Below are 105,632 nucleotides of genomic sequence, written 5' to 3'. Positions count from 1 at the left end.
ACAGAGTGTTGTGGGGGAGGAAGGGAAAGGAGATTGTTAGCTGCTTTGAGACTCCTTAGGGTAGTGATAAAGCGGAATATCAAATCCAAACTCCTCCTCCTCCTCCTCCTCCTCCTCCTCCTCCTCTTCTTTTTCTTCTTCTCCTCCTCCTCACCGTGGGCCAGCAGGGGAATACTGTAGATAGTTTTCACTCAGGTCCACATACAGTATGCAAATAAGGGATTGAAAGTGACGTTCGGTGATTGGCTAGTTACAGAAAGTGGTTACTGTTGCATTGTAGTGGAGCTCTATATAAGCAGGCTGGCTGAACCCTTCAGTTCAGTTCTGTTCTGGCCTGTGAATAAACAAGAGCTGTCTGAAGAATCGCTGTGTCCTCTGATATGTTCACCCACAACTTAACACTTCCAACTCCACAGTTCTGCGATTCTGTGAGTCTTGTGGCACCTTAAAGCCATGATGGTGGCACGGGTTTTCGTGGAGCAGGAAAGAATCTGCAGAGCCTGACACTCAGACAACGCTGGGCTTGATGGGCTGAGTACAGAGATTTCAAATATCTCTCCTCAGTGAACTCAAGTAAATTGCCCTGAGCCGGCAACTTATTTCTGTCTCAAGAGAGAGAGAGAGAGAGAGAGTTAAATATTCTGTTGCAAATCTTTGATAACATTGCAAGCGAGCCATCTGATTTGCATCACTTTCAATGAGGCCTGTAAAACTTTGACCTCTGTGAAGGACATCAAACCCCCATCTAGTGCAGGCAGGAGAAGATATTCTACACAGACACACACGGCAACGCTTGCGGTTTTAATATTAGCGTAGGGGCTTTCTAGGAACAAGAAAGGAAGTGTGCAGAACTCCGTGAGGGAAATAAAGGCAGAACCATCTTGGCACTGGCTGGAAGATGCTACCCCAAGAGACCCCAAGAGGTAAGACTGCAGCTTTGGCCCTGAGCTTGCTGGGGCTATGAGAGGAGCAATGAGAGTCGCCCTTGGGGTACGATGTTCTGCCCCCCTCCACTGAAGACTCCAGATGTAACTATGCATACAATAAACCATATTTCTAAGACACTAGCCTCCACTGTGCCTCCATTTCCTCAACGGAAACACAACTCCAGATGAACGCCTGGAAGAATAATATTTATTATTATTATTACTTGCACCCTACCCAGTGGACTGATGGGACGCGGGTGGCGCTGTGAGTTAAACCACAGAGCCTAGAGCTTGCCGATCAGAAGGTGGGCAGTTCGAATCCCCGCGACGGTGTGAGCTCCCGTTGCTCAGTCCCTGCTCCTGCCAACCTAGCAGTTCGAGAGCATGCCAGTGCAAGTAGATAAATAGGTACCGCTCCGGCGGGAAGGTAAACGGCGTTTTCGTGCGCTGCTCTGGTTCGCCGGAAGCGGCTTAGTTATGCTGGCCACATGACCCGGAAGCTGTATGCCGGCTCCCTCGGCCAATAAAGCGAGATGAGTGCCGCAACCCCAGAGTCGGCCATGACTGGACCAAATGGTCAGGGGTCCCTTTACCCTTACCCTACCCATCGGACTGAGTTGCTCCAGCCATTCTGGGTGGAACCCTCTGGAATCTTCCTAGCACACAGCAGAGATTTGGGGTGCTGCGCAACCTTCGTAACAATACTTTGCTTTCAGTCTTGTCTCCCAGCCGAGAGCAGTTCTGTTGGTGGTGTTGCAGGGTGAGCAATATTGGCAAGGTTTTTATGGGAGTGGGTGGTGCTGTGGTCTATTTTTTTTATATATATAAAAATTTTTATTAGTTTTCCAATTTTTAAAAGACACAACAAAAACAACATACAAACAAACACATAAATTCATAATTTCTTAACCTTATTTTCATAAGCCTCTTTTCTCGGACTTCCCCATACCTTCCCCTTTTTGCATCCTTTTTTATTTTTAACAATTATTCAACAACCCTTTTAACCAATTAAATTTAAATTCATTCTCCTTTTCAATTTCACCCTAAATCAAACAAAGTTTACCACTGTAATTCTACATCTTCCTCTCCCTTAGCATTTTAGCACTCCTCAATTTTATAGTAGCTCTTAAGATATATTTTAAACTTCTTCCAGTCTTCTTCCACAGTCTCTTTCTCTTGGTCACGGATTCTGCCGGTCATTTCTGCCAATCCCATAAAGTCAATCACTTTCGCCTGCCATTCCTCCAGCGTGGGTAGCTCTTGTGTCTTCCAATATTTTGCTAGAAGAATCCTTGCTGCCGTAGTAGCGTACAAAAAAAAGTTTTTGTCCTTCCTCGGCACCAATTGGCCGACCGGGTGGCGCTGTGGTCTAAACCACTGAGACTCTTGGGCTTGCCAATCAAAAGGTCGGCGGTTCGAATCCCCAAGACAGGGTAAGCTCCTGTTGCTCTGGCCCAGCTCCTGCCAACCTAGCAGTTCAAAAGCACACTGGTGCAAGTAGATAAATAGGTACCACTGCGACGGGAAGGTAAACGGCACTTCCGTGCACTGCTCTGGTTTCTGTCACGGTGTTCCGTTGCGCCAGAAGCTGTTTAGTCCTGCTGGCCACATGACCTGGAAAGCTTTCTGTGTACAAACGCCAGCTCCCTTGGCCTGAAGTGAGATGAGTGCCGCAACCCCACAGTCGCCATTGACTGGACTTAACCGTCCAGGGGTCCTTTACCTCTTTTTTCCCTTCTGTGTGTGCATTGATCCTCATTTGCTTGTGGGGAGATTAGATGACGCTGGCCATTTAATGAGAATTCGTTCTGATTTGTTTGTGGGGAAGTCAGACGATGCTACATCAAGGCTAGTGATACTTGACATATCACCCAGGGGTCCTTTACCTAATAGTAGTAGTAGTAGTAACAACAACAACAACAACAACAACAATGTTATTATTTATACCCCACCCATCTGGCTGGGTTTCCCCAGCCACTCTGGGCGGCTCCCAACAGAATATGAAAAACACAATAAAACCTCAAATATTAAAAACTCCCCTAACTTACCTATTGGCAAGGTTCAATAGCAAGCGAAAGGAACAGCATTTGAAACGCACACCATGTCTTGGGTCCCCCTCCAACTTGCATCACATCCTGGGGCTGCCAGTTCCCGCTCTGTCCCTTTCGTCCCTTTCTGCCTTTGAAAAAACCTTCATTCGAGAAACCTGTTCTAAAATACTTAGACCCTCCCAGCGCTAGGACATTGGTGATTGATTAGGCCCTGGAAGGTATCCAAGATAACACTTTGAGAGAAATTAAAAACACCTCCTTGCCTACAGATCCTGTGAAACGCCATGTACCTGAAAGGCAGGAGTCTTAACTTTTGGAAGTGGTTTCAATAACACGACACCTCTTCTCTTTCTCTCTTTCTCCCTCTCCCCCTCTCCTCCTGCCCCCCTTTTCTTGCCCTCTACCTGGAGATATATTTGAATACGAGCCAGCTTGTTTTGACCGCAGCGTGCAGAAGGCTCGCCTCTGTAACTCAGCCCTGCTCTAAAACAGCTGCTAGTAAATCTCAGGACTTTGCAGAAGTTAAAATGTTAATTTGTAAACTGGGTTAGAAACAACTTAATGCACCCATCATGATCCCATGGAAAGACTTTCAAGGAGGGATATGTAGAAAATGTAACTTGGGGAAAAAAAAGACATTGCACATATTTTTGTAAACCATGAAATCTTTAAGAAAAATGTGTTTTAAAAAAGGAGAGTTGGCAGGAGGGCTTCGGTTCAGAGTACTTTTTAATGTGAATCTACAGCGCGGGTCAAATTGCTCCGGGATTCTTTATGGGATCCGTAAGATAAATAAATAAATTTATGGCGCTTGGAAACCTTCTCAGGACTGCAGAGAGAAAGGACTTCTGCATCCCTGACCGTTCTGACAGGCCTTCGGTAAACTGACTTCTGATTGGCCAGCTGCACTATGCATTGGGCATAGCTGAGAGAGGGAGACAATCTTGCCTTTAAAAAACAGAACCACAAAGTGCAGGGCCCCCGAAACAAAGAGGGTCTTGCCGGGAGAAGCAGCAGCAGGGTGAAGAAAAAAAAAACAATGTCGGTGTCAACTCTAAGATGAAGTGATGGAAGTGGGAAGAGAAAGTATTTATTAGCACCTACCGGCACCTGCCAAATGCTGGCCAGAGTGGTGCATTCTCTGGTTATCTCCCGCTTGGAGTACCGCAATGTTCTCTGTGTGTGGCTACCTTTGAAGGTGACCTGGAAACTACAACTAAATGCGGCAGCTAGACTGGTGACTGGGAGCGGCTGCCAAGACCACATAACACCAGTCTTGAAAGACCTACATTGGCTCCCAGTACATTTCCAAGCACAATTCAAAGTGTTGGTGCTGACCTTGAAAGCCCTAAACGGCCTCGGCCCAGTATACCTGAAGGAGCATCTCCACCCCAATCGTTCTGCCCGGATGCTGAGGTCCAGCTCCGAGGGCCTTCTGGCAGTTCCCTCATTACGAGAAGCCAAGTTACAGGGAAGCAGGCAGAGGGCCTTCTTGGTAGTGGCGCCCGCCCTGTGGAACACCCTCCCACCAGATGTCAACTACCAGACTTTTAGAAGACATCTGAAGGCAGCCCTGTTTAGGGAAGCTTTTAATGTTTAACAGACTATTGTATTTTAATATTTTGTTGGAAGTTGCCCAGAGTGGTTGTCCAAAACGTCATAGAGGGCATCAGATAGGGGAAAGTTGGCTTTCTGGTATCTCAGCCAGGCTCATCCTTGTTTTTTTGGGCCTTGGGTCTTTAGCTGAGCTAGTATTTCACAGCTCCTGAGTTCATAACCCCAAAGCCACCGACCAGCCCTTTCCCTATCTGGTTTCATCTCTCCAAAAGCCTCCCTGGTCGTGCATAGTTTCTCGCTGAGCTGTGCTGGAACGACTCTCTCCAGCCATTAAATCCCACTCACGTCACTTTCTCCCACATCCACCCCCCCTTCTCTCTGGGGCTCGTGCAGAAGAATCCTCTGGCAAGGCTGCCTTCTGCACCTGCTACTCCTCCGAACCCTTTTCTTCTGCCTCGGAAACTTCTGGCTGCGATGAATGGGCTTTGCAGCGATTCACGGTGCAAGGAGACACTGCAGGCAGCGGGGAAAGAATATGAAATTGGGGCAGCTCATTTCCCCCCCTTCCCCTATTAAAGGTAAAGGGACCCCTGACCATTAGGTCCAGTCGTGGACGACTCTGGGGTTGCGGCGCTCATCTCGCTTTCCTGGCCGAGGGAGCCGGCGTACAGCTTCCGGGTCATGTGGCCAGCAGGACTGAGCCGCTTCTGGCGAACCAGAGCAGCGCACGGAAACACCGTTTACCTTCTCGCTGTAGCGGTATCTATTTGTCTACTAGCACTTTGACTTGCTTTCGAACTGCTAGGTGGGCAGGAGCTGAGACGGAAGAATGGGAGCTCATCCCGTCGCGGGGATTCAAACTACTGACCTTCTGATCAGCAAGCCCTAGGCTCTGTGGTTTAATCCACAGCGCCACCCGCGTCCCACAATGCCACCAGCTTTGTGCTTTATGCAAGTTGAAATCCACAGATGAAACGAAGAGCAAACTGCGCGATGCATCAATGATGAAAAGAAACCCGTGCTGTGGAAGGAGGGCTGATGCAGCGCAGTCAAGGGGGGGGGGGAAATGCGTCAGGAGAAGAAGCTCAGTGGTTGGAGACAGGCCAACAAGGATGTGGACACCAATATCTGCCCAAAATGAAGCTGAGGGACCCTAGGCCTGCACTTCGACACAAAGGAGGGGTTAGCTTGGTCTCTTGCTTTTACTTTAACCGATGAGCTCAATAGGAATCTGAGAATTGTAGAGGTGGAAGGGGTCCCTGAGGGTCATCTAGTTCAACCCCCTGGAATGCAGGAATCTCAGCTAAATGATCTATGGCAGGTGGCCACCCAATCTCTGCTTAAAAGTCTCCAGTGAAGGCGAGACTTCTACGTTCCGAAGGAGTCCATTCCACTGTCAAACAGCTCTTACCATCAGAAAGTTCTTCCTGATGTTTAGTCAGAATCTCCTTCCTTGAAACTTGAAGCCATGGGTTCGAGTCCCACCCTCCAGAGCAGGAGAAAACAAACTTGTTCCATCCTCCATGTGAAAGCCCTTAAGATATTTGAAGATGGCTCTCCTATCTCCCTTCAGTCTCCTTTTTTTCCGGGCTTAACATCCCCAACTCCTTCCATTTCTTGTTGTTTAGTCGTGTCCGCCTCTTTGTGACCCCCTGGACCAGAGCACGCCAGGCACTCCTGTCTTCCACTGCTTCCTGCAGTTGGGTCAAACTCATGCTGGTAGCTTCGAGAACACTGTCCCACCATCTCGTCCTCTGCCGTCCCCTTCTCCTTGTGCCCTCCATCTTTCCCAACATCAGGGTCTTTTCCAGGGAGTCTTCTCTTCTCATGAGGTGGCCAAAGTCTTGGAGCCTCAGCTTCAGGATCTGTCCTTCCAGTGAGCACTCAGGGCTGATTTCCTTCAGAATGGAGAGGTTGGATCTTCTTGCAGTCCATGGGACTCTCAAGAGTCTCCTCCAGCACCAGAATTCAAAAGCATCCCATGTTCGGCGATCAGCCTTCTTTATGGTCCAGCTCTCACTTCCATACATCACTACTCCTTCCATATTCCTTCCATTCTTTATTTTATTTGAAGCATGTATAAACCACCCAACACTTGCAAACATAATGTCAGTGTTCAAAAAAGAGAAACAAATTCAACATACCAAGTTAAAAACTTAAGAATACGTTAAATCAATCTGTTAAACCAACAGTGGGGTCACACAAACGGGTGTGCAATGCCTATTTCTGCCTCTAGCAACCCCCCCAAAAAACAACTACCCCCCTTTTCCATCTGGTGTGTTTTCACCATGACAAAGTTCCCTTCCTACTTTCACTGTTTGCTGCTGCTCACTTTTTCTGGGACCCCAATAAATGGGGGTCGGAGGCACATCCTTCAAAGGACATTCTCTGGGAGCCTTTTAGAGACATCCCCTATGCCTCCTCTAGAGGGAGCTGCAGCTGCAGCCCTTGGATTAAGTGGAAATAAGCAGCCGAAATCTGAACATGATTTGTGTAGCACTGAGATACTGCCTTGCAATATATCATAGAATCATAGAATCATAGAGTTGGAAGAGACCACAAGGGCCATTGAGTCCAACCCCCTGCCAAGCAGGAAACACCATCAGAGCACTCCTGACATATGGTTGTCAAGCCTCTGCTTAAAGACCTCCAAAGAAGGAGACTCCACCACACTCCTTGGCAGCAAATTCCACTGTCAAACAGCTCTTACTGTCAGGAAGTTCTTCCTAATGTTTAGGTGGAATCTTCTTTCTTGTAGTTTGGAGCCATTGCTCCGTGTCCGCTTCTCTGGAGCAGCAGAAAACAACCTTTCTCCCTCCTCTATGTGACATCCTTTTATATATTTGAACATGGCTATCATATCACCCCTTAACCTCCTCTTCTCCAGGCTAAACATGCACAGCTCCCTTAGCCGTTCCTCATAAGGCATCGTTTCCAGGCCTTTGACCATTTTGGTTGCCCTCCTCTGGACACGTTCCAGTTTGTCAGTGTCCTTCTTGAACTGTGGTGCCCAGAACTGGACACAGTACTCCAGGTGAGGTCTGACCAGAGCAGAATACAGTGGCACTATTACTTCCCTTGATCTAGATGTATATGTATATAAACTACGGTTGCCATATTTCAAACAGTGAATATCCAGATAGAGGTTGTTCGTCCAGACACTGCTTCCGACTGCGGTATTCCGGATATGTCCGGTTAATTTTGGACATATGGCAACCTTAAACTGTGCCAAAATTAGGGTTGGTGAATCTGTCAATTTCAATTTCTCTGTTTCTCATTTTCCCAGTCTTAAATTCAGTTCTCCACATTTCTTCATCAGATTAAGATTTTTTAATTTTTTTTAATGTCTGCATAAAAAATTCATTAACGACTGCCTTTTAGGTCTCTAGCTTTGCCATAGACTGAGTCACATTTTTCCAAGCAACTTCCCTTGATATAATGTGTTTTTGTTTATTATTTTCATGAATATGTGCATTTTTGTGTGTGTGTGCCAACACTCTGGCAGCTGCTAACAGATAAATTATCACATCAGCAGATTCCAGGCAGGCCCTCAAAACTCAAAGCCCCACCCTGTAAGGATAGCGGTTTTTGACTGTATTTCTGACACTCCCAGGAAGTGGGAGTAAATACCGGTTAAAACCCAGGAAAGTTGGGGGTAATTGTTTTTTCTTAGAGGCCGCCAATGCCTGTTTTTTCAAAAAATAAAAAATGTGAGCAGCTTGTTAATTGACCATTATAGGAACCTCGTAACATTAAGAACTGGGTGCCTGAGTTTGCTTGCTTTCCTCCTCCCTGCCCATCGCTTTTTTCTTTTTGTGCTGTGTCAGTTTAGATCTTAAGCTTAAAGGCAGGAATTACGTATGTTTTCTCGGTAAGCCACTCTGGAAGCCGTTCCAGCTGAGGAGCGGAGGTAGAAATGCTTTGACTGGCTAAACAAACAAAATTGCAGAACCCACGTGAGGTTGGGATTTATTTTTGGGGCCGGCCTATAAATAGGCGAGCTGCCTTCTGTGGTTAAGCGGTTAACTGAATACTCTCAGTCACGCCACTTGTGCAAACTCTGACCTCCTTTGCAGCCCAACAGTGACAGATAAGGTATACTGCTTTGTTCAAGACAAACAAGAACTCCCAACGCCACTGCTTCCAAGGGATCGTGCCTTGCCAGCTGAATAAACCTCGTATAAACCTGCAGTCGTGTTTCCCAACTTCATAGGGCTTGTTCCAGGCTTGTGGCATACACTCCTAATATATCCTGAAAGCTTTGGCCCAAAGGAAGGAGGCAGAACCCAGCTCATCTTGTTTGTTGATTCTTGAATTTCCTTCTGCCACAGAATGCAAAGCTGTGTCAACGTGGCTGGCAGGCGTCTGCTGTCCTCGCAGGCGATGGCCTGAGCATGCATCAATTTATTTGTATGCCGCTTTTCCATAGTTAAAACCATGCTCAAGGTGGCTTACAGCATAAAAAGATTACATAATTCTTCTTCTTTGGCGATCACTCGTAGCCGAGTAAGATTGTCTTCCATAAACACAGTTTTAACAATGAGTCCGTAAGTGACTGTGGAGGCCAATTCTGGACCCACACGTTCTTCTACAGTGGGGACATAGGTTTCTGGGCGGGAGTTGATCACGGCGAGGGTTTGCCAAGCGTGCCTTCCTCTTAGCACGTTTCTCCCTTGCGTCCTGAGTTTGAGCGTCTTCAAAGCCCATGACACCTTTGGTAAAGGCTGTTCTCCAGTTAGAGCATTTGCAGACCAGTGTTTCCCAGTTGAGATATACTCGGATTTCATGCTCTTTATTCAGCTCATAGTAGTGAGGAATGGAAGTTCCCCTGAGATGTCTGTTTCATATACATTATTTACACAATAGGCCCCACGTGATTGGCTAATTCCGGGATTCTCCTGTAGGCCAATCAGGTTGCGGATTCACTTCCACCTGGAGTTGGATTGGGTGGCTCCTGTGGACCAATCATACTGCTGCATTCTGGATCCTTTTGTTCTAGGACCAATCAGACTGCTGCATTCTGAATCCTATTGTTTTAGGACCAATCAGACAGCTGCAATTTGGATCCTATTCAACTCAGTACATAACACCAGTTATCAGTGTTTATGTTAGATTTTAAAAATTTGCCTTAAAAGCATCTTTAAACCTCTGTTGTATTTCGCTTTCCATTCTTAAGTTGGGAATAGAATAGTTGCTTTGGAAGACGATCATCAGGCATCCGCACAACATGACCAGTCCAATGAAGTTGATGTTGGAGAATCATTGCTTCAACACTGGTGATCTTTGCTTCTTCCAGTACACTGGCATTAGTTCGCCTGTCTTCCCAAGTGATAAGTAAAATTTTGGGGAGACACCATTGATGGGTGACTCTGCTGGGAGTACAAGACTCCCGGTGGCTTCGCTCACAAGGATCATAGGAATGTGCAAGCCCACTCACCACGACAAGGTGATGATCCCATGAGTGAGATTACATAATTACAAATATATCAAAAGTATATTGCCTTAACTTTTAGACTGTAAGCTGTGTGGACCAAGTGTTGGTGCTTGGTAAATATAGTGCAGCTGTGTTCAGGTAGAAATAGCCTGGCAAGATTGCTGGTTGGAAGGATAAAGAAAACTTAAGGTTTATTACACATGGCAAACAAAGCCATTCTAAGGGAAGGTTCTACATGTGCCCAAGATGGAGCCAATAAGTTGGCCCCAGCGCAGGCTAGCTCATAATGACTGAACTTGGAGAAGAAGCAGGAAGGAAGTAAAGTCTAGAAGGATTTTCCAACAACTCAGTGGTTTTCTGACTATCGCCCCCTCTGGTTCTGGTGGGTTATTGCAAGCTTTGCTTCACTCCCAACAGTGGGGACCTCACTTTAATTTATTTATAGGAAACATTTATATCCACCTTTCGCTAAAAACTGCCAGGTGGCTTGGCTAGTCAAACAGGAGATATACCAATAAAATGTAGGAGCAGGATAATCTCTTTTTCTTTTAGCTGTGTAAATTATCCTATAAAGTGTCATGTTCACTGGTAGGGTAAGCTGAATCAATTCGTTTTTTAAAAACAGTGCTGAGCCCTTGTGTTACAGTTCACAATAAAAACCCTTTCTAAGATCACTCATGGCACTGTTTGTAACTACTGTAAATCCTGATTATCTGAGAAGGAATAAATAACACCAGAAGGATGCCAAGAGTATTGTGGTTACAGTCAAAATATTTTCATGAGGAGCACTGGACGAGTTTTGCTTTTGGGATCTCATGAGAGTCTCTAGTTTGGCAATGCTTGGGTGTCATTAACTTTGTCTGCTGCCAGTGCTTGCAGAGTTTATCATTAATTATTATGCTCATTATTAACTGCACTTCTAGCTCCTCCTTGGAGAATTCTGAACGTGGAAAAACACACAGAAATGCATTCCTTCTGGAACTAAATTTCCAATTTGGGGAGGGGGGATGGACAGGGGAAAGACGTGGTCAGGAGAAGCCAAAGATGTCCAGATGTGTAATTTCCTTGCATGTTTGCTGTTAAAATGTCCACCAGCCAACTCTGTCAAATGTGCCAGCAATGTCACGTGACCTACGAGCTTCCCACAGGCATCTGGTCGGCAACTGCGAGAACAGATTGCTGGTGGAGATGGGCCTTTGGTTGGATCCAGCACTTTGCCTCTTCTTAAGTTCTCAGGTTATGACAGTTTTAAAAAATGGCGATTGGAGAGATGACCGTTTTTGTCCAAGGCCACACAGAGAGGGACCTGGCTGAGTACAGGTTCAGATTCAGGCCCAGCAGCTCAAATCTAACGTTGGTTTTCATGACAGCAGGACACATAGGTAAAGGTAAAAGGACTCCTGACCATTAGGTCCAGTTGTGGCCGACTCTGGGGTTGCGGCGCTCCTCTCACTTTATTGGCCGAGGGAGCCGGCGTACAGCTTCCGGGTCATGTGGCCAGCAGGACTAAGCTGCTTCTGGCGAACCAGAGCAGCGCACGGAAATGCCGTTTATCTTCCCGCCGGAGCAGTACCTATTTATCTACTTGCACTTTAACACGCTTTCAAACTGCTAGGTGGGCAGGAGCTGGGACTGAACAACGGTAGCTCATCCCGTCACGGGGATTCGAACCACCAACCTTCTGATTGGCAAGTCCTAGGCTCTGTGGTTTAGACCACAGCGCCACCCGCGTCACATACACACACTCAAATGATGCTTGCATATGCAAGGACAAGAGGCGTCCTCCTCCTGGCTCCTGCTGCCTGGTCCAAAACTGAAGATGCAGTGGGAGACCTTTTTGCTTCTTATAATTCTAGGAGTCGTAGCTTGTTAACAAGTGCTGAAAGTTTTTAGGAGACCCTCTTTCCTTCCACAGAGCTACAATTTCCCGAGGTCCTGGAGAAGGAGGAATTTCAATCTTTTGGGGATGTCTGGGAAATCCTATTCTGTGGTTTGCTTTTGCCTGATTTGTAGGATCACATCTGAACTTAATGAGCTGAGTTATGAACATGCCCTTTGCCCGTCCATACAGACCCTTCATTCACCACCCCCCTATTTGTTCTGAGTCACAATTAAACTAGGAATTGTTGATTCAAGTAGGTAGCCGTGTTGGTCTGACACAGTCAATAATAATAATAATAATAATAATAATAATAATAATAATAATAATTGTCCAGTAGCACCTTAGAGATCAACTAAGTTTGTTCTGGATATAAGCTTTCGTGTGCATGTACAGGATCAGGTTTAAGGTGCTGGTTTTAACCTTTAAAGCCCTATATAGCCTAGGACCTTCGTATCTACGGGACTGCCTCTCCCGGTATGTCCCACGGAGGACCTTACGGTCTTCAAACAAAAACATCTTGGAGGTCCCGGGCCACAGGGAGGTTAGGCTGGCCTCAACCAGAGCCAGGGCTTTTTCGGTCGTGGCTCCGATCTGGTGGGATGCTCTGTCCCAAGAGACTAGGGCCCTGCAGGACCTGACATCTTTCCGCAAGACAGAGCTGTTCCACCAGGCCTTTGGCCAAGGCACAGCCTGACCCCCTCTCTCCTTTGGTAATCCTCACAGAACTCTAGCCCAATGGTTGCCATTAATCTGATTTTGAACGATTTTAGAATGAACTGATTTTAGAATGCTGTGTTACTTTTACTGTTATTAGCCGCTCTGAGCCCAGCTTCGGCTGGGGAGGGTGGGATATAAATAATTTTTTTTTATTATTACTGTATTTATTATTACACCCAGAACAAACTTAGTTGGTCTCTAAGGTGCTACTGGACAATTTCTTTCTTTCTTTCTTTCTTTCTTTCTTTGTAAGCATTTACCTGCAAATGGCACAAAGAAGAAGGCAATTTTATCATTCATTTTTTTATTTTATTTTAAAAGAGGCTGCCTGCTTCAACGTAAAGTCTCACCCACCCATGCAGGATACTTTAAATTGCTGGTAAGACTTTTAATGTAATTTGGCGTCTTCCATCTAGCTAGAAGGCTGATCGTTTTAAATTTCCGCCTCCACTCTGGGCACTGATAGTCGGAAAACTGAGAAAACCTTTGAAAGGGTGGAGGTGGCGATGAGGCGAAGAGTCGAGACCCCGGCTGCTCCTTTGAGACAACCTAAGTCAGATACCATGTGCAGCGTTAAAGCACATCCTGTATGAATGAACCGTGGAGAAGGTTTTGCATGGCCTCTCTTGAGTAATTGCATGAAATATCTAATTGCGCAGAGTCTCTAATTGCACAGGGTGTCTAATTTAGTAGGTACTCTTCTGAAAGAGCCTCATTTTCCCTTCTGAAGGGAAAGTTGCAGGCAAGAGCATTTGGGAGGGGCGAATGGCCCCCGCCTCTTCCTTCGCTGTTTCTTGGCTCTGCGGCGCATTAGGACATCTGGAAATACTTCCTTGCCTCTTCAGCTGTGAGTGGAACTGAGCAAATCTGTTTCAGATGCTCTATGGAGACAGCAGTCACCATTTCACTCCCTCCCTCTCTCAGAGAGCAGGGTTGGCTGAAGTAAAAAACGAACTTTCATCACTGTGTGGAGAAAAAATGGGAGGCCTTTCCTAAGCTCTGAGACCAAGAAAAAGTCCAGCTTGTTCCTTCCCCTTCGTTGTGGGGCTCCAACACTAGAGTAGCCTTGCAGGGCACCATGGCTTCACAAGCACAGGCAAAGGGTGCTTCAATTGCCCCAGATTCTTTGTCTGAAGCTTTTTGCACAGGGCCAGAAGAAGGCAGCAGGGAGATGCTGGAAGAGAAGGGGCCAAATGGAGAAAGCAGAATGCGGAAAATAAAAGGGACCTGTCGATTCAAACCTATCTAACCTGATTTTGCTGCTTTATTGTTCTGTTTCCACACCCTGTATAAAACCACAACAACATCACAGCCAAGGTCCTTATGTCAGATGTGATTTTATGGTAGCACGACTGGTTCGACCACAATTGGCGCCGCACTGCAGGGGGCACCATAATAATAATAATAACAATACAGTGGTACCTCGGGTTACATACGCTTCAGGTTACACACGCCGCTAACCCAGAAATACTGCTTCAGGTTAAGAACTTTGCTTCAGGATAAGAACAGAAATTGGGCTCTGGCGGCGCGGCAGCAGCAGGAGGCCCCATTAGCTAAAGTGGTGCTTCAGGTTAAGAACAGTTTCAGGTTAAGAACGGACCTCTGGAACGAATTAAGTACTTAACCCAAGGTACCACTGTAGTAGTAGTAGTAGTAATAATAATAATAATAATAATAATAATAACAATAATTTATTTATTTATTTATTTATACATACATACATACCCCGCCCATCTGGCTGAGTTTCCCCAGCCACTCTGGGTGGCTTCCAATTGAGTGTTAAAAACAATACAGCATTAAATATTAAAAACTTCCCTGAACGGGGCTGCCTTCAGATGTCTTTTAAAAATAAGATAGCTGCTTATTTCCTTCACATCTGTAGGGAGGGCGTTCCACAGGGCAGGCGCCACTACCGAGAAGGCCCTCTGTCTGGTTCCCTGTAACCTCACTTATTGCAATGGGGGAACCGCCAGAAGGCCCTCAGAGCTGGACCTCAGTGTCCGGGCTGGATGATGGGGGTGGAGACACTCCTTCAGATATACTGCACTGAAGCCATTTAGGGCTTTCAAGGTCAGCACCAACACTTTGAATTGTACTTGGAAACGTACTGAGAGCCAAGGCAGATCTCTCAGGACTGGTGTTGTGTGGTCTCGGCAGCCGCTCCCAGTCACCAGTCTAGCTGCCGCATTCTGGATTAATTGCAGTTTCTGGGTCACCTTCAGAGGTAGCCCCACGTAGAGCGCATTGCAGTAGTCCAAGCAGTGCTGTAGAACGGAGAGCAAGATGCAAGGGGCTGCCAGATTTTAGTGTCGCACAGGGCACCACTAATATTTGAATGCCCAAGTCAGGCTACAGATGCAGAATGCCAAAGGTGTAGGTAGAGAGTTCAAGAACAGTATCAAAAATCCAGTTCTGGGCACCACAGTTTAAGAAGGACATTGACAAGCTGAAATGTGTGCAGAGGAGGGCAACCAAGATGATCAAGGGTCTGAAAACTAAGCCATATGAGGAACAGTTGAAGGAGCTGGGTATGTTTAGCCCATGAAAGAGGAGACTGAGAGGATATATGAGAGCCATCTTCAGATATCTTGAGGGCTGTCACTTGGAAGATGGAGCAAGCTTGTTTTCTCCTGATGGTAGGCCCTGAACCAGTGGCTTCAAGTTACAAGAAAGGAGATTCCATCTAAACACCAGGAAGAACTTTCTGACTAGAAGAGCTGTTCAACAGTTGAATGGTCTCCGTCAGGAAGTGGTGGACTTTCCTTCCTTGGAGGTTTTCAAGCAAAGCTTGGATGGCCATCTGTCATGGATGCTTCAGCTGAGATTCCTGCATTGCCGGGGGTTGGAATAGATGACCCCCAGTGTCCCTTCCAACTCTATGATCCTATGAAGTTGTGCTGCAGCTGCCTTAAGTTGAGCGGGAACACCTGGAGGCCCTGAAGAATGTCTGTCCTGTGACATTTTTTCTGAATGAAGAGAGGAAGAAGCAACAGCGAATTGTCGCTGCAACAACTGACGAGAGTGAGTGTGATGGCCTGGGAATCATAGAATCATAGAATCATAGAGTTGGAAGAGACCACAAGGGCCATCGAGTCCAACCCCCTGCCAAGCAGGAAACACCATCAGAGCACTCCTGACATATGGTTGTCAAGCCTCTGCTTAAAGACCTCCAAAGAAGGAGACTCCACCACACTCCTTGGCAGCAAATTCCACTGTCGAACAGCTCTTACTGTCAGGAAGTTCTTCCTAATGTTTAGGTGGAATCTTCTTTCTTGTAGTTTGGAACCATTGCTCCGTGTCCGCTTCTCTGGAGCAGCAGAAAACAACCTTTCTCCCTCCTCTATGTGACATCCTTTTATATATTTGAACATGGCTATCGTATCACCCCTTAACCTCCTCTTCTCCAGGCTAAACATGCCCAGCTCCCTTAGCCGTTCCTCATAAGGCATCGTTTCCAGGCCTTTGACCATTTTGGTTGCCCTCCTCTGGACACGTTCCAGTTTGTCAGTGTCCTTCTTGAACTGTGGTGCCCAGAACTGGACACAGTACTCCAGGTGAGGTCTGACCAGAGCAGAATACAGTGGCACTATTACTTCCCTTGATCTAGATGCTATACTCCTATTGATGCAGCCCAGAATTGCATTGGCTTTTTTTAGCTGCTGACTTTTTTAGCTGCCGACTTTTTTAGCTGGGACTTGGGCTCGGACTCGGAGCCAAAAGAGTCTCAGTCCGCACTGGATCCTTTGCCTCAGGCATCATCTGAACCAAGTCTGGGGCCTGATCCTGAAGAGTCCCAGTCTGCACAGGTTCCCCTGCAACAAGCACCAGTTGGGCTGAGTCAGGGGCCTGAGCCTACCCTGGCTCCAGATGTGAGGATTCCCTTGTTCCCTCCACCTGGGCCATCACTTACAGCTGCTCCACTACCGGTTGGGTCAGGGGAGGCTGGAAAAATCTGCTTTCTAAAAACCCGGTCCAGAAGGCACCAGGTTATGAAATGGTGCTGCTAAGGATAGACATATTGAGGGACAAGCTCACAAACGAAAACCTTGCATAAATTTAAACCTGTAATGCAGTGCTTTAACTGCAACACAACTGGCCCCAAAGAGCAGTTGTGGTAACCTTGCAATCTTGTAATTCCTGGCCCAGCTGACAAACACAAAAAACATCCCCGCTCCCAGGTCATTTCCTCCTTCCCATTTCCCATTTATCTTGTTCCTTTATCCTCCACCTTATCTGGATGTTGGGGGATTGATGACTGGATTTTTAACAATTCCACAAAGGCTCCCAACAAGAATGTGGTTTAATTATGAGATGCCTCCACAGTTTTGTAACTCCCAAAGGGATAGTGTATCAAGTTCTTCTTCTAGTTTCGGTCATAATTCTTCTCCTTCTTTCCTATTATGACTTACTGCTACAGATTTGAAAAGTCTCATTTGGAACATTCCTGACCAGTGAAAAAGAAAACAGTTACAGAAAATGTTCGTGGACACCCACATCTCTTAGGGTCTTCTTCTTTGGCGATCACTCATAGCCGAGTAAGATTGTATTCCATAAACACAGTATTAACAAGGAGTCCGTAAGTGACTGTGGAGGCCAATTCTGGATCCACACATCCTTCCACAGTGGGGACATGGTTTCCGGGCGGGAGTTGATCATGGTGTGGATTTGCCAAGCGTGCCTTCCTCCTAGCACATTTCTCCCTTGCGTCCTGAGTTCGAGTGTCTTCAAAGCCCATGACACCTTTGGTGAAGGCTGTTCTCCAACTGGAGCGCTCGCAGGCCAGTGTTTCCCAGTTGTTGGTGTCTATACTACATTTTTAAAGATTTGCCTTGAGAGAGTCTGAGAACCTCTTTTGTTGACCACCAGCATTACACTTTCAATTTTTAAGTTTGGTATAGAGTAGCTGCTTTGGAAGACGATCATCAGGCATCCGCACAACATGACCAGTCCAACGAAGATGTTGAAGAATCATTGCTTCAACACTGGTGATCTTTGCTTCATCCAGTACACTGGTATTAGTTCGTCTGTCTTCCCAAGTGATGTGTAAGATTTTTCGAAGACATTGTTGATGGAATCTTTCAAGAAGTTGGAGATGGCGTTTGTAAGCTGACAGTATTTTGCAGCAGGAATTTGAGTACACACTGGAACTTGAGATTTGTGCAATCGAAGTGGATTAAAGCACTCTTATTTGATAATTTTATTGAATAGAATTTAAATACCGCTTGAGTGTAGAAAACCTCAAGGCGGTTTACGGAAAGAACGAGATACTGTTGCCCTAGTGCAACAAATCTACAAGAAAAAAAGAATCAGACTTGTTGCAGTTTGGAAAGGTAATGGGGAAATTGCACTGAGAAGTGTGGAATGAACGATTAGCTGGGAGACTTAGTTGCAAATCAGGGTTAATGCTTATTTTCATATAACCTCCCCATAAACAAATAAGAACAAATGCTCAGAAAATACTGGATATAATCCAAGCTTTTGCAAGCAAATTAGGATGGATGCTGAAAAAACAGGTCACCTTTGGTTAGTGGGAAGCAGTAGGACGCACTCTGTACGCAATGTTCCCCCCAAAATAGGCTGTTTGAAGTTTGTCTGGCTCCTGTATAGTTCATAGACTGGGATGGGGGGGGGGAAATTGCCTTTAGTTCCCATTTAATGGTGAACCTACCCAATTTGTACTTTGCAAAACAATATGCAAAACAAAGCACAGCTTACCTTCAAAATTCACACTTGTCTGAATCTTGCAGTGTGGTTCTCCAGACAAGTAAAATATATAAAAATGCATATACTGGGGTAAAGCGTGTGAGGGGAAAAATGCACATATTGGTGGAAATAGCATACAAATAGCATACATAATACTGGGGGAAATTGCTTTGCAAAAATGTATGTGTTAGGCAAAACCGCATATGAAATTGTACATCGTAGGAGGAATTCACACTAGGATGCTGGTTGGTTTTCTGAGGACATTAAAAAAAAAAAGACTGATGTAGAAATACGAACAACTTAATTTAAGGCTGGAAAAGTGAAGAAATGAAATTGTCAGATTCACCCATCCTTACTCAGACTGAGAGGTAAACTTGGAGCCATGACTTCTGTGTAGATTTTGAACCTCTGGAGCAGATTTCTCTGAAGAAATTAACCTCTGGCTTCTGCTTTAATGTTTCAAAATGAAATAAAATGTGATGTAGTTAGAGAATTAAATAAATGGCTAAGACTTGCTGTTGTGAGGAATAGGGCAGAAAATCTGAAGGTCTCTCTCTCACTTGCTATTTAATTAACTATCGTACAGTAATTTACTGCCCTTGACTACAGACCTAAATGATTTAGCTTGGGGTATTGTGGGTACATATTTCATCCTGTGGCGATGTCTGACTTAAAAAAAAAAAGAGAGTTTAATGTGCCTTTGATTACAGAGCTCTAATGAGGTGACAATGAAATTATTAGTCTGTTTTTCACTTGCAGAGGGCTCTTAGGCTAAAGGTTTAGAAGAGCGTTAAGCACCATCTTTTTGGCGAAGGGATTTCAACGCTGAACATTTTCACGCTTCAGGCTGCCATCGTGATTCAAAATGGTGGCCGGCGTCCCAACGTTGACAGAAGCTGCTGCCCTCACCTTGGGATCCCTCGTGTCTAATTTGAAATCAGCGCAGTTCGGACCATTCGCTCCAAAAATCAGCTGAAATCACGCCATGGTCACGTTTTGGACCGCCATCTTGATTCAAAATGGCAGCCGATGTCCCAACATCAACAGTAAACCTCAGGAACCCTCAAGCCCAGCTTGGCAATGATATCACAAGAGAATGGACACCTGGAAAAACAACTTTCCAAAATATATAGTAGATGGCAACTCCAAGTTCCACTAATGTGGAGTTGGTTGCAACAGGCATATGCTTAGAATGAACAAAATATAATAAGGAAGTTGTTTTTAGTGCCAGAACTGAGCAGACCTCACACAAAACTGTGTAGCCCCCACCCCTGTAATCGTCAGCACCAACTTCGTTGGACTGGTCATGTTGTGCGGATGCCTGATGATCATCTTCCAAAGCAATTACTCTATTCCAAACTTAAAAATGGAAAGCATAATGTTGGTGGTCAACGAAAAAGATTTAAAGACAAGGCAAATCTTGAAAAATGTTGTATAAACACTGACAACTGGGAAACACTGGTCTGTGAGCACTCCAGTTGCCCCAGGGTGACAGAGTGTTGGGCTTTAATCATGCAAACCTAAATTTCCAGTGTGCAATTATTATTATTTATTGCATTTGCATTTCCAAGGAGCTCAAGGCTGCCTCCACGGTTCTTCCTCACTTCCATTTAATTCTCACAACAAGCCTGTGAGGCAGGTTAGGGCCGACAGGCAGTAATTGGCCATGGGACACCCAGGGAGCTTCACAGCCGAGTGGAGATTCGAACCCTGATCTCCTAGGTCCCAGTCTGACACTCTAACCACTTTGCCACACCTGCTCTCTTGTGTCCCATTTGAGTTGCACCTGCAATATGCTGGCCGTCTGCTGGTGACCTTCAGAATCATAAATGAGAAACTGAAATAAGCCGCAGCCCTAAGTATTCTTAAAAGTTTATTTTGGCAAAATCAAAGAAGTCGAATGCAAGGGACAAAGTTCCCCCTCCTCCAAAGTGAGCTTTGTCCCTTCCATGTCTGCCTGTGGTCAGCTGCTAAAGGCCTGCAAAACAGGCAAAACCCCAAGAGGGCCTGGGGACATCCAAGACGCAATAAATAGTAGGGTAAATAAACACGGCACATTTTCAAAACGCAGCTGGTGTTTACTGGGAAACTGCCTTGATTCCAGTTAGGGATGAATCTGAGATTCAGTTGGTGTTTTAAGGGCGATCCTACCCTAATCTGCACTTTCTGAAACTTTGCAAACCCAGGCACAGCCACCCATCAAAATTCACACATCTCTGAATTTTGCAATGCAGAACAACAATAGCAGAAGGAATAAATGTATCAAAAAAACAGAAGGGGAAGTTGGGGCAAGTCCTTGGGGTGGGAGGGTGGGAGAGATAAGGGGGTGATTTGTTGTTGTTTTTTGTTTTTGCTTTTTTCCATTATGTGATGTCATTATGTTGACTGAATATAAAATTGTAAAATTTAAAATTTTTTTTTTTAAAAAAATGAATTTTGCAATGCAGCTCTCCTGCCGAGTAACATGCAACTTTTTCAAAAGGGCACTTGCTGGAGCAAAGTGTGCATAAAAATGCATATGTTAGTGAAACCAGCATGCACCGTATTGTTTATTTTTATCTACTTCGTAATATTTATATGCCTCTTGATTGCAAAAAAGCCCCCCCCAAACACTCAAAGCAGTTTATGAAAGAGATAAAATGATAAGGAAAAAGAACAGCAATAATTTAAAACTTTCCAAAATAACAGCCGACTAAAAGCAGATCAAAATCCGCACCAACTTTCTAAACATCCCAGCAGGCTTGTCGAAACACAAATGCTTTGAGGCAAAATTGCTTTGCCAAATGTGTGCAGCTGGGAGAAATTTGCACTAGAATGCTGACAAAGTTTCACGAGGAACTTGGAAATAAATAAATCACGAACTGGTGTGAAACTGAACTCAGGAAACAGAAAGTAAGAAATGAAGAGAAGCCGAAATTTGTCAGATCTGTCCATCCACCTTCAGTCCCGGGAGAGGGATTCCCTGCAGCAGCTCTTACTCCTTTATGACTTTCACCGGTTTCCTTTTGCAGACGGTGATTTTCGTTTCCTGGTAAGTCAGGACAAATTCCACCTGTGGCTCTTTTCACCTTTCTGCAGACAAGGCAGGTGGATCTTGGAGCGGCTCTGAGTAGATGCAACCAGGAAGTCGCAGCCGCCTTGCCTGGACAAGCAGCCAGCCAGCCGCCCACACTCCTGCTCAGAGTTTGTGCCAAGGAGCTCCGGAGCCCTTCTTTGCCCTGCCGAGAATGGGCCCTTTCCTGCGCTAGGGGGACGAGCAAAACACGTTAGCCTGGAGGACTCGGCTGCTTTCTCAAGGTGAGTGCTGCTGGCTGTCGTTTTCCACCTGCACGGAGGGAACAGAAAATTGGTTTTGGCTGGAATGAATGAGACAGAGCTGGCAAGCCCAGAGATTTGGCCTCTCCCTACAGATCTGGCTGGGTGGCGATGAAGAGACACTCTGTGCATGCCCAGGGCTGGTTTGTTTTCTTCCTCTCCTCCTCCTCCTCCTCCTCAGGGTGCTCTTTGCTGTCCTGTTTTTACATGGCGTGTTGTTCTGATAAGACAGGAACATCCCTGCTCTTCCTCCTTAGCTGATAAAATCATGGCTGTGTCTTCTGGCACATTCTCAATATTGTCGCTGCCTTGAACTGAGTCAGAGCGCTGCTCCATTGAGCTCAGTATTCTGAGACTGGCAACAGCGGCTCTCCAGGGTTTCAGGGTAACTGCCAGCCTTACCTGGATAACCCAGGGATCAGACAGGGACGTTCTCCATGCAAGGATGCTCTTTGTTGTTTAGTCGTGTCCGACTCTTCGTGGCCCCCTGAACCAGAGCACACCAGGCACTCCTGTCTTCCACGGCCTCCCCCAGTTTGGTCAAACTCATGCTGGTAGCTTCGAGAACACTGTCCCACCATCTCGTCATGTGTCGTCCCCTTCTCCTTGTGCCCTCCATCTTTCCCAACATCAGGGTCTTTTCCAGGGAGTCTTCTCTTCTCATGAGGTGGCCAAAGTCTTGGAGCCTCAGGTTCAGGATCTGTCCTTCCAGTGAGCACTCAGGGCTGATTTCCTTCAGAATGGAGAGGTTTGATCTTCTTGCAGTCCATGGGACTCTCAAGAGTCTCCTCCAGCCCCAGAATTCAAAAGCATCCATTCTTCGGCGATCAGCCTTCTTTATGGTCCACCCCCCACAAAAATGCCAGGGCTACTCTTGCAATAAGAACTCTCCCGTGGGAACAGATCAAAAGCCCATTGAGTCCGGCATCCTATTTCCTACATCAGCCAACGAGATGCCTCCACAATCTTGAGGTGCAGCTGTGAATTTGATAGTTTCACTTTTGCTTCTGATTCACCCAGGACCCAGCCTTTGACAAACATGGTGTTTCAGACAGCAATGACCATCAACCCCAAGCAGCAGATGGGTCTAAGCTCGTAGTCAGTGGCTCATCTTGTGGCAGGCAGTTCCACATGGTGTTTCCCCGCTTCCGCCAATTTTTAAAATTGATTTTACAAATTACAACAAAATTATTGCCGAATTAATGCAGGTTTTTTTTAGTGGCTTTGCACTCACCACTGACAATGTGTCCTTCGCTTCCGATGTTACCGCGTCAAATATTTTAAATTACAGTGGTGCCTCGCAAGACGAAAAGAATCCGTTCCGCGAGTCTCTTCGTCTAGCGGTTTTTTCGTCTTGCGAAGCAAGCCCATTGACGGCTTAGCGGATTAGCGCTATTAGCGGCTTAGCGGCTTTTAGCGGCTTAGAAAAAGGGGGGGGAAGGGAAAAAAACCCACAGGAACTCGCAAGACATTTTCATCTTGCGAAGCAAGCCCATAGGAAATTCGTTTTGCGAAGCACCTCCAAAACGGAAAACCCTTTCGTCTAGCGAGTTTTCCGTCTTGCGAGGCGTTCGTCTTGCGGGGAACCACTGTACCTCCAATTCCACATGTTCCCCATGTGTGACGTTTCTCACACTTAAATAGCATTCTGTCTTAGAAAGTGTTCAGTTATCCCAGTCCGACAGGTTGTCACTTTGCCATCTCAACCAGGGACATACGCCGCATATATGAATCTCAAGTACCTCTTGTGGCTGGCACCCTCGTCATATTGTTTTACATCATAGATAGCAACTGGGACAGAACTTCTTGGTGCAACGTTAAGGCAGATCTGGTCCAGATTTGGTGCTCACCTGGAGCAGAGAGACAGGTGGATAACATAGGGAGATGGAAGGGAGGCAGTCCTTGCTGGCTGCACAGCAATTTCTCTCCTGGCGCTGCGATTAGAGAAGCAAATTGCGCCTCGTCTAATTTCCACCTCTCTTTATTAATCCCTCCAAACCTGGTGGGCCGTGGGGGGAAAGGAGCACACTGAGAGCATCCAATAACATGTTAGTAAGATAATTTAATGTAATTTCCTGCCTCTCAGGCAAGGCTTGGCATTCCAACTGAGGCCTTGGAGCTGGGAAGAAGTCTTCGCCGTCAACCATCCCCAAATAAGAGGGGCAAAAGACACAGGTGGGCCCAGGGCTGTCTTAAGCATATGCGGCACCCGGGTGCAAAGATCTGCCTCGCTCACCTGGACTCAACTCTTGGGCCCCGGACTCTTGGCCTGGAGCCCCTGAGAGCCCAGGTGCCCCGCACCCCTAGTGGCTATGGATAAGACGGCCCTGGGTGGGCCTCTTTTCGGCTAGCAGTCGCTAAGGCCACCTCATTCTTTCATCTGCCCCATGTGTTCTGTCCACACAATAGGAGTATAGCATCTAGATCAAGGGAAGTAATAGTGCCACTGTATTCTGCTCTGGTCAGACCTCACCTGGAGTACTGTGTCCAGTTCTGGGCACCACAGTTCAAGAAGGACACTGACAAACTGGAACGTGTCCAGAGGAGGGCAACCAAAATGGTCAAAGGCCTGGAAACGATGCCCTATGAGGAACGGCTAAGGGAGCTGGGCATGTTTAGCCTGGAGAAGAGGAGGTTAAGGGGTGATATGATAGCCATGTTCAAATATATAAAAGGATGTCACATAGAGGAGGGAGAAAGGTTGTTTTCTGCTGCTCCAGAGAAGCGGACACGGAGCAATGGCTCCAAACTACAAGAAAGAAGATTCCACCTAAACATTAGGAAGAACTTCCTGACAGTAAGAGCTGTTTGACAGTGGAATTTGCTGCCAAGGAGTGTGGTGGAGTCTCCTTCTTTGGAGGTCTTTAAGCAGAGGCTTGACAACCATATGTCAGGAGTGCTCTGATGGTGTTTCCTGCTTGGCAGGGGGTTGGACTCGATGGCCCTTGTGGTCTCTTCCAACTCTATGATTCTATGATTCTATGAGCCAGTGTGGCCTAGTGGTTAGAGTGTTGAACAAGGACCTGGGAGATCGGGGTTCAAATCCTCTCTCAGCCACAAAGCTGAGTGGGTGAACTTGGGCCAGTCGCTCACTCTCAGCCTAACCTACCTCACAGGGCTGTTGTGGAAGGTGAGGTATAAACTTGGTAAATAAGTAAATAGAAAGGAAGATATCATAATGTTGTTGTCCAATCCATGGCACAACTGCACTTGGAATACTGTGTACAGTTGTAGTTGCTGCACCTAAAATACAACAACAACAACAACAACAACAACAACAACAACAACAACAACAACAACAACAACACTATTGTAGAGCAGGGAAAGGTTCAGGAGAGGGCACCTAAATGGCCAAAAGGATGGAGCAAGACCTCTAGTGGGAAAGGCGGCAGCATTTGGGGGGCTTTTTATTTCAGGAAAAAATGGTGCATAAAAGGAGGGACAAGATTAGTTTATAAAATTATGCACGGCCCAGAGAATGTGCATAAAGCTGGAATGTTGGAAGGTACAAGACAAAATAAAGGACTTTTTCATGGAGTGCAGAGTTAAACTGTGGAACTCCCTGCCACAGTGATGCCCACCAACCTAGATTGCTTTAGAAGAGGATTAGACAAATTCACGGAGGCGGAGAGGGCTCTCTGTGGTTACTGGTCAAAATGGTTATGGTCTCCCTCCACTGTTGGAACCTGAAAGCTGCTTGCTAGCAATTACAGGTGGGGAGAGCTCTGCTGTTTCACCCAAGTCATGCCTGCAGACTTCCCATGGGGACCTGGCTAGCTGCCGTGAGAACAGGATGCTGGACTAGAGAATCGGTCTCTTGTTATAATAATATAATAATTTATTATTTATACCCCGCCCATCTTTCTGGGTTCCCCCAGCCACTCTGGGCAGCTTCCAACACAGTATTAAAATACAGTAGTCTATTAAACATTAAAAGCCTCCCTAAACAGGGCTGCCTTCAGATGTCTTCTAAAAGTCTGGTAGTTGTTTTTCTCTTTGACATCTGGTGGGAGGGCGTTCCACAGGGCGGGTGCCACCACCGAGAAGGCCCTCTGCCTGGTTCCCTGTAACTTGGCTTCTTGCAGCGCTGGAACCGCCAGAAGGCCCTTGGAGCTGGACCTCAGTGTCCCGGTAGAACGATGGGGATGGAGACACTCCTTCAGGTATACTGGACCAAGGCCGTTTAGGGCTTTAAAGGTCAGCACCAACACTTTGAGTTGTGCTCGGAAACGTACTGGGAGCCAATGTAGGTCTTTCAAGACCGGTGTTATGTGGTCTCGGAGGCCGCCCCCAGTCACAAGTCTGGCTGCCGCATTCTGGATTGTTATGTCTTTATAGGGCGAAGCACAGATCGGAGGGATTTAACAAGAGTTGGAAGGGATTCTAAGATCCATCCAGTTGTTTCTCCTTGCAGGGTGAAGTTTGACATTCTGTAGGGAAGTACAGGGCCGCTTAATTTGTGACCCTTTGACTAATGGGCTTTTCCAACTCCTGGCAGCAGGGAGCTGTGGCCAATCCCGGATGCTGTCCCTGTGTGAGATGCGCAGCCATAATGCATTGACTGCGTGCACACATAGAGCCTTTTGCACCACTAAAAACACATAACATGTGACGTGGACCCAGGGAACAGAGCGAATTGCAGGGCAATCCTATTCATCATATGTGAATGTGAATCCTGATTAATTCTTTGCAGCTTACTCACAAGGGCAGCCTTAGTCAGCTTAGGAAACACTAATAATAATAATAATAATAATAATAATAATAATAATAATAGATTTTGTAAGGTAAAAGGGGAAAAATATTTACTTTCATTATCAATTTTTGTGTGTGTGTGTCTGTACATATGTGTGTTTTTGTATGGAATGTTTGGGAGGAAATAAGACGGTAAATAACAAACGAACTAAATATTGATGTATGTAATTTTTATTTCTCGGTTGTGTGTGGTGGTAGTGTGGTTGTGTTTTTTGTAACATGGAATCGTTCAATAAAAATTATACATATAAAAAAAGGAGGATCCCTGACAGATGGCCATCCAAGCTCTGCTTAAAAACCTCGCAGGAAGGAGAGCCCTCTGCTAATCCATCAGATTCCTCTCTTTCGCCTCTTCACCCTTTTCTTCGACACCTGCATTTGTTCACCAGCCAGCCAGAACTGGGAGGGACAATCAACAAGCCAAGGCTGCTCAGCTGCTGATCACACGTTGCTCCCTTGGCCTCACCCAAACCGGATCATCCTGTTTGTTGTTTGCAGGAGACGCCTCTTGGATGACTTCAAATACAGCCTCTTCTTCCTGGTGGGTCCCTGAGATGGACTCCTCTCAGTCCCAGGAGGAATAAAGGCCATCTCTTTCTGTGGGTTAAACCACAGAGCCTAGGACTTGCTGATCAGAAGGTCGGCGGTTTGAATCCCCACAACGGGGTGAGCTCCTGTTGTTCGGTCCCTGCTCCTGCCAACCTAGCAGTTCGAAAGCACGTCAAAGTGCAAGTAGATAAATAGGTACCGCTCCGGTGGGAAGGTAAACGGTGTTTCCGTGCACTGCTCTGGTTCGCCAGAAGCGGCTTAGTCATGCTGGCCACATGACCCGGAAGCTGTACGCCGGCTCCCTTGGCCAATAAAGCAAGATGAGCGCCGCAACCCCAGAGTCGGCCACGACTGGACCTAATGGTCAGGGGTCCCTTTACCTTTACCTTACCTCTCTTTTTTTAAAAGCAATCACAATCTCCCAAGAACGCCTGCTGGCCTTAACGCTTTGCATCTGTGCCTCCTCCTCCTCGCCTATGTTATTCCTCCAGCGCTCCTTTTCCTAATCTCCAGTCGTCTTTGAAGAAGCATGAGCAGGCAGCCAGGGCATTCATTCATCTTTTTCTTCCAGGGACATGTGTCAGGATCATAGGACGGACGGGCGGAGAGGGAGAGAGAAAGCGAGAGTGCCAAGGTCCCACTTGGACGTTGGCTCTCCAGCACTCATAGAGTCCTAGAATTGCAATTCCAATAATAATAATAATAATAATAATAATAATAATAATAATATATTATTTGTACCCTGCCCATCTGGCTGGGTTTCCCCAGCCACTCTGGGCGGCTTCCAACAAAGATTAAAAATACATCAAAATGTCATACATTAAAAACTTCCCTGAACAGGGCTGCCTTCAGGTGTCTTCTAAATGTCAAGTAGTTGTTTATCTCTTTGACATCTGATGGGAGGGCGTTCCACAGGGCAGGCGCCACCACCGAGAAGGCCCTCTGCCTGGCCCCCTGTAACCTCACTGCTCACAATGACGGAACCGCCAGAAGGCCCTCGGATCTGGACCTCAACATCCGGGCAGAACGATTGGGGTGGAGATGCTCCTTCAGGTATACTGGGCCAAGGCCGTTTAGGGCTTTAAAGGTCAGCACCAACACTTTGAATTGTGCTCGGAAACGTACTGGGAGCCAATGTAGGTCTTTCAAGACCGGTGTTATGTGGTCTTGGCGGCCACTCCCAGTCACCAGCCTAGCTGCCACATTCTGGATTAGTTGTAGTTTCCGGGTCACCTTCAACACGCCCAGTTTATAGGTCCCACTTGGACACTGGCTCTCCACCCGTCATAGAATCCTAGAATTGCAATTCCAAGGCTGCTGTGGCTGACATCTTTGAACCATCCGGTTCCTGCGTCAACAAGGATGCTGTTAGATTCCTTTTGAAAGTCAATAAACTGGGACACAGAAGCACCACACTCACCCCTGCTGTATTCAAACCTTTTAGCTGCAGATGCCTTTGACGGAATGGGGTTCTCCACCACTGAGCCATTATGGGCCAGCAGACAGCCAGTAGGGTTTTGAGTGCTGGGCTGTGAAAAGGAAGAGACAGGGTCTCACTTGATCCTGAAGCCCCCTGGATCTTGGGGGCCAGTCCCAACGCCTCTCAGCCTAACCAACCAACCTCGTAGGGTTGTTGTGCGGATCAAATGAGGAGGGGAAGAACCATGTCTGCTGCCTTGCGCTCATTGGAGAAAAAGTTGGCACGTCGATTCAAATAAAATAAAGTTTGCACAGATTTAAAGCCTTCTGTTGGTTGGCCTGTGCTTTATAGAACACCCTCCCACCAGGTGTCAAAGAGAAAAACAACTACAGCGATACCTCGGGTTACAGATGCCTCAGGTTACAGGCTCCGCTAACCCAGAAATAGTACCTCGGGTTAAGAACTTTGCTTCAGGGTGAGAACAGAATTTGTGCGGCGGCAGCGGGAGGCCCCATAAGCTAAAGTGGTGCTTCAGGTTAAGAACAGTTTCAGGTTAAGCACGGACCTCCAGAACGAATTAAGTTCTTAACCTGAGGTACCAGACTTTTAGAAGACATCTGAAGGCATCCCTGTTTAGGGAAACTTTTAATGTTTAATAGACTATTGTATTTTAATATTCTGTTGGAAGCCGCCCAGAGTGGCTGGGGAAACCTAGCCAGATGGGCGAGGTATAAATAATAATAAATAATAACAATTATTATTATTATTATTATTATTATTATTATTATTATTATTACAGCCATTATATTCCTGCCTATTGATATGTAGCAACTGCCTTTAGCTGTTCTCTTTGCGGAGAACAGCATTCTTGTTCAGATCCTTAGAAAGCTGGTGTGGTTTTAATCTGTTTTAGCATTTTAACTTTTTATGTTTCAGAGTATGCTTCTAAACCTTTCTTGTGATACAATACAATAGTCTTTATTGTCATTGTGCCATACAGAACAACGAAATTGAAAACTTCTGCATCAGACATTCAAAAACCATATATATTTTTTGTAAACCTTGAGGGGTTTTTGTTTGCTTGTTTGCTTGTTGGCTTGCTTTTTGTTTTTTTTGCAGCCAAGCGGTATATAAATTTTATCAAACAGATGAAAGAAACCAATCGTCCCTCTCTTTCCCCTCTCAGTTTCGCTTTCCCCCTTTCCTGTGAGTGTATGGCTCCTCCGCTGGAAGAGAAGACAGAGACTGCAACCTCTCCCAGGCCCCCGCCTGCCCCCCATGTGTGGGGCTTGGGGGCTCTGGCTTCCGTTGCCCCTCTCATCTTGCTGCTGCTGCTCTGCTTTCCCTTCAAAAGGTAGGTGGCAGACTTGGGGAGTCACAGTGGGGCTGTGTTCAGGGTCCGGGGACACTCAGAGAGGCGAATCTGGACACGGGGGGGGGGGGGGTTGTCGCCAGTGGTGTAGCGTGGGGGGTGCAGGGGGGGCCGGTCGCACCGGTCGCAACATCTGGAGGTTAGGGTTAGGGGGTGCAAATCCACGGGTTAGGGGGCGCAAATTACTTGCCTTGCCCCGGGTGCTGACAACCCACGCTACGCCACTGGTTGTCGCTCCAGGCGGGTGTGTCCTGCAACAGAAAGCATGTCATTGATGCAGTAATAGTGGATTCGTTATGGATTTGTAATAATAATAATAATAATAATAATAATAATAATAATAATAATAATTTATATCCCGCCCTCCCCAGCCGAAGCCGGGCTCAGAGCGGCTAAGAACAGTAAAAATAACACAGTTTACATAAAATCACAATCAATTAATTGAAATACATTCTAAAATCAATTCATTCTAAAATCAGTTCAGAGTCAAATTCATGGCAACCATTGGGCTAGAGTTCTGTGAGGATTACCAAAGGAGGGGGTCAGGCTGTGCCCTGGCCAAAGGCCTGTTGGAACAGCTCTGTCTTGCAGGCCCTGTGGAAAGATGTCAAGTCCCGCAGGACCCTAGTCTCTTGTGACAGAGCGTTCCACCAGCTCGGGGCCACAGCCGAAAAAGCCCTGGCTCTAGTTGAGGCCAGCCTAACCTCCCTGTGGCCTGGGACCTCCAAGATGTTTTTGTTTGAAGACCGTAAGGTCCTCCTTGGGACATACCAGGAGAGGCGGTCCCGTAGGTAGACAGTATAGGGTTTTAAAGGTTAAAACCAGCACCTTAAACCTGATCCTGTACTCCACCGGGAGCCAGCGCAGCTGGTATAGCACCGGGTGAATGTGATCCCGCGGCGAGGACCCCGTAAGGCATTCTGCACCCGCTGGAGTTTCTGGGTCAGTCTCAAGGGCAGCCCCAAGTAGAGCGAGTTACAATAATCTAGTCTGGAGGTGACCGTCGCGTGGATCACAGTGGCTAGGTCAGGGCGAGAGAGGTAAGGAGCCAACTGCTTAGCTTGGCGGAGATGAAAAAATGCCGCCTTTGTTATAGCTGCAATCTGGACCATCTGCACGTCATTCTGGTTTAATAGTTGTTCAATGGTGCCTCCCCAGTGTTAACACATTCTTGCCACAACAAAGGCAAGATAAGAAGAGGTACAGCATTTCAGCAGGAATCCACAGGGCACGCTTTGACTGGAAACAAAGCAAAGTCCAAACTTCGAGGGGTTAACTACAGTCCCCAGTTACAGGTTTTAAATGTGCATTGGATGGGATGATGGGATTTAAATGTATAGTGTAGATCACAGAATCATAGAATTGTAGGAAAGTAGCCCATCTAGGTCAGGGTTTCCCAAACGTGGGTCTTCAGCTGTTATTCGGCTATGATTCCCTTCATCCCTTGCCACTGGTCCTGCCAGCTAGGGATGATGGGAGTTGTAGTCCAACAATAGCTGGAGACTCAGGTTTGGGAAGCTCTGATCTGGGCTAACCTCCTGCAATGTGGGAAAGTATCAACTAAAGCAGCGGTTCTCAACCTGTGGGTCCCCAGATGTTGTTGGATTACAACTCCCATCATCCCTGAGCACTGGCCTTGCTAGCTAGGGGTGATGGGAATTGTAGTTCAACAACATCTGGGGACCCACAGGTTGAGAAAGGCTTAACTAAAGGATCCAAGACAGATGGCCATCCAGTCTCTGCTTAAAAACCTCTGCAGCTCCTTCAACCGTTCCTCATCAGGCGTGGTTTTCAGACCCTTGATCTCCCTCCTCTGCACACATTCAATATCCTTCTTAAACTGGGGTTCCCAGAACTGGACGCAGAACTAACCTGGGGTCTGACAAAATTTGCGGCTTTTGCTGCCTTCTTGAGTGAAGTTTCCAGTGAATTTGTATGGGCAACTTGGCCACTTACCCAGATGCTGGATAGCCCAAGAGACTTCCTGAGTCGTGCTTTGATTTCAGGGCCTCAGGGTCTGAACCATGTTTTCGATGGCATCGCAAGGAGCATGCGGTAAATCTCTTGACTCAAAAGCCGAGCAAATGTCTCTCTCTCTCTCTCTGTTGCAGGAAAAAACGGCAATTATCAACCCGAACTTTTAAGAGGGACCCATCAGATCTCATCAGCGTGGTGAGTCCTTCCACTGTCTGTCTATAGGGGAGGTTTGGAAACGCCAGCCAGATGCTGTCCACATCCTAAGGCAGCCTTTGCCAACCTGGCACCCTTCAGAAGTTCTGAGCTAGAACTCCCACCAGCCCTAGGCAGTAGCGCTTTGACCGTTTCCTTCCTCGTGATGCTTGCGGCTGATTGGAGATTTGGCCCCAAAATATTTGGAGGGTGCCATGTTGGGAAAGCATGGGGAGTCAGCTGGCATTTGTGACCAGCATGGCGGCAAGACTCTGAGCCCCCCCCCCCCAGCAGTTATGCCTTTGATATCTTAAATCCAACACCGGGGGGGGGGGGGTCTCCAGAATTTCAAGGCACATGTGGTTTCCGAGCACAATTCAAAGTGTTGCTGCTGACCTTTAAAGCCCTAAATGGCCTCGGTCCAGTATACCTGAAGGAGCGTCTCCACCCCCATCGTTCTGCCCAGAAACTGAGGTCCAGCTCCGAGGGCCTTCTGGCGGTTCCCTCACTGCGAGAAGCCAAGTTACAGGGAAGCAGGCAGAGGGCCTTCTCAGTAGTGGCACCCGCCCTGTGGAACTCCCTCCCAGCAGATGTCAAAGAGAAGAATAACTACCAGACTTTTAGAAGACATCTGAAGGCAGCCCTGTTTAGGGAAGCTTTTAATGTTTGATGTATTACAGTATTTTGATATTTTGTTGGAAGCCGCCCAGAGTGGCTGGGGAAGCCCGGCCAGATGGGCGGGGTATGTATAAACAAACAAACAAACAAACAAACAAACAAACAAACAAACAAACAAATAAATAAATAAAATATTTGAGTGAATACCATGGATGTCAACCCTCCTGGTCACATTTCTCTCTCGCCTCTCCCCCTCCCCCCCCCAATCTCTCCTCCACCCACACAACTTGGAGATCTTATCATTTTATTCTACGGTCATACCTTGGTTCTCGATCGGAATCTGTTCCAGAAGTCAGTTCGACTTCTGAAAACGTTCAAAAACCAAGGCGCAGCTTTCGATTGGCTGCAGCCATTTTCTACATTCAGTTGGAAGCCGTGGAAGCCGAGTCAGACATTTGGCTTCCGAAAAACATTCGCAAACCGGGAGCCAAAACGTTCGAGTCACAAGCTGTTTGAGAACCAAGGTACGACTGTATTTGTTTGAGTCATCCATTTAGAAGTTTTATTCCTTTTTAAGAAAGCACATAAAAGTTGCAGTCCTCAAGGCACCCAGGTTCCAAGGTGCACAGGGCTTCAAAAGTCAGAACCAGCATCCTGACATTTTGCTTAGAGACAGGCTAGCAGACCTGTTTTCTTTTTCTCTTCGGGTCTCTTCTCCTCTAGGGTGCTGCTGTGCATTTGAGTTGTTTGGTACTCCTGCGCTGTCTCTTAATCAGTTTTTTAAGCTGCCTGTGAGCTTTGGAGGAGTCGGGAACACAAAACAAATAAGAATGTGTGCCTTTCTGCTGCTCCTTTGATAACCTGGACAGGTAAATCATTAACTCTTAGAGTCAACCTAGACGCTGCACAAGGCTTGCAATCTGTGACCTTAACTACAGTATTTTAAAAACACCAATTGCCAGTGGTGTTGGGTCTGTGTGTGTGTGTGTGTGTAACCCTAGCATGCAGTTAGGGGACTTTAACTATTAGGGCCGCCCCCCACTGGGGTCCCAGTTCAGACACAGGTCTATTTATTCTGGCAGTTTTCATACTGGAAAAAGAGAAGTCCACTTAATGGAAACTTCCTCCTTAGCCAATTTGCCAGCATTAAGGCCTTAAGTGTACAGGTGTGTGTGTGTGTGTGTGTGTGTGTGTGTGTATGTAAAGTAAAGGTACCCCTGCCTGTACGGGCCAGTCTTGACAGACTCTAGGGTTGTGCGCTCATCTCACTCTAGAGGCCGGGAGCCAGCGCTGTCCGCAGACACTTCCGGGTCACATGGCCAGCGTGATGAAGCTGCTCTGGCGAACCGGCACCAGGGCAGCACACGGAAACGCCGTTTACCTTCCCGCTATAAAGCAGTACCTATTTATCTACTTGCACTTAAGGGTGCTTTCGAACTGCTAGGTGGGCAGGAGCTGGGACCGAACGACGGGAGCTCACCCCGCCGCGGGGATTCGAACCACCGACCATGCGATCAGCAAGCCCTAGGCGCTGAGGTTTTACCCACAGCGCCACCCGCTATATATATATATACAGCCTTAACCTAGATGGTGAAAGTGCAGCACATTCACATCCCAAGAAGGTCTTGTTGCTTCCACTGCTGCAGCCTCCAGTTCCAAGAGACCCCAAACATTACGTCTGCAGCGCAGCAGCTGGACTGATAACTGGGAGCGGCTGCCGAGACCACATAACACCGGTCTTGAAAGACCTACATTGGCTCCCAGTACGTTTCCGAGCACAATTCAAAGTGTTGGTGCTGACCTTTAAAGCCCTAAACAGCCTCAGTCCTGTATACCTGAAGAAGCGTCTCCACCCCCATCGTTCAGCCCGGACACTGAGGTCCAGCACTGAGGGCCTTCTGGTGGTTCCCTCCCGGTGAGAAGCCAAGTTACAGGGAACCAGGCAGAGGGTCTTCTTGGCACAACTAAACGACTAAACAACTCAACAACAACAACAGTTTGTCCAACTATGTTCTCCACCCTGCACTCAAGGCCTGGAAAAAGTTTGGGAACCACGGATCTAACTCATTATTCTCTATTCCAGAGGGTTCTTAACCTGTGGTCCATGGGCCCCCCGGCATTCCATGCATGGGCTTCAGGGGGTCCTTGAAGGAAATCAATCCCCAGTGCATTAAAAATAAATTGCGTCCAACATTTGTGTGTGCATGTGGTTTGTGCACACTTTTTTCCACGGAGGGGCTCTGCAGCCTCCATCGCATCCTCAAAGGGGTCTGTGACCCCAAAAAGGTTAAGAGTTACTGGTCTGCTCTGGCTGGCAGCAGATCGTATTGGGTTCGAAACATGGTGTGTTGTCCCACATATCGGTCATCGAACCTGGGACTTTCTATATGCAAAGCAGATGCTCTTGCTGTGAGTCCCGTTCCAAAGGCATTAGGAGGCAACATTCTTCTCCCAGTGGTAAATGGGTCGGCTCCTCTGGTTCCTCCGTTCCTCAGAAAGGCATGTTGAAGCTGGCGTTTGCCACTAAGTGGCAGCATATACTCAGCTCTGTGGTTTACCGTTCCTTTTGCTTGTGATTAAGAACAGGACAGGCTAGAGCAGCCAGATGCCTTTAAAATACACGCATACCGAGCCCAAAATGCATATAGGAAACTTAGAAGTTTGTGCAGGAGTCGCTGTCTGTGGGTGGCACCCAGTTGCATACTGCCAAATGCAGCTTGCAGAGTTCAGTTTGGACCTGGGCTTTTGCACAAAGAACCCACTTTCCCCAAAGCTTTTTTGTGCACTAGAAAGAGTAAGATAACAACTGCTTGGCGTGAAGCCTTGCAATCATGTACAATCATAGAATTGTAGTGCTGGAAGGGACCCCGGGGGTCAAAAGTGCAAACAAACCAGGGCACCAGAGTGGCAAAGGATCAGATGCGGTGTGTTTTCCAGGAAGTAACAGAGCAAGAAATGTACCCATCTCATTTTTAGGGGTCCGTCTCTTCTCATGGCGCAAAGCTATCCCACTCCACAAACATCTAAAGAGCCAATCGCCTCCAGTTCCAAGAGACCCCAAACATTACGTCTGCATGGTGATAAGTGGTGATAAGTGAATATTTGGTTAACAGCACAGCTTAAATGAAGGCTGGGCAGTCTGATTTAGGGAACAACTCGCTTTCTCCTGGCAAATTTGGGCTCCAGGCTCATTACCCCCTCAGCCTCTTCCTTTTGCACCAGAAGGAGAAGGCAAGCACCCCTGAAATGGCCCTGGGAGCAGCTGCTGCACTTTGCAGCTCCAGTTCTGACTGAGCATCCTTTGTTTTTCTGCTCCAGAACTTCCCCCACAAAAAGCTGCTCTTTAAAGCTGAATTAGAGCAAACAGCAGTCCAAGGAAAACTCTTTCTGCCATGAAGAAAGCCCAGGTGTATTTTGTCTGGATGCAGCCACAGGAGACCTGCTTTCAGCAGGATGCCAAGGCCCAAAGGTGTCACCTTATCCTTCAACTTTTTAAATTTTTCTTTCATTCCTTCTTACGCAGACGAGACTGGAAGACCGGCTGAGGCCAGCTGAGAAGACCTTTGAAGATGGAGAGTTGCACAACAGTAAGTGGGCAGTAGGAGAGGGGATTTCTCCATGCTTGAAATGTGCCGTTTATAAGAGTGACATGTTAGCATGTTGTCTTTCTGCAATAGATTCCAAGTATATCAAGTAAAGCAATACAGTGGAACCTTGGTTCTCGAACTTAATCCATTCTGGAAGTCTGTTCAACTCACAAAACGTTCGAAAACCAAGGCACGGCTTCCGATTGGTGCAGGCGCCCTGGAAACAATAGCCTACAGCCACATTGGATGTTCGGCTTCTGAAAAAAAACTTTCAAAAACTGGGACACTTACTTCCAGGTTTTCGGAGATCGGGAGCCGATTTGTTCATCAACTAAGCCGCTCGAGAACCAAGGTTCCACTGTATTCAACAATCCATTGGAATATAATAGTACAGTAAACAGTACAATTACATATCTTCAAATAATAAATAGTTTGCACTTAGCAATTACAACAATTACTAAACTGTAATCAATAAAAATAATGGTAAGTCACAATGTATAAAACCACAAAACCACGTGACAGGATCAAATTGAGAAACAAAGACACACACTATATATATATATATATATATATATATATATATATATATATATATATATCCCTGAACTCCTCTTTTCTCTCCCGGCTGCTTCTTGTTGTTGTTGTTTAGTTGTTTAGTCGTGTCCGCCTCTTCGTGACCCCCTGGACCAGAGCACGCCAGGCACTCCTGTCTTCCACTGCCTCCCGCAGTTTGGTCAAACTCACGCTGGTAGCTTCGAGAACACTGTCCCACCATCTCATCCTCTGTCGTCCCCTTCTCCTTGTGCCCTCCATCTTTCCCAACATCAGGGTCTTTTCCAGGGAGTCTTCTCTTCTCATGAGGCGGCCAAAGTCTTGGAGCCTCAGGTTCAGGATCGGTCCTTCCAGTGAGCACTCAGGGCTGATTTCCTTCAGAATGGAGAGGTTTGATCTTCTTGCAGTCCATGGGACTCTCAAGAGTCTCCTCCAGCACCAGAATTCAAAAGCATCCATTCTTCGGCGATCAGCCTTCTTGATGGTCCACCTCTCACTTCCATACATCACTACTGGGAAAACCATAGTTTTAACTATATGGACCTTTGTCAGCAAGGTGATGTCTCTGCTTTTTAAGATGCTGTCTAGATTTAGTCATTGCTTTTCTCCCAAGAAGGTAGTGTGGTTAGCCGTACTCATAGAACGGTAGAGTTGGAAGGGACCCTGACCATCATCTAGTCTAGGCACGTCCAACTCCAAAGAGACTGCGATCTGCCTTCTACTGCTTCTAGTGAGAGCCAGTGTGGTGTAGTGGTTAAGAGCGGTGGACTCGTAATCTGGCGAACTGGGTTCGCTTCCCTGGTCCTCCACACGCAGCTGCTGGGTGACCTTGGGCTAGTCACACGTCTCTGAAGTCTCTCAGCCCCACTCACCTCACAGAGTGTTTGTTGTGGGGGAGGAAGGGAAAGGAGAATGTTAGCCGCTTTGAGACTCCTTCGGGTAGTGATAAAGCGGGATATCAAATCCAAACTCTTCTTCTTCTCTTCTTCTCTCAAAGTCATGGTCTGGGAAAGGCTCCTAGGGCTGGAGGTTGGCGCAAGACAGGTGGGGAAAGCCTCTCTCATCCGCAGGAGCGTGAGAAAGTGTTTTGCTCGACCCCCTCCCCAGCCTGTCCCTCCACACCTTTGGCCGGGAACTCAGGGCAGCCGGCAGCAAAGGGGAAAGCTCTCTTTCCTGTTGGAACAATAGCCTCCCATTTGCAAATAGCTCGAGGCTTTGCAGGCAAAGGGTGTGCCTGTTTCTGCACACACATGCGCTTCCCTTCCAGTCCTGGAGTCGGTGTCTGAGGCAGCGGCTTCTCAGCTTTTGGAAAGTGAAAGCTCTTTCGGTTCAGCCTCCAGACTCCTTTGCTTCGCCTACGGTTACGGGGAGAAAACAAAGGCCTCTGCTTCAATGCTCCCAATAGCTCAGATAATATTCTTTGCTGCGTACTGACAGCAAACGCACCAGGGTGTTCCATATCACAAGTCTCAATGGCAGAGGGCAGATTTCCCCACAGATTTGCTCCGCTTATAGAGCCTAATCAGGGCATTTCCTGTTTAAACCCGATATAGATAATGTTTGCTGAACCTGAGCTCTCAACTGAAACTCAATGTAGACTCTTTTAGGTGAACTTTGCTAAACCTGAGCTGCTGTGCCGCCTTCTATTTGACCAGGCAGCTCAGGTTTTGTAAGACTTCATGGTTTCAGCAAGGCTGCAGTTTTCAGCAGACTTACTTGTCCAGTGCAACTCAGCGGGACTCTCTGAGTAAACATGCAAAGGGGCCGTATTGTAAGAGGCTAAGGGCTTATCGCCACTTCCTCTTCTTCCACTGCTCAAAAGTGTGCAGTCGGAGCAAATGGCAATCCAGGTTTTCTCTGGATTGATGTTTGCTCCGATTTAGCACTGAAGAGCAGGCTTTCCCTGGGAACAGGAACAGGGCAAGGGGGAAACCACTCGTGCCCTAATTTGGATAGTGGTTTGCTTTGACTTAGCATAGGGTTAGTCAAATGGGTCAGTTCTGGTTTCTCTCATAGTTCCAGTCTTCATTTCCATATCAGTTCACTAAAAAAAAAAAAAAATCCTCATGCAAACTACTAGCATTTTAGTGTGAATTTTTCCAAAATACATATTCCCCCCCAATTTCCCCCCAAAAGCAATTTCCTGCAGTACAGGGCCATCTTTACCTATGGGAGCAAGGGCGCTGAATTCTGGAAGGCGCCAAATGTATACCTACTGTATACCAGTCCCTCTCGATCGGCGGCAGTGAAAAGCAATGGAGTGGAAGCCCCTCTCCCCCCGTCTCTCTGTTAGTCCGTAGCGTCAAATATTCCCGACGAGTCAGGAGACAAAAGCAATTATCCCCGCTGCGTTATAGGTGAGCGATTCCCTCCTCAAAAAAGCTCAACAACTTTTTTGAGTTTGCCCCCTAAAAAAGGCCAACAACTTTGGGGGTGCTGGGCGGATCTTTGCACCCTGGCAGTGCATATGCTAAAGACGGCCCTGCTGCATTATAGTACATTTGTGTGTTTTTTCCCCAACATGGGTCTTTTCGTGTGTATTCTCACCAACATGGGTCGTTCAATCTACACTTCACCCCAGGATATGCCGTTCTCGGGTGGCGCTGTGGGTTAAACCGCAGAGCCTAGGACTTGCCGATCAGAAGGTTGACGGTTCGAATCCCTGTGATGGGGTGAGCTCCCGTTGCTCGGTCGCTGCTCCTGCCAACCTACCAGTTCAAAAGCATGTCAAAGTGCAAGTAGATAAATAGGTACTGTTCCGGTGGGAAGGTAAACGGCATTTCCGTGTGCTGCTCTGGTTTCGCCAGAAGCGGCTTAGTCATGCTGGCCACATGACCCGGAAGCTGTACGCCAGCTCCCTCAGCCAGTAAAGCGAGATGAACACCACAACCCCAGAGTCGGCCACGACTGGACCTAATGGTCAGGGGTCCCTTTACCTTTACCTTTGTACATCACTTAGCCGGAGAACTGCATTGCAAGATTTAGAGAAGTCTGCTTTTCAAAGGGTGCCTGTGTTTTTGGTCTGCTTTTTATTTTGGAAATAGCAAATTGGGTTGGTTCCCTTTTAAGTGAGAACAGAACCCAATTCCCTCCACCCCTCATCCCTAACCTAACAAATCCCTTCAGCAAAGCTCCTCTGCTAAATACCCCTTCACACACCTATTTTTATTTAGTCAATTTCTTATCCTGCCTTCTAAAGTGAACGTTATTTCTTCCAAGGTGGCAAGCACGTTTTTTTAAAAAAACAAGGCCAAATTAAATGCAGAAGAACTGCAGAAACAAAACAGAACTGTAAAGGTCACGAGAACAATAAAAACAGCAATAAACCCATAAAACACTGAAAGCAGCCGGCAAATGAAAGCATCCAGCCTTTGAAAGCCACAGCCAAATAAATCTGTTTCAATGTGGTGCCTGAAATTTGTAGGGGGGGGCCATGTGCAAGGGGGGCATTTTTTTAAGAAGCAGAGAACCAGCACTGAGAAAGCCCAGTTTTCTGTCTCCACCTGCCAAATCCCACGGAGATGGGAGGCAGGGAACCCTAAGAACGACTTCCTCGGATGACCTTAATGCCCGGGGCATCTCAGGCGGAAGCGAGCAATTCTTGGCTACTTCCAGGCAGCTGACCAGCTCACGCAAAACTTGCACAGGGGTTAAACGGTGTCATTCACTTACAGAGCATTCCTCTTGTTACACACACCACTGCAAGCTAGTGGCTGTTATCCTTTCCAGCACCATTTCCCATCGCTGTTCTTACCAGACTTTTTGCGCTTCGGGAAGCGGCGGAGTGACTGCGCTACCTTGGAAACGGGGGACCTCTCCTTCCTTGGAAGTTTTTAAGCAGAGGTTTTTTTTGGGGAGGGGGGGCACCCTCCTGCCAAAGATGGTTTAGCTGTGATTCCTCAGCGGCTTTTGATACCATCGATCATAACATCCTTCTGCACCGTCTAGAGGGGCTGGGAGCTGGGGGCACTGTCATACAGTGGTTCCGCTCCTTCCTCCTGGGCCATCTCCAGAAAGTGGTGGGGGGGGATGAGTGTTCAGACCCCTGGGCCCTCACTTGTGGGGTGCCTCAGGGTTCCGTCCTCTCCCCCATGCTTTTCAACATCTACATGCAGCCGCTGGGAGAGATCATCAGGGGGTTTGGGCTGGGTGTCCATCAGTATGCGGATGATACCCAGCTCTACCTCTCTTTCAAATCAGAACCAGTGAAGGCGGTGAAGGTCCTGTGTGAGTGTCTGGAGGCGGTTGGAGGATGGATGGCGGCTAACAAGACAAGACAGAAGTACTGTTTGTGGGGGGACAGGAGGTGGGCGGGTGTGGGGGACTCCCTGGTCCTGAATGGGGTAACCGTGCCTCTGAAGGACCAGGTGTGCAGCCTGGGAGTCATTCTGGACTCACAGCTGTCCATGGAGGCGCAGGTTAATTCTGTGTCCAGGGCAGCTGTTTATCAGCTCCATCTGGAACACAGGCTGAGACCCTTCCTGCCCGCAGACTGTCTCGCCAGAGTGGTGCATGCTCTAGTTATCTGCAATGCGCTCTATGTGGGGCTACCTTTGAAGGTGACCCGGAAACTGCAATTAAGCCAGAATGCGGCAGCTAGACTGGTGACTGGGAGTGGCTGCCGAAACCACACAACACCGGTCCTGAAAGACCTACATTGGCTCCCAGTACATTTCCGAGCACAATTCAAAGTGTTGGTGCTGACCTTTAAAGCCCTAAACGGCCTCGGTCCAGTATACCTGAAGGAGCGTCTCCACCTCCATCATTCTGCCCGGACATTGAAGTCCAGCACAGAGGACCTTCTGGTGGTTCCCTCCCTGTGATAAGCAAAGCTACAGGGAACCAGGCAGAGGGCCTTCTCGGTGGTGGCACCTGCCCTGTGGAACGCCCTCCCACCAGATGTCAAAGAGATAAATAACTACCTGAGATTTAGAAGGCATCTGAAGGCAGCCCTGTTCAGGGAAGTGGCCAGCCATATTTTAACTACATATGTCAGGGGTGTCCAAACTTTTTTCAAAGAGGGCCAGGTTTGACGAAGTGAACATGTGTGAGGGCTGACCAAAGAGTTGCTGACCTTATTTAGGATTGAAGTTGTTGATGTTTTGGCATTTTACCCCAAAGTTGTTGAGCTTTTCTTAGGATAGAAGTTGTTGAGCTTTTTGAAGGATTCCCCCCCCCCCGAAAATAAACTGCTGCAGGGTCCACATTAAACCAACTGGCAGGCCGGATTAGGCCCCCAGGCCTGACTTTGCACATGCCTAAATGTGGTTCTTCCACTCCCACATGTTGCCGCCGAATCTCCTGTTGGCATTGCTCATGGCCACACGTTACCTCCTGATGTCATAAGCCTTGCAAAGTGGTTTCCTGAGCCTGACCACTATGGCGGTGTGTGTGTGTGTGTGTGTGTGTGTGTGTGTGCCAGAAAGCGGCTGGCAAGCGTGGCTCCCTCTTCTCTAGCCGTGGGCGAGTCAGAAACCTGTCTCATGGGAGTCAAGAAACCAGGGAGGTGTGTGCAATCAGTTCCTGGGAGGCGATGAGAGATAAGATAGCGAGAGGGAACATCAAACCAACATCTCCTGGCAGCTGAGGAAGGCAGGTGGATCCTGGCTGGGAGCTTATTCAATTCTGACACATTTATTGATTGGTTTTATTCCACCAGCCCATCAGTCAATCGGTCAACTGACTTTTTAATGCGTGTCTCAAGGCAGTTTGCAGACACGCCATAAAAACAGTTAATATAGTTTTCGAAACCATGCAAAAAAAGCAAACCGAAGAAAGGTTTTTTTAAGCAATACAGGATGAATATATAAGGCTAGAGACCTTTCCACCCAAGCTTGTCTCAAAAAAAAAATGCCTTCAGTTGTTTGCAAAAAAGGACAGATTTGTGGGCACCCATCGTTTCTCACCAGGGATGGTTTTCCACAGAGCAGGGGCAACCACACAGAAGGCCCTGCTCAGAGTTGCTGTGGAGCGGAATTCTGATATTTTAGGGACCGGCCGGGGGGGGGGGAACACTCTCCAGCAGAACACTTCCCATGAACTCCATGGAACAATTAATAATGGGGGGAAATAATAAAGGGTCGTATTTCGATGAGGATGGCATTGTGCAGACACTGTACAAAACTTGGAAGGCAGAGCAGGGCTGAGACCACAGTAAACTGCCATGTGGAAGTACAGCCATACCTTGGTTGTCAAACGCCTTGGTACTCATCCGATTTGGCTCCCAATTCCGCAAACCTGGAAGCGAGTGTTCTGGTTTGCGAATGTTTTTCTGAGGCTTCCAATTGAGTGCCGAAAGCACCTGGAGCCAATTGGAAGCCGTGTCTAGGTTTTTGAACGTTTTCAGAAGCCGAACGGACTTCCAGAACGGATTCTGTTCGACAACCAAGGTACAACTGTATCTTACACATTATTTGGAAGTGAGTCCGACTGATTTCATGGAACGGTGGCCTGAACTACATCACTTCCCATTCCCCAGCCCTTTAAATGCCTCCCTGTACTGTTCTTGGGAGACAGGAGGTGGGCGGGTGTGGAGGACTCCCTGGTCCTGAATGGCTAACTGTGCCCCTGAAGGACCAGGTGCGCAGCCTGGGAGTCATTCTGGACTCACAACTGTCTATGGAGGCGCAGGTCAATTTTGTGTCCAGGGCGGCTGTCTACCAGCTCCATCTGGTACGCAGGCTGAGACCCTATCTTCCCACAGAGTGGTGCATGCTCTGGTTGGACTACTGCAATGCACTCTGTGTGGGGCTACCTTTGAAGGTGACCCGGAAACTACAACTAATCCAGAATGCGGCAGCTAGACTGGTGACTGGGAGCGGTCACCGAGACCACATAACACCGGTCCTGAAAGACCTACATTGGCTCCCAGTACATTTCCGAGCACAATTCAAAGTGTTGGTGCTGACCTTTAAAGCCCTAAACAGCCTCGGTCCAGTATACCTGAAGGAGCGTCTCCACCTCCATCGTTCTGCCCGGACACTGAGGTCCAGCGCCGAGGGCCTTCTGGCGGTTCCCTCGCTACGAGAAGCCGAGTTACAGGGAACCAGGCAGAGGGCCTTCTCGGTAGTGGTGCCTGCCCTATGGAATGCCCTCCCATCAGATGTCAAAGAGAAAAATAACTACCATACCGCCCGCCTCCTGTCCCCCCAAAACAGTACTTCTGTCTTGTCAGGATTCAATCTCAATTTGTTAGCCGCCATCCATCCTCCAACCGCCTCCAGACACTTACACAGGACCTTCACCGCCTTTACTGATTCTGATTTGAGAGAGAGGTAGAGCTGGGTATCATCTGCATACTGATGGACACCCAGCCCAAACCCCCTGATGATCTCTCCCAGCGGCTGCATGTAGATGTTAAAAAGCATGGGGGAGAGGATGGAACCCTGTGGCTCTGGGGCGATGCTCAGGCAAGTGCACTGCCCCCCCCCTGCCCAAGTTAACAGCCCTTTTGTGCATGAATATGAGTGCTGTGGTGGGTTTCTCCCTCTTGGAGGGTCTCTCCGGCATAAGTCCCGAGATGCCTCTGCCTGCCGCGAGCATAAGGCGATTGGAATCTATTTAACGTGGATTATCCGCCAGATGGAGATGGTGGTTTTAAGGGGACATCTGGGTGATTCCGGCTAGGCTGAGGCCAGGGGCGAGATGGCGGCAGCCTGCCCCAACCTGGTGCCCTCCACATGTTCTGGACAGTTGTGCTGGTGGGGGGCAGTGATGGGAGCCGTAGTCCCACGCATCAGGAGGGCACCAAGTTGGGGAAGCCTGGGCTATGCATTGGGAGGAGATTTCCCTGGAACAGTAAAGGGGCTTTACTTTCACCTCTCCACCCCCACTCCCAGCCCGGCTTTCAGACCTTTTTGATCTTTATCCCTGAGTTCACAGAGAGCAAAGAGAACAATCCCTTTAACTCTCCGGCAAGCAGCCGTTTTTAATTCTCAGGGCAGAAAGCCTGAAGCACAGACCGCATTGTAGGTGGAGGGTGGCAGGGCAGAGATTCATTCGGATTTTGTTTCAGACACATCAGAGACCCTGTAGTGTGGTGGTTGTTGTTTAGTCGTGTCCGCCTCTTTGTGACCCCCTGGACCAGAGCACGCCAGGCACTCCTGTCTTCCACTGCCTCCCGCAGTTTGGTCAAACTCATGCTGGTAGCTTCCAGAACACTGTCCCACCATCTCGTCCTCTGCTGTCCCCTTCTCCTTGTGCCCTCCATCTTTCCCAACATCAGGGTCTTTTCCAGGGAGTCTTCTCTTCTCATGAGGTGGCCAAAGTCTTGGAGCCTCAGCTTCAGGATCTGTCCTTCCCGTGAGCACTCAGGGCTGATTTCCTTCAGAATGGAGAGGTTGGATCTTCTTGCAGTCCATGGGACTCTCAAGAGTCTCCTCCAGCACCAGAATTCAAAAGCATCCATTCTTTGGTGATCAGCCTTCTTTATGGTCCACCTCTCACTTCCATACATCACTACTGGGAAAACCATAGCTTTAACTATATGGACCTTTGTCGGCAAGGTGATGTTTCTGCTTTTTAAGATGCTGTCTAGGTTTGTCATTGCTTTTCTCCCAAGAAGGTAGTGTGGTTAGCCGTACTCATAGAACGGTAGAGTTGGAAGGGACCCTGACCATCATCTAGTCCACGCATCTCCAACTCCAAAGAGACTGCGATCTACTCACAGTATAAAAAGACCGGCTGTGATCTTTAGCGGAGGGTTCGCCAAAGGCGATCACTAAACTTCATCCTGCGATCTACCTGGGATACTCTCACGATCTACCGGTAGATCACGATCTACCTGTTGGACATGCCTGATTCTAGTCCATGGGTAGGCAAATTAAGGCCCGGGGGCCGGATGTGGCCCAATCGCCTTCTCAATCCGGCGTGTGGACAGTCCGGGAATCAGCATGTTATTACATGAGTAGAATGTGTGCTTTTATTTAAAATGCATCTCTGGGTTATTTGTGGGGCCTGCCTGGTGTTTTTACATGAGGAGAATGTGTGCTTTTATTTAAAATGCATCTCTGGGTTATTTGTGGGGCCTGCCTGGTGTTTTTACATGAGTAGAATGTGTGCTTTTATTTAAAATGCATCTCTGGGTTATTTGAGGGGCATAGGAATTCGTTCATTTCACCCCCAAAAGTATAGTCCGGCCCCACACAAGGTCTATGGGGCAGTGGACTGGCCCCCTGCTGAAAAAGTTTGCTGACCCCTGGTTTAGAGAGTCTTGTGACCTGGAGATGGCCTAGCAAAATGGGAAGCTTTTTTTTATACCAAGTCAGACGGTTGGTCCTTCTGGCTCAGTATTGTGTACCCTGATTGGTTGTGTTTCCCTGGGGTTTCTGACAGGAGTCTCTCCCAGCCATACCTGCAGAGTCCCAGGACCGAATCTGGGACCTCCTGCTTGCCCTTCTCTCCCTGACTTTTCAGCCCCCTGCTGAAAAGTTTGCTGACCCCTAATCTAGTCCAACCCAGTGGCCCATCTAGTCCAGCATCCTGTTCTCACAGTGGCCAATGAGGTGCCCGTGTGAAACCCACAATCAGGATTCGAACCCAAGACCAACTCTCCCCTCCTGTAGTTTCTGACAACTGCTATTCAGAAGCATTGCTGCTTCCAGCTGTGGAGGCAGAGCTTTGCCATCGTGGCCAGTAGCCATCGTTAGCCCTCTCCTCCTCCATGAATTTGTCCAATCCTCTTTTAAAGCCATCCCGGCTGGTGGCCCGCACTGTCTCCTGTGGCAGTGAGTTCCACAGTTTAACTACGTGCTGCATGAATAAGGACTTTCTTTTATCTGCCCTGAATCTTCCAGCCTTCAACTTTGTTGGATATCTATGAGTTCCAGTGTTATGGCAGAAGGAGAAAATTTGTTCTTTCCCTTCTCTCTCCATGCCACACACAATTTTGCAAACTCGTCTCTCACTCGCCTTTTTCCTAAATAACAATGATGATGATGATGATGATGATGATGATGATGATGATGATGATGATTTATTCCTACCCCACCCATCTGGCTAGGTTTCCTCAGCCACTCTGGGCAGCTTTCAACAGAACATTAAAAACAGAATAAAACATCAAACTTTAAAAAACTCCTCTAAACAGGGCTGCCTTCAGATGTCTTCTAAATGTCAGATAGTTGTTTATCTCCTTGACATCTGATGGGAGGGTGTTCCACAGGGTGGGTGCCACTACCAAGAAGGCCCTTTGCCTGGTTCCCCGTAACTTCACTTCTCGCACTGAGGGAACTGCCTGAAGGCCCTCGGCACTGGACCTCAGTGTCCAGGCTGAATGATGGGGGTGGAGACGCTCCTTCAGGTATACTAAATGTGCCTTTGGTCCACCTAAAAAGGTGAAGGGACCCCTGACCATTAGGGCCAGTCACGGACGACTCTGGGGTTGTGGCGATCATCTTGCTTTATTGGCCGAGGGAGCCGGCGTACAGCTTCTGGGTCATGTGGCCAGCATGAATAAGCCGCTTCTGGTGAAACCAGAGCAGCACACAGAAATGCAGTTTACCTTCCCACAGGAGCGGTACCTATTTATCTACTTGCACTTTGACGTGCTTTCGAACTGCTAGGTTGGCAGGAGCAGGGACCGAGCAACAGGAACTCACCCTGTTGCGGGGATTCGAACCACCGACCTTCTGATCAGCAAGTCCTAGGCTCAGTGGTTTAACCCACAGCACCACCTGCATTTATGTCAGGAGTGCTCTGATGGTGTTTCCTGCTTGGCAGGGGGTTGGACTCGATGGCCCTTGTGGTCTCTTCCACCTCTATGATTCTATGATTCTATGATCCACCTACCCCAGTATTTTCCACATTGTTTGGCCGCAGCTCTTACAGAGGTCTCGCCCAGCCTTGCCTGGACGTTCTGCGTGCGAAACACCCACCCTTTCGCCTACCCAGCTGTAGGAGCCTGACACGGCTGTTCTGGTAGAAACAGTTAACGCTCCGCTCCAGCGCTGACCACATTTCTTCTTTTGCTTGCTCCTGCTTCCCCCAGAGACGGGGGAATCTTCCAGCAGTAATTCAACACCAAACTGCTGTTGGCTGAGTGCAAGTCTGGAGCTGTGGGGGAAGACATATTCCAGCTAGAGGGATCACACACCCCCTTGCACCGTGGACGAATCTCCTGAGCAGGCAGAGAGTGGGCAGGGGAGACTTCTTGGCTCCTGAGCCTGGGGGGTTCTGGGGGTGCCCTCCTGTGGGACGCAGGCATGGGACAAGTTTGTATGCTTGTATGGCTCCTGGCACCCGGAGAGCCAAGCTTGATGAGTCATTGCGGTTTGCTGGAGAGCAACTCTTTGCTGAGAAGGAGCCAGGGCATTTGGGGAGTTGAGAAGACAGCGCTGAGGTGTGGGCAGCCGGCCCTGGATAGAGCCAGCCGGGGCGTGTGTTGCTGTGCGTTAACATGGCCTCCCTGCCCTGGCTGCAGAGCGAAAACAAAAATTCGAGAGCACTTGACGCTTAACACTTTAACCCCGGGGAAGAGAACCACAAAACCCCTTTGCAAGGACAGTTGCGCCATTATTATTATTTTTTTGAAAAGTTTTTATTGTTAAAATAATTCAGCATTAATACACACATATTGCGAATATACAAGCATACAAACATACATTTCATACAATCCTTAAAAATATCCAACCCCACAGATAATTCCTTTTCCTATCACCACCCCTCACCCCACCTTTGTGTTAGACTTCCAATCTACTCAATTGCAATTTCTTTCCACTTTTATTACTTTCTTTCACACACCTTTAACCTAATTTCATGCTTCTTTTTCTATTACACGTTGTTATCCATCTTATTTAGTATTTCAGTATTTAAAACGGAACTTGTTTATTCTAATAGGAGTTCTGATTTTTCAATATGGTTTGGCAAGTATCCTTTAAACACCTTCCAATCCCTGTTTGTCTTCTCTTTTGAGATCCTTCCAATTTCTCCCATTGTTTGTTAATTGCATTTGCAGAAGCATAAAATCAGAGTTGGAAGGGACCTCAGAGGTCATCCAGCCCAGCCCGCTGCAATGCACAAATCTCAACTATAGCGTCAATGACAGATGACCATCCAACTTCTGTTTAAAGTCCACGGTTGTCTTGCTCAGGGTTTCCCAAACTTGGGTCTCCAGCTGTTTTGGGACTACAATTCCCATCATCCCTGACCTGCTAGCTAGGGATGATGAGAGTTGTAGTCCAACAAATTCTGGAAACCCAAGTTTTGGGAAACTCTGGACCAGCTCTTACAGTGGAGAGTCCTGTTTGAAACAGTGACAGACTGCTGCCAGCCAGGGCAGGATGTACTAAGTTAGATGGAGCAATGGTCTCAGCAAAGACAGCTTCCTATGTTCCCAGGCCCAATTTCACTGCTTTTGGAATTTGTGCAACGTTGAATCTCTACCTGAGGTGCTCCGAACCCACTTGCAATGTGCTCTTTGCAGGAGCAAAAGCAGGACAGAAGCAGAAACATTTCCTTCCCGGTGATCTTACTGCTGGGAACCTGTCGCCGTTTGGGGGCTAGGGATTCACTGACATGTCCAGAAAATTCAGGCCGCACAATCCTAGTTTGTTTTGAGCTCTGCCACAACAAACTCCTCGTTCCTCAGGAGATCAGACTTTTCGCAAAAAGGAAAGTGATAAGGCACTTGCTTTGACCCGAAGTCATGAAACTTGCCCACAAACAAACCAGAATGGGCGTGCGTTCCATAACCAGGCCAACTAATCTCCCTGCCAACGAATCAGGGTGAATGCTCAATAATCAGGCTGTTTGGCAGTGCCCTGTGGCAGAACAGTGGAGCCAGAACAACATGTGTTTGCGGAAGTCAGTGTGAAGCAGAAAAACCCCCTTCTCTGCATGGAAACCTCAGGGTCTTTGCTCCTTCCTTCCTTCCGTCCTAAACAGGACATCCCTGTTCTGTTTATGTTGTGAACAGGCTTGGTTAGGAGTCAGGCATCCCTTTTTGGTTCCTCTTTTAAAAAAAGTATTATTAGGGATAGTATCAAATCAGCTTTCCCAGTAGTGATGTATGGAAGTGAGAGCTGGACCATAAAGAAGGCTGATCGCCGAAGAATGGATGCTTTTGAATTCTGGTGCTGGGGGAGACTCTGGAGAGTCCCATGGACTGCAAGAAGATCCAACCGATCCATTCTGAAAGAAATCAGCCCTGAGTGCTCACTGGAAGGACAGATTGTGAAGCTGAGGCTCCAGTACTTTGGCCACCTCATGAGAAGAGAAGACTCCCTGGAGAAGACCCTGATGTTGGGAAAGATGGAGGGCACAAGGAGAAGGGGGCGACAGAGGACGAGATGGTTGGATAGTGTTTTCGAGGTTACCAGCATGAGTCTGACCAAGCTGCGGGGGGCAGTGGAGGACAGGAGTGCCTGGCGTTCTCTGGTCCATGGGGTCACGAAGAGTCGGACACGACTAAACGACTAAACAACAACAACATCAAATCAGCGCTAGTGAACGAGCCTCCAGTTAGATAGCAGGGGATTCCCTTCCCTTTTTCTGTGTGTAAAGGTAAAGGGACCCCTGACCATTAGGTCCAGTCATGACCGACTCTGGGGTTGTGGTGCTCATCTCGCTTTATTGGCCGAGGGAGCCGGCGTACAGCTTCCGGGTCATGTGGCCAGCATGACTAAGCCGCTTCTGGTGAACCAGAGCAGCGCACGGAAATGCTGTTTACCTTCCCGTCAGAGTGGTACCTATTCATCTACTTGCACTTTGAGGTGCTTTCGAACTGCTAGGTTGGCAGGAGCAGGGACCGAGCAATGGGAGCGCACCCCATCACGGGGATTAGAACAGCTGACCTTCTGATCGGCAAGTCCTAGGCTCTGTGGTTTAGCCCACAGCGCCACCCGTGTCCCAGTTTCTGCGTGTACCTGAGCTGTATTTAGGATTGATGAGGCCCTAAGCTCCTGAAGGTAATGGGGCCCTTGATATGTCCAGCTGTCCTTTGTCAACAACAAATTGTCGCTGCTTTTTGTGTTGAATATATGCTGCATGGTAATTTATGGACCTAATAGGTCCATATACAACACAAAACATTGTTGCTGTATGTAGGTTTTATTTTATTGGTTTTTTTGTTATATTTTGGAAATGTACATCCAGGTTTCTTTCTCTTTAGTTTTTTGGGGGGGTCCCCAAGAGAGTGTGGTTCTCAGCTGTATAGCTTGTTTAGCTTATACATAAATCCGGCACTGCTGTGTGCATACACAAACACACCACAAGACTAGAGCCTACCCAGATATTTAGAAAGTTGATGCAGGTTTTCAGTTTCTTGCTGTTTTAACTCTTCGGAAGACTTACGTTACTGTTGCTAACTTTTCTTATTGGTTTTTTTGTTTTATCTTCTTCGCAAACCGCTTTGAGGTTTTGTTTTGTTTTTTAGCAGCCAAGTGGTGTATAAATCTTATGGAATAAATAGAGCCAAACCATTTGAGCCCCACAGGGCTTCCATCTCTAGGAGCCTCCCTGGGCAGAGCATTCCACAGATGGGGGGCCACTGCAGAGAAGGCCCCGTTCTCATGTTGCCACTTCCTGGATCTCTCACGGTGGAGGGATGCAAAGAAGGCCTGAGATGATGATTGCAGGGTCCAGGTCAATTTACGTGGTCGGTTCATTATTATGGCAATTAGTTGCATTTGCATCCCATCTTTTCCTCCAAAGGAGCTCAAGGTGGCCCCACAACAACCCTGAAAGGTAGGCTGAGAGAGGCAGTGTCACCATCCCAAGGTCACCCAACGAGCTTCACCACCAAGCCAGGATTTGAACCCCGGCTTCCCAGGCCCTGCTCCAACACTGCAACCACGCCGCCGCACTGGCACATGTGATGTGGGAGCCAGTTTTATGATCTGAAGCAGCCACGGGGCTCTCTGAATCAGAGCAGCGTCAAGGGGAGGATGAAGAGGTCAACCCTTCCACCCGCCCCCACCTTGCAAAACTGGTGTTCGCTCCGTGGGGTGGGGGGGTAGGGGGGGAGGGAAATGCAGGCACAGCCTCCAAAGCCTCTCTGGTCCAAGGCCAACCCACTAGACTGCGCTCGGTTATTTCATCTTCCGCAGAGCGAACCTGCCGGGCGAGTTCTCTCTGCCAGACCCAGCAATTGACAGCTTCTGCCGACAGTGTTGGAACCTGTTCCGTGGCTTTAAACGCTTAACCAAAGGAACAAACTTATTACAAGTGTTGGCGCTCGGCCAAACGATTGCCGAGGTGTTGGGGGGAACAGATTCGCTGCAAAAACAGGAGAGGAAAGGAAAGCCTGGATTCTGTACACACACGTGTGTTTGTGTGTGTCTTGTGAAGCGTGCAAATTCCCTGGCAGGGAAACAAACGGGTGGCTTGGCTTGAGCCTAGGTGGGGTCCTTCGTCGGAGATACTGTATTTTTCACTCTATAAGACGCACCAGACCACAAGACGCACCTAGTTTTTGGAGGAGGAAAACAAGAAAAAAAATATTCTGAATCTCAGAAGCCAGAACAGAAAGAGGGATCGCTGAGCAGTGAAAGCACCAATCCCTCTTGCTGTTCTGGCTTCTGGGATAGCTGCACAGCCTGCATTCACTCCATAAGATGCACACACATTTCCCCTTACTTTTTAGGAGTGAAAAAGTGAGTCTTATAGTGCAAAAAATACGGTACTTGCCGAACCAGTGTTTGCCTTGCAGGAAACCTGAACTGTAACCGCAGGATCAAAGGCTTTGGTGCCGAACCAGTGTTTGCCTTGCAGAAAACCTGAACTGTAACCGCAGGATCAAAGGCTTTGGTGCTATTTGTGGTGATGGGAAAGAGCCGTGTCAAGGCTTTGCAAAATGCCCGCCTGATCCTCTGTCCGCCCAGCTTTCCACTCTTATACCTGCAGGTCCACGCCCTTCCTCTGTCCCTCACCTTTCCAATGCAGTGATCCATGCAGCGTGATTTACCAGAGCACATCACTGCCTCCAGTGCCTCCGTGCTCTTTCCCCCGAGCTCCTTCACGTATCCGTGAGTGTTGTGCATGCACAACCAGTCTTATTGCAGAAAACTATTACCGATCTGAAAGGGGAGAGTCAGGTAAGGCTGGCAAATGTCCCCTGCTTGAAATCTTAAAGAGCTTCTGCCAGCCTGTGTGGACAATACTGAGCTAGATGGGCTCAACGGTGTGACTCAGTATAAGACAGCTTCCTATGTTCATGGAGATATAGAATATGGGGTATTCTAAGGTGGGAATCATGGATGCATAATAATAATAATAATAATAATAATAATAATAATAATAATAATAGTTACAGATAGGTAGCCGTGTTGGTCTGCCATAGTCAAAACAAAATAAAAGAAAAAAATTCCTTCCAGTAGCACCTTAAAGACCAACTAAGTTAGTTCTAGGTATGAGCTTTCGTGTGCATGCAAACTTCATGCACACGAAAGCTCATACCTAGAACTAACTTAGTTGGTCTTTAAGGTGCTACTGGAAGGAATTTTTTTCTTTTATTTTGTTTTAATAATAATAATGTATACCCTGCCCATCTAGCTGGGTTTCCCCAGCTACTCTGGGTGGCTTCCAGCAAAATATTGTTGTTGTTGTTGTTTAGTTGTTTAGTCATGTCCGACTCTTCGTGACACCCTGGACCAGAGCATGCCAGGCACTCCTGTCTTCCACTGCCTCCCGCAGTTTGGTCAAACTCATGCTGGTAGCTTCGAGAACACTGTCCCACCATCTCGTCCTCTGTCGTCCCCTTCTCCTTGTGCCCTCCATCTTTCCCAACATCAGGGTCTTTTCCAGGGAGTCTTCTCTTCTCCTGAGGTGGCCAAAGTCTTGGAGCCTCAGCTTCAGGATCTGTCCTTCCAGTGAGCACTCAGGGCTGGTTTCCTTCAGAATGGAGAGGTTTGATCTTCTTGCAGTCCATGGGACTCTCAAGAGTCCCCTCCAACACCAGAATTCAAAAGCATCCATTCTTTGGCGATCAGCCTTCTTTATGGTCCAGCTCTCACTTCCATACATCACTACTGGGAAAACCAGAGCTTTAACTATACGGACCGTTGTTGGCAAGGTGATGTCTCTGCTTTTTAAGATGCTGTCTAGGTTTGTCATTGCTAGCAAAATATTAAAATACAATAATTCATCAAATATTAAAAGCTTCCCTAAACAGGGCTGCCTTCAGAAACATTAGTTCTTTCTTTACATTTTCTGCCTGAGTTGTTCTTCGAACTTCTGTGCAAGTGAGGAACTGGAAACTGGTAAGTAACTTCAACATCATCCTTCAGGGTTCACTTCCCCCCACCCAATTGCCACTTAAAATATATTTATTTGCTCAAGGCCTATGGTACCGAGGTGCAGTGGAGTTTTTTAGCCTTTAATTTCTTAAAGAGGCTTCTTACCTGTCAAACAGGGGGTTGCAAGTGGGTGGGTGTGAATCTGTCAAGTTAAGTTCCTCTCCATTTCTCACTTTTCCAACCTTAAACTCGGTTCTCTACAGTTTCACATCACTTGTGCATTTCCATTCTTGTTAAAAAGTCCACGTGAAAATTCATCGGTATTTTAGTGCAAACCTCTCCTCATATACAGTGCATCATTGTGTGCAAATTCGCCTTTTTTTTTTGCAAAACATTCCCCCGTAAAACAATGTATTTTTTGCTTGTTCTTTTCAGCAATACATGCATTTATTTTCATGCACGCTTTGCCATGGTTTTGTACCCATTAATATATTGCAAAATTCGGAGAAGCCTGCTTTTCGGTTGGAGTATTGATCTGGAAAGTGCAGATGAGGTAGATTTGCCTTTAAATGCAAACCGAGTCAAATTTCTTCCCATCCCTAGTTACAACCGTATAACCACAAGACCTTCAAATCCAATAAAACGATTTATAAGCAAACTAAAGAATGTACCATCAGACAACAAGGCTGGCCCCAACGGGGAGGGGAGGGGAATCACACAGTTTTTAACTGTCCAAAAGCCAGTGGATCTTCAGCAAAGAATGGAAACTGTATAATGAGGATGGCTGATGCAACTCTATGGAGAGGAAGTTCCACATTTTGGAAGCTGCTACGGTTTAAATAGTTTTAACAGTCCGAGCCTGCTGCATTGTGCTTGCTGTCTTAAGGCTGACCTCATTTATTTATGTGTTGTTATTAGCCTTGGAAGGCTCCTTGAAGAAGGGTAGGATACCATAATAATAATATTCATGACAATAACAACAATTAATAATAACATCTCCTCCCTCAGCGTATCCTTCAATATTTGGGTTCCTGGAATCTTTTTTTTAAAGTTTTTTTAATTAACAATTTCAACATATCAAAACATATCATCTTCATTATTTCCTTCCCTCGGCTCCTCTATCTGATTTTTCAACAAATATATTTCTCTGCATACTGTGAATTTTCATAAATCCTTATATTATCTATCTGCTGTGTTGACAATCAATAAATTTATGTATGTTTATTCAAAGCCTGCCAAGGAGTCGAATTCATTTTGTTGTCATTTTAAGTAAATTGTAAAAAGTTCCCGTTCTTCTTTCAAGTCACAGTTGTCCTTATCTCGCAGTTTATATGTTAGTTTAGCCAGTTCTGCATAGTTCATCAGTTTCTCTTGCCACTGTTCTTTTGTCAGGGTTTCATCATTCTTCCATACTTGTGCTATCAAGACTCCTGCCGCTGTTGTTGCTGTTGTTTAGTCGTTTAGTCGCGTCCGTCTCTTCGTGACCCCAAGGACCAGAGCACGCCAGGCACTTCTGTCTTCCACTGCCTCCCGCAGTTTGGTCAGACTCAAGTTTGTAGCTTCCAGAACACTGTCTAACCATCTCATCCTCTGTCGTCCCCTTCTCCTTGTGCCCTCCATCTTTCCCAACATCAGGGTCTTTTCCAGGGAGTCTTCTCTTCTCATGAGGTGGCCAAAGTCTTGGAGCCTCAGCTTCAGGATCTGTCCTTCCAGTGAGCACTCAGGGCTGATTTCCTTCAGAATGGATACGTTTGATCTTCTTGCAGTCCATGGGACTCTCAAGAGTCTCCTCCAGCACCAGAATTCAAAAGCATCAATTCTTCGGCGATCAGCCTTCTTTATGGTCCAGCTCTCACTTCCATACATCACTACTGGGAAAACCATAGCTTTAACTATACAGACCTTTGTTGGCAAGGTGATGTCTCTGCTTTTTAAGGTGCTGTCTAGGTTTGTCATTGCTTTTCTCCCAAGAAGCAGGCATCTTTTAATTTCGTGACTGCTGTCCCCATCTGCAGTGATCATGGAGCCCAAGAAAGTAAAATTTCTCACTGCCTCCATTTCTTCCCCTTCTATTTGCCAGGAGGTGATGGGCGCTGTTGTAGCATACATGAATAAATTCTTTATTTTCCTTGGCGGGCCTTGTCCTACAATCCCTAACAGAAATGCTTCTGGGTTTTTTTTAACAAATGTCATTTTAAACATTTTCCTCGATTCATTATATATCATTTCCCAATTTTTTTTTAAATTGGGTTCCTGGAATCAGTGGCGGAGCAACATGCTGTAGCCCCCGGAGGGGAGAACAGGTGGGGGTGTGGCTGGCACGCATCCCGGGGGTGTGGTGCGTCGCCCAGGGGGTGGGGTGTGTGGCGCAGCACGGCGCGGGAGCGCAGCACGCATCCCGGGAGGCAGCCGTGATGACACCCTTTCCGCAAATGGCACCCGGTGCGGTGTGCTCACCCGCCCCCCCTCCGAACACCAGTGCCTGGAATGTGCACCAGTAAATGACTGTGGCCTGATGCAAATATTTGGGTTTAAATTTCCAGTTTGCCATGATCCCTACTGCATTATCTTTCTTGCTGTGAGCTTATTGTTTAAGGGAGCAATTGTTGATGATGTGCATTTATTTTTTAAAAAACGAGTTATATTCTCCCCCCCCCCCCAAAAAAAGCGCTCAAAGCAACATGTAATTAAAATGCATATCATTCCCACCCATTTCTAAAGAAAATAGAAGTATTTAATGACTATTTAGTTAAATTAATTGGGAAAAGCTTGCAATCACTAGGCTTAGGACTTAAATAAGTAATGTGATGAATTATCATGTTCAATGAGGAATTGGGAAGAAAAAGAGATGTTAAGTGATTAAGTTAAGATGAGAAGGACTTTGATTTGGTAAACTGTTAAAATGATAGGCATTGAAATTCAACTAGGGGGATACGAGGAAGTCACTTAACAATGTTAAGAAGATTAGTCGAGACGTAGAGCTGCACGCTGTGGCTTTAAAATGGAAACTGAATCTCAATAAAGACTTTTGTACATAACTACAGCCTAGCGTTGGTCCTCTGTGAGCTGGGACCTGGAGGCAGCTCTGACAGTTATGATTTCCGTTTGTCTCTTTATTTGTTAGTGTGAAAACCAATAATTTTTTTGGAAAAAAAAGAAAATAGAATAGAAGTGTGGAGCTAGTCCCTGCAGGATCAGATACATCAGATATCCACGGACCTCCTCAATATAAAATATTTTTTAGCGATAACAAATGGGCTCCTCTTGACCCTAGTGGACAATTCCAAACAATATGAAAGAGCATCAGACCACAAAATGAACAATTCCTCTGCTATAAATCACACATTACATACCAACAAATCACGGGGGGGGGGGGGGGGGAATCAGAGCCCAAGAAGATGAAATGCAAAAACATTAAAAATTTAAGGATGTCCAGGATAATTCACCACACCTGTAAGAAGCAGTGGCAGAAACTTTTTAATCTATTATCCTCTCCTGCAACAACTGGAACAAACAAAACCAGCTGACGATGTATTAATGCATCTCATTATCTGCAGGTAGTTCCTTGGCCAGTCATCAGGCAGAGAGGCAAACGAACGGTTTTGCTGCAGACTTTGAGCGCAGAAACGCCAGCTGCCCGAAAGAAATGCGGGCGGTTAGCCCAAACCACCAAACTCTGGAGAAGGCCGGAAAGTCGGATCCGCACCACCTGGGAGTCTCAGGGCCATCAGGAGCATCGTGCGCAAAAGCAACTTCCCCGAGCTCGTTGCAGTTCAGGAAACTCCCGATGACCCCAAAGGAGGCCCGTGTATCTGAAACAGAGCCCCTGAATGGGAGCATCGACAACCAAGTTTACGAAAGCATTGAGGAAGGAGCAAGGGCATTATATACCAGGGACCGGTTGGAAAGAAGGCAGGGCTATGGCTCGCTAATCATTAGCAGCACAGGTTGTGGTGCAACCCCAGGGGACTCGCTTGCAGGATCCGCCGAATCGCGCAGGAGGGACACAAGGACTATAGGGTCCAGTGGGGTGCCAGTGCAGCCACCTACAGCCTTGCAGGGCAGCGAGTCCCTGGGCCAGGAGCCGGGACCGCCACCTGAGGGAGCGGCCCCCATCCAGACCAGCTATGACATGGAGAAAAGGCTGAGCGCCATGTATGCCAAAGTGTGCAAGAGGCCCAGGCCAGCGCAGGAGTGGCAGCCAGCAAACCACCGCAAGGCCCCTGAACAGGAAGAGGAGGAGCCTCCCCCCATCCCAGAGAAGCACTTTGAGAACATCTACGAGACCTTGAGCCTCGATGCTGAGATGCAGGTAGGCTGCCTGGTGGGATCAGACCCTGTTACACCCAAGGGGGAGCCTTCAAGGGTCTCTTGCATGTGTGTATAGGTCATCACAGGTAATAAGGCCACACACGTCAGCCATAGGTCATATCGAATGTATGTAATAAGAATAAGAATAAGAATAAGAATAAGAATAATACCCCGCCCATCATTAGCCCTCTCCTCCTCCATGAATTTGTCCAATCCTCTTTTAAAGGCATCCCGGCTGGTGGCCCGCACTGTTCCCTGTGGCAGTGAGTTCCACAGTTTACCTACGTGCTACATGCTGCCCTGAATCCTCCAGCCTTCAACTTCGTTGGGTATCTAAGAGTTCCAGTGTTATGGCGGAAGGAGAAAAACTGTTCTCTCCCTTCTCTCTCCATGCCACACACAATTTTGCAGACTCGTCTCTCACTTGCCTTTTTGATGATGATGATGATGATTATTTATTTCTACCCCACCCATCTGGCTAGGTTTCCTCAGCCACTCTGGGCGGCCCCCAACAGAATATTAAAAACACAATAAAACATCAAACATTAAAAACATCAAACAATCAAACATTAAAACATCAAACAATAAAAACAGGGCTGCCTTCAGATGTCTTCTAAAAGCCAGGCACCGTATTTGTCGCTCCATAAGACGCACCTGACCATAAGACACACCTAGTTTTTAGAGGAGGAAAGGGGGAAAGCCCCATTTTTGGGGGGGATCAGCTCACAGTTGTGCAGCTTCTTTTGCAAAAGAGGAAAGCCCCAGTTTTTTGGGTATCAGCTCAAAGTTGTTGAGCTTACTTTGCAAAGGGAAAAAATCCTGTTTTTATGGGGTTCAACTCACATTTCTGCAGCTTCTTTAGGAAAGAAAAGGGAGCCGTTTCTACAGTTTCCAGACAGATAATCTAAACAGCCAGTCACATGTCGCTGGGGAAACAAACAGCCTTCGTCTGCAGAACATTCAACAATGGAGGCCTGGGCAAGGGAGCGGGGCCAGAAAGGGAGCCAGTGACCAACCACATGTTCGCTCCATAAGACGCACAGACATTTCTCCTTACTTTTGAGGAGGAAAAAAAATGTGTCTTATGGAGCGAAAAATATGGTAGTTGTTTATTTCCTTGACATGTGATGGGAGGGTGTTCCACAGGGTGGGCGCCACCACCGAGAAGGCCCTCTGCAGTGTATTTGTTCTGCTGGCGTTATATTATGTTTTCTTTTTATTTATATGCCGCCTTTCGGCCAAAAAGGAGACCTCAAGGCAATTCACAAGCAATACAGGCACCAATGCAAAAATGATAAGATAAAAACCAAACGAAATCTTCACGTTTTGAAAGTATTCGAATACATCCATTGGAACATCCATGCTGATGTTTAAGAATGTTGCTCTAAAATGTCATTTTTTAAAATTATTATTTAGTTTTTCATTTGTGGTGTTCTTAGGATGGTAAGAAACCACTTGGAGACTGCATATGTGTCAGGCTTCAGGGAATCTGATCCCTCTCACAGTGTCAGCCAAGAAGTAGATAAACAAGAAGAGTTCTTACCAAGTAATAATAATAATAATAATAATAATAATAATAATAATAATAATAATTTATTATTTATATCCCACCCATCTGGCTGGACTTCTCCAGTACTTTATTCCATATTCACAGAGAGAGATGAAGGAATGCCGTCTCTCGGATAATGGCACCCTCTCCGTCTCTCCTATTCTACGTCATCCCTGAGCTGGCTGATCTGTGCCTTCTGCCTCTGAGCTTTCTGTTCTCCTACTTTCAATGCCTGCTTCTGGGAGAAGAGGGGTCTGGATTGCTTTCCAAAGACACTGAGTCTGCCAGCTTCTTCTTCCTCCTGCCCCTCTCCCAAAATTTCCCAGCTTTTCCCCTCTGCAGCCTCTGAGCTATGACCTTCTGCAAACCACTGTTCTAAATCTATACCGTCTCCCTTCCTCAGTCCAGTCCCTGGCAATATGAAGGAATATACAGATCACCCAAATAAATAAAACAAATAAGGAGGGCGCTTGTCATGGGATAATGCCCCTGAACTCATTTCAGCCTCTGATTTGATTGATACTCTTTGTGTGATTCAGAGGCTGAGAAAGCCTTGCCACCTTCCGCTGCAGTGAAGGAGCTCCTGACTCATCTGTCTTTCATCTTGGAATTAAATGATTACGGAAACAGTATCTGGATTGTTATCACTGCAGGGCAGAGCTCACGGATTCATAGAGAACAGCAAATAATAGGTAGTCTTACTTATTTGGTGATTTATTTTTTTTAATGCCCTGCCCTTTTTCTTTATCAAATGAACATAGATTAAAAGTGGCTTAGGGAAAATAGTGAACTACCGTATTTCTAACACAATTATAAAAAACCTCAAAACAAGTTATAACAAGTTAGGATAAAAACCGTTTTGGCAGCTGAAATGATTTCCATTCCTATGGGCAGCTTGCCCCAGGCACCCAAGCTGCATCTTCCGCTGCTGACCAAGAGTAGTAATAATATAATAATAATATTTTATTATTTATACCCCGCCCATCTGGCCGAGTTTCCCCAGCCACTCTGGGTGGCTCCCAATCAAGTGTTAAAAACAATCCAGCATTAAATATTAAAAACTTCCCTAAACAGGGCTGCCTTCAGATGTCTTTTAAAAAGAAGATAGATGCTTATTTCCTTCACATTGGAAGGGAGGGCGTTCCACAGGGCGGGCGCCACCACCGAGAAGGCCCTCTGCCTGGTTCCCTGTAACCTCACTTCTCGCAGTGAGGGAACTGCCAGAAGGCCCTCGGTGCTGGATCTCAGTGTCTGGGCAGAATGATGGGGGTGGAGACGCTCCAGGTATACAGGACCGAGGCCGTTTAGGGCTTTAAAGGTCAGCACCAACACTTTGAATTGTGCTTGGAAACTTACTGGGAGCCAGTGTAGGTCTTTCAAGACCGGTGTTATGTGGTCTCGGCGGCCGCTCCCAGTCACCAGTGTAGCTGCCGCATTCTGGATTAATTGCAGTTTCTGGGTCACCTTCAAAGGTAGTGTGCAATCCACACTAACATCTTAAAAAGCAGAGACATCACCTTGCCAACAAAGGTCCGTATAGTAAAAGCCATGGTTTTCCCAGTAGTGATGTATGGAAGAGAGAGCTGGACCATAAAGAAGGCTGATCGCCAAAGAATGGATGCTTTTGAATTCTGGTGCTGGAGGAGACTCTTGAGAGTCCCATGGACTTCAAGAAGATCAAATGTATCCATTCTGAAGGAAATCAGCCCTGAGTGCTCACTGGAAGGACAGATCCTGAAGGCTCCAAGACTCTGGCCACCTCATGAGAAGAGAAGACTCCCTGGAAAAGACCCTGATGTTGGGAAAGACGGAGGGCACAAGGAGAAGGGGACGACAGAGGACGAGATGGTGGGACAGTGTTCTCAAAGCTACCAACATGAGTCTGACCAAACTGCGGGAGGCAGTGGAAGACAGGAGTGCCTGGCATGCTCTGGTCCAGGGGGTCACGAAGAGTCGGACACGACTAAACGACTAAACAACAACAACAACAATCCACACTAGATCTCATCTTGCTTGTGCTGGTACCACCCCTCCCAGGGCACACATAGCATGGGGTGTGAAATATACTCGGAGTCGAGAGTGGATTTCATGCTCTTTATTCAGCTCATAGTGTTGAGGAGGAATGGAAGTTCCCCCAGAATGTCTGCTTTATATACATTATTTACACAATGGGCCCCTTGTGATTGGCTAATTCTGGGATTCACCTGTAGGCCAATCAGGTTGCGGATTCACTTCCATCTGGAGCTGGATTGGGTGGCTCCTGTGGACCAATCAGACTGCTGCATTCTGGGTCCTATTCAACTCAGTACATAACAGGGTGCAACCCTGTATCACCTCCGTTGATAATGCCATGCCATGTCACATGACACTGCAAACAAAAATAGGGGTGGGAGTTTGGTGTTCATGAGGAGGGATGCAGGAGAAAGTTCGTGCGCTTTGTATCTCAATGAGAACAGACCAAAATTGCACTTCCTGAAACAATATGCAGGCGATACATTTGGACAACTCAGAAGATATCATAGAGTAGTAGAGTTCTAAGGGGTCCCCAGGTTCATCTAGTCCAACCCCCTGCGATTCAGGAATCTCAGCCAAATATTATAACCAAATTTTGCATGGTGGTTCCTGAGACCAGGGAAAAGATTCCCTCTGGGTTTGGATACAACTGAGCACCATTTTGAATCAATACGTTAGACTGAACTTTACAGAACTGCATTGGTTTTAGCAAAATGTAAATTACTGGAAATGTAAGGTATCGGTCCAATATACCTGAAGGAGCGTCTCCACCCCCATCGTATTGCCCAGACACTGAGGTCCAGTGCCGAGGGCCTTCTGGCGGTTCCCTCGCTGCAAGAGGGCCTTCTCGGTGGTGGCGCCCACCCTGTGGAACGCCCTCCCACCAGATGTCAAAGAGAACAACAGCTACCCAACTTTTAGAAGACATCTGAAGGCAGCCCTGCTTAGGGAAGCTTTTAATGTTTAATAGACTATTGTATTTTAATATTCTGTTGGGAGCCACCCAGAGTGGCTGGGGAAACCCAGCCAGATGGGCGGGGTATAAATAATAATAATAATAATAATTAATAATAATAATAATATCAGCAGCTTATTATTATTATTATTATTATTATTATTATTATTATATCAGCAGCAAATGTTTTCATTATCATTCCTGAGATCAAATGTCAGGTTTTCCAGAAAGGCTGAACATTTCAAAACTACATGGATTTCAACCACATGGATTTCAAAAATATACTCATTTGGGGAGGGGCAGTTCTTAGAATTCCTGAGCAATGCTGGCCACTCTCCACTACTATTTTGATCATCATTAATGTCATTATTAACTACCTGCCCGTCACCCTAAGGTCCCAGGGTATGTTACAGCATTAAAATGCAGCATTAAAAACAGTTTCAAACCACTTACAAACGTAAAAAGAAGGCGGATCCTAAAAACATACACTTCAAGTGTCAAAAGAGGAACATCTCCATCATAAGCTGCATAAGGAAGGTGCCAGACACAACTTCCGCAGTTTGGGGCCACCACAGAAAAGGCCCTGTGCCGGGAGGCCCCGCTCTAAGCCTCTGAAGAATTACTAAGAGGGCGCCATCTCAGCAGGCAGAAAGGGTCTGTAGGGGAAAGGTGGTCTTTCAGATACGTGCATGTTCATTTGGAAGGAATGACATACCGTATTTTTCGCTCCATAAGACCCACTTTTTTCTTCCTAAAAAGTAAGGGGAAATGTCTGTGCGTCTTATGGAGCGAATGTGTGGTCCCTGGAGCCGAATTGCCCAGGGGCAAAAAGCAGATCGTGCTCTCTTTTTTTGAAAGAGGGAAGGGAGTGTTGAAAGGAAGCCGCTGATCATTTGCCGATGGGGAGAGAGATAAGGGATGCTAGCAATAAAGGAGGCTGCCTGGGAGGGGGGAGGTAAAGACAGCAAACTTGCAAGGAGAGGAGACAGGAAGACTAAAGCAATGAGGAGAGAAATTAGAAGAAAAGGAGGAACAAAAAACTGCTCCAGCTAAGAAAAAGACACTAAGGCAAACAAGAGGGAAGGGGGTGTTGAAAGGAAGCAACTGATTGGCAAGCGATCAGGAGGGAGATAAGGGACGCTAGCGATAAAGGAGGCTGCCTGGAAGCGGGGAGGTAAAAGCCCATGGATCCTCAGGATTTTTGCATTGGGTCACCCCAACTTCACCATCCGATCACATAGCATGTCCATGGCTACAGCCTGTACCCAAAAAATCATGCACCCGCTGTTTCATGGGTCCGCAATGGTGCAAAATCGTGGTTACAAAGCATGGATCCACATGGATTCTCAGGATTTTTGCCTTGGGCTACCCCAAACTCACTGTCAAATCACATGTCTGTGGCCACAGCATGAACCACAAAAATCATACATCCACTGTTTTGTTCAGAATATATATTTTTTTATTGTTTTCCTCCTCTAAAAACTAGGTGTGTCTTATGGAGCAAAAAATATGGTTAACCCTCAGGCTTTGCTTTCCTCGTTCCCCTTCTTTCTTTCCACAGGGAGGTGAGACGCCGGGTGCCATTGTGCCAGCGGAGGTATGAACCAGGGTTGCGGTGACGGAAGAGCAGAGGCAAGACTCTGGAAAAGACTGGAGACACACATGCCCCCCAGAGCTTTCAAGGCTCCTTCCAGGCCCCTCGGACGGAGGGCAGACGGAAAGGCTTTTAGGACCCAGAAAGCATTTCAGGAGTTGGGTTCTCCTCTGCCCCAGTAGACATTTTCCACGGGACCTGGCGGGTGGAGGGCTTTGGATGGTGGTGGTGTTCTGTCGTAGGGTGTGGGGGTTGTGGTGGTCGGTGGGTCTTCCAAGAGTCGCACAGGAGCTTGTTGTCACGTGGAACAACAAACTCGGGCTCAAAACAAGCACAGCCACACCCTTGTTATTTATACCCCGCATTTTCCACAAGCGCATTGGTGATTGCAATTGTTTATAATAAAACTTTTTAATATTGCTGGAGCACAACACTAAATATAATAATAATGCAATGATCAAAAGTTAATCCTACATTTATTTATTATTTATTTCATAAAATTTATGCACCGCCTGATTGTAAAAACAAGCAAACAAAAAAAAACCTCAAAGCAGTTTACAAAGAGAATAAACCAATAAAATTATCAGCTGGAAACCGCAGAAGCAACTCTTTTTAAAAATAAAGTTTTAAGCAGGGGCTTTCCATTCCCAGATTTTTGTGTTAAGCTGCATGAAGAAGTGCTCAGCGAGTTGTTGTGCCTACTTGGCAAAAGGTATGTCCGTTCCAGTCTTGGCCGCAAACTCCCTGGATGGTCTCAGGGAATTTGCTTTCCCAGCCTCAGTTCTCATCTGCTGCAAAATGGGCACAACAGAAGCCTGCTGCGTGGAGCTTTCCTGAGGATGTGCGAACCAACATGTGTGGCTTGAATTCAAAGGGGCTTTTGCGCAAGAACTCCCCAGTCCATGATGCCCCAGTTTCATATATATATATATATATATATATATATATATATATATATATATACCACATTTGCAAATATTTGGTAAGTTATTCACCGATAATCTTATTGAGCTGCCTGAAGTTTGTGCATTGAGATGAGAGGTGTGTTACTACTCTTTAACATTTTGGATTGCAAACTTGTCCTTTAGTCATTTTTTAAAAAAATGATTATTCATGCTGTTTTCAGTAGCCAGACGCACTCTAGGAAGAAAATACGAATGCATAGGCACCCAACGCGTGACCCTGCCCCCAACACGGGAATATCAATGAGGCCATTGTCTTCTGCCCCAGTTCCCTTCTCCCCTCCACCCCAAAGACTTTCCCTCAGCGCTGCTCTATCTGCCTTGTAAAACGACAAAGGGACGTTATGTTGAGGCACTGCTGGAGCTGGAAACAATGGCAGGCCATTCAGAATTCGGGATCTGGGGCAGCCCAGATGTTGTGGTCCTTGCTTGGCAGAGAGTACTGGCAGTTCCTGAGCATGGAATGTAAGAACATAAGAAAAAGCTGATGGATCAGCCCTGGTCAGCATGAGAGTCGTGGTCCAGAATATCTGGATGGAGAAGACAGTTTTATTGTGACTTGCAAATGCAGCTGTGCTGTCTGGATATTGCCTGGAATAAGGGGCGTCTTTGCTCACAGTTCGGCAGCTGCTCATAAAATTGTAGAGCTGGAAGGGACCCTGTGGGATCATCCAGTCCAACCCCCTGCAATGCAGAAATATGCAGCGGTCTCATACGGGGATCGAACCTGCAACCTTGGCGTTATCAGGACCTCTTCTTTGGCGATCACTCGTAGCCGAATGAGATTGTGTTCCATAAACACGGTTTTAACAATGAGTCCGTAAGTGACTGTGAAGACCAGTTCTGGACCCACACGTCCTTCCACAGTGGGGACATTGGTTTCCGGGCAGGAGTTGATCGCGGTGTGGATTTGCCAAGTGTGCCTTCCTCTTAGCACGTCTCTCCCTTGCGTCCTGAGTTCGAGTGTCTTCAAAGCCCATGACGCCTTTGGTAAAGGCTGTTCTCCAACTGGAGCGCTCGCAGGCCAGTGTTTCCCAGTTGTCAGTGTTTATACTACATTTTTAAAGATTTGCCTTGAGAGCATCTTTAAACCTCTTTTGTTGACCACCAGCATTGCGCTTTCCATTTTTAAGTTCGGAAAGAGTAGCTGCTTTGGAAGACGATCATCAGGCATCCGCACAACATGACCAGTCCAACGAAGTTGGTGTTGAAGAATCATTCCTTCAACACTGGTGATCTTTGCTTCTTCCTGTACACTGATATTAGTTCGCCTAATATCAGGCAATCTATCAGGATCACATTCTAATCAACAAAGAGAGACATTCAGAGCTTTGCCATCCTGCCTAGTAGCCATCGCTAGCCCTCTCCTCCTCCATGAATTTGTCTAATCCTCTTTTAAAGCCAACCGAGCTGGTGGCCGTCACCAGGGGAGTAGGAAAGGGGGGAGGTCCGCCCAAAGTGCCATCATGGAGGGGGGTGACAAATTATCAAGGAACTATTACTACCCTAAGGGACGTGGGTGGCGCTGTGGGTTAAACCACAGAGCCTAGGACTTGCCGATCAGAAGGTTGGCAGTTCAAATCCCCACGATGGGGTGAGCTCCTGTTGCTCGGTCACTGCTCCTGCCAACCTAGCAGTTCGAAAGCACGCCAGTGCAAGTAGATAAATAGGTACCACTCCGGCGGGAAGGTAAACGGCGTTTCTGTGCGCTGCTCTGGATCGCCAGAAGTGGCTTAGTCGTGCTGGCCACATGACCAGGAAGCTGTACACCGGCTCTCTCGGCCAATAAAGTGAGATGAGCGCCGCAACCCCAGAGTCAGCCACGACTGGACCTAATGGTCAGGGGTCCCTTTACCCTTTACCTTTATTACTGCTCTACTAGGGTGGTTCATAAAAATCATTTTAAAAAAAAATGCTTGCTCCAAAGGTCCTACCTTACTACACTAGGGATTATATAGCTACATATGAAATTCCATGCACATCAGTTAATATCTTGACCCTCCTCCACGAAAATAGCTGTTTACTTGGCCGTTTTCCTATGTCATGAAGGCTGAAATTCCAACAAAGTCCGTGCCTTTGCTAGACTCTTTTCGGGCACCTGCTAAAAGCGTTCTTCTTTAGGCAAGCATACCTAGATGCTTAGGACATTGAAGTAATTTTAATCTTAATATTGTAGCTTTTGTATGTTTTAAAGCAGTATTGTTAATTTTTCTTGATTTCGCTACTGTGGTGTGTGTTTTTCTGGGTTTTTTGGTAAACCACTTTGCAGGTTTTTTTAAAAATAATTTTTATTAAATAAATAAACAACAAATATAAATAAAATAACACAACCCACCCTGTAGATTTAAGTATCTGTCCATAGTCGCCTACTTGTTATCAGGTGCTCAGGATACACATTCCTTTGTAAGAAAATATGAAATAACGTAACACCATTTTTGCAGGGGGGGAAAAATAAAATAATAATATTAATAATATTAATAATAATAATAATAAATTGGGGGGTGACAAGAAATGTTCCACACCGGGTACCACCTGACCTTCCTATGCCTCTGGCCGTCACTGTGGTAGTGAGTTCCGCAGTGTGTGCTCTGCACGACGAAGGGCTTTCTTCAATCTGTCCTGAATCTTCAGCGCCAGTGGATGTCTGCAAGTTCTAGTTGAGGGGGAATTCTCCCGCTTCTGAAAAAGAGCCCTGTGGGGACTGAATATCATTATCATTTTTAATTTGTATACCACCTTTCTATCTTACAATACTCAAGGCGGTTTACAAGCTGAAGAAACAAAAAATGTACATCTTATAACAATCTAATGCAATACAAAAATGTGATAATAAAACATAACTTTAAAATAGGCCATCAAAAGAGTAACATTCAACAATCATTAGAATAGTATAAAATAATAATATCAACATATAAAAGTTAAACAGAAATCCACTCAACAGTTACAATAATATCTAAAATACAATCAATAAAACAACGGCAAACCACAGTACATAAAACAATGCGATACACATTGAGAAGCAGAAAGTGAGGCAAGGCAGGTGGAAGGAGGCCTTGCCTAATGGAGTCTCTCCCTCATATGCTCTGTGGGCCCAGAATGCTGGGTGCTGAGGGGGGGGTGGCGGGTGGGAATGGAATGGAGTACCCTGGGAACAGGCAAATCTGGTTGGCTGGCACCCTGAACCATAGCTGTCAACTTACAGATTTGAAAATAAGGGACCAGCAGCCTCGAAAATAAGGGATCAGCAGCCAAAATAAGGGATTTTAGTCAACCACCAGCCAAACGAAGCCTCAAGCGGTGGTTCCCACAGTGCAGCAACCCGGCAAAGGGGATGCAGCAAGGAAAACCACCGTCACCTCTCCGCTGGGAAGCGCTGAGCAAAGGCGAGTCCCCAGGCAACGCGGCCGATTTGATCGGCACAAGGCATGCAAGCTCCACCCCCCAGTCATTCTTAGACTCCTTATTGGGTGAGCAACACAGCCAAGCAACACAGTTGGAGCCTCCCTCCTCCCTGGCCGGCAGGGAGGGAGGGAGGGAGAGGAGCTGCTTCCTTTGAAACCCAGGAAATTTAAGGGACATCATCAATAAGGGACAGCAGCGGGACACGGCACTGGGATAAGGGAGCTTCCCGCCAAATAAGGGACGCTTGACAGCTATGCCCTGAGCAGGACCACTCAACAAGGCAACCTTCTCTTTCTTGTTTTTCTGTTGCATTTTATAGTGTTTTACTGATACATCTAGGAAATGTTGCTTGCAAGGTGGGTAAGAAATCTAACAGTTGGAGTAATGGTAGTAGAAATAAATGTCGTGAAATAAAATTATTATTGTTATTATTTGCATGCATACCCCATGTTTCTTCCAAGGAGTTCAGAGGGGCAGGCATAGTTCTCATCCTCTCTTCACAACAACCTTGGGAGCAGTGACTGGCCCAAGCTCACCCAAGGAGCTTCATGGCTGAACGGGAATTCGAACCCTGCTCTGCCAAGTCGCAGTCCAGCACTCTAACCACGACGCCACAAGGGGAGGCTCTTCGAAGGCATTTTACTACTCTAAATACAAGGAGTGATAGGTTAAATCTATAAGAGAATGATTATAAATAAGAAACAGACAACTCAACTTATTCAAAAGATGTGGAGTAAGGAAGAACAAGTTAGCGAAGCAATGGTTGAAAGGAGAATGAAAGGAATAGATGAGATTAAAGTAAGCAAATTTAGAGAGCTGGAATTAAAATTCTTTCTAAAATGGTACAGAACTCCGGCCCAGTTTGCTAATATGGTAGCAGGATTGAATTCTAACTGTTGGCACTGTAAACAAGTCAAGGGATGGTTTTCCCATATGTACTGGGAATGCCCAGAGGTAAAGGAATTCTGGAATAAAACCCTAAAGGTTATTAATGAAATTTTTAAAGGGAAGCTTTCAATAGACTTTGATTTCATGACAATGGGTATAATTGGAAACATGGCTATAGAGAAAGGGGACCAGTTTACCTTCAGAGCTATGATATTATGGGAAAGGCACTGATAGATTTAGGTTGGAAAGATAGAGAAAAATGGACAGTAGAGGCATGGGATAGTTATTTGTTTGAACCTGTGGGTTAAACCACAGAGCCTAGGACTTGCCGATTAGAAGGTTGGCAGTTTGAATCCCACAACGAGGTGAGCTCCCGTTGCTTGGTCCCTTCTCCTGCCCACCTAGCAGTTTGAAAGCACGTCAAAGTGCAAGTAGATCAATAGGTACCACTCCGGCGGGAAGGTAAACGGCGTTCCCGTGTGCTGCTCTGGTTCACCAGAACCTGCTGGCCACATGACCCAGAAGCTGTACGCCGGCTCTCTCGGCCAATAAAGCGAGATGAGCGCCGCAACCCCAGAGTTGGCCACGACTGGACTTAATGGTCAGGGGTCCCTTTACCCCTTTACCTTTATTCAGTTGGACATTGTCTCGGTTATGTCACAGGAAACAATGTGGAAGGTCACGTCCACCACGATAAGGAACAGATGGAACCCCTATCTTCAATGGATAAAAACTACTGGAATAAAAGACATTCGGTGGAAACTAAAGACGTTATGCTGGTGGCTGAGGATAATTGTTTGAACCCTTCCAATGGATATTGGGGGTGGGGGTGGGAAGGGAGGGAAAGGAAAAAATTGTATGGGAAATTTAAAAATTGGAAGGAGATAATATAATGTATGTAAAAATCCAGAACTTGAATAATAATAATATAAAAAAACTACTCTAAATACATAATAATAGAATCATAGAATTGTAGAGCTGGGAGTCCAAGGGTTATCGAATCCCAACTAAAGCATCCAATCTAAACTAAAGCAATAATAATAATAATAATAATAATAATAATAATAATTTATTTATAACTCACTCATCTGGCTGGGTTTCCCCAGCCACTCTGAGCGGCTTCCAACAAAATATTAAAATACAATAATTCATTACTTTGCTGTAAGAGTGAAGCATGTGATCCTACAATTCGATGTGCCCTGGCTTATCTGATCTTTGCAAAAAAACCGAAGAGTCCTATCAGCCAGATTGTCCGTTGGGCTGCAGAGCGATCAAGCAGAAAAGATTGACCAGATAGCAGTGCAAAATTGGCAGCCAGAGCATCTGAGCAGCAGGAAGCGTGGCCTGGAAACGGCGGCGGTTGCGCACAGATGCCCTCCGCGATTCTCTTGTCTGCCCACGGTTCACTGCCCCGACCTCTGGCCTCCATTTGCCCTTTTGTACTTTAATAACTGGCTGGATCCGAGTGCAGGGATTACGGTCACTTAGGGCTTGGTTATATTCCTGTGCGTGGCCATGTGTGATCCAGCAAGGCCGGCCATGTTTGCCGCACTCTCCTTCCAGGCGGCAGGCTCTGCCGCTTCAGATGGCAGAGATGGTGAGGCTTTTAAAGACACAGGCACCATCTCCCCCAATATGGACCAGCCTGAAGGTTGCCAAGCGAGGCTGTGCTCAGGGCCGGACCAAGACATTTTGCCGCCTGAGGCAAAACAGAAAATGTCGCCCCAACTCATCGTCCACCCCCCTGCCTCTGCTTCCTCTGCCAACCTCCCAGTGCCTCCGCCTTCTCTGCCACCGCCTGAGGCAACTGTAGGCAGCCTGCGGAGGCAGAGGTAGCCCATCCAATTTTGCCGCCCGAGGTGAAACAGAATGGTGCCACAAAGGGCTTTAAAGGTCAACCAGCACCTTGAACCTGACCCTATACTCCACCGGAAGCCAGTGCAACTGGTAAAGCACTGGGTGAATATGCTTCCAGGGTAGGGACCCCATGAGGAGCCTCGCTGCATCATTCTGCACCCGCTGGAGTTTGTGGGACAGCTTCAAGGGCAGCCCCGCGTAGAGCGAGTTACAGTAGTCAAACCTGGAGGTGACTGTTGCATGGATCACTGTGGCCAGATCAGGGCGGGAAAGGTAAGGGACCAACTGCTTGATGCGGCGAAGGTGGAAAAATGTCGCCTTGGCTGTTGCTGTAACTTGCGCCTCCATGGAAACCAAGCATTATCTACTCTGACTGGCAGCTGCTGTCTGGGGTTTCAGGCAGGGAGTATGTCCTAGCCTTGCCTGGAGATGTTGCCAGGGACATAGCTGTCAACTTACAGATTTGAAAATAAGGGACCAGCAGCCTCAAAAATAAGGGATGAGCAGGCAAAATAAGGGATTTTCAGGGCACAGGTATGTTCACCTTCTGAGCCCCTCCGAGCCAAAGACAGAAAGCCAGCCAGCAGCCAAACGAAGCCTCAAGTGGTGGTTCCCACAGCGCAGCAACCCGGCAAAGGGGATGCAGCAAGGAAAACCACCGTCACCTCTCCGCTGGGAAGCGCTGAGCAAAGGCGAGTCCCCAGGCAAAGCGGCCGATTTGATCGGCACAAGGCATGCAAGCTCCACCCCCCAGTCATTCTTAGACTCCTTATTGGGTGAGCAACGTAGCCAAGCAACACAGTTGGAGCCTCCCTCCTCCCTGGCTGGCAGGGAGGGAGGGAGAGGAGCTGCTTCCTTTGAAACCCGGGAAATTTAAGGGACATCATCAATAAGGGACAGCAGCGGGAAACGGCGCTGGGATAAGGGACTGTCCCGCCAAATAAGGGATGCTTGACAGCTATGGCCAGGGACCGGCGACCCTTCTGCATGCAAGGCAGCTAAGCCACGGCCCTTCCCCATTCTGCAGTCTTGAGCTGCAAAGAGAAAAAGTGAAATGTGTGCCTCTCTGTGTGTGTGCAAAACTGCCCTTAGGTCTTTAGAAATGCTGCTTCTTGCCCAGACAGCCTTCGCTTGTTTGCTCTGTGCTGCGGTTCTTCTGTAAGATCTTTCATGTGCCTGATGCCAGTAGCATGCCGGGGGATTTCTGGCAACAGGAAGCCAGAAAGGGGTTGAAATTCCAAACCTTTTATTCTATTATTATTGTAGTCAGGGAGTTGTAAATGAATAAACGTCTGATAAGGGCAATGGATAAAAGTCACCAAGGAACCGAGGAGGAATTTTGCAGGAGGGGGTTTCAAGCATGTCGCCCAGAGCCCTGCTCTTTGCCACCCTCTAGGCTGGTGCAGTGCAAAAAACGGGGAGGGCAAGACCCACACAAAACTTTCCAACAGACCTAAAAGCATTATCAATTCTACTTGGGGAAGGGCAATATCTTAGCCTTAGTGTAGACCTTGGATCTTAAAAAGTAGAGACAACAAAGGTCTGTATAGTCAACTATGGTTTCCCCAGTAGTGATGTATGGAAGTGAGAGCTAGACCATAAAGAAGGCTGATCGCTGAAGAACTAATGCTTTTGAGTTATGGTGCTGGAGGAGACTCTTGAGAGTCCCGTGGACTGCAAGAAGATCCAACCGATCCATTCGGAAGGAAATCAGCCCTGAGTGCTCACTGGAAGGACAGATCCTGAGGCTGAGGCTCCAAGACTTTGGCCACCTCATGAGAAGAGAAGACTCCCTGGAAAAGACCCTGATGCTGGGAAAGATGGAGAGCACAAAGAGAAGGGGACGACAGAGGACGAGATGGTTGGACAGTGTTTGGAGGTCTTTAAGCAGAGGCTTGACAACCATATGTCAGGAGTGCTCTGATGGTGTTTCCTGCTTGGCAGGGGGTTGGACTCGATGGCCCTTGTGGTCTCTTCCAACTCTATGATTCTAGTGTTCTCTAAGCTACCAGCATGAGTTTGACCAAACTGCGGGAGGCAGTGGAAGACAGGAGTGCCTGGCGTGCTCTGGTCCAGGGGGTCATGAAGAATCGGACACGACTAAACGACTAAACAACAACAACAGACCATGGATAGGCAAACTAAGGCCCGGGGGCTGGATCCGGCCCAATCGCCTTCTAAATCTGGCCAGCGGACGGTCCAGGAATCAGTGTGTTTTTACATGAGTAGAATGTGTGCTTTTATTTAAAATGCACCTCTGGGTTATTTGTGGGGCATAGGAATTCATTCATTTATTTTTTTTCTTGGCCTTTTCAAAAGCACCAATCTGCCAAACTTCAACGCACATCACTAAATTTCTTTCACATCCTGGCTTTTTGGAAACCTGCCTCCTCCCCTTTAATTTAAATTGTTTTATGCTCCCCCCCCACCAATTTTTAATGTGGTGCTGATCAGTTGCATGTGTACACATGTGGTCTCCCCTTCCCGGATAACGTTCTGTTTTGTGGTTTTGAAAGAGCAGCTGTCAAGAGGTGTTTTGGAACAGGAGATTGCCCTCTGTGTTCATGTGCTGTCTCCCAGATGAGGGAAGGGGAGTGGGCAAGCCAGAGTCATGCGTAGAATTGGTTGAGAGCATTTAGATGGGTGTTGGCAGCAGCAGGTATCTGAGCCACCTGGAAGACAAAGCAAAAACCTTGCAGGACCAGTTCGGGTTCTCCTAGAAACTCTGTTTGCATTGAAAAAGTCAACCCCGGGAGAATGCGCTGATTAAGTGATAGCGGGGAGCATGTGCAGAACTACGTGCCAAAAAAAAGGGCTGGCATCTTTCTGTTATCCTCAACGCAGCACGTTTGGCTAACCAACTTGAAATAATGTCATGGGCCCACGGCAGAGTCATAAGAATGTGGGAAGAGTCTTCTGGGTCAGGCCCGTGGCCCGTCTAGGCCAGCATCCTGTTCTCACAAAAGAAAACCAGATGTCTCAAAGAGAAGTGTTAAGTTGTGGGCGAACATATCAGATGACACAGCGATTCTTCAAACAGCTCTTGTTTATTCACAGGCCAGAACAGAACTGAAGGGTTCAGCCAGCCTGCTTATATAGAGCTCCACTACAACGCAACAGTAACAACTTTCTGTAACTATCCAATCACTTTCAATTCCTTATTTGCATATGTGGACCTGAGTGAAAACTATCTACAGTATCCCCTGCTGGCCCAGGGTGAGAACTTCAGTACATAACAAGAAGCCCCCGCAAGCCGGATCTGAGCACAAGACCAGCACTTTCTCTCCCCCACACCGTGGTTTCCAGCAATTTGAAAGGGTTGAGAACCTCTGGCTTGTGATCCAATCTTGACCCATGAGGCCATTTCCCCCAAGCCACATACACCTATCTATCAGTTGACGTCACTTGGAAAGGAGATGGGCTTCAATTCTGCGTTGGCTATGCAGGGTTTGACACCAGGTTTGTGTAAGAGTTAAATCCTGCTCAGTTTGACTGTGTGAACCAGTTATCTGCTGGGAACTGACTCACCTAGTCCTGCATTCTGTCCTTTCAGTGGCCGGCCAGTTGCTCATTATGGGTAACTCGCAACGGGACCCAAGCACGAGAGCCTGCTCCCTTCTTGTGGTTTCCAGCAGCTGGTATTCAGAATCATTTCTACCTCTGGCTGCGGAGGCAGAGCACATCCGTCATGGCTCCTCCATCAATTTATCTAATCCGCTTTTAAAGCCCTCTAAGTTGGTGGCTGTTATGACCTGAAGTTCTCACCCTGGGCCAGCAGGGGGATACTGTAGATAGTTTTCACTCAGGTCCGCATATGCAAATAAGGAATTGAAAGTGACGTTCACTGATTGGATAGTTACAGAAAGTTGTTACTGTTGCTTTGTAGTTGAGCGCTATATAAGCAGGTCGGCTGAACCCTTCAGTTCAGTTCTGTTCTGGCCTGTGAATAAACAAGAGCTGTCTGAAGAATCGCTGCGTCATTTGATATGTTCACCCACAACCTAACAGTGGCCCTCACTGCCTCCTGTGGCAGGGAGTTCCACAGTTTAACTCTGTGATGCATGAAGATATATCTGACTTGGCTCTTCCAACCTTCAACTTCATTGAATGTCCCCGAGTTCCAGCGTTAGCAGAGCAGCGTAATGTTTTCGCCAGGCTTTCCTCTTCACACATATCACCTTGATTTGCTTAAAACGTATGTTCCGAGATCCCTCCATAGGTTTAGAGAACAAGCCCCTTCCCCAGAGGTGGCTTTTGCAGCAGTCGAAGGAGGAAATCCATATCCCATGCGGCCGGCCACACAGCTTCTGGGTGCAAGAGTCGTATGGCTCCATTTGGCCCTCCTGTCTGCACACAATTGTGCATTGTGCGCAGGAAGCAAAAAGAAGGAGGAATCATCACATGTTCTGATTTACAAGAAGATCATTGTGTCATATGTATGTTATTGGGGTGGCAAGTATTTTAAAAACACACAAACACAGAACCCTCATTGTGCCCAAAGTTAGACAAAAAACAACCACCTTCCAAGCACATTAAGATCTATATTTCTCAAAAAAAAAAAAAAAAAATTAATGGGGAAATGTGTCATGCTGTACCAGGCAAAAGAAAATGCCTGCTATTTCCATGCTTCCAAATGATGCCTTATCATATGTTTTGTTTTGTTTTTAAAGGAATTGGACAACTTCATTGAGGTGGAGAGGGCTGTCATGGCTACTGGCCATAATGGCTAAGTCCTGCCCTCCGCAGTTATAGGCGGCAGTGCTTCTGAATCTGGAGTACTGTGTCCAGTTCTGGGCACCACAGTTCAAGAAGGACACTGACAAACTGGAACGTGTCCAGAGGAGGGCCACCAAAATGGTCAAAGGCCTGGAAATGATGCCTTATGAGGAATGGCTAAGGGAGCTGGGCATGTTTAGCCTGGAGAAGAGGAGGTTAAGGGGTGCTATGATAGCCATGTTCAAATATATAAAAGGATGTCACATAGAGGAGGGAGAAAGGTTGTTTTCTGCTGCTCCAGAGAAGTGGACACGGAGCAATGGTTCCAAACTACAAGAAAGAAGATTCCACCTAAACATTAGGAAGAACTTCCTGACAGTAAGAGCTGTTTGACAGTGGAATTTGCTGCCAAGGAGTGTGGTGGAGTCTCCTTCTTTGGAGGTCTTTAAGCAGAGGCTTGACAACCATATGTCAGGAGTGCTCTGATGGTGTTTCCTGCTTGGCAGGGGGTTGGACTCGATGGCCCTTGTGGTCTCTTCCAACTCTATGGTTCTATGATTCTATGAATCTCAGTTGCTGGAAAACGCAAGAGGGGAGAGGGCTGGCTTGTGCTCAAATCCTGCTAGCAAATTTCCCATGGGGTCATCTGTTTGGCCACTGTGAGAGCAGGATGCTGGACTAGATGGGCCACTGGCTTGATCTAGTGGGCTTTTCATATAATAATAATATAATAATAATTTATTATTTATATCCCGCCCATCTGGCTGGGCTTCCCCAGCCACTCTGGGCGGCTTCCAACATAATATTAAAACACAGTAATGCATCAAACATTAAAAACAGGGCTGCCTTCAGATGTCTTCTAAAAGTCTGGTAGTTGTTCTTCTCTTTGACATCTGATGGGAGGGCGTTCCACAGGGCAGGTGCCACCACCGAGAAGGCCCTCTGCCCGGTTCCCAATAATTTGGCTTCTCACAGGGAGGGAACCACCAAAAGGCCCTTGGAGCTGGACCTCAGTGTCCGGGTAGAACGATGGGGGTGGAGACGCTCCTTCAGATATACTGGACCGAGGCCGTTTAGGGCTTTAAGGGTCAGTACCAACACTTTGAATTGTGCTCAGAAATATGTACCTATTTCTTTGTTGTCGTGAGGCATAACAATGGGCTGCTAGTGTGTGTGTTTGTGTGTACAGGGGCATAGCTAGGGTGCAGTTCCAACTGAATTTGGACCTGCCAAGGAAAATAAAGAATTTATTCATGTATGCTACAACAGCGACAAGAGTCTTGATAGCACAAGGATGGAAGAATGATGAAACCCCGACAAAGGAACAGTGGCAAGAGAAATTGATGAACTATGCAGAATTGGCTAAACTGACATACAAACTGCGAGATAAGGACAACTGTGACTTTAAAGAAGAATGGGAACTTTTTACAAAGTACTTAAAAAGACAACGAAATGAATTGGACTCCTTGGCAGGTTTTGAATAAACATAAACAAATTTAGTGATTGGTAACATGGCAGATAGATAATATAAGGATTGAAATAATTTTATAATATGCAGAGAGTGACGTGTGCTGAGAAATCAGAGACAGGAGTTGAGGGAAGTCTCGGAGGGGGGAGGGGGGTTGATGGGGAATGGGGAAAAAGGGGGAAAATAATGAATATGATATCTTTTGATATACAGTGGTACCTCGGGATGCAAACAGAATCTGTTCCGGAGCCCCGTTCGCATCCTGAACAGAACGTAAGATGCGTCTGTGCGTGCGCGGCTCACGTTTTGCCGCTTCCGCGCATGTACGTGATGTCATTTTGAGTGTCTGCGCATGCGCGGGCGGCAAAACCCGAAAGTAACGTGCTCCGTTACTTCCGAGTTGCCGCGGAGCGCAACCTGAAAGCACTCAACCTGAAGCACATTCAACCCGAGGTATGACTGTACTGTTATGTGGAAATTGTCAATAAAAAAAGAAAGAAAAGAAACTTGGTCCAAACCTAACTGAACGCAGGTGAGACAGCAACATTGTGCCTGCCATGTGGCCGGGGCGGCAATGATGAAAGCCTACATCTCTGCCTCCTTGCATCCACACATTGCTGTCCAGCAAAAATTCTTTAATGGACTTCTGTCATCTGTCCAAGAGTGTGTTGCTCTCACACTGCCGGAGGCATGTTAGGGACAAAATTGCTCCGATTCAGACAGATTCAGATGCCAGAAAGTCCAAGGTCTGCTCTATCTATACTGGATCAGTTCAGATTATTGCAGTCTGAGGATGTGGACAGTGTGGCTGGCCACCCTGACCCATTCATGGCTTCTTGATTTATACAATATGCTCCAGTAAGTTGCGGAATTCAGACTCTTGGGTGGGTGGGTGAGTCACAGAATTTGGGTTATTGCGACTTTAAATAAAGGCACGTGCCGGCTGCCTATATTGAGATTTTAGCAAGGTCACAGATTAGGAAACAGCACAGAAGGAGGAGGAAGGGGCTGTGTGCTGGAACTTATCTCTGAAGGCAGCCTTCCCCTATCTGAGCCTTGCAACAGTTTTTGTGTTTTGCAGTCAGTGCTTCTGCAGGAAGGAACAGGACCTTGGCTGCAATTGCCCTGAGGCAGTGGAATTGCCTTCCAATTGAGGTTTTGAGCTGGTCCTTTCAGATTTCTAGAAGGGAGTTTCAGCTACTGAGTGTTAATTACATTTTCTTGGCCACTTTCACTGAGGTTGTGTGTGTTATGTTTGCGTTTTACCAGTTGGTGGCTGTTATTGTTTTTTTAAAATCTGTTCTGTGGTTTAGTTGCTATAATCTTTTCCGTAAGCCGCCTGGGGCTTTGGAAAGGCTGGATATAAATGGAATTAAATGCATAAGCGCTGTGCATTTACTACAATTGCCCCATCAAATCCTTGGCTGCGGTCCTTTGGTGACAGCGCAAATGGCTCCGCTTTTGCTTATTGTACTTGGCACCCACCCATGTCGGCTCGACTGAGTCTGGAGCATGCCTCTTCTGTGTGAAAACACCCCTTGTGTACAAAGCAGAGGTTAACAGATAATCCCTCGGTGGCCGCTGACTCTAGCAGGAACCGGCCTGAATCCTCTTGGGTGCAGAGCAGTCAAAATGCACGTACTCGCCTTGCAAGAGTGACACAACCATGAGCAAGTCGGCTGTAAATTTCCCAGATTCCTTATCCTGGTGTGATTCAGTTACATTGCCCATACTAGCCCTGGAGGTATGTCACAACATCCGCGACCGTTACAGAAAACCGTCCATGCCTTGCGCTCTGTGCATGGAAGGAACCTGCATGCATGCACGCACACACACACACACAGGCAAAATCTGCGGTGCTTCTTCCTCTTAGTCATGAGAGGGTATCGTTATCCTGAATCAGCAAAAAAGGGGAGGGGGCCGCTTAGGATGTCATCACCGCTACCAACTTGAAGACAGCTCTGGTTGATCATTTATGAACATGGGGCTTGCATGTCAGCTGGCGAGAGCAATGTAACATGAGATCTCTTGCACTCTCTCTCCAAATGCACTGCTGGACAGTTTGCAAAATGGTTTCTGAATCAGAGGCATAAGCACAGAAGGAATAAGGAGAGGAGTACAAGGTCTGTATAGTTAAAGCTATGGTTTTCCCAGATGTGATGTATGGAAGTGAGAGCTGGACCATAAAAAGGCTGATCGCCAAAGAATGGATGCTTTTGAATTCTGGTACTGGAGGAGACTCTTGAGAGTCCCATGGACTGCAGGAAGATCAAACCTCTCCATTCTGAAGGAAATCAGCCCTGAGTGCTCACGGGAAGGACGGATCCTGAAGCTGAGGCTCCAAGACTTTGGCCACCTCACGAGAAGTGAAGACTTCCTCAGAAAGACCCTGATGTTGGGAAAGATGGAGGGCACAAGGAGAAGGGGATGACAGAGGACGAGATGGTTGGACGGTGTTCTCAAAGCTACCAGCATGAGTTTGACCAAACTGCGGGAGGCAGTGGAAGACAGGAGTGCCTGGTGTGCTCTGGCCCATGGGGCCACGAAGAGTCGGACATGACTAAACAACTAAACAACAACAACACATTATTTCTCGCTTTGCTCTTCCCATTGCATAAGCAGGAGTAACAATCCCTGGCTTAGTGTTACATCCAAACTGGGGATTGTGGTTTGATTCCCTCCAAACAAACCATGCTTTGAAGCCAGAATTTGTTCTTGGCTTAGTGATCGTGGCGTCTGAGTGAAGCAAACCACCATCTTGGGGTGGTGGTGGTGAACAACAGTTCATTGCAGCCTTTGCTAACCTGATGCCCTCCAGATCTTTGGACTAGAACTCCACCTCAGCCCCAGTCAGCATGGGCGTTGTAGTCTAAGCTATCCGGAGGGCATCAGGTTGAAAAAAGCTGGTTGGTTTATGGCAACATTTGAATCCAGCTGTTGTGTCCAGATGCTGCCTGGAATAAGAAGTGCTTTGCCCACAGTTGGGGACCACTCATGTACATCTCAAAGGCGGAAGTTCAGAGTTATATGCCCATTTGTAAGAAGAGCCTACTGGATCAGGCCAATGGCCAGGATCCTGTTCTCACAGTGGCCAACCAGATGCCTGTGGGAAGCCCACAAGCTGGCATCTGTGGCCCAGTTGTGGCAAATACTCAGTGCTGGTGCTGACCTTTGAAGTCCTAAACGGCCTCGGCCCTGTAGACCTGAAGGAGCATCTCCAGCCCCATCATTCAGCCCGGACACTGAGGTCCAGCTCCAAGGATCTTCTGGTAGTTCCCTCACTGCAAGAAGTAAAGTTACAGGGAACCAGGCAGAGGGACTTCTCGGTGGTAGCACCTGCCCTGTGGAACACCCTCCCATCAGATGTTAAGGAGATAAAGAACCATACAACTTTTAGAAGACATCTGAAGACAGCCCTGATCAGGGAAGGGTTTTTTATGTTTGAGGTTTTATTGTGTTTTTAATATTTTGTTGGGAGCTGTCCAGTGTGGCTGGGGCAACCCAGTCAGATGGGCAGCATATAAATAATAAAATTGTCATTCTAATTCTTCAGTAAAGGTAAAGGGACCCCTGACCGTTAGGTCCAGTTGTGGACGACTCTGGGGTTGCGGCGCTCATCTTGCTTTATTGGCAGAGGGAGCCAGCGTACAGCTTCCGGGTCATGTAGCCAGCATGACTAAGCCGCTTCTGGCAAACCAGAGCAGCGCACGGAAATGCCGTTTACCTTCCCACCGGAGTGGTACCTATTTATCTACTTGCACTGCATGCTTTTGAACTGCTAGATTGGCAGGAGCAGGGACCGAGCAACAGGAGCTCACCCCATCGCGTGGATTCGAACCGCCAACCTTCTGATCGGCAAGCCCTAGGCTCTGTGGTTCAGACCACAGTGCCACCGCGTCCCTTTTTAATTCTTTAGTAGGATAACTTAAAAAAAAAAAAGATTTTAGTCTTCTCTTGCAATCAGCAGGGTTCTTTGCTGTGCAGCAGAGATTCTTCCGAAGCAGGCAGAAAATATTAGGAGGAGGAAAGAAAACTGGAAGTGTAGCATTCCAGAAACAGAGCCAGGGGAAACGGTCAAAGTCGCAGAGACAAGGTTTCACTACTGCTTTTGCTCCAGAACGAAAGAGGGATTGGGAAGGGGGTTCATTTTTCACTCCGCTCCTGCTAGCGATCTGACGAAAGGAATGCAGGAGGTTCCTAGGCTGTAGGGAAGGGACTTCATCCAACAGCCGAGGCTGCAGCGTTTTTTTGAAATCCAAGACTCGTTGTCTTTGTGTGTGTGTTTATGAAACTGTGTCAGTGGCTGTGGGTTAATTTAGCCTCCAGAGAGAGATCAATTTAGCATGTGGCAAACAAATGTCCCCAAGCGAGAACCGCAAGGGAAGATTTGGGAAGGAGGCCAGGAAACTGGGGGGGGGGGGACTCTAATTGCTCAAGCTGGGAGAGCAAAAGGAGGAGACGATATGGAAGGAGGAGGAAGCGAGAGGGAGGTGGAAGCAACTTCACCCTTGCGCTGCCAGCCTCAAATTGAAGCCAGAGCATAATTTTGCACGGGCTATCCCACGTTCAGCCAAAATGGCTAGAATTTGAAGGTATGGAGGGATAGGGGTTGTTTTTTTCCTTGAAGGAGGAAGGAAACATGCTCCAGTCCTGTGTAATCCTCACATGTCACAGCGACAGAACCCCGTACAGCACATGCGTTCCCCAGAGTCCACCCAGACTGAAGAAAACACAGGCCAGAGGGTGGCCACATGGGGGAAGGATGCAAAAACAAAACACGACAACCGCCAAGAAACCCTCGTTGGAAAAATTGTGCAAGTGCTGCTTTCTGTATACTGAGCAGGGCAGTTTCCAGAAAATAATAGTGCAACTGAAGGGGGAAATCAGGCCCCAGGAGTAACATACAGGGCATTGCAGAGGCATGGAAGGATATGTGGTGATGCTGGCAATGATTAATAGTTAACATTTTTAGGGAGGATTTTCCAGATTAATATATTCTCTTCTCTTCTCTCCCCCCCCCACCACAATATACAAGATGTTGTTTTCATTGATTTATAACAAATTTTTGGAAGTGCCTTAAGAGCCTTTGGATAAATCAGGCTTGAAATCCTTGAATGAAAAAAGTTTTATTTGTTCTACCATCCAACCCCTTCTTCCATCACGGAATCCTCAGACACCTCAGATCTAGGCACTGGCTTCACTGGGACCTGCTTAACTTCAGCAAAGTGAATATCGCCTGCTCTCAGAACTTGGAACATCTAAATGTATTTTTCTTAATAACAAATTGAGGTTTTTCTATATCGCCCCTAGCCATACGGTCACAGGGCGGTGGCAGCTTTCGACATTTTAAAACACATCAACACACATTTTGAAAATCAGTTAAAGAAGGAACGCAAACTAGAATCAGCAGAAACTGAGATAACACAAGATAACAATTTTTTTAAAAAATAATAATGATTGAATACTGTGATATTCTAAATGAAATAATGTGATTTGTTTTAACTGGTTTCTAATACAGTGGTACCTCAGGTTACATACGCTTCAGGTTACACACGCTTCAGGTTACAGACTCCGCTAACCCAGAAATAGTGCTTCTGGTTAAGAACTTTGCTTCAGGATAAGAACTGAAATCATGCTCCAGCGGCGCAGCGGCAGCAGCAGGAGGCCCCATTAGCTAAAGTGGTGCTTCAGGTTAAGAACAGTTTCAGGTTAAGAACGGACCTCCGGAACGAATTAAGTACTTAACACGAGGTACCATTGTACTGTGTTACTGAATAGTTTCACAGTGCTCTGAGCCCTTGGGGCCCTGGCAAATGGCATGGTGAGGCGGAGGTGGTTAACTGACCTCCTGACAGGTGAGTTGCTGCTGTTTCCCGGAAGGGGAAGGGGCCAGGCAGCATGGAGGGTGGTACAGTGGAAACGCATCACTAGGAGTGCTGGGTTGGCTCTGCTGGAATGCTTGCACCATGCTGACCTCACCTCTTCTGGTCAACACCAGTGACCCACCTGCCCGGAGGTCGGGTAAGGGTCTCCATCCTGCCATGTCATCTGCCACTGCCTTATGGTGAAAAGGAGGCAAGAAATCTAATACTAATTATAAAAAGCCCCATGGAATTCCAAGTATTCCATGATGGCAGGTGATAAAGAGCACCAGGTATCAGCTTGCCTAGAGGCTTAGTGATGACAGACGGCATAGAAGAGCATTGCAGGTGGACATGGCTAAATGCTGTTGTCCCAGATGCCTGGATTTGTGAGGTTCTGCGAGTATAGAACAGTATTCCTGCCCCCAGAATAGAAGCAGGTGGCTGTGCCACTACTAGAAAATGCACAGGATATCACAGATGTTCACCTCATCCTCATCAGGAAACTAAAATGCCACATAAATGTACTTTCTGCGAATATTCAACATTTTAAAGAGGAGAGAGGAGTAATATTTGAACTGCAGAAATGGACTTTTGGTCAAAGACACAAGTTATACCCCTAAGATTTGAACTTTGGCTGACAATCCAGCCATGTAATGCTCAACTACGGTATGTCTTTTTCTTCTTCTTCGCTGACATTTAAAGGCAAAACTGAAAGTTTTTTCTAAATCCTTATGGCTAAATACGTACGTTGTTTATAAGCAAAGCCACACCTTTAATTGGAAGGGAAAGAATGATCTGATATAAATATATTGGCAAGGAGAACTGGAGTTTTATTACATATTGGAGCAGTTGGTTTTAATCAGAACATGTCTTCAGAAAATTCGCTCTCCTGATTTTGCCTCTTTACGTGCTTGTGCTGAATCTTTTCGGGGATTATTGTAACCTATTTGGCTGCATTGTTATTGTTGTGAGAAATAACATTTTAGTTTAATCTGTTCAATACGAATTTTTCAAAAATTACTAATCACATCACCAAAAAAAATGAGGACCATACAGGGCAGGTTCTTGTGCCTGAAATAACTTTCCTAGAAATGGAATATGAGAAACTGTAGTACATAATGGTGACAGGAGACAAAAGATATACTTTATTGACAAATTTAAAACTATTCTATCATGGGGTCTGAATGGCACCCACCTGAGAGCTCTTAAATAGCTGGTCTTTTAACGAAAATATGTAACATTGCATGGAAAGTTCATTTTTTAAAAAGGAATTAGTTTCAGTTTACCAGCTCCAAAAGGGAATTAGTTCTAGTTTGAATTAGATTCACAATTCACTCATGTAGTCCTTGACTTTCCCCCACCAAGACTTAAGAATTTTACCAGCGGCTCTGCAAAGGTTTAAAAGATTCTTTAAAAATCAAAAAAAATATCAAAACACACAGTGTTTTATTCTTCCCAACAGTTATGATATTTAAGTTTAAACAGCAGCGTGACTAACGGCCACAATCAGAGAGTAAAGTGCAACAAAACACTTATACAGTGTATAAAAATCATTGAATTAAAATTGAATTAACTTAAAAATTGCCCAGAATTCCACCGCGAAAAGAACTTAATTCATGTTCTGTTCATCTGGAAATTATAGGAACTACTTTCAGCGCCAAATTTAGGGTGGTGCAGGTGGTTCAACTAAACAGGGTGTCAAGCCGAGGGGGGGCAAAACTATGACATAGCGCACTTGAGAGCATGCTCAGAATGGAAGGCGAGAGGAGGAAGGGCATAGTTGGACTATGAAACTTGCTGCCCCAGGCGGCAGTGATGGCCACCAACTTGAATGGCTTTAAAAGAGGAATGGATAAATTGACGGGGGACAAGGCTAAGTTCTATCTGTACTGTCCAAGGCAGGGGTCGCCAACCTGCGTCCCATGGGCCGCAAGCGGCTCATGGGGACAGTTTAACTGGCCCACGAGCTGCCCCTGCACCAAGCCGCCTGCTTGGCAAGTCCCCGCGTGCTGTGCTAAACCGGCGCGGTGCAGGGCCTCACTTCCGTGGTGCCGAAAATCGTGTCTGCACATGCCAAGACACTGGAAATCGCATGTGCACGCTCACGTGCACACATGATCCAGCCCACGGAGAGGTCTCCACGGGACTTGACTGGCCAAGGAAGGTAAAACCTTGCTGACCCCTGGTCCAAGGTAATACAGTCATACCTCAGGTTGAATGTGCTTCAGGTTGAGGGCTTTCGGGTTGTGCTCCGCGGCAACCTGGAAGTAACGGAGCGCGTTGCTTCTGGGTTTCGCCGCTCACGCAGACGCTCAAAATGATGTCATGTGCATGGGCGGAAGTGGCAAAACGCAACCCGTGCATGTGCAGATGCACCTTACGTTGTATTCAGGATGCGATCGGGGCTCAATTTTTGGGAATCAAAAGCAGGGAGAGTGCTCTTGCACTCAGATTGTGCTTGCAGGATTCCTGTGGGCCTCTGGTTGGCCACTGTGAGAATACTGGAGGATACTGGACTAGGTAACAACAACAACAACAACAAATTATTTATACCCCTCCCATCTGGCTGGGTTTTCCCGGCCACTCTGGGCGGCTAGGTGAGCCTTTTAAATGTCACAAAGCAGTAGAATAACAATAATTTTGAAGAGATCTCTTCAGGGAACATGAAGTTGATGATCAGAACCGAACTTAGGCTAGCTTTCTCCAACCTGGGCTCCTCAAGATGTTTTAGACATTGGAACAGTCTCCCTCAGAAGGTGGTGGAAGAACTTTCTGACGGCAAGAGCTGTTCAACAGGGGAACAGTCTCCCTTGGGAGGTTGTAGACTCTCTTTCCTTGGAGGTTTTTAAGCAGAGGTTGGATGGCCATCTGCCATGGATGCTTGAGCTGAGATTCCTGCATTGCACGGGATTGGACCAGAAGACCCTTCGGATACCTTCCAACTCTATAGTTCTACATTTCTATGGTTGTATGGCTACAGTTCCCATCTGCCCCACACACAGGGCTGGTGGGAGTTGTAGTCTAAAGTATCTGTGGTGCACCGGCATAAGGAAGGCCTAGGCCAATATTCAGCATTCACGAGCAAAGCTAGGAGGAAGCGTGGGTTGTGATTAATGCTTAGAAATGTGAATTCTTCCATCTAAATATGGCTCAGTTCACTGACATCATCTGAAAGTCGGCTATGTGTTTACAGATCCCTTTTCCAGCTTCCCTTAATAGGTTTCCAGTGCTGTCTCTTTAAGGGGAGAAAACTTCTCTCTGCTGGCTTCCATGTGGGCGTTTTGGTTTTTTTTTTTTTTTTTACAGCAGACAGAGCCAAGCCAAACAAGCCAGATCCTCTCACTCCCTCCCTCATCACGTTTATATATCCAGCCTGCTGAGACTGGATCTTTCTGGCTCAGAAAATATTTGGCAGCTGTGGAGAGTTTAAAAAAAGAAAAGAAAAGAGGCCGTGTGGGTTTGGTTCCTATTCCTCTTGTTACCACAATGGTGGTGAAAGTTCTCAAGACACATTATAGAATGCTTTCCTTGGAAAGAAAAAAAAAACCACCTAAAAAACAAAACACGAGGCTTTTGCAAAAAGAAAGAGCAGCTCCAAGAGTGTTTAGAAGACAGAAGCTCTAACGGGATCCACTCCTCTGTTGCACAGTCCGGTGCATTTTGTTTGAATTACCTTGTCTACAGAATACGGCTCAAACCTATTTAATTGCACGAACTATGCAAGCTGCCATCCTTCATGGGGTAACTGGAATACTGTTTCAGTGTATCTGAAGAAGTGTGCATGCACACGAAAGCTCATACCAATAACTAACTTAGTTGGTCTCTAAGGTGCTACTGGAAGGAATTTTATTTTATTCTATTTTATTTCGACTACTGCAGACCAACACGGCTACCTACCTGTAACAAGGAATACAGTGGTACCTCGGGTTACATACGCTTCAGGTTACAGACTCTGCTAACCCAGAAATAGTGCTTCAGGTTAAGAACTTTGCATCAGGATGAGAACAGAAATCGTGCTCTGGCGGCGCGGCAGCAGCAGGAGGCCCCATTAGCTAAAGTGGTGCTTCAGGTTAAGAACAGTTTCAGGTTAAGAACGGACCTCCGGAACGAATTAAGTACTTAACCTGAAGTACCACTGTACTGCAGTTAATGTACGAGAAGATGTCTGAGAACTTAAGAAAAGTGTTGTCTTTGAATTAGCATTGTTGAGAGTAGCTTTGTACACACCATATATTTGAAGCATATTTAAAGCACACCCCAAAGAATAATGGGAACTGTAGTTTCCCCCTCACAGAGGTACAATTCTAAGTACTATTAACAAACTGAAATTCCTAGGATACTTGCAGGCGGAGGTGCTTTCAATGTATGGTGTGTATGCAAACAATGTGCCACAAAGTCATTCTTTTCAAAAACCTGGGTTAACATCTTTGGCCAGCTATAAAATGCATTTGGGTACCACTGGCAAAGCATTGCCACTTGGTTTAACTTACCTTGCAGGGTTCTTGGAATGGTAAAATACTCCTCTGAGCTCCTGGAATGAAGAGTAGAGTATAAAATCCTTACTTTATATTATTTAAAGAAGTTTGCATGACTGGTTCACAGATGTATGTATACCAGTCCACTGAATGTATGAATTGCCTTAACTGATAAATATTGCGCGGTGAACCGATATTGGGCAATCTTAAAAGTTTTATCTAGCAGACGGCTATAATGCTTCTTAAGCATTTTCCAGAGGTCTCTGGATGGCCGCAATGGAAGAAGGGTGATGGACAAATGGACCTTAGCGTCTGATACCGCCTGGCACTTCTTAAGCTAGGCTTTCATCGGACAATCGGGCATAGCAGGAGATCTCCCTTGCGAAATCCCCGCTAGGGCACCATGTGTCAAGGTTCCAGACATCAGTGGGGAATGGAAGCAGGGCCGGCCCACCCATGAAGCAAGGTGAGACCACTGCCTCAGGTAGCAGGATTCACAGGGGCAGCAAATCTAGCCTCCGAGGAATGCACTGCTGCGGGTGCACACCTTGGAGGCCAGATCTGTCATTTCCTTGGCAGCCCCCACATGCCGCCTCTACAACAGCCTTTTGGTGAATACCCTTATTTCTTCTTTTTCCCCAGGATAATCTTTATTGGTTTTTTAATTACATACTATACATACACACATTACATTACATTTTACATTTATACTTGCTCCTAGGAGCTGACTTCCCTCCTTCCGTCTTCTGGCTTTTTTATATCGTCTCTCAATTTTTCGCATTGTCTTTCTCCATTTTGTATATTGTTGTTCTTCTTCCACATTTGTCCATAAAATGTCTAAACAAACAAATAAATCTATATATACAATTCTGGTTGTCTGTCTATATTCATTTACAACTACTGTTAGTTACATTTGTCACATTATATATTTTACTTCTTACTGTTATTATTGTCCAGTAAAATTCTTTGTATTTCCCATTATGAGGTTTATTTCGGTTCTACTGGTTTCACTATTTCACCTTATCTTTCCTATATATGACATAAATTTTCCCCATTCTTTTTGAAATGTTTCATTGCCCTGTTGTTGAATTTCCCCCGTTAATTTGGCTATTTCTGCATATTCCATTACCTTCTACTGCCACTCTTCTACTATTGGCAATTGTTGCTGTTTCCAAACCTGGGCCAATAATAACCTTGCCGCTGTTGTTGCATATAGGAACAATTTCTGAATACCCTTATTCCTGATGAAGTTCTTCACTCACCCCTTCTTCCCTGACAAGAGAAATTCAGTGCTGTGAGTCCAACAGCATGATGAGCGCAGAGGATAAACCTGCAGAATAAGCCCAGGTGAGACAGTCCTAATTACTAGGGCATGTCATTCATATATCATGATTAATTTGCAAAGGGTGTTACCCTTTTTATTTTCATTCCTTACAATAAGCCTTTGAAGTAAATTTCAGCTATTCCCATTTTACAGGAGGGAAAACAGAAGCAGAGGATGTCTTGCTGTACAAACACCCCATTCTCTAATGCTATGCCAGGGACTAGTATTTTGACAATCCGAAGCTGGTAAACATAAACTTTGATATGGTGACACTGGAACGCTAAATGAACACTTATCTGTGCTGAATGTGTAGTTAAGTGAAATAAAATGACATTTAAGGCTTCTAAGTGTAAATTCAAGTGGGTTATTCCCCTGTTTAAAGCACTCTCGTTAGCTGAAGTTAAAGGGGAGGGCGGCCGCCAGTATTTCACGTTCCAGTACATCTGCTTTGCAAAAAGCATAACACGCTGGCCAAATAGTACAAATAGAAAACCGTGATCCAGAACATTCTGTCTGTCCAACAGAACACGCTCCATCCCGCGTGAATTTATAACTTGGCATTTTTGAATGAAATATGGAGGGCTTTCCATCCATCATGTGTTTGTGGAAGGGCGCCCGAGGGTGTTTTGAAAATGCTGCAAACAGCAGTTATGTAACTGGCTGCAGCTACAACCACTCTTAAACACCTCTTGCACTTTAAATAAAAAGGTGGTTGTTACATGCAGGAGTGTGAGCTGGGGAAACCATGTAGCATGAACAAGACCAACAAAAATGGATTGCCACCCCTCACTTGTTTTGTCCGGCAGCTAAAAAATAGTGCTAAAAATAATGAATTATATCCACCCATAAAACAGTACATGTTTACTGACAAAATGGGAATTCCAATCTGTTAATAGAGAATGAGGGACAGGGAGCAATTTTACATCAGTTAAAGCAGAGTATTTACCCAGAACTTTCAGCATGGAATTCAGTAGATTTTCATCCACTGATTTTATTGTTTTCTACCTTTTTTATTTAAAAAGCAATTTTATTGTCATTAGTATGCTTTTATCTTGCTGCTCTTGCTTTGCTTTCGTAAGCCATTCGAAATGCCTATGGCTGGAGGATGCTGTGTACATTTCTTAATTATGGTTGGGGAAGAAATTCAATTCAGTTTGCATTTAGAGGCAAGCATACCAGATCCGCCCTTTCTGGAAAAAAAAATGCAAACCAAAGCACAGCAATCCTTTGAAATTTTGCACTACAGTTCTCCTCTGGTCAAGTAATGTGTACAAAAATGAATGTACTAGGGTAGCATGTGTGTAAAAAGACATATTTCAGTGAAAGTAACATTAAAAAAATGCATTATATTATTAAAAAATGATTTGCAAAAAATATTATTCATTTCTATACTGGTTTATATTTTTAAGAAAAAATCTCAAAACGGTTTACACTTTAAAACATCAAATAAAACAATCCAGAATAAAACATGACTGAAGAAAGTCTAAAGTATAAAAATGTATATATTAGGCAAAATTGCATACAAACATGTGTCTATTAGGAGGAATTTGCACTAAAATGCTGGTATCTTTCTTTCTTTTTCTCTTTCTTTCCTGCAAACTGGTGTGGAAATACAGAGAATTGGGCTTAAAGTTGGCAAAATGAGGATGTAAAATTGACAGGTCTGTCCATGCTTATTCTTAATGAACTAACCAATCTCACACTGACATCAGACTTGTGTTGCTGATCATTTGCAAGCAAATCCCATTGAGCTTAATGGAGTTTCTTCCCTGTTAAGTGGCTCTGTGATTGCAGTCTGTGGAAGCAAGTGTGGTATTCTCACGCAGCAAAATGCAAAAGAAACAACTGCTTAGAAACTACGATGAAGGGCTTTAATTGTTTAGATCCCTTTTCCTTCCCTGGGTAAGGGCCAATAGAAGTCTGACTTCATAGACCCACATTCTAACACTGTGTTTATTGCCGGCATTCAATATTTCACCATAGGTTGTAGCTGAGAAGTCTCTGGGACGCATTGCACGTGCTGGTTTTGTTACTTTCGAGCACAGAATGTTGGCAGAGAGTCAATTCTCGGTGAAAAGCACAGGGGGAAGTTGGTCATTGATCTCCTACTAGAACCCAGAGAGTCTTGGCTCATAGGTGGGCTTGGATTGCTTTTGTTTTTGGATGTTGCAGAATTGGCTGTGAGAGCACAGAGCTTTGCTGCAGTCCACATGTGTTGTGTACAGATGGCCCCAGATTGCAGTCCTTTACATTTCTAATTGAAAAAACTAGGCCTCTCTGGCCTGTCACCTTGGACTAGAGTCCCTGCCAATGAAATAGGGAATTCTAAGACCAAAAATCATTGTGGGTTTTTCTTTGAGGGGCGGAGTTAATATGCTCAGAAGCTCACCCATGCAACAACTTGAAGGAAAGAGGTGATGTACAGAGGGTAAGGGGGAGGATGTGCTCTGGCAACCCTCGAAATCATTCCCTCCTGACCTGCCCTACTGCTGCCACAGGGCCCGTGAGAGTAGTGGTAATAAAGACCATTATTATCATTTTCGTCGTTAATATAGACTTAATGAATACAAGAAAAACATTAATGTATATATAGGGGTAAACTGCCCCCCATGCCAAACTTCTAGGCTGGCTATGGGCCTGTGTCTGAGATCCTGTAGACCACAGCCACTGCTAGCCAGAAGAGGTAATACAGTAGTGGATGAGACAGGCAAATTCATAGAATCATAGAGGTGGAAGGGATCCTCAAGGATCATCTAGTCCAACCCCCTGCAATGCAATGCAGGGATCTCAACTAAATCATCCATGACGGATGGCCATCCAACCACTGCTTAAAAACCTCCAATGAAGGAGTGTCCACCACCTCCCAAGGGAGACCATTCTTACTGTCAAAAAGTTCTTTCTAATCGTTAGTCAGAATTTCCTTTCTTGCAACTAACTTGTAACTATCTAATCTGTAACTATCTAAGGTTGATTGCAGATGATCATCTATCCTGATGTGTCTACAGGAGGGTTAAAAAACTTCCGCTGTTTAATGATGATTCATTCTGATTTGTCTGCAGGCAAGTAACAGGTTATATAGCAAGCAATTGTTAGCTCATACTTCCCAGTGCATTTTCCTGTCACTTTACAAACATGCTCTGATGGTGTTTCCTGCTTGGCAGAGGGTTGGACTTGATGGCCCTTGTGGTCTATTCCAACTCTATGATTCTATGATCTGATTTTTATTTTTTTTTATGATGGGGGAGTGGGTTGGTTTTTATAAGAGCCCCATATCCACTTTAATTGCACAATCTAAGTTTGCTGGTATGTGATTAAAACCCACCCATGAAAGAATAATAGTCTATAAATGGCCTAACACAATATAAGGCTACATTATATATTCAGCTCTGGGCTGTTTTGGTTTCCCTGCTGTTCAAAATCCTTCCCACCCTGGCTATTATGATGGGAACTCCAGATTTTGCTAGAGATGGGGGTGATCTTAACTAATAGGTTGCTTTTGTGATGATTAAGCATTGTTTCCGTGAGCAAGCTTCTGCACTGGGACTTGTGTGTGAATCCCAGAATGCAGTCCTGCCTGCAAGACATTGTCCAGGAGCTGCATGCAAAAAGCCTTATACAGGGGGGAAAAGAGAGCATGAGTATCGAGCCAGGAGGTATTTGTTCTTCCAGATTGATTCACACTTAGTACAAAGCTGCAGTTTTGTGTATATGTTGTGAAGGTTCTTTATTCCCCCACCCCAAGGATTTCTGCTCTGCCTGCCTGCAACAAAGCACAGTCAAAGCAGCCCACCAGAACATTAAAACAAATAACACAACATACTTCATGGTCCAGCAACCAAGGGGTAAGTTTTAATATACGTGCACAAACACAAGAGTCGGCCTGTTTGCACATGTTGCACTGATGAGCTTCTGCAAACGAGAAACAGGAAGGGGTAACGGTCTCGTTTAAAGAAAAAATGCATGTTGTGGTGGGTTTAAGATACGGTTGCTGTTCTGGTGCAACAGTATCTTGGCTTTCCATGTGGATCCTGCTAGTCTGTGTCAACTAGCTATGTATGGAAGAGATTGTACCTTGAACATGTGCTTTAAGGGCATCTATTGGATGGATCTCATGGATTCTTTAGTTGAGATTCCTGCATTGGAGGGGTTGGACTAGATGACCCCATTCAAACTCTACGTTTCTATTGCTCCAACAACAAGCTGCTCAACAAGAGCAGCTAGATAAATGAACACAAACCACCTTCCAATATTTCTGTCATTTGGTGTTAGATTCCTGCCCTCTCCTGAGATTTCCAGACAAAGCTTCACTAAAAGCTATGTATATTCCTTAGCAGAAGAAAAACAGGATCATCCATCGTCTGTGGCTGAACTTCTATTCGGACCCTCATAAAATTACTACCTCTGGGTGATGTAGTGTCAAAGAATGGATATGGCAAAGAATTGTTTATTTTTAAACTTATTTTTACAATTTAAGTAATTCGTTCATAGACCCCAGAGCATGTCGCGACAATAAAATTCATGGCATGAATGTTAAAATTAAAATAGTGTGTATTCCTTCGAAAGTGTTTGGGCTGAACTGTTAATCTTTTCTTCACAAAATCTGAAGGACTGGTTTTGATCTAAACCAAAGTGATCAGCGAATTGTCAGCTACAACAACTCAGTATGAAAGAGATACCGTAAGCGTAATTTGCAAAGCAAACTATAAATGGAAGACTCAAAGGTTGTGCCAAGAAAATTATAGCAAGGCTTTGTTTAAACTGGAAGCTAAACCCAAATTTCAATGCTAGGCTCATGGAAGGGGATGGGGGAAAGTTCCCTCGTATGGACTTGTGGTGCGGTTTCAAGTGAATCTTAAATTGTCTCAAACCAACAATCTAGTAAAACCTGTATCTAGTCACTTAGGTTATTTCTGGATATTCCCTGTGAAACCACAATTCTCTCTTTTTCTGTTTGTGTAGAGGTAGCACACACGTTTCAGATACTCTGCCAAAACATAAATGGTTCTGTACATTAAAATACCATATAAAAACAGAACCGCAGCTTCACTGAACCTATCAAAAGACTTAAAAATGATCTCTTATTGTGCCATCGACACCAGCTGCGTTTCCTTTATAATTCTTCCACAGCTCTGCTGCCTCATTTATTTTATTTATTTCATAAAAAATTATATCCGAATTCAAACTCCTTGATTGGCAGAGAAGTAAAATTTATATACTGCTTGTTTGTGAAAAACAAGCAAACCTCAAAGTGTTTTACAAATAAGGGAAACAATAAAATTATCTTTTGAAACACTATCACATTGTTTAATGTGTTTCCACTCCTATTCTCTCTCTCTCTCTTATTGCGATATCTCAACCCTTTCCAGTACTACATTGTCCTTCATGGAATTCAAATTACTTCTCTGGTATGAACTGTATTTTTATTTTTATTTTTGCAAACCATCCAGATGACTTTTTGTGGGCCTCTCATGGGTGGTCTTGAAAGTGGCTGAATAATCAACACACAAATATTAGAATCAGTCTGGATAAAACACCATTTGTTTAGTTCTCTGTGTTTCCTCTTTAAACGGCTTGACTTTCTTGCGTTAAAGTAGGACCATATTTAAAGAAATGAGAGAAGTTGAAGAAGGCGCTGTGGAATAGGAGGCATTTCGTCTCCTCATCTTCTCCCAATCTTTTCAAAAGAAAATAGTGGCTAAAAATGCCGTTTGCAATCCAACTTTCAGTTTATTTCTCTTTTTGAAAGCTCATTCACCTAATCATCCATTTCACTGTGTTTTTTAGCTTTCTGAAATAAGAAAACCCTCTTTCCCCCGCAGGCCCAAGCATGAAGACAGATTTGCAAGGTTGCTTCTCTTGCAATTCCAATTTCAATTGTGCATGATTTTATTTTTATTATGTTGGACGATCTTTTAAAATCCCTGTTGCCTCAGGAATAGGAATTTTGCAGCATGGCGCCTTCCTTCTTCTACCATTACTGCTCAACTACAGTTGCTTCCAACTGCTTTACAAAACTACATGATTTACATTGTATTTGTGATGATCTGTGATGTTCTTTCGTGTTGTTTGTAAGCTGCTTTGGGATTCATTTGAATGGAAAGTGGCATAGAAATGTAACAAATCGAATTGAAAAGCGGCCCCTCAGCACCAACCAACACATTCAATCCCCTCAGCCGCTTTCCAATGTATTTCTTATAAAAATAAAAATTGTGATACAAGCACATTTTTATTCTGAGGAGAAACGTTCGAGAAACACTGTTTTAATTGTACGAAAGCCTCTCTTTTTTGTGTGTGGTGTGTTGGGTTTTACAGATGCTCCGAATCAAAGGGGGGGAAAAAAGGCAGCAAGCCACTTCGGGGAGGGCAGGGGTAATAATATTGATATTTTAGATCAACTGTTGCCGTTCCCCGTGTCGCGTGTCGTCGTGTGAACTGTATACGAAGCGGGGACTGAGGAGCCAAAGGCGAAATCGCCTCAGGAAGGGGCAGCGGGGGGAGGGGCGACCCGCCAACGGCCTCCTCGGAAGGGAGGGGCGAGCGCCGCTTCCTCGCGCTGAGGAGAGAGAATAACAAACCCCGCCCACTTCGTGAGGCAGATAGAAGGAAGCGGCCGAGGGGGGGGGGGAAAGGCGGGCTCCTTTTCTGCTGCATCAGCAGATTCGGGCGCGCGCTTTGGCAGCCGGGCTCGCTCCCCCTCCTTCCCCCTCCCCTCTCGCCGCGCTCAGGCTTCTTCTTATTGTTGTCGTTGATCTTATCTGCGCCATCGCGTCGGGATTGGTCGACACCGGCTTCCTCGTCTCCCGGCTCTCTTCAGCGATTGGCTGCTAAGTTTCCTACTTCAACCCCCTCCCCTTCCTCCGCTTCGCCTTCTCTTCGCTGCCCAAATGCCTTTTCCCGGCTCGCTTCTGGATTGGCTCGCTTGGCATCCCAACTCCCCGCTTCGCCTGCCGATTGGCCGCCCGCTCCCCGCCATCGCTGCCTTCCCCCCCTCCCCTCCCAGGGCCCCGAGGGCCCTGATTGGCTGCCTCGTTTCTCCCTCGTTTCCTAACCTAGCCCCACCCGCTTGCTTGCGTCGGGCGCGCGCGAACGTGCGGCCCCGGCTGTTCTGTGCGGTTGGGGCTCCCTTTCACGTGGGGAGCTGCACGTAGTCACTTTTCCGCCCGGGCGGGGAGGGGGGAGAGGCAAGGGGCAGCCCCCGCCTCAAGATCACGTGGGACGGGATGGGGGGGGGGAGTGAAGCAGCAGCAGGTTTAAAATCCTGAATGGGAGAATCAAGAAATTTGTTTTTATGGCAAGAACTTAGGTGCATGCTGGGCATTGACTTCTGTGCTCCTGTGCATGGTGCAAACTGACTCGTGCATGGTGCAAACTGACTTGTGCCTGGTGCAAACTGATGCTACACCCCTCCTATGGCGGGAGATAATGGTGGAAGGAAGGATAAATGCTTTATCTCCCAGCAGTCAGCAGGGAATTTCCTTTGGGAACCCATTGCATAATTAAAATGCAATAATTTTCATATGCAGCAGTGTTTGCAGCCACAGTAGCACGCTGCAACCGGTGTGTATGCACATATAATAATAAATTTTATTTATACCCGGCCAAGACTGGGCTCAATGGGACGCGGGTGGCACTGTGGGTTAAACCACAAAGCCTAGGATTAGCCGATCAGAAGGTCGGCGGTTCGAATCCCCGCAACAGGGTGAGCTCCCGTTGCTCGGTCCCTGCTCTTGCCAACTTAGCAGTTCAAAAGCACGTCAAAGTGCAAGTAGATAAATAGGTACCGCTCCGGCAGGAAGGTAAACGGCGTTTCCATGCGCTGCTCTGGTTCACCAGAAGTGGCTTAGTCATGCTGGCCACATGACCTGGAAGCTGTATGCCGGCTCCCTCAGCCAGTAAAGCAAGATGAGCGCCGCAATCCCAGAGTCGGTCACGACTGGACCTAATGGTCAGGGGTTCTTTTAAGACTGGGCTCAGGGCGGCTAATATCAGGTATAAAAACAATTGATTAAAATACAACTTAAAATGCAGCCTCATTTCGGTGGAAGCCCAGATCAAAAACTGTTACGGGGGAGAAAACGTCAAATCTTCACCAAGGCCAACTATCCAAACTGGTCCTATGTCGGCTGGAAAAAAGCCAGGGAAGTCCCCAAATTGGGGTTCCATCACAGAAGGAAAAGGAAAGAGGGGGAGGGGATCAGGCTGATTCCAAGCCAAAGGCCAGGCGGAACAACTCCGTCTTACAGGCCCTGCGGAAAGAAATCAGATCCTGCAGGGTCCTGGTCTCATGAGACAGAACGTTCCACCAGGCTGGAGCCAGTGTTGAAAAGGCCCTGGCTCTGGTTGAGGCTAATTTGACTTCCTTAGGGCCCGGGACCTCTAGAGTGTTGCTATTTATGGACCTTTATCTGCCAGCGATGCACTCCTGAATCTGGGGCCCATCTGTTAGTTGTGGCAACACTCTCTTCTCTACCTTCCCTGACATAGTGCAACTTTATGTCAATATTTACTTAGAAGAAAATCCCCTTGTGTTTGAGGGGAGTTTACTTCCAGGTAATTTGGTTCTGCTCTGTTTTGTTTTCCATTGTGTTTTATTAAAATATTCCACTGCCATTTATGAAACGAAACATGAAAATATAATGGAATGCTTTAGAAAACACATTAAGGACGTTTTTTTCCTTCACTAGGTTGTGTGAGCTCACATTTTCCCCATCTTGTCGAAAACATGCTGAGGTTAATATGCAAATTCACTTGAACTGAATCAATTAAAAAGGAGAGCGATTAACCAACAAACATTCCCCTAACTGTTTGGTAATCCCAGTTGCACCTTCAGTCTACAGCAAAGATCATGGTGGCACTAAAAGATTTACTATGGGATAATAATAAACTCTTGTGAGTCCACAAACACTTAGGCATAGTAAATCCATTAGTTCTTAAGGGTGTTCTGCAACTTGTTTTTGCTGCAATGGTCTATCATTAATACTGAGCTCTTTTGCATGTATACCTGTGATACACAAAATTTTCTTCGACACAGCACTTCGAAAGTACCAGCCATGTTCTAGACATGGCACATAGCATAATGCCACAGGCCCCACACTTTTTGTTGATGGACATCCCATTCCCATATCTAATTACTTCATTCTGCGGAGGTTCCCTTGCCTCATCCTCCTGTGTATACCCTTGTCTTTCCAGACTGAAATTCTTTCGGTTCTGCAATCTGAGAGCTACATCTCAAGGTATCTTGGAAGGTTCTGGAGTGAGCCTCAGGGCAGTGCCCTAGCCTCCACTGCAACTTTGCAAGGAATGGGTCTTGGGCTCCACTTCTCGGCTCAAGGGCCAACCTTGCGATCGTCACCCATATTTGCAATATGTTTCACGTATTTTATTTTTTGAAGAAGTTGAGCAAGAGTTCTGTGCAACTCAGAGGTCATTGGTGTCAACTAAAATGGCAGAAGCCAGCTTTTCAAGTCACCCACAAGCACTTCTCAGGCTGCATGTTCAGCAAAAAAGCAGTGAAGGAAGGAGGGGAAGGAGGAAGAAAAACAGCATTTCAGGGCATTTCAAGCCTCAAAGTCATTACCACCATGACTTGAAAGCAATAAAATACTGAATAGCCTAAAGAAGAGTCCTGTGTAATCTGAAAGCTTGCCGACTGCTTTGTGGTGTTTTAGTTTGTTCTCACAAACGGTATTACAGCAGTGTTACTTTTTTATCCCCACCAAATGGACTAGCGTGTTCACCTGCAATTTCTGCCTGTTCAGAAACCCGTGTAAAGCATAATAAAAAAATTCCTTCCAGTAGCACCTTAAAGACCAACTAAGTTAGTTCTTGGTATGAGCTTTCGTGTGCATGCACACTTCTTCAGATACACTGAAACAGAAGTCACCAGACCCTTCTATATAGTGAGAAGGTGGGGAGGGGTATTACTCAGAAGGGTGGTGGGATTGGGTGATTGGCAGATAGCTGTAATGAGCCTGTTGAGGACTCTTAATGACTGCAATAGGTTTTACAGGAAAAAGCAAGGGGTGAGAAGGTGAAAAATGGCTTTGTCATGTATAATGAGATAAGAATCCAATGTCTTTGTTCAGACCAGGTCTCTCCATGGTTTTAAGTTTGGTAATAAGTTGCAATTCAGCAGCTTCTCTTTCCAGTCTATTTCTGAAATTCCTTTGTAATAGAACAGCTACTTTGAGATCTTGTATAGAATGTCCTGGGAGATTGAAGTGTTCTCCTACTGGTTTCTCTGTCTTGTGGTTCCTGATGTCAGATTTATGTCCATTTATTCTTTGGCGTAAGGTTTGGCCTGTTTGTCCAATATAGAGAGCTGAAGGACACTAAGGTGCTACTGGAAGGATTTTTTAAATTTTGTTTTGACTATGGCAGACCAACACGGCTACCTATCTGTAACTGGAACCATGTAAAGCATTTTGGTCTAATTGCCTGAGCCTCACTTGCTTTATGTTTTTAATCAAGGGGCTGGATCTAGTCCAAGACACACTTGAAGAGCTGATTTCTATGGTCTGCTCCAAGGACAACTAGCTGTGCCTTCTCAGAAATAAGCCCAGCTTCGTTCAGTGAAGCTTAGGTAAAGGTAAAGGGACCCCTGACCGTTAAGTCCAGTCGTGGACGACTCTGGGGTTGTGGCGCTCATCTGGCTTTATTGGCCGAGGGAGCCGGCGTACAGCTTCTGGGTCATGTGGCCAGCATGACTAAGCCGCTTTTGGCGAACCAGAGCAGCACATGGAAATGCCTCTTACCTTCCCGCCGGAGTGGTACCTATTTATCTACTTGCACTTTGACGTCCTTTTGAACTGCTAGGTGGGCAGGAGCAGGGACCGAGCAACGGGAGCTCACCCCATCGCTGGGATTCGAACCGCCGACCTTCCAGTCGGCAAGCCCTAAGCTCTGTGGTTTAATCCACAGCGCCACCTGCGCCAATGAGGCTTATTCCCTCATAAATTGGGTTAAGAGGGCAACCTGAGCGTGGATCCAGCCTAGTATACCCAGAATTCATGACTCTTGTAACCACAAGTTCCTCCTTCCATTGTATCACTACCACATGATGAAATAATTGCGATTTTCTGTTCATTTGCTAAACCTATTGACCTGAAGGACCTACTGACCATTTACATATGCCTGTAAAATCAGAATTGTTGGTACATGAGGTCAGCCTCTGCGCTACAGTAGCCACAATTTTGCCTACTAAACCACCTCCTTCTTCTTCTTCTTCTTCTTCTTCTTCTTCTTCTTCTTCTTCTTCTTCTTCTCCTCCTTCTTCCCCTCCTCCTCCTCCTCCTCCTCCTCCTCCTCCTCCTCCTGTCATCAAGATTAGAAACTTGGGAAGAGTTTGATGCACATTCAGAATATAGTATGGCAAACCAGTTTTGCTGATCTGACTGACAACATATGACACCACTGTGCTGGCTGCCCATTTACTATTGAGCCAGGTTCAGGAGCCTTGTATTCATTTACAAAGCTCTGGACAGCTCCCAGCTCAGTCACAGATCATTTGCAGGAGCATTGCTGGCCATTTCCATGAGTTGGTGAGGCTCACCTGACAAAAAGAAACCAAGCCTTCAGCCTCATCGGCCCAGTCCTGCGGAACACCCTGCCACTAGAGAATCAGCATTTCAACTTTTAAATGCTTGCTGAAAACTTGTCAGTTCCATCAAGTCCGTGCAGGCAATTAACAATGCATCTTTCCACAACAGTTACCTGATTTCAACTTTTTAAAATATGATTTTTTTTTATATGGTTTTTACATAGGTAAAGGTAAAGGTACCCCTGCCCGTACGGGCCAGTCTTGACAGACTCTGGGGTTGTGCGCCCATCTCACTTAAGAGGCCAGGGGCCAGCGCTGTCCGGAGACACTTCCGGGTCACGTGGCCAGCGTGACATCGCTGCTCTGGCGAGCCAGAGCCGCACACGGAAACGCCGTTTACCTTCCCGCTGGTAAGCGGTCCCTATTTATCTACTTGCACCCGGAGGTGCTTTCGAACTGCTAGGTTGGCAGGCGCTGGGACCGAGCAGCGGGAGCGCACCCCGCCGCAGGGATTCGAACCGCCGACCTTTCGATCGGCAAGTCCTAGGCGCTGAGGCTTTAACCCACAGCGCCACCTGCGTCCCTTGGTTTTTACATACATTGCTGCAAAACTCTGTGATTTAAAATAATAATAATTAGCAGTGTGTGTATTGTGTATGAATAAACAAATAGCCTTCGATTTTTGTGGATGTTGCACCTTTCTCACGAGTCAGCTCCGCGTGGACATCTCTGTCTGCAAGGCTAAGCGTGCACAATAAATGTAAATAAAAATCACCTTGTAGTGGGACAAATTTGGTTTCACATTTTGTTTAGAACCTACCTGATTTAGACTTCCCGCCAAAAAACTATACACAAATGAAAATGCAGCTGTCCATCAACATACGTGTTCCTCCAAATTTTGCAGTGCAATTCTGCAGCAAACCCCTCTCCTCCCCCCAAAAAATCTGGGTTAAGAAAAAGTGTGTGTAAAAATGCATATGTTGGTAAAAATAATGTTAAAAATGCATGCAAAAAAGTGCATATTACAGAATACTGCATGCAAAAATATTGTGTATGTTGCATGAAACGAGCTCTAAAATGCTGGTGAATTTTTGTGGGAACTTAACCACAAACTGATGCAGAAATGTGGTGAACTGAATTTAAGAGTGGAAAAATGAGAAACTGAATCTGACAGATTTATCCATTCCCATGTGGCAAACACTCTGGAACTTTGCTGCTGCTTTCTGCCTTCTTGGCTTTACTGGGTTGTTGTAAGAGTTAAGGAATGTATGCAAAGCACTCTGAATATTCACGAAAAAGATCTATGTCAGGCATTGGCAAACTTGGCCCTCCAGATGTTTTGGGACTACAACTCCCCTGATCCCTAGCTAACAGGACCAGTGGTCATGGATGATGGGAATTGTAATCCCAAAACATCTGGACGGAACGAATTTGCCTATGACTGATCTATGTAAATGCTAAGCGTGGTGAGAAAAGTTGTTTTTTATTATGGGGCAGGGATCTTATAATCACAGAATCATAGAACTGTAGAGCTGGAAGATACCTACAGGGTAATCTAGTCCGATCACCTGCAAAATTCGGCAAAAACAATTTCCACCCGGACACTGCTTCTTACTGCAGTATTCCAGGTATGTCGGGGAAAATTCTGGATGTATGGCAATCCTGCAAGATCCCGCGTTCCACTCCTCAAAACCACCCCAAAAATAACATTGGGGAGCAGCCCGGGGCTGGAAGCTACTCTGTGTGAATCCTCAGAATTGCCTGTGATTTTAGACATTCCTAGGTCAGATGAATTAGCGATAAGGCTGCCCCGTGTGACTTGTTTTGGTTGCTGTTTTTAAAGTTCTCGAGGGAAAGACACATGTGAAGATGCGTCACACACATCGCCAGTGCATGGAAGCGTGTGGGTTTTCACTTCCACCCCAAAATGCAGGGAAAAGGGAGAGACAGCCACCTCCTCTCTGATCCCATGACTGAGGAGGAGTAATTTGGAAAAGGGTGGGTGGGTGGAAACATGTAACCTGTGAAACTTGCACAGAAGTAGAATGACATCTCATCAACTTCAGAGGAAAGCATTGCACGCGGATGTGCCCCAAGGCTGGAAACTGTTGAGCAGTGCAGCGACGGGAGCTGCAAAATCATTAAAACTAAGGGGGTGTGGGTGAAGATTATTGGATATGCAATTACACCATGATTAAGTTATATAACTCTGTAGTAGTAAAAGCTGTCTGGGACTGATGCTCACCGCGAATGCTTGCCATTCTTGCTTAAACAGCGTAGTGGGTGAGGTATACTTAATCTCCCAGTTATTTCTTCTGTACAAACTCCCTGTTGCCCCTGCTGCTCCCACTGCCTTCCAACCCTGCCCCCCCTCACCTGCTCCCCAACCCCCCGACCCCTCAAAGTTCCTTCAAGCCCCACCATTGTTGGAAAATTCCATTCCACCTTTAGTTGCAGACATGGAACTGTTGCATGTCACATGTCTGTTTACATACCAGCACAGCTTGTGTGTGTAGCTTTTCCTTTTCCCTGTCTCTCTGAGAAGACAGAGAGACGACATGTTTCTTTGTCCTGATTTATGATTAAAAAATCCGTAGTTGCAGTATGCTTCCACAAGCCTCATGCCTATTCTGTGTGCACAGTTTGCTCTGCTGATATAGTGTGCCCTGGCTTTGAAGCCTGGGTTGCTGATTTACATCAGAGCAGAGGCCGATGGGTCTTTGCAGCGGGACGGCTGGAAGGAGACGACCCAGCTGGCCTTGCGACCCTCTGCATGCCGACAACCATATCCTCACAGCTCACTCAGGCTCCCCATATAATATATCTATCCATTCCTGCTTTATTCAAACTTCTGCCGTTATTTGAAACCACCATCTTAAACCCCACCTCCTCTTCTGTGCCCCTACCCCACCCTGGCCCCATGCAAATTTGGGATTGTCAACAGGCACTGCAGATACTCCAATGGAGGTTGCGTGATGGCAACCTTACAATTTTATGTATATAGGAAGAAACTGGATTGCAATAACAAGGGAATTGTTGAAACTTTTGCCCGTGGAAAAATAGCGGCTTGATGCAGCCAGACAACTTGGCTTAAGTTCCGTTTAACCTTTGGCATGGATTCCTATCCTCTTGCAGGAAAAAGCGGGTGTGTATTAATCTTGTAAAGGCAGTGATACTGGCGAAGGGGAAGAGAGATGTTTTCCATTGGGCCCTGGGGCAAATAATAAGCAGGGTTTCTACCTACACCAAACCCTTCAATGAGCAGATAGAAAGGTGGCTGGTGTTTATTGAAATGCAATGCTTAAAACAATTTAGGTTTTGAGAGAGTGTGTGGGTTAAACTACAGAGCCTAGGACTTGCCGATCAGAAGGTCGGCGGTTCGAATCCCCACGACGGGGTGAGCTCCCGTTGTTCAGTCTCTGCTCCTGCCAACCTAGCAGTTTGAAAGCACGTCAAAGTGCAAGTAGATAAATAGGTACTACTCCGGCAGGAAGGTAAACGGCATTTCCGTGCGCTGCTCTGGTTTGCCAGAAGCGGCTTAGTCATGCTGGCCACATGACCCGGAAGCTGTACGCCGGATCCCTCGGCCAATAAAGCGAGATGAGTACCGCAACCCCAGAGTCAGTCACGACTGGACCTAATGGTCAGGGGTCCCTTTACCTTTAAGGACAGGGGAGGGAAAGATAAATCTGTCAGTTTTCCTTTCTCTCAGTTTGCAACTTTCCCAGTCCTAGGTTCTCCACCTTTCCTACTGAAAATCTGTAATCTTAGTGCACTTTTATCCTAATAAATACATATTTGTATGTAATTCTGCCTAATATAATGCATGTTGATATGCACGTTCCCCTAATAAATGCACTTTTGCTCTGCTTACCGTCAATATATACCCCCAAAATTTGAAGAGGTGTGAATTTTGAATAATAGCTCCATTTCAGTTTGCATATTGCTTCAAGAAGTGCAAATCTAGGTTCGTTTTGCATTAAAACATGGACTGGACTGGATTTCTTCCCCAACCCAAAGTGTGGTTATAGGGAAATTTTAAACCCACAAATGGAGGCGCAGGATGAAGGGGCTTAGTGTTGTGGTGTGAGTTAAAATCCTGTGAAAGAGTCACTTGTTGTGCCAGATATCAGCAGTTGGCAAATGATCATGGCAAAATCACGATAGGTTTTAGGTTATGCTATGTTTCTAATAGGTTGTGTCATATTCTGGATTATGTATGTTTTAATAGATTATGTCTGAATAGGATGAGAGTGTTGGAGATACGTGCAAATGTGTATGTGAATCCGGTCTTGGGTGTTTGATTTTCGTTGTTGTGTATACTGTGTATATACGGACAATGACAATAAATTTATCTAATCTAATCTAATCTAATCTAATCTAATCTAATCTAATCTAATCTTAGCCATTTCCCCCTGACCAAAATCTGACGCTCAAGGTTTCTCACATGGCTATCATTTTCACCAGGGAGATTACAGGCTGCATTAGTCTTCCATTTCCCCACCCCAGCAAGATAAGATAGGCAGAGAGATAATGTCCTAAGGTTGCCAAATAAGTTTCATGGTGGAGGAGGGAGAATCTGAAGTCAGAGCTCCCTGCCTGAAAGCCAGCCTGTCATTCACTAACATGCTGTACTGTTAACTATCTTGCATGCAGGAGATTCTCTAAACTCCGTTCTAGTAAATTGCAGGTGGTGGGCTGCATCTTTGACCCCTTGACCTGCTAGTGAAAAAAAGTTCCTTTTAATAGTCATATCTTCTTTCCGGGGTGTTAATTTTCTGTATATAGGGGCTTTATCTGTGGTGGAGAAAGCAAAGATACAGTAGCTCAGGCAAACTTGGCCCTCCAGACGTTTTGGGACTACAACTCCCATCATCCCTAGCTAACAGGACCAGTGGTCAGGGATGATGGGAATTGTAGTCTCAAAACATCTGGAGGGCCGA

General features: G+C 46.4%; 1 protein-coding gene and 1 long non-coding RNA gene across 4 annotated transcripts; one reads left to right on the top strand and one right to left on the bottom strand.

Moving 5' to 3' along the window:
* Positions 1 to 816: 816 nt before the first annotated feature.
* LOC307211851 (uncharacterized protein) lies at positions 817 to 64,790 on the top strand. 3 transcript variants are annotated; one of them, XM_079968958.1, is made up of 7 exons: positions 817 to 923; positions 21,349 to 21,567; positions 29,493 to 29,660; positions 31,790 to 31,850; positions 35,989 to 36,052; positions 57,330 to 58,084; positions 64,162 to 64,790. In XM_079968958.1, exons 3-7 carry the CDS (start codon positions 29,521 to 29,523, stop codon positions 64,201 to 64,203), a joined length of 1,062 nt encoding a protein of 353 aa, XP_079825084.1. In that variant the 5' UTR covers positions 817 to 923; positions 21,349 to 21,567; positions 29,493 to 29,520; the 3' UTR covers positions 64,204 to 64,790. The 3 variants fall into 3 exon arrangements, with proteins under 3 accessions (XP_079825084.1, XP_079825085.1, XP_079825083.1); XM_079968959.1 differs by lacking the exon at positions 817 to 923 and having other exon boundaries at positions 20,935 to 21,567; positions 35,989 to 36,056; positions 57,346 to 58,084; XM_079968957.1 differs by lacking the exon at positions 817 to 923 and having other exon boundaries at positions 20,938 to 21,567.
* A 22,418-nt stretch (positions 64,791 to 87,208) lies between these two features.
* On the bottom strand, positions 87,209 to 91,408 carry LOC307212004. Its single transcript, XR_013836715.1, has 2 exons — positions 88,956 to 91,408; positions 87,209 to 88,663 (listed from the first exon to the last, which is right to left on the bottom strand). It is a non-coding gene; the product is annotated as an uncharacterized lncRNA (long non-coding RNA).
* Between the last annotated feature and the right edge of the window lie 14,224 nt (positions 91,409 to 105,632).

The sequence above is a fragment of the Podarcis cretensis genome (assembly GCF_951804945.1).
Source record: "Podarcis cretensis genome assembly, chromosome: 3".
Classification (NCBI taxonomy): Eukaryota; Metazoa; Chordata; class Lepidosauria; order Squamata; family Lacertidae; genus Podarcis; species Podarcis cretensis.
This window is presented reverse-complemented; position numbering and strand designations above follow the sequence as displayed.

Coding starts and splice junctions, on each gene's coding strand:
- LOC307211851 (XM_079968958.1), top strand. CDS start 29,521: ATGGCTCCTCCGCTGGAAGAGAAGACAGAGACTGCAACCTCTCCCAGG. Junction 36,053..57,329: donor AGATGGAGAGTTGCACAACA/GTAAGTGGGCAG, acceptor CATTATCTGCAG/GTAGTTCCTTGGCCAGTCAT. Junction 58,085..64,161: donor GCCTCGATGCTGAGATGCAG/GTAGGCTGCCTG, acceptor TTCTTTCCACAG/GGAGGTGAGACGCCGGGTGC.